The 144,179-nt window shown below is 42.9% G+C and overlaps 1 protein-coding gene across 4 annotated transcripts; it reads right to left on the bottom strand.

Annotated features, from left to right (window-relative positions):
• Positions 1-38,959: 38,959 nt before the first annotated feature.
• On the bottom strand, positions 38,960-134,109 carry MDM1 (Mdm1 nuclear protein). 4 transcript variants are annotated; one of them, XM_068276717.1, is made up of 15 exons: positions 134,015-134,109; positions 131,351-131,456; positions 123,788-124,188; positions 121,113-121,247; positions 119,347-119,526; positions 114,344-114,483; positions 108,827-108,926; positions 106,765-106,803; positions 101,886-102,058; positions 92,319-92,609; positions 67,377-67,522; positions 62,758-62,891; positions 52,606-52,834; positions 42,171-42,230; positions 38,960-39,140 (listed from the first exon to the last, which is right to left on the bottom strand). In XM_068276717.1, exons 2-15 carry the CDS (start codon positions 131,385-131,387, stop codon positions 39,031-39,033), a joined length of 2,175 nt encoding a protein of 724 aa, XP_068132818.1. In that variant the 5' UTR covers positions 131,388-131,456; positions 134,015-134,109; the 3' UTR covers positions 38,960-39,030. The 4 variants fall into 4 exon arrangements, with proteins under 4 accessions (XP_068132818.1, XP_068132816.1, XP_068132819.1 ...); XM_068276715.1 differs by lacking the exon at positions 134,015-134,109 and adding an exon at positions 133,916-134,007; XM_068276718.1 differs by lacking the exon at positions 134,015-134,109 and adding an exon at positions 133,827-133,902.
• Positions 134,110-144,179: the final 10,070 nt, after the last annotated feature.

Here is a 144,179-nt window from a genome sequence, read left to right as displayed (position 1 = left end):
TTTGATAAGAAGAGTGCTAATTTGTGCGGGGTTAGGTACCATCTTAATAACATTTTCTGGTGGGTTTCCCAGTGTGATGAGCAGGCCGATAGCTTGGATATGGAGTTGGAGGCGTAGGCAATTTGTGAAGAAGAAAAATTTGTGTTAAGGTCTCTAGACCATTTATTTATGTAATTATTTAGATTAGATACTTTGTTTGAGTAGAGATGATCATACAACAAAGATATGCCTTTCTTCATGGGAAATTAAGAATTGAGGAAGGCGTTGAGAGACTTAGGTAAATATGGGAATTTTGGTTTTACGCTTTTAATAACATGGGTTAATCTTAAGTAGGTAAAAATTTCCGATAGTGGAAGATTAAATTGGGATTTTAAAAAAGCAAAGGGTTTTATTGAATTATTGTTTAGTAGGTCGTTGATGTGTACTATTCCTTTTTGTACCCATGCGGTTAAGATGAGATCAGGAGTGAGATTTTTAAAGTTTGAATTGGGACTTTAAGAGGTGTTCCTTTCATTGTTGGTTTGTTATTTAAAGTGAACCTTAAGTCAGAAAAAAAATTGAGTTTTATTCACCTGGGGCTTCTACCAGCCCCCTGCAGTAGTCCTGTGCCCTCGCAGCCATTCACTAATCCTCTTGTCCCCCGCTGCCAACCAGTTTCATTTTTGCAGACAGGCCCGACAGGACTGGCTACGCGTAGCTTTTCCTGCATTCCCGACTGCAATTAGCGCTATTGCGGGCCGCAACGCATACAAAAATACGCGTTGCCACATTACGAACGCATAGATATGCGGCAAAAATGAAACTAGCTGGCAGCGGGAGACCAGAGGATTAGTGAGTGGCTGCGAGGGCACAGGACTGCTGCAGGGGCTGGTAGAAGCCCCAGGTGAGTAAAACTCATTTTTTTTCTGACTTAAGGTTCACTTTAAGGTAAGAAGTCTCCAGGATTTTAAAGTCACTAATACTGAGGGTAGTTTGGGGGTTGTAGAGGATTTTTGAAACAGACTAGTGGATAGTAGTATTTTAGGGTCCATACCTATAATTTCTCTTTCAATGTTTAACCAGAGTTTTCTATCCGTTGGGGTCCACCAAAACTTTGCCATGTCGAGAATGCAAGCATGGTAGTAGGTACTTAGGCAAGGAAAACCAAATCCTCCTTTAGATTTTGGAATTGAAATAGTTTTATGGGATATTCTGTGTTCTTTCCCGCCACAGAAGAATTTGGAGGTTAATTTATTTAATTCTATAAAGAATTTTTGAGGTACTGGGATTTGGATTGTTTGAAAGACATAAAGGATTTGGGGTAATATCTGCATTTTGAAAGCGGCAGACCTGCCTGCTGGAACTAGAAACATTTTTTGATGCGATTCCGATCACTATCAGATTTTAAAACGCTAGGTACTCACTCATCTGTTGGAAACCACGCAGGGAAGTTTCCATTAGTGTGCTGCGTTTGCAACACAATTTATCTAGATCATAATTGTCATGCCTGCTACATTTTTTGTGTTCTTGAGTTCTGATACAGACTAAAGGAGTGTAGGGAAATTGCATAGCAATTGTGCCGCTATGCAACTTTTCCATGATTCTGCCCATTTTTTCCTCCAGTCAGAAACCGCAAATGCACCTCAGTCACGCTGTACAGCCATGAAAGAATCATGGTATTGGAAATGGAAACACAATTCCATTGTAGCATGATCACAATTGCAATGGCATTTCTTAGTGGAAAGATGCCCTTTTGGTTGCTAACACTATAATCATATATTGATAATCATAACTACTAGCATTACTAGAAGTATTATTAGACACTAGTTACACTAGGCACATGCTTAGGTGGCAGTGCTGCAGAGGCAGCTGGATCCCACCATTTTAGGCACTGGTATTTTTGTGGCTATAATCATTTGAACCTAAATCAAGCCCTGCTGTTTAGGGTGTACGGTGGAATACTATAAAGTGATACTTGTAAAATGTTTAAAAGTGGCTTTGTAACACATCTAGAGGTGAACACATTGGTACTGTACCTCACTACCAGATGGGATGTCATCTTAGTGATATGCCTTAAAATGAGTTATGATAGTCTGGCCAGCTAGGACTAGAAATACTTAAAGGGACTCTGAGCACCTCTTTAAGACAGACAACTTCCAACAAAGTAGTTGTAAGGATTCCTCCTGTGGCGTGTTCTGTCCATTGTGGTGGAGCCGCAAACGGACAGTTCTGGCTTGTCAGCCTGCATTCGCTTGTGCATTCGCAATGAGTCACATTGTCATTTGCAATTGCTCTGCAGTTCTGGGCAACTGAGAATGCTGCCATCATTCCACCAATGGCTTACTACAGCTGAACTGCAGCCAGATGGCCCTGGATTTCATGCATGCATGTTATTGCATAATACTGCATGCATTGGTTATGATAGTCTTTCAGCTAGCAAATGGTAATCAGGCGAGCTCAGGATTGAATGATTACCATTCAGCTGTGTGGAGATTTGCATGCTTGCATCCATTGGCTGATGCCAGCATAAAAGTCTGCCCCCCCTTTTAGACCACGCCCTTCATAGTTTCAGCTCTGTCTAAGCTGTTACTGGGCCATTTGATACTGTTACATATATTTCCTTGTCTTGCTACTTTCTAGTTCAGTTATCTTGTGGAGCTACAATTATATATTTCCCTCGGGGACATATATACATACTCCTTCTAGTGCAGAGATTTTGTATTGTTTGTATTACCTAGCTTAGTTTGCTATATTGCTCCAGATCTAGTTAGTCTTCCTTGCTATATATTGGTTCATCGCCAATATATACATATTCTAGTCAGCTTTTGCTATTTTCCTTGTATTCGTGCTACGGTGGTATATCAGTGCCGCTGATATATACGTACTCGAACTGTTGATATCCTATGTTCAGCTAGTCAGTTTTAGCACGTTTCGGTAGGTTGCACTTATCGTGATCACCCGTGCTTAGCTAGCATAGTCCTGTTCGTGCGAGGTAGTCATTGCTGCGGTTGCTATTGGTTACCTCACTCTTGTCTTTGTGAATGCTTGCTGTCACTGAGGCAGTGACTAGATTAGCAAGTGTTCATTCTGTCAGCCTCTTTCCTCCTAGTCCTGTCCTTGCGAGGTGGCCATCGCTGCGGTTGCTATTGGTTACCTCACTCCAGTCTGTCTTGTATATGTCTCAATGTTTTCTATCGCAAGAGCAGCACAACATCGCACTGCGCTGCCATTGCGTCTTATTTGTAGCGATATCAGAAGCCCAGAGCTGCAGTTGCTCTGGGCAGCCTGTGTAGCCTCTTCCATTATCCAGCTCTAGCCTTGTTGTGCTGGGTGGTCAGAAAGAATGACCCCCCAGCATTACAGTAGTGCTATGACCCCTCTGGAGGAGCCTCTTGTAATGGCCATGCGTGTCATTTCCTCTTCCTCCTTCATTCAGTGATGCACTCCTCTAACAGAGAAGACAGGGGTGACCCAGAAGTTATAACATAGCCAAGATGGCAGCCGCAATTTTTAAATTCATTCAGGCATCAAATGAAAGCGGAGAGCACAAGCTACAGAATGGTATGCATCTTTAAGTACTTTGCAGTACTGGTCGGAGTCTTAAAGGCATGCCCATGAGAGGTGCTCGGAGTCCCTTTAAATTCTGCCTATACCCACTGCCATATTTCAAGAAAGGCACTTGAGAGCTAGAGCCATGAGAAGAAGTTCGGGGGGGGGGGGGGGGCATTGAAGTGGGGGCAGCATTGTTTTAGTTTAGTTTCTATCTTTTTTTCCCCTAATTGGTCTCTGAGCACAGAGAAGCTGGTGGGCGCCAAGAGGGGGTGGGGGGGGGGGGGGGGGTTGGACAGTTCCAGCTAAGCTTCTTGTTTTACTCCAGCAAAAACTCTGCGTCTCCAATACTGCTAGTTTTGGACTGACTGCCAGAAACAGGTAAATAGGGCATGTGATTGATCTCCGCCAATCAATGCAGCTTTTATGGAAACTGTCCTGCATTGGTTTGCCAGCAGCAAACTGGGCCGCAGGCACCAGAAGTACTCGATCCTTTTTTGCTGGCTGCCCTGTGGGGAGTTAGACAACCAGGGTCTGCATAGCTCAGGCTGTACGCTAGTATCAGTCTGGAATGGTGATGCCAGAGGCTGCACACTTCCAGAGAGAAGCTCCACCCCCTGGTCCCCCCACATGTCTCTACAATGCACTTGGGCTGATGGCAGAGCCGGGACAAGGTCCTCCAGCACCCAAGGCTGAGACACCAAAGTGCGCCCCTCCATCCCTGCCACCTCAGCCATCACACACTGATTGCTATTAGACTAAGAGGTGCCACAGGGCCCACAACCTCCCCAACACCTTAATATCTAGTTATCTGGCTTGCAGTCACTGCCATGTATCTCCTTTTTTTATTTCTTTCTGCTTCAAACACAATTAGGAATGACAGCTGAATGAATTTTGCGCCCCCTCCTACACTGCGCCCTGAGGCTGGAGCCTCTCCAGCCTATGCCTCGGCCCGGCTCTGGCTGATGGGGAGAAACCAAGCCAGACACAGTGAGACAAAGAGGCCATCCTTCCCAAGTTGCCACCGGTGACACAGTAAGGTGAGTCAGCAGCCAGCAGCAAGGAGTTGTTAGTGATGAGTTGTGTGAGGTAGGCACACATAACCATTATGAACTGTAACTTGCATATAATCTTATATTTCTTACTGATAGTGTTAAAACTGTTGAAAATATAAATTCTAAGGGTCTTCAACCCTGAAAACCAATATTCTATATTTGTAAGCTTACTGGTAAGTAACATTATGATCTGGGAGTTCCCACATTTGAAAAAACCATAGTGGCTGTTATTCTCAGCACTTAACAGCATTAAGTCCGGTTAATGATTGTAAGGTGATTTCCAGGTTGATACAGTGGGCCAGTTCTTCAGACCCCTTTGTGATACTCCTGTTGAAGGTGGAGGCTTTGATATCTGCAGTATCTATGGAAAGTAGAGCTCTAGATCCTGCCACAGTGTACATCTCCTCGCCTTCAAATTACTGACGTACAGAAAGAAGGCAATTTCAACAGTCTGATATTGACTGCTGTTTTCTCACATATGGTTGCTTTATGGTTGCTTTAAACCAGAACTGTTATGTAAAGATAAACTTACCATATTTTTCAGAATACATGATGCACTTTTTCTTCATCAAAACTGGGGGGGGGGGGGGGGGGGACACTTGGAAGTGGGTGCATCTTATATTCCAAAGATATTGTAAAAATAGGTGCAGATTGTTGCGCAGGGAAGCACTTACCCATCCAGTTGCCACCCTCCTCTCCCCCTCTCTCCAGCCACTTTTCACGTGATCCTCTTCTGCAGCTACTGATATATACACTGCAGCCACCAGCCACTGCCGCTATAACAGCTCTTAATCCTCCGTTCCTTGTGGCCTCCATACTTCTTAATGTGATTCCATGGCACGTGCGGCGCATGTAATGTGTGGCATTGGCAACACACGTGTGATGGGGTCACGCTTTGCGTGTGGCGCATGTGCCAGGGAACCACATCAGGAAGTACAGAGGCCACATGGCACGGCAGCAGGCAGCTTGCACTGTATATCGCCAGCTGCAGAAGAGGAGAAGAGGATTATGTATACAGCAGCTGGAGTGAAGGGGAGACAAGTGCTGCGACTGGATCAGGTGAGAAGTGGCAGTGCAGTTTTAGTGTAGCTTAGCTGATAGGCAGCAGAGATTAGCCAGTGGGTGCAGCAGAGGCTAGTGTAGTGTAGCTGGTCAGTGTAGCTTAAATAGAGTAACTTAGAGATATTTGGTGGAAAGGGGAAGGTCCATAAGACACCCCTGCACTACAGATGCACCAGATTTAGTAGTTTTTTTTCCCCAATTTTTTCCCTCTTAACCTGGGTATTAAGAGAGAGGAAAGAAATCCTGAAAAGAGAGGCTGAACCACCACTAACAATGTAACAAATCTTTATTGAACAATCTGTATGAACAATATAAAATCACTTAAAAAGTGCTGACATCAGCAACTCACCACAATACAGTATTATGTGGAATGAACAATCAACAATGCCTCACCTCCTAAATACCAAATAAGCCCTGCAGACTGCATAGATCATGACCTGGGTTCAGTATTGAACCCAGTGTGCAACAATCCTAGACCCGGGTCTAAAAGAGTGCTGTGCTATTATCAAAAATAAATTAGAAGATGTAAGAAACCAAAGTGCATGAATAAGAGTGCAAGTGCATAAAGGTTATGCTCAAAGAACACATCCTCTGATGGTCATGATAGACAGTACATAAAGGGATCAAAGTAATGCAAGTGCAAACGGGGGTATATACTGTACATACGTATACCAGTACTGAACCCAGGTCATGATCTATGCAGTCTGCAGGGCTTATTTGGTATTTAGGAGGTGAGGCATTGTTGATTGTTCATTCCACATAATACTGTATTGTGGTGAGTTGCTGATGTCAGCTCTTTTTAAGTGATTTTATATTGTTCATACAGATTGTTCAATAAAGATTTGTTACATTGTTAGTGGTGGTGCAGCCTCTCTTTTTCAGGATTTCTATCCTCTCTCTTCATACTATATGGTTTATTAATCCTGAGGTCTTGCACGCCAGAATTATACATTTCACTGGTCTTAACCTAGGTGGGTCTTATAGTCTGGAGTGTCTCATAGTCTGAAAAAATATCGTATTTAAATAAGTTCAACTGATTAATGTACAAACATAAATAGAGGTGGACAGGTGGTACTGTAGATTATCTAAAAGGCAGAGTTTGTGACAGTGACTTTTCGATATAAGCTTCCCCCTACAACACTTTCCTTACTTCTAGCTATATCCTTTACTTTTAACATTAAACCATTCCTAAAACTTACCTCAACCTTTATTCATATTAGGCCAGCTGACAGCAGGTGGCACTGGCTCACTTTAGGGTACAGCATTTAAGTAGTCCTCCAGTCGTCACCAGAGCAAGTATAATGGAGCCAGAACACTAAGGTCTTTGTGATTTTTTTGCTGCCAAAGACTACAAAGTCACTGCCCCCATGCTTGCCCTACTGTGGACTGAATGGAAGAAGTTACACGGTTAATGTGGTTGAAAAAAAGACATCTGTCTATCAAGTTCAACCAGGAAATGAGGTGCAGCACGGTCCTGCACCCTCACATAGTCCAGTTGATCCTGGAAAATGTGGGCTGTACACCAGTCCATTAATACTGTCTCACTTGAAAGAGGTCACAAAAGATAAGAGAAAGCAGTTTGGTAATAACCAAACTTAATTCCCTTAATACCTGAGGATGGATGCTATCTGGACCGGGGTCTACACAGTTTTGATATTATTAAGGGCCCGTTTCCACTAATGTGGAATCCGCAGCATTTTCACGCATGTGATTTAAGCTGGGAAATTCTGCAAATTCCATCAATAGGTTGCTGCCTGAATCCCATGTCAGTGCGTTTCAGACAGCATGCTGCAGTTTACCGCAGCATGCATCCGAATGGCTATATCCATTTGATTTGGCTTCGCAATGACATTGGGGCAACATCTAATTTGGGAAGAGAAGTGGCACCCCAGTGGAAATAAGCACTTACTCTTGCCTACACTTCTTCCTGCTTTAAGTAATTAATATTTAAATAGGAATTCTAGGAACTTTTCACATTTGTAATATGCAACAAAGATGTCTTCCTTGTGACGACAGAAGGAAAGTAAGCATTCAATACCTTGTAAAACATGTTTGGATTGGATTTATCCCTAGCAATTTGAGTTTTACTTTTGATCTTTGACAGGTTATTTATTTTTTTATGGTTTTTATTGCAATCCTTAAAGCTGTTTAATTCAGCCTCAGTCCCCTACTGTTTTAGACCTTAAAGAGGAACTCCAGTGAAAATAATGTAGTAAAAAAAGTGCTTCATTTTTTACCATAATTATGTATAAATGATTTAGTCAGTGTTTGCTCATTGTAAAATCTTTCCTTTCCCCGATTTACATTCTGACATTTATTACATGGTGACATTTTTACTGTGGGCAGGTTATGTAGCTGCTCCTAGCTGTTTTGGCTGTTAGAGACAGCTGTAAACAGCTAATTCCTGTCTGTGAACATTTTTACATTGTGGCAGTTTGCCCAGAGTACCGCGGTACTCAGAGCTTCTTGTGGGAGGGGTTTCAGCACAAAATCAGTCATACAGCGCCCCCTGATGGTCTGTTTGTGAAAATCATTATATTTCTCATGTAAAAGGGGTATCAGCTACTGATTGGGATAAAGTTCAATTCTAGGTTGGAGTCTCTCTTTAAAATCATTTGTTTTCAGCTTAGTTTTATTCCTAACCTTTCTATTCATCTATAGAGGCATGTTATACCTAGAAATGCTGTTTGTAAAAAGGATATATATAATACAATATTTATTGAGAATATTTTTTAAAAGTTTGCCATTTCCCTTTAGCGTCCTTCCCTTGTAGTATACTATCCCAGGCCAGAAACTCAGTGTATCCTTGAGATGATTAAACTTTGATTTTCTAAAAATTCATAGTTTTAGTTTCACTGCCACATAGCCTGTTACTCATCAGACCAAATGTTATCACACTGTGATCACTATTCCACTAAAATTCTTGAACCCTAACATTTGATACATAATATGGTCTATCTGAAATGACCAAATCTAGTAGCGTTCCATGTCCCCTAGTTGGTTCACTTACCACTTTACTAAAATGATTGGCAAAGTTGCTGGAAATCTGTGGCAGTTCTGCAGTATCATTGGCTTCTTGCATTGTTTATCATGCACTTTATATTTTACCACCAAGTCTTCCAGTCTTTGCTGTATTTAACAGGCACCTCCTTACTATTCATACTCTTGCACCATTCTCCATACCCTATAATGTTAGATTTCTATTGTCTATTTACCCTAGCTTTGAGTCTGTCCTCTTTGCTCCTCCAAGATTCTAGTTTAAAATCTTTTCCAAATCTACCCAGCTTCTTCCCCCATTCAGCTGCACACTCCCTATTTAGGGGTAGCCCACCCCTACTGTAAAGCCTGTATCTGATTGCAGAGTCTGTTTAGCTCTCCAAGAGCCCAAACCCCTCCTTCCTGCACCAATTTCTCAGGCACTTACAGTATTTAATTCCCTATGGAAGCTACCTTCTGCTGGGCATGTCCGCACCTTACTCGCTCATGCCCAGTGTGGATGCATTTTTCCACGATTAAGAGCACAGCTACAATATAATATTAAATACATAACATTTTAATGTTTTTGAAATTTTGTAATGTGACCTGTATTGTACACTTATCTGCGGCTGCCAAAATAAAAAATGAATAGTTTGTACAGTTGCTAATATTCAATGACATGAATGTAAAAACTAAATTTGAAAAAGCTTGAGATAACTTCCCAGCAATTATTCGTGCACTTTGTTTCCTGACACCACATCTGGTCATTAATTTTGTTTTTGTAAAAACCAAAGTCTCTGAAACATGAAAATGTACCTAACCAAAGCACAATTCAGTAGCTAGCATTCACATGCTGCATAAAAATGCTTGAAATAACATTATGGTTAGATAGCATGACAAGAAACCTATGTACCTATAGCTGAGATTAGTATTTTTTCTACTCAGGGACTGCCCAAAAAATATCTAAACACACACTTTTTATCATGCAAGTATACAAGTCAGACAATATCATATTTCCCATATAAATCCAGCCTGAATGGTGAATTCAGTGATGGTTATTAGGGATGATCAATGAGATGCAAATGATTTCACTCACATTCAAATTTTATGTTAATGTTATGCAGCTTGAACTTGGACCAATAACAACGTCAGGAAGTTATCCTGATTAGTCCAATTTGAAGCTGCATAAAATGTACATGCAATTTGAATGCAAAGTAAAATAGTTTGCATCTCATTGATCATAAACAATTCACAAAGTGACCGCCACTCAAGGACTATAAATATACAAAACTTTATTGGTCAAATATACAAACCCCATATCTGGTAATCCCCTTCTTGCATAATCCTCCCCCATACAAAACTGCACAAGGTAAAACCAGCAGGAGCGCTCCTTCTACACTCACCAATCACACCACACTGACATGCATACAATTTAGATCGGCCGATCTTAAGTAGATTGCAATGTGTGGAGAGGTGAAGTGATCACTGACAGTTCAAGCACCTCTTATCTTATCACCTTGCTTCTTCTTACAACAGGGACAGCTTAGGTATCAAGGAGGCAGCAATTGCTTCTTACGCCTGTATCCTCCAATTTAAATGACCAGAGTCTAGCCGGAACAACGTCCTTCGCTCATCAGAGCAATCCTTCACTGGCTAGTCACCCGACTATGATCACAGCAAGTCACTCTGCTCGGCGGTGGCATCAATAGTCACCTTCAGATGAAAACCAGGCACTCCTTCGATATCCGCTGTCAGCGGTAATAGTATTACCTTCTTCTTCGATGTCACTGCATATATGTTCAGATCCTGCCGCAGTAGCCGGGTACCTGATGATAGCGGCGGTGGTGATAGTGGGAAACACCAGGACGGCTGCAGGGAGCTGAGGTCCCAGGTAATTGAAACTTTTTTTTATCTTCGGTTTAGGTTTCCTTTAAGAATATTCAGCTGTGTAATCATCTGTGTGATTTTGTTATTGGTCTTTTTACTGTTTTGGCTCAGGCTAACCCAGTTGCATATTGGGTCTTACGCACTGCAATTTAGGGTGGCTGCTATAACCAGTAGAGATGATCAATGAGATGCACAGGGCGGCTGCAGGGGGCTGGTTGAAGCCCCAGGTAAATTAATCTCTCTCTCTTTTTTTTTTTAACTTTGGTTTAGGTTCACTTTAAGCTATATACAGTTCACACCTGGGAAAAACATTACACGATACAATCTTTTGTGATCACTTCAGTTTTTCACATATTGTATTTCTGCGCTGTTCACTTTTCTGATGCTTTCTTTTGTATATGCAATTTTAGATGTTTGTATTCTTTTTTGATGAAATAAAATTCAATTTTAATGTAAATTGGATGACCTGACTCAACAATCACTAATTCTTTCTACTACTTATTACCTAAATCCCTGATCAATATTCCCATTTAGCCCTTGAACAAGACTACCATTTTATACAGGATGTGGGGATATGTACTATAAATTCCTGTGGGAACTTTACACCAGCAGGTTCTAAAACAGAGCAACTAAGATTGCCTCTGACCCCTTTCACCCTGCCCACTTAATTTTTTAACTTCTGCTTTCAAGAGTAAGGCTACATACAAACTTCAGATAAAAGTCTTTGGAAAAGGCAAGATCACAGACCAATTTTACCCCCTTCCATGTAGTATGGGAGCCATACCTACAGTCTATTCTATTGAGCTGAACTCCCCATCAGATAAAAATCTTTGCAAGATGCAGGACACAAAGATGCTGTACACATTCAACAGATCAGTATCTGCAAAAGATCCGTTCCTGCAAAATGCATTCATAGTCTATGAGATCTGCAGATCATCATACAGCGTACGTACGAAAAGGGCGTCGGGAAAAAAGGGCGCGTGGTATAAACGATAAATGGAAAATATCGTTTATAGAAATATTGTGTAGAATTTCGTTTATAAATAGTGTTTTAAGAATTTATAAATCACTAAATAATGTTTATGAGATCGGCAATTCTTAAAACGTTAATCTTCCCTATTTGTGAAGTGAAACTTATATTTACGTTTATTAAAAACCCTCCCTGTACCTATCCCTAACCCCTAGACCCCCTGTTGGTGCCTAAACCTAAGACCCCCCTGTTGGTGCCTAAACCTAAGACCCCCCAGTTGGTGCCTAAACCTAAGACCCCCCAGTTGGTGCCTAAACCTAAGACCCCCCAGTTGGTGCCTAAACCTAAGACCCCCCTGTTGGTGCCTAAACCTAAGACCCCCCAGTTGGTGCCTAAACCTAAGACCCCCCAGTTGGTGCCTAAACCTAAGACCCCCCTGTTGGTGCCTAAACCTAAGACCCCCCTGTTGGTGCCTAAACCTAAGACCCCCCTGTTGGTGCCTAAACCTAAGACCCCCCAGTTGGTGCCTAAACCTAAGACCCCCCTGTTGGTGCCTAAACCTAAAACCCCCTATGGATAATAATGTTTTACACACATTAATAAATAAAAAATGTAAAGAAAAAAATGTAAATTATTTTTTTGGGTGGATAATAATGTTTTAGAAATAGTGATTTAGTATCTTCATAAACGTTATTCGTCACGGGCTCATTTTGTAAACTTAAATCATCACAAACATAGTTATAAATCCTTAAAAATCTCTGGGCGCCGTTATAAATCCTTAAAAATCTCCGGCGCCGTTTTTTCCCTGTTCAGCGCCCATTAAACGATATTTATAATGGAAGTGAATGGGGCGCCCTTTTTGTCCACTTGTCTCATGCGCCCAAATCTACTGCTTCCCATCATACACACCTTGTTTAACAGACATTCATCTGCATATCTGACAATCATCTGCAGATGAATGTCTGTTAAACAAGGTGTGTATCTGCAGATATCATAGACTATGAATGCATTTTGCAGGAACGGATCTTTTGCAGGAACTGATCTTTTGCAGATACTGATCTTTTGAATGTGTACAGCATCGTTGTGTCCAGCATCTTGCAAATATTTTTATCTGATGGGGAGTTCAGCTCAATAGAATAGACTGTGTAGAGTATGGCTCTCATACTACATGGAATGGGGTAAAATTGGTCTATGATCTTGCCTTTTCCAAAGACTTTTATCTCAAGTGTGTATGTAGCCTAAGATAGCTGTAAGTTGCAACAAAAACTTCTAGGCACACGAACAGCTTCTTCCTTCAGACATTAGCCTTGCTTAAAGTGTACCTGAGATGAACTAATGAAAAGGATTTGTATTTACTTGGGGCTTCCTCCAGCCCCTGTAGTCCTCCAGCTCACACACTGTCCTTCAGGTCCCCTTCGTTGTGTTGGTGTCAGCCCCGTAAAGTTTGTGACTTGGCTCAGTTGCGGACTACTGCACATGCGCAGTCACATGCGTGCGTTCCCTCTGCGCTCCTATAGCTGGAAACATTCTACACATATGGGGCTTGATTCACTAAACCGTGATAACTCAAATATCACACCATATCAAGGATCACACCTTATGTAAAGATATCACACCTTATCAAAGTTATCATGCCTTATCAGGGTAGCATAGCAAGTGCTACAAACTTATGCCTGCTAATTAGCAATGGCACTCGCCCTGCCCTGAGCCCCTGCGGGTTTGTAGCGCTCGCTATGCTACTCTGATAAGGTGTGTTAACTTTGATAAGGTGTGATATCTTTCCATAAGGTGTGATAACTTTGAGAAGGTGTGAGATCTTTTCATAAGGTGTGATAACTTTGAGAAGGTGTGATATCTTTTGTGTGATATTTGAGTTATCACGGTTTAGTGAATCAAGCCCATGCAATTTAGTAAGACTGTACCTGCACTTGCACAGAACGCAACTATCTATGGGAGCGCGATGAAGGAGGCGTGTGGCCAGGAGAAGCACATGTGCAGTGACCTAAAAATCCTTTTCATCAGTTCATCTCAGGTTTACTTTAATAGATAACTATGCTAATCAGTTCAGCACAAACAGCAATGCTGAAACTGCTAGGACTTGAAAGCATTGCAGCACAGAACCGGAACCCAGTTTTCTACCATTTTAACTCATATACTGTCCATGACTTTTAATATCTACACTGTCTATCCTTATATTATTTGTGACCGTTAAGCAACTGCCAAGTCATATTCCTCGTAAGTGGAAACTTATTTGGCCAAATAAAAATTATTCTGATTTGGATTTCTTTGTGAATATAGTCATAGTGTTTGTTCCAGTTTGCAGGTTACCTTTTGAAATGTCATCAGCTATGAAAATAATTAACATTTAATCACCATACAGTCATATTACAATTACCAAAATTACATCACTGTCTCTTATGCCTGTGAGATGGTATACTTGCTTACCAAAACCAGTCATTTATTAACAAAAAGCCTTCCTCAGTGAGCAAATAAACGGAGAGGGTACGCAAATTAAACATTTTACATGGCTTGTCTTCTAGATTAAACTTTTGCCATTGATTTCAGTTGATTCTAGTATGTACTAAAATTATGATCAACAGAGATGTAAGAGGAAAAGGGGGGCATTTGAAATGGTGCAGAGCAGACAGAGCTATGCTAAACAAACACCCACTCTCTGAAAATGCTTTTCATGCTATTAAATTAAGGCAGCTTCCTGCAATAAGTCTTAGCTGCTATCAGTCTGGGTCATATTAGCTTTTTGTAAATGATAGCCATCGCAGAAGAAAAGTTGATAAAAATGAAACAGTCTCACACTTACACCACCAGATGAGGACACTAAACACATAGGAAAATGACAACACAGGAGAGGTTGGATTGCCACACTGCAATGAATATGCAATGTGACAACCAAGATTGTCCCAGAAAAGGTGGAGATGTAAATTTGGAATATCCTATTGACAAAATCACAGTGAATCTGCAGGCTGACTGGGTGTGATCATGTGGGCAGTCACAGCTGAGTGTGCACTTTGTAACTCTATGATACAATGTTAACCACAAGTAAGAGCAAGAAATTGTAAACACCATTCCGTGATTTAATAATGCCAGCTTGCAATCAATCAGCTCTGGCATGCATCTTTAATCAAATAACTTATTTTATGTACTCTATAATTGAAAATAATGCCATGTAACTTAAAGAGGAACATTACTAAATATATAGCTTAATGAACAAAATTGCTTATTTTTTAACATGACTTTATGAATTATTTAGATAATGCCCTTTGTAATTGCTCATTGTAAAATCTTTCCTCTTCCCAATTTACATTCTCAGATTCATTGCAGGTGGCTACATCTTTAGTGCTAGCAGGTACATCACTGCAGAATGTTTAACTGTGTGTTCCAAAGTCAGTACAAACAACACCAATCTTCTGGGAGATTAATTTTGCATAGCTAAACATCACTGGGTGGGGTTACAAATCCACATACAGCTATATATAGCCAATAGGAAGCATTCCTGATTCTGAAATAAGGATAATTAGTGTAAAAATGTGTATCCTGGATCATTTATACCTTTTAAAATGGTTTATCGTTTAAAAGTTATGATTTACAAAATTTTAAACGCTCCTCAAACTCCATCTCAGGTTAGTATTGAGACTAATGCTTGGAATCCATTAAGCCTCATACACGCACTAGATGAAACCACCTCTGCCGAGAATCTAGCATGTGTATGGTGTCTGATACGGAGAGATCAGAAGTGGCGGATCAATTACAGGCACAGGCCAGGCACATTGTTCTCCTCCTTACCCTTCCTGCTCTTCTACGCGCCATGTGCAGTATTTTGAACCAAAACAAATTGCCATCCACCCAGATGAATAGGATAAATGGGTAATTTTATAACCCCTTTCCAGTTACCACAAAGAGTTACAATGTAAAAAGAAAACTCCCACCATGAAAAATACATCTTAGTTATAAAACCTCCCTACCTTTAAAACAATTGAAAAGCGGAACTGAAATAAAGAGAAAAAAATACAAGTTTCACTTACCTGGAGCTTCTCCCAGCCCCCTGTGCCCTCGCCGTCCTGGACCGATCCTCCGTTCCCACGCCGCGGTTCATTTTTTTTCTCGTACTGAAAGCAGACTTCTAAGTCGTCCTGCATTGAGCCCTGGCCACGCGTGTTCCTGTAGCCAGGAGTGCCCTGCGCAGACGCAGTACGAAAAGAATCTCTACTGTGCGCGGCTACGGGAGCGTGAACAATAATGTGCGCGGCCAGGGCCATGCAGGTGCAGTGCGCTCAAATGGTGCGAAGTGAAAGTGAGCCGTGGTGTGAGACCAGAGCATCAGTGAATAGCTGCAGTGGGCACAGGTTGGCTGCAGGGGGCTGGCAGAAGCCCCAGATAAGTGAAACTTTTTTTTTTCATTCTTTTAGTTCCACTTTAATTAAACTCAAGCATTCTTACCCGTTTAGCATAACGTTGTCATTTTTCAATTAATTTTTCCTCTCCAACTGTGTTCTCTTGCTTGTAATATATTTTATTTATATCAGAGCACTGAGCCACCATTTTTACTCATACTTACCTTACCTAGAGACCTGGGGCCCCGGATGTCATGCGGACCAGTGTTTGTGATTTTAAATTTCTTTTTTGCAGCTTCCAGGATGCGGTTGAAAGGTGAGTGGTTAGGGAGGGGGGTACCGTGTGGGAGATGTGCCTACATGGGGCGTCCCTGTAAACGATGCAATTCACGATTGCGTCCAACCGAAGCCTCCCACCTGAATGCTAATTTATGTAATTCCTGCTAGATTTGGTACAGCAGGCAAAGGGTGTATGACAGTACACCTGATTGGCTGACTGGCGTCAGCTGGCCAGATAGAGGCAGGACCAGTGATGCTCATCCAAGCTCGGATATCCGAGATACTCAGATATCCAAGCTCTTTTTTCACTATTCGAGCTCGAATACCGAGCTCGAATAGTATTAGCTATCTGGGCTGTGCTATCCGAGCGCATTCGGATAGGAATCAGCTATCCGGAGATATCCGAGCTATCCAAGCTCGAATACGGAGCTCGGATAGCGTCATCAGCGGGTGACGTCACCTCGAGTCCTCACAAGCGAATCAGAGGGCTCCCAGGCCTCTGACTGCAGCCAATCACAGAGGGGGGAGCCTGGCCAAGCCCCCCTCTATAAATAGTGGGCGCCATGTTGCCTCACTCGTCCTGCTTGTGACTTACTGACTGACTGTACTGAGAGACTGCTCCAGTACTTTTTGTCTGTGCAAGTAGTGCATATATTGTTCAATACACCAAGCGTTTTTACACTCCAACACTTGATATTCACCTGTATTGCTTTGTATTGTAGATAGATTGTATTTTAGGCAGTTTAGTTTGTGTGATTAGGGACTAGGGAGTGAGACTGTCACTGGTGCTGCTGCAGCTGCAGCAGCTAGGCCCTGCTCTGTGCTCTAGTCTCTAGTTACCTGTGCTCTCACCTGTCCTACTCTACTGTACTACTTCTGTGTTAGATAGATTATTGTACTATTTTGTAGTTAGCAAGGCCCAGCTTTACTGCTATACCTGTCCTGTATCTGCTCTCTGTAATCTAGTCACACCTGTTCTATTGTTTTGTTAGATTCTTCTATTGTTTAGTTAGTACTGTAGTGTACTCTAGTCTGTGTATAGGAACCGTCCGTCACCGCGTTACCTAGGGTCTTTGTGTGCGCAGTGCACGTCTGCGCTGTCCGCACCCTCTCGTTAGTGCTACACCCGTCCTATTGTTTATATTACTTGTATTGTGTATTCGCTGAATTGTACTGTACTCTAGTCTGTATATAGGGACACCGTCAGTCAGCGTCAGCTAGGGTCTTTGTGTGCGCACTGCGCACTCTCTCGTTAGCGCTACACCGATCTCTGCTGTAGAGTACACCTGTCCGTCACCTCACACACCCACCACCACCAGTCCCACCCCATTAAAGTACCCCACTTGTCCCACCCGCCTTTACATACATAACTTTTTTTTTTTTTTCATTTGTATAATCTTAAAAATATACGATGTCTGGCACTGGCAGCCGCGGTTTGGGTAGGGGCAGCAAGGGCATCGGCAAGAGAGGAGGTCGCGGCAGCCGCGCCACCACCACCATGCGCAGTTCTGCGTCTGCACCAGTGGCTATTCCGCCATTAGCCACTGGCCGTGGACGCCTTGGCCGCCCAAAAGCTGGGAGTCACGCTGCAGAGACGCAGCAGCGTGTGGCGCAGATGTTCCTCCCACCGCCAGGTCGTAGCCGTCCTATTGAGGAGAATGACGCAGACTCTGTGGTGGAACTGATGGTGGATGAGCAGGCCACCATTAGCTGTGGAACCGAGTCCTCCACCCCCGCCACCACTCCTGTTTGCAAGAGCAGGAGCAGCCGCCCAGCACTGCCTGGGGAGGAGGAGGAGTGCAGTTCTCCAGCCCCAGCGGGCAACACCAGCACCCTGTCACTCAGCACCTTCTTTACCCCAAACACAGCGACGGTATTGAGTGCTGTTGCGGCAGAATTTGAGGAGGAAGAAATGCGGATGGGCACTTTAGGGGATGATGCTTTGGACAGTCAGACAGTGGTGAGTGTCCATCAGCCCATGCATGCAGAAGGGGAGTTTGTGGGGTCATCCCAGCAGGACATGTTTGCGGAGTGGGAGGATGATGATGACAGGGTGAAGGACAGAGACTGGGTGGCAGATCCTGGGGATGTCATCAGCTCTGAGGAGGAGGAGGATGCGGCTGCGGGCCTTGCTAGAAGGATCACCATCGCAGACATGGGCAGGATCACAAGTGGGCGTGGTATGCAGGCCACACAGCGTGCCGATCCGGAGAATTCTGCCAGTGCCACCAGCCGCACCAAGAACCCCCCCCCCCCCCAACCACCACAGGGAGACCAGTGGCAGCAGCACCTTCGAGCCGTAGGGGAAACTTCACCTCCCCAATTTGGAATTTTTTCACCCTGCCATATGTGGATTGCAAGTATGCCACCTGCAACCAGTGCCGCCAGCAGCTCAGCAGAGGGAAGGACTCCTCTGCGTACGGCACCACCTCTCTGGTGACCCATCTGGCAGAGAAACACTTTCATGAGCATGAGGAGTTCATGAAGTTGAAGGAAGCTGGCAGTGGCAGACCTGCCACCACTGCGAAGCCGTCGGCAGCAGCCACCTGCCCTCCTCCACCTCCTCCAGCAGCACCAGCAGGAGTGCGTCAGAAACGCACTGCTCCTCCTCCCTCTGCAACTCCTGCCACCGACACTGAGGCCTGTACTGGCAGCCAGTCCTCAGTGGCCTCCTCTGCTCCCTCCAGTGATTCCCGTGCCAGAAAAAGGCGTCGCCAGACCCTGCTAAGCGACACCTTCCAGGGGGTGGTCAGGGTTCTGCATCCCAGCAGCCGTCGCATGCGTCAGCTGAACGGCTTGCTGGCACGGGCCATGTGCTCCAAACTCCTGCCTTATTCCCTTGTGCAGGAGGGGAGCGACATGCGTGCGCTCCTGATGTGTGCAGCCCCCGATTGGCCAATCCCCAGCCGACCATCCCTGCACTTCACCGCTCTGTGATGGCCAATGTCGGGAGAGGGCTGGATCACGCGGTGGGTCAACGGGTCCACGTCACCATGGACTCGTGGAGCAGCCGGTTTGGGACAGGCCGCTATCTGTCCTTCACTGCGCATTGGGTCAGCTTGGTGGAAGGGGGTGAGGAGGGGGGAGCAGCATCAGGCACTGTCAGAGCAGCAGCAGCAACAACGCAGTGGGTGGTGCGACCATGCAGGGTCAGCGGAATTGCAGCAGGTTCCTCTGATCCGCTTCCATCCTCCGGCACATCAGCCCAAACCCCCCGCCTCAGCAGCAGCGTGAAGCCCCGCCACTGCCAAGCGCTGCTGGAATTGGTCAGCCTGGGGAAGACCAAACTGACGGCGAACCATGTCCTGACCAAACTCCGAGAGCAGGAGAGGAATTGGCTGACCCCCAGAGGCCTCAGAGTCGGAGAGGTGGTGTCCGACAATGGGGCAAACCTGGTTGCTGCAATCAGCAGGGGAGACCTGACCCACATCCCCTGCCTGGCGCACGTCCTGAACCTGGTAGTCCAAAAGTTCCTTCGGACCTACCAGGGGATGGACTGACTCCTTGAGGCGGCAAGGAAGGTTGTGCGTCATTTCCGGCACTCGGCTGCAGCTGTAGCAAGCCTGGAAGAGGTGCAGAAGAAGCTGCACATGTCACAGCACCGGCTCATGATCGATGTTCCAACTCGCTGGAACTCCACCCTGGCGATGTTGGAGCGTCTGGTTGAACAGAGGCAGGCTGTCAGCCAGTACGTTGCACGAGCAACAGTTGCCGCCATCACTGCAACTGGGCGTGCCGCCACCAACCTCCCGTCCATCATCTCCACGGAGGACTGGGGGCACATGCAGCAGTTGTGCTCAGTGCTGGCACCCTTCCTGCAGGCCACCAACATGGTAAGCAGGGACCATGCAATGGTGTGCGAGTGGGTCCCCATGGTGTGTGTGCTGGACAGGGCCCTGTATGCACTGCTGGAAGAGGGAGCGGCAGCCTTGGACCAGCAGGAGCTGCAGGCAGCTTCACAGGCCACCTCTGAGGAGGAGGGCATGGAGTTGGTGGAGGTCCCTGACCTTGCTGCTGATGAGGGGGAGCAGCAGAGCGCAGCTGGAGTGGTGCGGGGGTGGAGAGAGGATGAGGTGAAGGAGGCAGAGGATGAGGAGGACAGCACTGTCGGCTCTGGGGCTGCCGATGATGTGCCAGCAGACGTAGCCAGACTTCCCAATGGCAGCACACATGCTGAGGTGCCTGCGCAAGGACCCAAGGGTCATCCAGATGAAGCAGAGGGAGGACATCTGGATCTGCATGATGCTGGACCCACATCTGAAGGGGAAGCTCAGCCAGTTCCTGCCTGTAGGAGACCGTGCGCAACAAATGAGGGATTTGCAGCTGTCCCTTGTTGAGCGCTTGAAGGAAGCCTTCCCTCAGCCATCCACCACCACTGTCCAGCCAGCACAGAGGCAGTAGCAGGTGTCTGCATCCACCAGCAGCAAGCGCACGCGCACCACAGACCTGCTGCCTCTGACCAACGAGCTCTACATGAGTGTAGAGCTGCCAGGGACTAGAGAGGAGGTGCCTGCAGCAGCATCCTTCTACAGTCACAGACAGCGCTTGACTAACATGGTGGCTGACTACATGGGGTCCTTCAGCGGGCTTGACAGCGTTGCCCCTGTTGATCCCATGGAGTATTGGGTCAAGCACCTGCCGATCTGGAGCGAGCTTGCGCAGTACATCCTGGATGTGCTCTCCTGACCCCCTTCCAGCGTACTGTCAGAGCGTTTCTTCAGTGCAGCCGGTGGAGTCGTCACTGAGAAGCGATCTCGTTTGTCTCACAAGTCTGTGGACAGACTGACGTTTCTCAAAATGAACCAGGCTTATGTGGAAGGCGCTAGGAACCAGGGCCTATTATGTCTCGCTGCCTGCCCTCCTGCCAGTCTGCTACACACTCATCCTCCTCATGCTGCCTGCTGCTGTATTTCCTCCTGCTGTCTGTATGTTTCCACTGCCAGGGAACACATTACAAGGTGCTGCTGCCCATGCGCCACCAGCTATGTCTCGCTGCCCGCCTGCCTGCTGCCACACACTCATCCTCCTCACGGCGCCTGCTGTTGTATTTCCTCCTGCTGTCTGTGTCTCCACTGCCAGGGAACACATTACAAGGTGCTGCTGCCCATGCGCCACCAGCTATTTACGCTCAAAAATAGCTGCATTATTTTGAAAAAAAAAATATTTTAGAGGTGTCTGGGTTGAAAACTGTGCTGTCCCAATTGTGTATTGGACACAATGTGGGCTTCACGACCGCTGTCTGGAACCTCATGGTGTTTATTTACGGCCCTGGTACCACCGCTAGGAACCAGGGCCTATTATGTCAGTCACATCACACTGCCTGACACACACTACTCCTCCTCCGGTAGCTGCATTGAGCTTCTGCTGTCTGTGTGCTACTACCACTGCCAGGGAGAACAGAAGAAGAACTATTTTCTGCTGCCACCCACTCTCCTACCAGCTATTACCACACTACAATAGCTGCGACTACTTCCTCCTCCTGCTGATGTCTGTGTTTTACCACCGCCAGGGTACACAGAAAAAGGCGCTGTGGCTTGCAATGTGCCACTACCTATTATGCCATCAACACAAATATAACTATGGTGTTATTAAAATAAAATATTTCCACAAATGAAGTAAAAAAAAAAATATTACAAAAGAAAGGTAAACCAACACACATAATATAATGATAAAGGAGAAGAAGAGGAAGCAGAAAGAAGAAGAAGATGAAGAAGCTATAGAAGAAGATATAGAAGAAGAAAAAGTGATATAGAAGAAGAAGAAGAAGATATAGAAGAAGAAGATATAGAAGAAGAAGAAGATATAGAAGAAGAAGATATAGAAGAAGAAGATATAGAAGAAGATATAGAAGAAGAAAAAGAAGAAGAAGATATAGAAGAAGAAATAGAAGAAGAAGATATAGAAGAAGAAGATATAGAAGAAGATATAGAAGAAGAAGATATAGAAGAAGATATAGAAGAAGTAGAAGAAGATATAGAAGACGAAGAAGAAGAAGATATAGAAGAAGAAGAAGATATAGAAGAAGAAAATGAAGACTTCCAACTTACAACCATTTTGGACACACCTTCTCATGCAAACACTTTTCATGAAGTTAATTTACTATTTTTGATACCTTTTTTATAACTACTACATCACCACATAATCACTTGATGTTTTTCTTCATAAAAAAGGTGGTTTCATGCATCATTGACCTCCAATACAAGTTTTAAAAGCTATTTAAGGCCAGCTTGAATATTTTACTCGAATACAGACTCGGATAGTGACGTCGGATATCCGAGTTCGAATCGGGTATTCGATTAACTCGAATATCGAACTTCCAGTGAATTCGGATAGTTTACAATCCGAATTCGACCAAACTCGAATAGGATAATGAGGTATCCGATCAACACTGGGCAGGACATTGCTCTAGCTGGAAGTTAGCAATTGTGCACTTACCTAGTGTTAGGCAGAATCTGTCAACAAATACCTATCTCTGGCATTGCCATATCCACAACTAAAAAGAGTAATGGAAAGTTAAACACAACCTTTTTGCAACTACAAGTACTTTGAATCACCATAGACTTTGGTATATCAGTGCTCCGCTCATCCTTTCTCAGAACTCAGCACTGTGATAAGCTTTTAAAGAGGAACTTTAGATGTTTATAGATTCAAATTATCCTTGAACGTTGTACTGTTCGACATTGCAAGAGGATTTAGTTCATACTTTTCTTATGCTGGTTGAGAAAACATTTCTATTTCAAGTTTGGTTATGCATCTGATGTGTTGCATCGTGAAAGCATAATGTACATCATGGCTTGTCTGCATTATGTACACTGCATAATAAAAGGAGTTAATCTGTAATTGTGGTTGAGCTCAGGTCATATCGGCTTTCACTGTTCTTGACCGGGGTGGTGGTTCACCCTAAGGGACCATGGTGCTCCCACACCACCCACCCTTAATTGGTATAGCCTGCAGGGTCGTTGCAATTTGATATGTTTTATGTCATTGGTCTATTCTGACAATTGCATGGCACTGCTGTATTATGCTGATAGGGTTTTTTTCAAACCCACTTTCATCAAGTATTTGTTTTCCCATGCAATAAGGTTTTTTTGTTTTTTTTTTGGTAAACTATTGAGGAACTGTGGTCATTAAAATAATGACCCCCCCCCTGCCCACCCCCCAGACCACTGTTTGCACCCAGTCACCCCCCTAATCACCCATCAATCACTCCCTGTCACTATCTGTCAACGCTATTTTTTTTTATCCCCCCCCCCTGCCCACTGCCCCCTCCTGATCACCCCCCCACCCCTCAGATTCTCCCCAGACCCCCCCCCCCCCCAGACCCCTCCCCCCGTGTACTGTATGCATCTATCCCCCCTGATCACCTGTCAATCACCCGTCAATCACCAGTCAATCACCCCCTGTCTCTGCTACCCATCAATCACCCCCTGCCACTGCCACCCATCAATCAGCCCCTAACCTGCCCCTTGCGGGCAATCTGATCACCCACCCACACCAATAGATCGCCCGCAGATCCGACATCAGATCACCTCCCTGTTATTCCCTGTAATAACCCACTGATCACCTGTCAATCACCTATCAATCACCCCCTGTCACTGCCACCCATCAATCACCCCCTGTCACTGCCACCCATCAATCAGCCCCTAACCTGCCCCTTGCGGGCAATCTGATCACCCACCCACACCAATAGATCGCCCGCAGATCCGACATCAGATCACCTCCCAAATCCATTGTTTACATCTATTCTCTCCTCTAAACACCCACTAATTACCCATCAATCACCTATCAATCACCCCCTATCACCACCTGTCACTGTTACCCATCAGATTAGACCCTAATCTACCCCTTGCGGGCACCCAATCACCCGCCCACACGCTCAGATTGCCCTCAGACCCCCCTTTATCAATTCGCCAGTGCAATATTTACATCTGTTATTCCCTGTAATAACCCACTGATCACCTGTCAATCACCTATCAATCACCCCCTGTCACTGCCACCCATCAATCACCCCCTGTCACTGCCACCCATCAATCAGCCCCTAACCTGCCCCTTGCGGGCAATCTGATCACCCACCCACACCAATAGATCGCCCGCAGATCCGACATCAGATCACCTCCCAAATCCATTGTTTACATCTATTCTCTCCTCTAAACACCCACTAATTACCCATCAATCACCTATCAATCACCCCCTATCACCACCTGTCACTGTTACCCATCAGATTAGACCCTAATCTACCCCTTGCGGGCACCCAATCACCCGCCCACACGCTCAGATTGCCCTCAGACCCCCCTTTATCAATTCGCCAGTGCAATATTTACATCTGTTATTCCCTGTAATAACCCACTGATCACCTGTCAATCACCTATCAATCCCCCCCTGTCACTGCCACCCATCAATCACCCCCTGTCACTGCCACCCATCAATCAGCCCCTAACCTGCCCCTTGCGGGCAATCTGATCACCCACCCACACCAATAGATCGCCCGCAGATCCGACATCAGATCACCTCCCAAGTGCAGTGTTTACATCTCTTCTCTCCTCTAAACACCCACTAATTACCCATCAATCACCCCCTATCACCACCTGTCACGGTTACCCATCAGATTAGACCCTAATCTGCCCCTTGCGGGCACCCAATCACCCGCCCAAACCTCAGAACGTCCTCAGACCCCAGCCCTGATCACCTCGCTAGTGCATTGCTTGCATCTATTTCCCCCCTCTAATCACACCTTGAGACACCCATCAATCACCTCCTGTCACCCCCTAGCACACCTACCCATCAGATCAGGCCCTAATTTGCCCCGTGTGGGCTCCTGATCACTCGGCCAAACCCTCAGGTCCCCCTCAGACCCCCTTCCGATCACCTCCCCAGTGCATTGATTGCATCTATTTTCCCCTCTAACCGCCCCCTGAGACACCCATCAATCACCTCCTGTCACCCCCTAGCACTCCTATCCATCAGATCAGGCCCAAAACATCCTGTCATCTAAGAGGCCACCCTGCTTATGACCGGTTCCACAAAATTTGCCCCCTCATAGACCACCTGTCATCAAAATTTGCAGATGCTTATACCCCTGATCAGTCATTTTGAGAAATTTGGTTTCCAGACTACTCACAGTTTTGGGCCCGTAAAATGCCAGGGCAGTATAGGAACCCCACAAGTGACCCCATTTTAGAAAGAAGACACCCCAAGGTATTCTGTTAGGTGTATGATGAGTTCATAGAAGATTTTATTTTTTGTCACAAGTTAGCGGAAATTGATATGTATTGTTTTTTTTTTCACAAAGTGTCATTTTCCGCTAACTTGTGACAAAAAAAAAATCTTCTATGAACTCACCATACTCCTAACAGAATACCTTGGGGTGTCTTCTTTCTAAAATGGGGTCACTTGTGGGGTTCCTATACTGCCCTGGCATTTAAGGGGCCCTAAACCGTGAGCAGTAGTCTAGAATCCAAAGGCCTCAAAATGACCTGTGAATAGGACGTTAGGCCCCTTAGCGCACCTAGGTTGCAAAAAAGTGTCACACATGTGGTATCGCCGTACTCAGAAGAAGTAGTATATTGTGTTTTGGGGTGTATTTTTACACATACCCATGCTGGGTGGGAGAAATCTCTCTGTAAAAGGACAATTGTGTGTAAAAAAAAATCAAACAATTGTCATTTACAGAGATATTTCTCCCACCCAGCATGGGTATGTGTAAAAATACACCCCAAAACACATTATACTACTTCTCCTGAGTACGGCGGTACCACATGTGTGGCACTTTTTTGCACCCTAAGTGCGCTAAGAGGCCCAAAGTCCAATGAGTACCTTTAGGATTTCACAGGTCATTTTGCGACATTTGGTTTCAAGACTACTCCTCACGGTTTAGGGCCCCTAAAATGCCAGGGCAGTATAGGAACCCCACAAATGACCCCATTTTAGAAAGAAGACACCCCAAGGTATTCCGTTAGGAGTATGGTGAGTTCATAGAAGATTTTATTTTTTGTCACAAGTTAGCGGAAAATGACACTTTGTGAAAAAAAACAATTAAAATCAATTTCCGCTAACTTGTGACAAAAAAAAAAATCTTCTATGAACTCACCATCCTCCTAACGGAATACCTTGGGGTGTCTTCTTTCTAAAATGGGGTAATTTGTGGGGTTCCTATACTGTCCTGGCATTTTAGGGGCCCTAAACCGTGAGGAGTAGTCTTGAAACGAAATTTCTCAAAATGACCTGTGAAATCCTAAAGGTACTAATTGAACTTTGGGCCCCTTAGCGCAGTTAGGGTGCAAAAAAGTGCCACACATGTGGTATCGCCGTACTCAGGAGAAGTAGTATAATGTGTTTTGGGGTGTATTTTTCCACATACCCATGCTGAGTGGCAGAAATATCTCTATAAATAGACAATTGTGTGTAAAAAAAATAAAACAATTGTCATTTATGGAGATATTTCTCCCACCCAGCATGGGTATGTGTAAAAATACACCCCAAAACACATTATACTACTTCTCCTGAGTACGGCAATACCACATGTGTGGCACTTTTTTGCAGCCTAACTGCGCTAAGGGGCCAAAAGTCCAATGAGCATCTTTAGGCTTTACAGGGGTGCTTACAATTAGGCACCCCCCAAAATGCCAGGACAGTGAACACACCCCACAAATGACCCCATTTTGGAAAGTAGACACTTCAAGGTATTCAGAGAGGAGCATAGTGAGTCCGTGGCAGATTTCATTTTTTTTTGTTGCAAGTTAGAAGAAATGGAAACTTTTTTTTTTCTTTTTTTTGTCAGAAAGTGTCATTTTCCGCTAACTTGTGACAAAAAATAAAATCTTCTATGAACTCACCATGCCTCTCACTGAATACTTTGGGATGTCTTCTTTCCAAAATGGGGTCATTTGGGGGGTATTTGTACTATCCTGGAATTTTAGCCCCTCATGAAACCTGACAGGTGCGCAGAAAAGTCAGAGATGCTTGAAAATGGGAAAATTCACTTTTGGCACCATAGTTTGTAAACGCTATAACTTTTACCCAAACCAATAAATATACACTGAATGGGGTTTTTTTTTATCAAAAACATGTTTGTCCACATTTTTCGCGCTGCATGTATACAGAAATTTTACTTTATTTGAAAAATGTCAGCACAGAAAGTTAAAAAAATCATTTTTTTGCCAAAATTCATGTCTTTTTTGATGAATATAATAAAAAGTAAAAATCGCAGGAGCAATCAAATAGCATCAAAAGAAAGCTTTATTAGTGACAAGAAAAGGAGGTAAAATTCATTTAGGTGGTAGGTTGTATGACCGAGCAATAAACCGTGAAAGCTGCAGTGGTCTGAATGGAAAAAAAGTGCCTGGTCCTTAAGGGGTAGAAAGACTGTGGTCCTGAAGTGGTTAACACAACAAACTCTATAAAATGCTAGTCAGGGTTACACAGAAATCTTTATTAATCAAAGATTTTAATTAACTCTAATCACAGAAATGGACCAGTAAAATATCCAGTGTGATCGGTTTGACAGCAGAATGCCCGTTATCAAATGCACTTCAATAGATTTCTGAGTACATTGTTTACCAAACACTGCTGTAGTCAACATTTGTGTTATTGCTGTCTAACCTCATCTACTCTTTCCATAGCTATTGAATAAGCAGGTCAGAGGACCAACTGCTAACATTCTATCTGGTTTTGTACAGTTTTCTGTGCATAACCCCTTGTGTACAGACACGTGAGATTACACTCACCATGCCTGAACCATCCAGCAACATCCATCTACATGTGGTAGAGTGACACAACGGGGGAAAATTATACGACCACAGAGGAAGAGTCTAGGGAGTTCAAGAAGACAATAGAGACCATATTCCGTAGTTTCCTGTGTTTTAATACAAGGAGGCTCCACTGAAGCGGTTACCCAGATAATGTATAACTGACGGCTGGTATTGTACATAAACAAACAAAAACTCAAATTATTGTTTTCTTAGCTTTAATTGAAAATTATATTGCCATTCTTGTCATTGTGAAAAATACAAGCAGTCATAAAAAGACATATTTACATAAGTGACATCAGCACTTCAATGCAAACATATATATGATAGATTTAAACTAATGTACTATAAAATACCTTTTTAAACTTCTAAACACACTAAACAACACCATCAAGTTGATTTACAAAGCTGCCTTGGGAGATGAATACTTTGAAAAACACACAAAAATAAAAAATCACCACAGCCACATTTTTATTTTTTTACTGTCACCAGTGACCACAGTTCTGTGGTCCAACTGAAAATCTGTGGCTCCTGTTTTCTAGGTAAAGGAAGAGATCTGCAGGTAAGACATCCAGTAAATAAAGGGTAAAAGTGTAACTGCCACAGGCTAGGGAGATGTTTTGTTCTTCTAAGACCGTGGTCAGGGACTGAATAAAGGTTTGTCAAATAAAATACATTATTTTATCACTGCTACATGTGCCTACTCTTCATCACTACTGATTGGTACCTCTCCAATCCCTACTGACCTCTGCAGCTAGATCAGATGTTGCCTCTCTGAGCCAGTTTCTCCTTAGCTGCCAATTACCCAGAGGACATACTGTAAATTCAAGAGAGACATAGTATGACCACACAGTACAGAGTCGGATTGCCCTGCGATTGGGGGTGAACTGTGTAAACTTTGCAAGTGACCTGGTTACCTTATTTCAATGACAGAGATTTCTATTGCGGGATTTACTCTGCTTGAGTGTTGCATTGGACTTGCATAAAAATATAGCAGCATACCCAGAGGCATTTCAAGTGTTTTTTTGGACTGAATCTTTTTTTGATAGCGGGGAGACTGCAGCCCCACAGAGTAGGCAAATGCCAGGGGGATTTTTAGGATTAAGGTTATTTATTCATTGAGATTTTGTATGAATAATAATGTTATATTAAAGATTGATATATTTCCACATGCACCCAAGAGCCAACTCTCTTTTTTGTCCACTTACATACTGTAAATTCAAATCCCTAACTCTCTCTTACAAATCTCTCTCTAAGTTGTCCACTCCGCAACCTTCACTTTTCCCATCTGGTCACCTTTTTTCCTTCTTGCATCTTTTCCTGAGTTCCATGCTTTGTCTATCATGCTCCAAGCTTTCAAATGCACCCTTAAAAAGCTTCTCACTAGCAATATATCAAAGTCACCTTCAGAGACATTCACATCTACAACCAATTTCAAGATTTACTGCCTTCGCTCTTTGCCCCTTTGTCATCCTGCCTAGTTTTGCAATTCCACTCCCCTCAAGATTGTAGGCTCACGAAGGCAAGGTCCCCCCACTAGTGTTTCTCATCTGTGGTGCTTATTTATCGAATAAACATGTGCCTGTATTGCTGATCATTGCTATTATCATTCCATGCATGGAAAATGTTTCCTATAGGAATTCCTATATATTCTGCTTTTATTGCTGAATATTTTAATTTGTTTTTTTGTATTCTTTACAGCACCATGGGAGATAAGGGAGTGGATGCCATAAAGCCAATTATCCACCTGCTTTCTATACACAAGGTGATACTTTCCTGTAAATCATGTTTGTTCCTTCTCAGAAGCATATTTATTATTTTGGGTATTTTATATAATATAGAGAAACTGCAAGGAGCATGATCAAAGTATCTGGACTATATAGATGTTTAAAGTCAGTCACTACTTATAATTCAGCCAAAGAAATTTCACTGCAGAAGTACCTGAGAAGTCAGCCTGTTATTAAACTCAACAGCCTATTTGAATATTAATGTTACATAGGACTGACCTTAAAGGAAAATAAAACTTTTTGGAATACATTTGTTTTATGTATTATTCTTAATAAGGAATACCTTTTCTACAAACATATGATATTTTGGAATTTTAAAAACGCTTCAACTTGTAATATTTCATATTTTCTTAGTTATAAACAAATAAAAAAAAATTGATTTTAGAAATACATTTAGTTTATTAAAAAAAAATCACCTTACATTCTTTCCTTTAAAGGTTTGAAAAGCCCTTCGTGAAAAAGTATAATGCTGTCCACAAATAAATTAAATGCAAAATTCTGAAGACTTTTCACATTTAAACACAAAAAGCAATAAACATTACACATTGGGAATAACTGAAGTATTGCACACAAAAAGAGAAATATGCTCCACAAACTAACGTTCAGAGTGTCAAACAAATATAAAATCAGCTCACAAATCATTATTTTATAATGACAAAATCATTGTATCATTCAGGACACAGATAAATGTCCAAACATAAAAAAAATTCCTGCTGCAGCTAAACCAAAAATGCCCCTCAGTGCATACAAATGAAGTATGGTATATACATGGTATATCTAGTGGTATATATGATGATATATATAGTGTTAAGGTTCTTTAATTGATCACAGTAGTTAAAGATAACTTACATCCTTGAACCACATGAATCAATGGACTCTTAAAAAGTAACCAGTGATCTTATTCACATATACAGTAGCTTCCTCCTCTCCATGATCAGTTTCACTCACTCTTGCTTCATGAGGTGCAACAACCCTGATGAAGCACAGTGAAACTGGTTCAGTGAACTATATGTGAAAAAGAGCGCTGGCATGTATGTTTTCATCTCTACCTATTGTGTGTAATATAAGGGCTATTAAACTATACAAGATCTGCACTTAAAGAGTTTTCTATCTTCTATAAATACAGGCTGTATTCTTACCACTGAATGATGCAGATACTGAGAAAGAGTTTGATCGGTTATTTGAGTGAAAATGCTTTTTAGACCTTATGACTTCAGTAGGGACAGAGCTGTAAAAGGTGGGAATCGCACACTGAGATTAGAACTGATTACTGAACTGATTAGTCAGTTTCACACTACCATTAGGATCCAGAGACGTGAACTATAACCCTTTATTGGTGCAAAGTGGTAAATCAGGTAAAATACTGTATTAGATAGATATCTATCACTTACCTGATCTACTACTAGACTACTAGTGTATGTCTGGAATAAGCTAGAAGCAGAAATCAACACTGAGTGCTTTCTCCATCTCCCATAGCGGTTATCACTTTACAAATATTTACTTGAAGTAGTTTATTTAGCTTTATGTGTGGACTTGTAAAGGGGAAAAAAAGGTTTACTATTTTGCCACTATAAATGAAAGATTGGGATCTTGAAGCACAGACCCTAGTGCTTTCAGGTCACCTTTGGCAACCTGGCATCTTGCAAACACTACTACAGTTTCAAAATGATATGGAATGGGGAATTTCCAAGTCATTAGCGAAAACAATACAATCAGTGAGTCTTGAAAACACTGGGAATCCCCCAATCTGCATTTATGAAGCGCTAACGATGATAAAAGGAGGTCAAGAAGCGATTTATGTCTGCACATGTTGCACTTGCATCCTTCCCATTTTTGTGTGCGTGTGTGTGGTGGTGGTGGGGGGGGAGGGGGGGGGAGCAGGTAAATGGTTAGGTGCCCTTTATCTACCGCATTACATAAAAAGCTGAACAAAAGTTTACAGAGAAATGTTTTTGAAGTGATAAAGTGTAAAGGAGAAAGAGATAGAGATGGAACTGGTATCCACTAGCCAGCAATACAAACCACCCCCCTATCAGTAGGCTGGCATACTGGTACCTAAGAACAGTTGATTTGAGGCAATTGTATACGGTTTTATATCTACCAGTTCTAATGAGAATTAGTCACTGCAAAGTGATCAGCATTGAATATTTAATGTTTAAAAGGTGAACTGTATTATAGTCTAATAGAGAAGTTTAATAGCACGTTCAAGTGTACATCTCACCTTACTTGATTTAATCATACCAACTTTTGAAACAAACTACATTCATAACATTATGGCGCAATTATTAGCTTGTTTTAGCTTTTGTTCTTAACAAGGTGTCATACATTTTTGTTTCTGAAAGTGATATTAACCAAATTGCACTATTTGCATAATTATTTTTGCAGTTACATACTGTGTTATGAAAGCAGGATGTGGAGGACAACAGGCAGCCATCAGGTTTGCTTTAACAAGGCTGTGGCCTAAGGAACAGATTAATTAAAAGCAGTGCAAGGAACGATGGAGCAAAAGTAAAGAAGTGACCAATCAAAATTCTTGTTCTATGCATCGGCTCTACATTTGCTCCAGTTTAAACTCAGAATAACGAGACTGCCCACTGATATCTTGAATGCAAAAGCTTGTATTGACAGAGCACACTACATGTTACAGTCTAATGACCTTCATCAGGAGTACCTGACGTAGTGTGCTCCGTCAACACAAGCTTTTGCATTCAATCCATCAGTGTACAGCCTCGTTATTCTGAGTTCAGGTTAGAGCACTGAGTCATCCAGGTACGGTGACCTGGAAGTGTGTGTGTGTGTGTGTGTGTGTGTGTGTGTGTGTGTGTGTGTGTGTGTGTGTGTGTGTGTGTGTGTGCGCACTGTCTAATCCTAACTATTTGGCAGCAGGAGGGGTCTGCAACTGTGACATCTTTTGTGCTTTGAGTTTCCTCCACTTTACCCTGCACTTGTGACAGTTCATTTCCTCTTCCTTGAGCTCATGCAGTTACCAGCTATGACCTCCATTTAAGGCCAGCCATTATATTACTGTGATTGGCAGTCCATAGTTTGTATACATCTTGTGACCTTGTTCTGCCAATCAAATAAATTAATAGCAGTACTATAACTAGAAGTTAACTTTGGTCATATCAGGCAACTAGATTGGAATAAGTAACAGACTGATGTTCTGGACCACATTGCCAGTATAAATGTCATCCTTTGAAACAACAGGTTGTATATCCTGTTTTATTTACAATGTATTCTGTTGTTTGTGCAAGGAACTTCCCAAACATTTAAATGAACTTTCCTCATTAATAAGATTTTGCAAGGGGATTGTTGATACACCCTTATTTGTAACATTATTGTGATGTGCAGTAGGGATCATTTGTATTGTTTCACATTTGCAATACAGTTTTTTGCTATCATAAATGTATCTTTTAGTTATTTGTCTATGTGTTTTAATATGGTCACATAAAAAAAATCATTATTCAAAAATCTGACTTATCCTTAGATTAGTTTTAATAATGATAAGTCCGCATGACTGAGATCACAAACACAAAAAGTGGTCATAAATGGAATGTTTCCAATAATACAAAAATGTGCAACTCTGTTCAAATTTCACAATAAAAATACAAATTTCATTAGAAAACCAAAACCATACATTGCACAACTGTAAAGTCATGGTCAAAAGTTTTGGTAGTGACACAAATGTTGTGTATGGGAATATTCACGGCTTCAGTTTTTGTGTTGGCAATTCACATTGTCTTCAGTTTACTGTGCTGAGCGATCAGATGCCTAATAGTTCATTGCAAAGAGCTTTATTGCCATTTTTTTAAAAAAAACCTGTTTTTACTGTATTTTGGCCCTGCCACAAAATGATCAGCTAAATCATTTCAGTATATTATCAGCACAGGTAAAGGGGTGAAATGGTAAAGCTGTAATTATGCCATCATTGTGATTGAATTATTAAGGAAGACTAATTGCCATAAAAGGGCAAATGTGCTTCAAATCACTTTCTTCTTCTGTTAGTAATGGTTACCTCCAAAGAAACACGCACAGTGATTATCATTCTGCAGCAAAATGGTCTCACATGTAAGAAAATTGATGCTAAGAATATTGCACCTGAAGAACCATCTGCCGGATCATCAAGAATGTGAGAGATTCAGTTATGGCAAAGAAGACTGCAGGATAGCCAAGAGGGTCCAGCAAATGCCAGGACTGTCTCGTTCTGAGGAGTCAGCTACAGAAGTGTGTTACCACCAGTGCAGAGTTTGCCCAATATTGGCAATGGGTGAATGTGAGTGCACCTGCATGTACAGCGAAGCAATTATTTATGGACAATGAACTTGTGTATAGAAGAGTAGCAAACAAGCCACTTATTTCCAAGAAAAAACATTAAAGGAGCAGTATTGCGAATGAAGCGTTTTTCAGTTACGGTCATAAATGATTTTTACAAGGTTTAACATAGTTAAATTGGCTGGTCAAAACTAATCTGTACACTGATATGACTGAGGTGAGAATCTCATCACCAGCTGAGTTACCGACGTCCAGCTAACTTACTGTGGTGTTTACAACTGAGGCAGGCTCATCTGGCTGTTATGTCACTCCCTCCCCTCTCTGTGTGTGAGACTGAGATAGCAATCTCCTACCTCCCCTGCTGCTGGCTGTATCACTGTGATTAATGCTGATCTCTGGGGTCCCCTGCAATTTTGCAGGCACAGCTCTCCATGCCTAATATTGCTCTGACTAGATGGCTCTGCTCCTTGATCTTTGTGTGTTTGAACAGAGATCAGCATTACTCACAGAGCTACAGACAGAAGCAAGGGAGGTAGGGGATTGCTGTCTCAGTCTCACACGGAGTGACATCACAGCCAGATGAGCCTCCTTCAGTTGTAATGACGTCAGTACGTTAGCTGGAAATTGGTAATTCAGCTGGTAAGGAGATTCTCCCCTCAGTCATATAAGCGTACAGATTAGTTTTGACCAGCCAATTTAATTATGTTAAACCTTGCTTATCTTGCAAAAATCATCTATGACAGTAACTGAAAAATGCTTAATTTGCAATAGTGCCCCTTTAAAGACAGGCTAAAATTCTGCAAGAAGTACATAGATTGGACAGCAGAAGACTGATACCAAGTTATTTACTATGATGAATCCCCATTCCAACCATTTAGGACACCTGGAGTATCAATAGTCTGGAGCAGAAAATTAGAACACTACCATAAGTCCTGTGCCATGCCAACAGTGAAGCATTCTGAGACATTATATGTGTGGGATTGCTTCGCATGCATGGGTGTGACCTCACTCACAATTCTACCCAAGAACAATGCCATGAATAGAGTAAGGTATTAAACAATCCAGGTGTAATTTTGTGATGATGATTATTTTCTAGCATGATGAAGAGTAGAGTTGGGCCGAACGGTTCGCCGGCGAACGGTTCCTGGCGAACTTCGGTGGTTCGCGTTCGCCTCCCGCAGGCGAACGTTTGCGGAAGTTCGCTTCGCCCAGTTCGCATCAAAAAACAAAATTTTTACCCTCCATTTCACTGTCAGCAGACATGTTATGGTCAAACACACTGCTTGAGGACCCGCCCACCCTCCCTTCAAGCTAGGTCCTTTATACCATTTGACTCAGTTGTCTGCCTACACTAATTAGTTATGGGACAGCTGCTACACTCTCTGCTAGTGAGATTTTAATTGGCCTCCCTCCTCCCTCCTCCCCACCTCCCTCCTCCCTCCTCCCACCTCCCACCTCCCTCCTCCCACCTCCCTCCTCCCACCTCCCTCCTCCCACCTCCCTCCTCCCTCCTCCCACCTCCCTCCTCCCTCCTCCCACCTCCCACCTCCCTCCTCCCACCTCCCACCTCCCTCCTCCCACCTCCCTCCTCCCTCCTCCCACCTCCCACCTCCCTCCTCCCTCCTCCCTCCTCCCTCCAACCCTTCAACCCTTCAACCTATTCCCTCCTCCCTCCGGGAGGAGGGTGTCTTCTGGCAGGGAATTATACTTTTTTAAAAGCCAGTATATATCATACCAATGATACCATAGCTGGGAATTGAACCCAGATCACACTGCGTGGTGGACACATCAGTGCATCACCCTAAGCACTGTACCACTACAGTAGTAAGTGAAGCTACCGTAAAATGTACCATTAATGCTCAATGCAATAGAACCATTAGGTTGCTTAAAGGAGAACTGTAGTGAGAGGTATATGGAGGCTGCCATATTGATTTCCTTTTAAGCTATACCAGTTGCCTGGCAGCCCTGCTGATCTATTTGGCTGCAGTAATAATAATAATTATAATCCAAACATTTGTATAGCGCTTTTCTCCTGTCAGACTCAAAGCGCTCAAGAGCTGCAGCCACAGGGACGCACTCAAGAGGCCACCCTGCAGTGTTAGGGAGTCTTGCTTTGAACTCCTTACTGAATAGGTACTTGACCTAGCCAGGATTCGAACCCTGGTCTCCCATGTCAAAGGCAGAACCCTTAACCAGTACACTATCCAGCCACTGTCGTGTGAATCCCACCAGAAACAAGCATGCAGCTAATCTTGTCAGATCTTACAAAAATGTCAAACACCAGATCTGCTGCATGCTTGTTCAGGGTCTAGGGCTAAAAGTATTGGAGGCAGAGGATCTGCAGGATAGCCAGGTAACTGGTATTGCTTAAAAGGAAATCAATATGGTAGCCTCCATATACCTTTCACTACAGTTCTCCTTTAAAGGGAACCTTAACTGAGAGTGATATGGCTGTTTCCTGTAAACAATACCAGTTGCCTGGCAGTCCAGCTGATCTTTGTGACTGCAATAGTGGCTGAATCACACCCTGAAACAAGCATGCAGCTAATCCAGTCTGACTTCAGTCAGAGCACCTGATCTGCATGCTTGTTCAGGGGCTGTGGCTAAAAGTATTAGAGACACAGGATCAGCAGGCGATTCAGGCAACTGGTATTATTTTAAAAGGAAAAATCCATATCCTTCTCCGTTTAGGTTCCCTTTAAGGATTTGTAGCATAAAAGCCAACTCACATTGGCTGGGATTCGAACCTGGGTCTCACTGTATGGTGGACAAGCACACTATCCACTATACCAACTGAAGCTGGCCTGAAATTGCTGGCCTGAAATTGCTGGCCTGAAAACAAGCTGCATCACACCCTGAAACAAGCATGCAGCTTGTTTTCAGGCCAGCAATTTCAGGCCAGCATTTTCAGGCCAGCATTTTCAGGCCAGCATTTTCAGGCCAGCATTTTCAGGCCAGCATTTTCAGGCCAGCATTTTCAGGCCAGCATTTTCAGGCCAGCTTCAGTTGGTATAGTGGATAGTGTGCTTGTCCACCATACAGAGAGACCCAGGTTCGAATCCCAGCCAATGTGAGTTGGCTTTTATGCTACAAATCCTTAAAGGGAACCTAAACGGAGAAGGATATGGATTTTTCCTTTTAAAATAATACCAGTTGCCTGAATTGCCTGCTGATCCTGTGTCTCTAATACTTTTAGCCACAGCCCCTGAACAAGCATGCAGATCAGGTGCTCTGACTGAAGTCAGACTGGATTAGCTGCATGCTTGTTTCAGGGTGTGATTCAGCCACTATTGCAGTCACAAAGATCAGCTGGACTGCCAGGCAACTGGTATTGTTTACAGGAAACAGCCATATCACTCTCAGTTAAGGTTCCCTTTAAAGGAGAACTGTAGTGAAAGGTATATGGAGGCTACCATATTGATTTCCTTTTAAGCAATACCAGTTACCTGGCTATCCTGCAGATCCTCTGCCTCCAATACTTTTAGCCCTAGACCCTGAACAAGCATGCAGCAGATCTGGTGTTTGACATTTTTGTAAGATCTGACAAGATTAGCTGCATGCTTGTTTCTGGTGGGATTCACACGACAGTGGCTGGATAGTGTACTGGTTAAGGGTTCTGCCTTTGACATGGGAGACCAGGGTTCGAATCCTGGCTAGGTCAAGTACCTATTCAGTAAGGAGTTCAAAGCAAGACTCCCTAACACTGCAGGGTGGCCTCTTGAGTGCGTCCCTGTGGCTGCAGCTCTTGAGCGCTTTGAGTCTGACAGGAGAAAAGCGCTATATAAATGTTTGGATTATAATTATTATTATTACTGCAGCCAAATAGATCAGCAGGGCTGCCAGGCAACTGGTATAGCTTAAAAGGAAATCAATATGGCAGCCTCCATATACCTCTCACTACAGTTCTCCTTTAAGCAACCTAATGGTTCTATTGCATTGAGCATTAATGGTACATTTTACGGTAGCTTCACTTACTACTGTAGTGGTACAGTGCTTAGGGTGATGCACTGACGTGTCCACCATGCAGTGTGATCTGGGTTCGATTCCCAGCTATGGTATGATATATACTGGCTTTTAAAAAAGTATAATTCCCTGCCAGAAGACACCCTCCTCCCGGAGGGAGGAGGGAATAGGTTGAAGGGTTGAAGGGTTGAAGGGTTGAAGGGTTGAAGGGAGGAGGGAGGAGGGAGGAGGGAGGAGGGAGGAGGGAGGAGGGAGGAGGGAGGAGGGAGGAGGGAGGAGGGAGGAGGGAGGAGGGAGGAGGGAGGAGGGAGGAGGGAGGAGGGAGGAGGGAGGAGGGAGGAGGGAGGAGGGAGAGTAAAAACTCCCTAGCAGAGTGTGTAGCAGCTGTTCCATAACTAATTAGTGTAGGTAGGCAAATGGTATAAAGGACCTTGCTTGGAGGAGGGAGGGAGGGAGGGAGGGTGGGTCCTCGAGCAGTGAAGTGTATTTCACTCAATTAGGTGTGACTCCAGGCATTAGAGCTTTTGAAACATGTTTTCTATCATTTTTGCAGTGTATAGAATTTTTTAAAACTTTGAAAGTTCGCCTCCCCATTGAAGTCTATTGCGGTTCGCGAACTTTTTCGCGAACCGAACCTTTCGCGGAGGTTCGCGAACAGGGTTCGCGAACCGAAAATCGGAGGTTCGGCCCAACTCTAATGAAGAGCCATGTCAAAAGGAAAAAATTATTACAATATGGCTCAAAAATCAAAACATTGAAATTCTGGATCTGTAGCCAGGAAATAACCACGGTGTTAATTCCACTGAGAACCCATTGTCAGTTCTCAAAAAAAAAAAAAAAAAAAACAGGTGGCCAAAAAGAAGCCCCCAAATTGTGATGTACTCCAAGCACTAACAAGGCAGGAATGGATCACCATCATGGAGGATTTGACACAGAAGCCAATGTCCAGCAAGCTACAGTGCACTGTAAATGCTGACTCTTTGCATAAATTTGATGTATTTGCCAATAAAAACCTTTGAAACTTATGAAACATAGAAATGTAAAATAAAAAACTGAACCATTTTGTCACTAAAAAACTTTTGCCCAATAATGTATACATAAGAATTTATAAAATATATATATATATATATTAGCAGTAAAAATGGAATGACCAGTTGATCACTTGTTGCCCCAGAAGTTCTCTTTTCTTTTCTGTGCACGTTCCAGAACTTGGGAAGCTAGAGAGCTTGAGGCTGCTGACCTAGCAGATATCTGGGAAAGCCGGTCATCTGAAAACAAACACAGATATATTTACAGGCTTTGGGCAATGGAATAAATTCTTAAGATATTATCAGGTATAGAAGGTTGTCTGTGGTTTGTGTTTCTTTTAAAATACGGTCTGTCAGTCACATTAGATCAGCTGGCAGCACAGATGACAGCAGAAGAGTTTTTTCCTAACTGTAAAGATCTTCAAATGGCATTATGTTTAGAAAAAAACGGTTGCATCCTCTTTTCCATAACCAACATGTAAGTGTACAAAGGGGATGTTTAAAACCAAAACAAACTATGACATTTTTATATGTAATGTACTTTAACAGGTTAAGTTATTCTACCTATCATACAGTGATCAGCCAAACATTCACCTGCCTAACATTGCCCCTTGTGCCACCAAAACGATGTTAGCAGCAGATTCTTTAAACCCTCTGCCATCATGGAATACCATGCCACAAAGCGGTTACTTGGTCTGCAGCAATTTTAAGGTTGGTGGTATGTGTCAAATTAACATTCAGGGGACCTAAAAAAACATGGGTCATCAGACCAGAATGTCTTCTTTCATGGCTTCATGATCCAGTTCTGGTGGACTGGGATTAGCATGTAAACAATCTATAGTTGCTTGGAATAATCCTGTTAATGTCATCCTTTTCTCTTGCTTTCACCCTCCTCCCTGTCTTACACTACTTATGTAAGACAGAGTCCTCCTTTTCCATGCTGGGGGCTACCGTGACTGTTTAGTGGTGCACAGAAGAAGGTGGATATGAAGCAACCTGGGTAACTTGCTTCCTGGGACAGCGCTGAAGACACAGAGTAGCCGTTTTCTCTTTTCCCACATGCACAAGCAGACAGCATTAATCATCAGAAAGAAGTTCTTGAAGAGGGAGTTTGCTGGGACACTGGGCCGAGTTTCATATTTGAGTATGCAACTGTCAAAAATGAACTACAGTTTTTAGCTGGTTGGAGTAGAATAACACGATTTTTACATGGCAAAAACCAGCAACTTTGATTTTAGTAAACATTTCTCTTTAAATAAAAATGGCTGTGAACATATATTGTTCGGAGATCCACTGCAGGGTCACTTTAAAGAGGACCTCTTTGTATGTCATTGTCTCTTTAAAACAAAATGTGTCCCTTTATCAAGTGTGGGTACCTGATGTACTCTGAAGTCACCCAGTCTCTGCCTGTGCCCACCTCCCCCTGAAGCCATGTGCCCATGAGTGAAAACTGCTGCCCGCAGTTTTTGATAGTCTGCAGAGCTGCACCTAGCATCCACAACTTATGATCTTGTGTGCTGCCTGTGCAATTATTCTGCTGCTATACAAGCAATCCAATCTGGACTTGACCCAATTGCAATGAAACTTTTCAGGGTTTTATTTTCATTATTCAAAGTGGTGATACAGCACAAAAGTGAGTACCTTTGTGCTGTATCACCTCTTTGAATAATGGAAATAAAATCCTGAAAAGTATCATTGCAATTGGGTTGAGTCCAAATTGGATTGCTTGTGCATGGACTGATTGCTATTTGGAGGCTTGATGGACCTTCTACCTCATTCTGTGACTCCCCGACATACAGTGGTTATTATCTGAGGCTTGTGGTACCTTTTGTGCTTGCTCTTAAAGGGAACCCCAGGTGAGAGGGATATGGAGGCTGCCATATTTATTTCCTTTTACACAATAACAGTTGCCTGGCAGTCCTGCTAATCCTGTGTCTCTAATAATTGTAGCCATAGACCCTGAACAAGCATGCAGCAAATCAGTTACTCTGACTCAGCTGACTCATATTTTACTGGATAAGCCATATACTTCTTCCAGGGTTTTGACTCGGACACTTATAGGGCTGGCAGAAAGCTGGCATTGTTTAAAGGACATAAATATAGCAGCCTCCATATTCCTCTCACCTCAGGTTCTATTTAACTGGTTATTTGTTTTTGCAAATGTATGTAATTTGTAATAAACTCAATTTTTTTATTGAAACGAATGACCTAGTTCATGAATTGTCACTACTATTGTGCATGTACAATACATGTGAAAAGCATTGCCAACTCTTAAAAAGTACATTTATATTTTCTATAACTGTTACACTGCAACTGAAGAAGGGAACGTGAAGCATGTCACCCTTGACAATACCATTCAATACAGTATTTCTCGTAAACAAGTTTAAAGAGAACCCGAGGTGGCATTGTATTACGTTAGTGGGGCACAGAGGCTGGTTGGGCACACTAACACCAGCCTCTGTTGCCCCATCGTGTGTCTCAAAGACCCCCCTGCTTGCCGCTATACTCCCCGCAGTGCTGGCGACACGCAGCGCGTCACCAGCACAATGTTTACTCTAGCGCTGTCTGTCAGCGCCGCTCCCCCGCCTCCTCGGCATCGCCGCTACCCGCCCTCGTCCCTTCCCTCCAATCAGCGGGAGGGAAGGGACGAGGGCGGGTAGCGGCGATGCGGAGGAGGCGGCGGAGCGGCGCTGACAGACAGCGCTAGGGTAAACATTGTGCTGGCGACACTGCCGCTATACCCCCGCAGTGCTGGCGACACACTGCGTGTCGCCAGCACTGCGGGGGTATAGCGGCGAGCAGGGGGGTCTTTGAGACACACGATGGGGCAACAGAGGCTGGTGTTAGTGTGACCAACCAGCCTCTGTGCCCCACTAACGTAATACAATGCCACCTCGGGTTCTCTTTAAAGTGTACCCGAGGCGGTGCGGGGTGCAGATGGGACACTGAGGCATGCGCCCTGCTGCAGGACATGCCTCTGTGTCCCCTCCACCGTCACACTATCACCCCCTAAAATTGGCTACAAGCAATTGTTGCCAATCTCGAGGGGAAGGGAGGAGAGTTATTGCAGGCCTTCCCCAGCTGCCATTGGGCAGCTCTGTCGCTACTTGATCCGCCCAGCCCCCTGGATTGGGCAGCATTGTTTTTTTTTTCACTAATAACCCCCACCTTGGGTTTACTTTAATATTTTTTAAGCAGAAAATTTAACATTTTCTCTTTAATGATATTGTTTGAATATGAATTTATAAAAAAAGATTCCAGGTTAAATACCTTCAATGCTGTCCTCACAATCATAGGGTGAATTGTAGTAGTTGATACTGTTAAAGTTCCCTGTGCAAATAAATGAAAAATATAATGTAATGATCACTGTATTTTACTGCACTCTAAGCAATTATATCATTGCTCTGTTTCATGATAAAAGTGCTAAAAATGTTTTGAAGGAAAATCTAGACTTTTTTGTGACCTTTACACATTTTTTAAGACATGTACAAGCAGCCAGCAAAATTCGTTACAAGAACTTTTTCCATCATGTTTACTTGTCTTGCATGCAAACTAAACATTAGGGGGCAGATCTTTTAAAGGTAGTGCACAGAGAATTTTAAAGGGAAGGTTCAAGGAGGGGAGTGAAAAAATAAAAATCAATTTCCACTTACCTGGGGCTTCCTCCAGCCCGTGGCAGGCAGGAGGTGCCCTCGCCGCCGCTCCGCAGGCTCCCGGTGGTCTCCGGTGGCCGACCCGACCTGGCCAGGCCGGCTGCCAGGTCGGGCTCTTCTGCGCTCCAAGGCCCGGCACTTCTGCGTCCCACGCAGCCCGCTGACGTCATCGGACGTCCGCCGGGCTGTACTGCGCAGGCGCAGTAGTTCTGCGCCTGCGCAGTAGAGCCCGGCGGACGTCCGATGACGTCAGCGCGGCTGCGTGGGACGCAGAAGTGCCGGGCCTTGGAGCGCAGAAGAGCCCGACCTGGCAGCCGGCCTGGCCAGGTCGGGTCGGCCACCGGGAGCCTGCGGAGCGGCGGCGAGGGCACCTCCTGCCTGCCACGGGCTGGAGGAAGCCCCAGGTAAGTGGAAATAGATTTTTATTTTTTCACTCCCCTCCCTGAACCTTCCCTTTAAGTAAATCTGATGTAGAAGTGGAACAGTTGTGCAGAATGGTCAATAAGAATCCTTGATGTGGACATCTGTTCCATTTTTACATAAGTTTTGCTCCCGTTTTCCACGCATTCGTTTTTGGTAAACTTTGGCCACATTTGTTAAAATTCTATCTTGCATGAGCAAACACATTGAAACCCATGCAAAAGCAAGAATAAAACTTTAAACCCAAAACCAACACCAAAAGCAAATTCTAATATCGATCTGGGAGATGGTTAAATATGTCGCAAGTGAAAAACAAATCACCTTTTCCAGAGTCAAATGTGCAAAGGTTGCAAACCCACCAGACAGCAGACATATTTAAGAAAAAGAATCCTTCCCAGGTTTACTGGATCAGTTACAGTGGGTATAGAAAATAATCAACTCAATTTAAATGCAATATTCACATTTTGCATTTTGTATCCAGCAATGAAAATAATTTATCCAGCTGTATTTGCTGAATGCACTTTGTGTAAGCCAAGTAAAAGTTATGATAGCAACAATTTAGAAGAAATAATACAAATATATAATTAATAAAGAGAATAGAATCGGTATAATTTGAGTCAGTACTTTGTGGAACCACTCTTCAAGTCATTCCACAAATGTTCAATAGTGCGTTCTTAGGGATACATCAAGCCTTTGAATGTTTTTGCATCCATCACCTGACAGCTTTTAGCCTCACTACCAAGCAACATAAAGCTCCAGAAATATCGGTTTGAATGCTGTACTTATCAAAATGATTGCAGTTGATTATAGGTGGACACCAATTAGCTTAGCATCCAGTGAAGTAGATTATTAGTTGCATCTGATTGCATTTACAAGTATTTTTTAAGAAGGGGTAATCCTTAAAATCAATTGTGCATTGATACAAAAAGAGGATTGATTCTTGGGTGCATGTGAGAAAATAGAAAAATCTTTAATAAATCAAATATTATTAATTCTGCATTTACTGGCTATATTAATGGCTGCACTTGGGTGTCACAGGGTACTATGGCTGGATTTTGGGACTTAAGCTCATAATGGCACACGTTCAAGAATTGTGCGTGTGAACGCAACAATAACAAATTAATATTTCACATGCACCATGTCAACAATAAATAATGAATTGATACAAAAAGAGGATTGACTCTTGGGTGCATGTGAGAAAATAGAAAAATCTTTATTAAATCTAATATTATTAATACAAAACTCTAAAAATCGGTGGATCTCTTGTTTATTTTGTGCAGGTTTTAGGTGCAGTTTCCTTGGACATACAGTTAGCGAGATTTTTTTGTCCTAATTACAAGGTTTTTTTCAAAAAATTCCTATGGACCGTTTACAACATAAATTTCATTACCTACAGGCCAAGGAGGATCCAACTATTTAGACATGGGGGATTTCAGCCCCTTTTGTCTCTCTCTCTGGAGTCAGTTGTTCTTTGCGCTAAATTAGTATTTATGAGAGTATTATGCATTTTCTTTTTTTTTTTTTTTTTTAATATTCTTTATTTTATATTCTGCTTTTTCCAAATACACAAAAAGATACATTTTCAAATATCGAGCATCTCTCTCTATACAAAGCTGTAAACATATAAACATCACCAATATACTATATATAACAGTGGGGGACTAGCCCCGTAACAGCTATTACTATTGCATGGCAGGCCATTGCAAATACGGCTAAGAACCGTTTTTACTTGTATCTATATAATTAGTAGACATATCCTGCACTATATATACCTTATTTATACAGAAAGAGAAGGTCAAAGAACAGAAATTATAGCCATTAGACAAGTTTAACTAATAACTATACCAGTGTTTTTGTGGGAGTAGTCCACTCCCTTTCATTGGGTGTGATCCGGCATCTCTCCTCAAGGTTCTTCTGTAGTTTAAGTATAGTAAAGAAAGGTATCAACTCTACAGGAGTTGAGCGCCCCTGCTGTGCATCATTAAATCAAATTCTTCTGAGAATCGGAAGGCCGACCAATAGGCCCATGTTTTACGTAGCTTTTCAGGTCTGTTCAACGCTATGTGTGCCAGTTCTTCCATTGTATGTATATGATCCAGTTCCCTAATTAGTTCCCCGAAGGTCGGAGCTGCTTCCCTTCTCCAATGGCGTGTCAATAGACATTTTGCTGCATTCAACACATGTCTAATGATAGATTTTTTATATTTCCTCATGGGCCATTCATTTATATGTAGTAAATAGACTTCCGGGGAGAAAGGGACTTCCCCCTCCACCAGGTGTTGTATCAGTGTTTTGACGCATTCCCACAAGTCCCTGACTCCGGGGCAGTGCCACAACAAGTGTAGTAGAGTGCCTGGATTTTCTTTACATCGCCAGCAGTTAGGATCTCTACCGGGAAAGACCCGTTGGAGTTTGACAGGTGTCCAGTACCAATCTGTTAAAATTTTATAGTTGATCTCCTGGATCCTCGCCGATAGAGATGTCTTGTGGGCGAAAATACACATTTTAGATATCTGTCCCGGAGTGAGGGAGCGGTTAAGCTCCTTTTCCCACTTATCAACGAATATCAATTGTGGGGGATTCTGATTCAACAGCAGAAGATATAGTATTGATAGAGTTTTTTTCATAGGTTCTGTCCCTACGCATAGGGATTCGAACTCTGTATATTGTCTCCATTGTGTTGGTTCTATTTTTCTGCTTCGGAGATAGAATCTTATCTGAAAGAGTGACCACCAATTCAATTGGAGGAGTGGGAATTTGTGTTGCATGTGTTGTAGTGAATACCACCCCTGTTGGTCTCCTATTGCCTTTATGGTCAGGTCCTTTGTGCTACTTAGATCTGTTCCTTGTCTCCTACGTAAATCTAAGGGGATGTCCGGGTTATTCGCTATTGGGAAGAGGGGCGAGATTCCAGGAGAGATATCTGGGTTTTGCCTAAGTCTGTCTACAATTGATAATGTAGTCAGTACTAATGGAGGTAATCTCCACGTCGTTCTATCTACGCCTCCTATCCATAACAAGGCTGTGATATCGTATGGTGTCAGTTGTTTCTCTATATCTGTCCATTGTTTGCACTTATTATGTCTGGTCCAGTCCACTGCCCTTGTTAACACTGAAGCGTAATAATAGTAGGTTACGTTAGGGACTGCAAGGCCACCTTTCTGTTTAGGCTGGTATAGAATTTGTCTCTTTAGCCTTGGTGGTTTCCCTTTCCAGATGTACCTGTTAAAGATGGTTTGCGCCTGTTTAAGAAATGTGTTAGGTAACGATATTGGCAATGTTTGAAAGAAGTACAACAGTCTGGGCATAATGTTCATTTTTACTATGGCAATACGACCTAGCCAGGAGAATTGTGGGCGGTCCCATCTGGCCAGATCTGCCGAGAGAGTCTTCAAAATGGGGGGGAAATTATAATCAAATATGTTTGTCAGAGAGCTCGAGAGACTTGTGCCGAGGTACTTAATTGATTTGTCGTTCCACTTAAAGGGGAAGTTTAATTCCAGGTTTTGTTTTATTTCTTCAGGGAGACCCACATTGTAGGCCTCACATTTGTCAAAATTTATCTTGAAATTAGATAGTCGGCCAAATCTTTCGAATTCCCCTATCAAATTTGGTAAAGTGATTAACGGGCCAGTCAGGAAAAACATGAGGTCATCCGCGTACGCTGCAATTTTATGGTCAGTTGGTCCTATGGTCACTCCTTTAATGTTTTGATTTTTCCTCACATGACATAGGAAAGGCTCCAGGGCTAGGGCAAATATGATGGGGGATAGTGGGCACCCCTGTCTTGTCCCATTTTTAATGTGGAGGGGCTCCGAGAGGACCCCATTCACCTTAATGCGAGCTGTCGGCGAAGTGTAGAGCGCTTCGATGCAGGCCAGCATTTTCTCGCCCATTTGGGTCTGCGTCAAGACCTCTTTGATCCATACCCAGTCCACCCGGTCGAATGCTTTTTCAGCATCTGTAGAAAGCAGCATACATGGGATATCTCTTGACCGGGCGAACTGGGTAACGTCTATCACCCTAATGGTGTTGTCTCTCGCCTCCCTATGTGGAATGAAACCCACCTGATCCCAATGAATTAACTCCCCTAGGTGTACTGCTATCCTATTGGCCAGTAGCTTAGAAAAGATTTTTAAATCCAGATTAAGGAGGGAAATCGGTCTATAGCTTCCACACATGGATGGATCTTTATTTGGTTTCGCAATAACTGTGATGTGGGATTCTTGTGTTTGTGTTGGGAGGCTAACATCCGGGTTACCTTCTGCTAGGGAATTATATACTCTACACAGATATGGGGCTAAGATGTTTTTATATTTCTTATAATATTCTATGGGATACCCATCCGGCCCTGGAGCCTTTCCTGATTTTATGTTTTTAATAACTTCTTTAATTTCCTGTTCGGAGAAAGGTTCCTCCATTTCCTCTATGGCGTCCTGGTCTAATTGAGGTAATCTGGCATCTATCAGATATGACTGGATGGCTGTTTTAAAGTTACTGCTCTCTTTCTGCTCTGAGTTCTGTTGGAGATTATATAATTTAGTGTAAAATTGCCTAAAGCAATCCACTATGGATTCACTTCTATTGTGTTTAAGTCCCTTAGTGTTTTGTATCTGCGAGACAAATGTCCTTTGCTGTTGTTGTTTTAGCGCTTTAGCCAAGAGCTTGCCCGATTTATTTCCATATGTATAGAAAGCATTTTGACATCTGCGAGCTGCATATTTGGCACTGTCCTGTAGCATTTTTTTAAGCCTATCTCTGGCTGCTATTAGGTCCCATTTATCCTCATTGGTCAGGGATGTTTTGTGATTACACTCCAATCTGTGTATTTCCTGCATCAGGTCCCGTATTACCTTTTCTTTTTCCCTTTTCCTTTTAGAGCCAATTTGTATCAGTGTTCCTCTCAGAGCACATTTATGCGCTTCCCATAAAACTGGTGGCGTCACGTCTTCAGTGTCATTCAAATTAAAGAATTCTTCAATCTGTTTTTCTATTGCTGGTGCTATCTCCTCGTCCTGTAAAAGAGAGACATTTAACCTCCATGTAAAAGGTGTCTCCCTCTTGTCTTTGCAATTAAGTGTGACACTCACAGGAGCGTGATCAGTATAGGAGATTATCCCAATGTTTGCTTCCATGTGCTCTGAGAGGAGGTTATGAGAAACCAAAATGTAATCTATTCTGCTATAGACATTGTGTACATGCGAGAAAAATGAGTAATCTTTAGTATCTGGATGGGTAAGTCTCCATATATCAATAAGCTGGCGCTCACTCAACATCCTCCTAAGTTTGTTTAGTTTAGCATAAGATACTGCTGATCGCCCCGCTGAAGTGTCCAATGCTGGATTTAAAGGTAAGTTAAGATCCCCTCCCAGAATGACATTTCCTTCTGCAAAGGTGTCCATGATTTCTAAAAATTTCCCCATAAAAGCTATCTGGTCCACGTTGGGCGCGTAGATCGAGCCCAGCGTGTATTTCAATCCTTTAATAAGGCCTTTAACCAGGACAAAGCGGCCTGCGTCGTCTGTATGTATGTCTAGCAGCGTAAAGGGAATAGCTCTGCTCAGTAGTACCGCTGTGCCCTTCGTCTTAGACCCAGGAGAGACACTTAAATAGGCTAGTGGGTAGTTTCTATCCCCCAGTTTTGGGTGTTGATCTTTTTTGAAATGTGTCTCCTGGACAAACACGACATGAGCCCCCTGTTTCCACATGTCCCTGAGCACTATTCTTCTTTTTTCTGGAATGTTTAGTCCCTGAGAGTTGATCGAGATACACTTTAATGCTACCATGAGTGAGGTGAGTAGTCGCATCTGATGACACGGATCACACCCTGGAATCTAAGAACACTGGTCAACAAATGTTTTAACGTAAACAGTTTGAGTGTCTTCAACGTGAAGAACATAACTATTGTAGCTATTACCCACAGCGGGGTTAGTACCGAGTAGGTGTCCCTATGTGGGCACCGAGTAACCATTATCTTGCGTGAGGAACTGAGCTCCCCCTCCCCCCTCCCACGGGTCCCCCCAAAGTTTGGACTGTAGAATCATCTTTTAGTTATCCCCGTGATAAAGAACCTTATTCTCCCTCCGTAATGTATGCTGTTGATTACGGGGTCTCTATAGAGCCTCTCTCATCCCTCCCCCTCTGACATGTCCCTCCCTCCCCGTCATCTCCCGCCAGTGGGGCTCCTATGTATTATTAGGATGGGTAAAAAAGAAATAAAGCGAGCCGGGGCGGGATGCCATGTTCTATTAAGTATCATAATATAACTCCCTTAGGCCATATCTAGGTTCACCTTTTATTAAAGGGGTCTGGGCCCTATTTTCTCCGAGATTCACCCTTGATCATTCCCCCCCCCCCCCCCCCAACATCCCTTAGGTCTTCTCCCAGACATGCATGCGTTCCTTAATGTACACTAAGGCAATCTGCTAAAGGTCTTGACAGTTAAAGTTATCTCATACATATCTTTACAGCATTCAAGCATATATTAGCAAGAGTTTAGCGGTCTCACGTATCTTCTATTTGTATATTGCACTCTCAGAAGTGCGCTGTCTTCATAATGTCAATCTGTTCAGGTCGTGCACAGGTATTAGTGTTAACCATGAATATATTAAAGATATAAAGCACTTTCAGAAGTGCGCCGTCTTCTAAGCCAACTGGGTCATAGCGTGTTATCCATAGATTTGCATCCTATGATCTGCTGTGGTGGCTCTCGTTTGGGCGCATGCATCTGTTGTTGTACGCTATCTTCTACTATATCGTGGCTTTATAGTACTGGTGACCTGGTTATATATAGTTATACAGTTTTATATACGGTTTTACGCTCCTCTATGAGCAAGACTATTTATTTGAATGCGTATTTTATTAGACACTCATATTCTTGGGATATTGGGTAGGGCATTGCCCCGATTATGGTGTAAAGTATGGGTCTAGCCTCAGTGCTAAAGTTCCTTCTCTTTGAAATGCATTTGTGCATCGTCTGTTGGAACAGACTCTGTTGGGACGGTCACATAGCATAATTGGGCGAAGCTGGGCTGAGGAGAGGCTAGGGGCGACCGGGTGAATCAAATGAGATGTATTGTACTTATCTGAATAGTGAGGCCAGCTACTCCGGACTTCCTCCATTTTGTTTCCGTAGGCGGCGGACTCTCAGCGGTAGGCCCGTGATTATTTTGTCAGGCTGCCATTCCGGGACCTCTACGTGTGGAAGATGAAGAGTCTTTAAAAGATCAGGCAATTCTTTCGGTGTTCGTAGGATGTGCGGGATCCCCTCTTTGATGATGATTACGTGGAAGGGGAAACCCCATTTATACGCCAGGCCGTGTTCCTTGAGTGTCTTCAACAGCGGCTGCAGAGCTCTTCTTTGTGCGAGGGTGCTAGGCGCCAAATCCTGGAACAGCTGTATCTTGTGGCCTTCGTGCTCAAACTCCTCCATATTCCTTGCTGCCTGCATTATTGAATCTTTCACTGCGTAGTGGTGGAGCCTGCAAATAACGTCGCGCGGAGGTTCGTCAGCCTGTGGTTTCGGCCTCAGCGCTCTGTGTGCCCTGTCCAGCTTGATGATATGTTCTGCTGGTTTCTTAAGGATATTATTAAAGATGGCATTCAGCGTTTCATCTAGCTGTTGTACCTCTATATCTTCAGGCAGGCCTCTCACCCTTATATTGCATCTTCTGCTGCGGTTTTGCAGGTCTTCCAGCCCGGATCGGAGCATTGTATTAACGTTGGATTGTGTATCGTGAGCTTCCTTTAGCCTTTTAATGTCTGCCCTCATCGTTTCAGCATCCATCTCTAGTGCACGTAAGCGGCCGCCATGTTGCTCCACTTCATCTCTCACCTCCTGCAATTCCGCCCTGGAAGCCGCTGTTATGCGTTCCGCCAGATCATCCTTTGTCGGTAGGTGATGTAGGAAGTCCCTAATTTCGTTAAGGGATTTGTTCGTAGCCTCGATTGCGTCCATCTCTTTAGTATTCTGTGCCGTGCCCTGTTTCGCCTCCGCCATCTTAGCTGGTGTCTGCGTGGCCTCGTTGCGACTCAGGTACTTTGTGACTTGCTGCTGGCCCTTCGGGGTGTTTTGACACGGCGAATTTTTCCTGGTACCTTTCTTGAGTCTCCCTGACATAGTCTGGAGGAAGATTAACGGGGAACAAGGGGCTTTAGGAGGGTCCCGAGGTTGGGTAGCGGGAGAGCTCTATCAATGTGCGTCCTCACGCCTTCATGGCCAGCTCCGCCCCCGTATTATGCATTTTCTAATGACTTTTAGAGTTTTGTATTAAAAATATTAGATTTATTAAAGATTTTTCTATTTTAGATTAAATATTGATTGAGAAAGCACTAGATAGATTTTTTTTTTTTTGGTAGAATAAATGTCTTTATTGAATCTAAAAGTACAATAAAACTTATTTTGAGTATGTTCTCGCTTGCTAGTGGTTTAAAATAAGATGCAAGCTACTTATCACCTTGCCATTGCGCGAGGATTACCGGCAAATCCCATTGCCGGTTTCCTTCACACAATGGCTGATTGTTAGGGAGCATTACTCAGGCGAAGGCCTGAGCAACACTGCTCTTTACTGGGCGATGGGAAGTGAGGTTTTACACTGTGGAGCTGTCCTTCAGCACCACGGCCTTGCTCCCCAGAGATGTGTGCGCACCCTCCTAACATCCACCGCCATCTTCCACCGCTGCATCTGGGGGTCTCCTTTGATAAGGAAACCCCCGGAGCGCCCTGCCGGGCCACTGAAAATCGAAGTTCCTCACAGCTGCGCCACAACAACGCTGTAATTACAGTGTACTCTCACTGTAATTACTGTTATTGGAGCCCTGGCAAAGCATCTTTGAAGCTCCCACTGGGGCTCCCCATTGGTCCACTGTCTGAGCCAATGAAAATGGTCTAGACAGTGGACCAATGGGCAGCCCTGGCGAGAACTTTAAAGTTGCTTTGCCAGGGTTCCATAACAGCAATTACAGTGACAGATGCACTGTAATTTCAGCATCGGGAAAATTGCGGCGAGAGGTGGGGGTGTTTAGCGTCTGCATGTAAATTACTCAGGGGTGACCGTGCAGCTGTGGGGGCTTTGGCAATCGGAGAGATGCTGCGGTGACGACGTGTGTTCGCTGCCTTAGACCTGCTCTTTGCAAGTCTAAGCTAAGGCTCATATCTGACATGAAGCATCGCATCCCAGCAGCATGAAATAAATAATAGGATAGGGCATAAAGAACTCGGTGGTCGTCAGTATCGCCCAAGTGAGTTTTTTTTCCGCCTGGAAGCCCTGGCAAGTTCTGTAATAGGATATGGCTGAAGGTGTGAAAATTTCAACAAGGAGAAAACCCAGGAGAAAAAGTAAATTGCATATAGGCCTACGTTTCATGCTTTAGGCAGTGTCATATATTGACAAATGAACTAATGCTGATCAGAAGTCATGCAGCCTTTCTGGCAACAAATATGGCTGCATAATAGCAACACCGTTATATTGAGTTATACTTGAACTGATTTGCAAATTGCATTGCTTTTGCACAATAATGTAAGAGTACTTGTTTTCTAATTAAGTTTTATGTACCCAATTGAGTTAATGGCATCTGACTTGTGTTCAATATTCTTTCTCTTTTGGAAACCCGCAATGAAATGTTCATCTTACCGTTATGTTGGAATTCTGGATCGCGCAGTGATCCCCGTATTTTGCATGATGGAGCCCACTGATGGAATGCTGGCACATAATATTTCTCTGTAGGTCTACAAGCAGGATAGGATATGCTTGCAGGGGAGAGCTTACTATCAATCTGGTTTGGCCAAGGATCCTCTCTAAGTGGCAAGGGATCTGTAGTCTTTAGACCAGCAACAGGGGGAGATGGTGCAGAGTGATCATCCTGACACAAAGAAACATATAAATATCATTTATGTATGCAAAAGGCTTGTACATTGTGGTTTCACCCAAAAACATCATAAGCAACAATATTAAATGTTTTAAAGTATGTAATATATTACTACATACTTTTAAACGCCTCTGTTTCATATGAACTATATAATGGCAGTTTCTACAATTAAGTGTATTAATTAGTTCCTTACGCTTTCATAAGTAGTGTGAAATTCTCTGTTAGTTTTGGTGCATAGTATTGGCAGTATTTATTGAAATAATTAAGGAAAATGTCCTTGATTGCAAAAAATGATGAAAGATAAAACGTCCAATAATAATCTAAGCAGCATGGTGTGCATATATAGTTCCAACAAAGATGATATATACAAGTAGTATGATGGCACCAGTCCATTTTGGGCTTTTAATAGTCCTTTTTCAAGCATAATTTATGTGAATACAAAGTGGAACAATCTAAACCAATCACTGTTCCTAGATGGAAAGACCATCCAGAGTATATATGATAAGGTCGAAGCAATACTGGTTTCATATATACTCATATTGGTATATACTTATTGCCTTGGTGCAATCCCCTACAGCTGTCTGCTGTACTGCAGCATACAGAGTACAGTTCCCAATGCATGTCAGGAGCAGGCATTGTATGGAAGATGAAGCATCACAGCAGATGGCTGTAAGGAGAGGACGGCGCCACCTGGTGATGTTCTGTTCTCACTGCCTCTAGTTCTGTTGTGCGCTGCTCTGCATAAATGAAATTAGAGTGAGAGGCCAGGCTCGCAGAATGGCTCAGTACAGTCCATGGGCCAGGGGTTAGGGACCCCTGCATTAAATCATCCACTAGTGGTAGTCTTTTTAAATTGGCCTCTAAAGAGGGGATAAGTTACCATCTGTATAATAGTTTATAATTGACTGAGACCCTAGGAATTTGCCTCCACATATCGTCCAAGTATTCTTGTTCCAATGTTGTGCCCAATTCTCTTTCTCACTTGGTGATGTAGGAAATACACTAGTTATTTACCGGCAACGTCTTTAGGAGTCGGAAGGACAGCAACCCAGATGAGAGATTACCCTTCCACCTACTATTGGACAGGAAGAGGTTAATACATGACCACAGGCAGGGCATATATACCTGCCTCCCCACACACATACCTCAGAAATAACAAAGATAACCACATGTAATGCTTCAACAATCTACATATATGCGTAATATGTTGGTGCTTTATAAATACAATAAATAAATGCTCATATAAAACCACCCGGGCGGCTAGTAAGGGTGCTGTCCTTCCGACTCCCAGAAAAGACGTTACCGGTAAGTAACTAGTTTCTTTCCCAGGGTCATCTCCAGGACAGCAACGCAGATGAGAATCAAAGATTATACATATTAGGGTGGGATAACAGCATAAAGTACCCTTCTACCAAAAGACAATTCCGCTTTTGAGTCCAGATCTAACCTGTAATGTTTTACAAACGTATTCTTGCTAGACCAAGTTGCAGCCCTGCCAATTTGTTCAATCGAGACTCCAGCGCCTTTTCCACCCAAGAAGCGGAAACAGATTGAGTCGATTGAGCCTTAACTAGACTTGGAACCTCCATACCCTGTGTCTGGTAGGCGAAAATAATCGCCAGTCTAATCCATCTGGCGATGGTAGCCTTAGAGGCCTGTTTGCCTCGGTTCACTCCTGCAAACAAAACGAATAGTGCCTGAGACTTCCTCCAAGGCCTAGTAATTTCTAGATTTTTATTCACACAACGTCAGACGTCAAGGCGGAGCAACCGTCTTTCTTTATCATTAGAAGGATCATTACAGAATGATGGCAAGTATATCTCCTGAGATCTGTGAAAACGAGAGCATACTTTAGGCAAGAAAGCTGCATCTAATTTAAGAGTGATTCTGTCCTCTGAAATGATGCAATAAGGTTCAGCAATAGATAAGGCCTGGATCTCCACCACACGCCTTGCAGAGGAAATGGCAAGCAAGAAGGCAGTCTTTAGAGTCAATAATTTTTCAGAAACATCCTCCAAGGGTTCAAAGGGTGCATCCATAAATGCTTGTAGAACCAGATTCAATTCCCAGGGAGGCACCTGGGTCCTCACCAAAGGCTTGTTTCTGTGAACAGCTCTGAAGAAATGAATAAAGAACTTGTTTTCTGCTAGCTTTTTCTGTAGGAACACACTGAGGGCAGATGTTTGCACTTTTAATGTACTAGCACTAAGTCCTTTTTTCAAACCAGACTGCAGAAACTCCAAAGCAGAATAAGAGTAATCCTTGTTCCTGCCATTCTCCACACACCAGTTATTATAAACACGCCAAACTTTAAGATACATTTTTCTTGTTACCATCTTTCTGCTCTGCAAAAGGGTGTTTGTTAGTTCTTTAGAAAACCCTTTACCTCTTAGGAGCTCCCCCACAGCATCCAGGCTGATAGATAACATTTTTACCTGAGGATGACAGACTGGACCCTGCAACAACAGGTCCTGACGAGTTGGCAACAGACTTGGTTCCGCTACAGCTAGCTTCTTCAGCAGTGACAACCATGACCTCTTTGGCCAGAATGGAACGATCACTAAAGCCACAGAACCGTCCTGATTGATCTTGTTGAGGACCATGGAAATCAGATTGAAGGGGGAAAAACATACAGAAGAGGGAAACTCAATCTGAGGGAGAAAGCGTCCAGAGCCCAAGGTTTGTCGTTTGGGCACAGGGAGCAGTACATTTGACACTTGGCATTCTGTTTATTTGCAAAAAGATCTATAGTCGGCATCCCCCAACTGGACACTATATCTAGAAATACCTCCTGATTCAGGGACCAATTGTCCTGATTCAGTTCTGACCTGCTGACAAAGTCTGCTACTTGGTTCAAAGTGCCCTTCAGGTGAACGGCCTTCACTGAAGCCATGTTCTTCTCTGCCCATAGAAGAATCCTCTCTGCACGCACCAAAACCAATCTGCTCCTTGTCCCCCCTTGATGATTCAAGTATGCCACCACTGTGCGGTTGTCTGATCTGATAGTCACGTGCTGATTAAGTATCTGATCCTGAAAATGCAACAGCGCCCTTCTCACTGCCTCTAGTTCTCTGATATTGAAATGTGCTAGAGTCAAAGTCCTGCTCCAGGACCCCTGAACAGTCTTTATGTAATACGGAATGAACACCCTTTTGTCCAGATTCCCGGCTCTCCTGTCGAAAACCCAAAGTATCCAGTGCTGAAGCAGTCTTGAATGCAACTGGACCCACTGGACAGCCGGGAATGAGGATGTTATAAGCCCGAGTAAGAACATAGCGCCCCTTATGGAGATGGTAAAGGCTTCCTGAAAGGAAAAAACATTTGTTAGTAACAGATCCCTCTTAAAAGCAGGAAAATAAACTTTCTGTTCAATGGTGTTAATAAGAAACTCTAAAAACAACATAGATGGCGATGGATCAGAGAAGATTTTTTCCAGTTAATAATCCATCCCAAGGATTCCAGCACCTTCACTGAGGTCTGAACCTTGGCAGTTACTGACATAGTAGAATCTCCCCAGAAGAACAGATCATCAAGATAGGCAATGACCTGAATGTTACTCAGTCTCAGGAAGGCTAATACCTTATAGTCTTAGTGAACAGCCAGGGAGCTGATGATAGGCCAAAAAGTAATGCCGTAAACTGGTAGTGCCTTACCTCTCCTTGATGCAGAACTGCAAACCTCAGATATGCCTGAGAAAACAGATGAATTTGTAGATGGAGGTACGCATCTTGAAGATCCAGTGAGGCAATGAAAGATTCTTTTTGGGGAAAAGCCAGGACTGATCGAACATTGTCCATTTTGAATTTTCTGTATTTTATAGACTTGTTGAGAATTTTTAAGTTGAGAATGAGCCTGTAATTGCCTTGTTGCTTTTGCGCTAGAAAAATCAGGGAATAAAAGCCTTTTCCCTTTTGACATTGAGGAACCTGTCTTATTACTCTTTTTTCCAGTAGATCTGATACCGCATCGTGTAGAGCTGAGGACATGATTGGCGAAGTTGGAGGTGGAGTCAGGAAATATACTGACGGTGGAATTTCCGTGAATTTTAGTCTGTAGCCTTCCAATACAATATTTAGTAACCACTCATTCTGGAACAGGGATTGCCAATTTTCGAAGAAATGGGCCAGTCTTGCTCCCACCGGAATCCTAGCGTCATTGTTTCTTAGGTTGATTTGTAGGGGTAAGGAGGAATGATGATTTTCCCTTCTGATCTTTCTGGGACCTCCAATGCCTTCACCCTGATTAAAAGTTGGAGTCTTGACCACCTGATGAGCGAAAGGACAGCTTGAACCTAAACCCTTTCTTTTTCTCTGGAAAATTCTTCTTGTTATCTGCCGACCTCTCCAAGGTCTCATCCAGCTTGGAGCCAAACATCCCCATTCTAAATTCTAACCCATATGCCTCTTACTGCGGAGTTAGCCAAGGCAGCTGTCCTTGCAGTTAGGCGGACCGAATCATCTGCTGCATCACAAAGATTCACCGCATGAAAGATGTTAGGAAAATATTTAAGGATAACTTCTCTGGACGAACCACTCACAATATGCATCTCCAAATGCTGCAACCAGATTTTGAGGGATCTTGAAAAAGCTGTAGCAGCTATGCCTGGTTTAAAGTTCAGAGTAGCCGCCTCCCATGTCCTTGTAAGAAGATTATCAACCTTCTTATCTAAGGGACCCTTCAGTACCCCAAAATACTCAAACTGAAGGGCCATCCTGCGTGAAACTTTTGACAAGGAATGGTCTAATTTAGGAATGGGTCCCCAGTGCATCTGATCCTCCGGTTTAAAAGGATATCGCCTTCCCATAGATCTGGGCCAAAAAGCCTTCTTTTCAGAATTCTCCCATTCCTTAGCAATCATATCTTTTAGTGAACTGGTATAAAACTCATTTTACATTCAGCCAGACTAAGATACATCTTATCCAAAGTAGATAAATTATTTTCCTCCTCAATGTCCATGGTCACATACATAGCACTTAATAGACAATCCATATATTCTGTGGAAAAAGCAAACGTTTGCATCTTAACACAGTCTATTGGCTTATCTGTCTCCTCTTCAGAATCTGACATCTCTTCTAGAGAAGAAATCTCTCCTTCTGATAACTCGGCTTCAGAGTCTCCTGTATGGTGCTTCTTCCTAGCAGGCTGCAAAGAGAGACCGCCACAGATACTCTTGGAGGAGAAGACATAACAACTGAAGTACTACAGACGCAGTAGAAGTAGTAGCAGAAGTGTCTTTAAAGGACTGTAAAAGTTGACATCATTTCTGACTTCATCCAGCCCATTAGATTTTTAAACACAGAAGGGGATTCCTCCTTCACCACCTGCTGAATGCAGGACTGACATGTGGGTTTGACAGCAGGCACGGCTAACTTTGCAGCACAAAGCACACATTTCTTAGAATCACTCTTCTGCTCAATCATAGGTATAGGGACAGACTTTGAGGAACCCGCAGTAGACGTACTAGAGGATCGACTGAGTCTGAGTGCTCTTTTTGGTATCCTTCCCTTTGCCAGATTTGTCTTATCCAGTTTAGGCTGAAAGAAGGGAGAAATACCAAAATGACAGATTGCGCAGAAAAAGCTAACAATGTAGCAACCAAATTACCTCCGTAGAGGAACATACCACTGCCCCTGCATCCTGAGGAATGTCACTAGTCTCCATGCTGGATCACCAACCCACGCCAGCAGTACAAATGAGACTTAAATTTTATCTTCAGCATGTGCAACCGCAAACACTTACCCCGCTCACATGCTTGAGAAGAAAGCTCCATTACCAGAGTGCTGGTTAACAGACCACCAGCACTTAAAGGGTTAATTTGCCTCCTCGTGGCCTTCCACGCCATCCCCGCTTCCGGCCCCAGACCTAAGGGCGTGCCAATCTTTCACGTCAGTCACATGACTGACATCGCCGCACTTCCGAGCTGCATGTTCCACATACAAACAGCCGTCTGGCTGAACGCGAACACGCCGCACGCCATGAGGGACGCTCCGAGACCTTGCCACGTCATCAGACCAGGCCAGTCAATCAGGCTGCACCAAAAAAAATCCGCCCCTTCCGTGCGCGCACCCATGCGCCAAATAAACAGTAGCCGACACAAGCCTTCTGAAACATCAAGAGGCAGGAGCCTCTCCCCGCTGATCCCATCTGGACCAAACGATTCCTGGGGAGGCTCCAGCCCTGGACCCCGCCATCTGGCGTCAGCCCATACTCCTAAAGAACCTCTCCGTCTGTGGACAGGAATAAAACTGAGGTATGTGTGTGGGGGGCAGGTATATATACCCTGCCTGTGGTCATGTATTAACCTCTTCCTGTCCAATAGTAGGTGGAAGGGCAATCTCTCATCTGTGTTGCTGTCCTGGAAACAACCCTGGGAAAATTGGGTTTTGGCATGGCCTGAAGTTAATTGGGTTTTGGCATGGCCTGAAGTTAATTTGGAATATACTAGGGATATGAGGCATGGAGGGAAAAGGTCTACTGAACATCAATTTTTGTAAGAGGTTTTAGTGAGAGAGAGGAGTCAGTGGTTGCCAAGACTTTCCAGGCATAAGGAACTATCTGAGAGTAGCGAAATACCTCCCCTATTGGTAAAGCTTTCTCATCTTGCAACTGTGCCCACATTTTGACCCCAGTATCCATGCTAAGATTATAGACTGAAGCAAGATCAGCTTGTCTCCGCCAACTAAAGGCTTTGTCATTGTCAAGACCAGCTGAGAATTCAGAGTTTCCCAAGGTGGAAATCAGTGGTCTGTGGGAAGACAGCAAACCCCCCCCCCCCCACCAAAAAACTTTTTGCAGGCATCCCCACACCCACATCGATCCAGTTGTGCCTGCTGATCATAAGGTAAGCTGGGCTATCTGGGCTGCTTCATGATAATTCAAAAGATTAGGGAAAGCCAACCCCCCCCCCCCCAATCCTGAGTCTGTGAAGAGTAAACGTAGCTAATTTTTTGGTTTTGTGCCCCCCCCCCCCCCCCTACAATTCCAAACCCTGTTTTTAGATCACACTTTGGGCACAAAATATTGGTTTAGCTAAAATTACAAACATGTCAAAAGAGAAATCAGTTTAACCTCCGTGGCAGTAACCCCAACCTGAGCTCGGGGTAGGAAAAATGTTGAAAGGGAAACCTGAAGAGTCACAGGGCAAAAAGAAAGAGAAGGAAGGCGAGAAATGCACTCTGTACGTGTTTGTGCATTATATATATATATATATATATATAGTTATAGTGTGTGTGTGCGTGCGTGCGTGCGGTCTAGCGTGTCTTATTCCTCATTTGTTTCTAATCAAGAGTTGTAATTTGATCTCTCCCCTGTGTTACCTGACTGCCATGGCACAGATGGCAGATAAGCTCATTTGAAAGCACAGGATGACAATATAGCCATTTGGTTCCCAACTGTTTCTGAGCTAAGTGCTTCTGCCTTAGTGTTATCGATTTTTGCCTGGATTTTGACTACTCTGCCTGCCGCTTGCACCGACCTCTTCCTGGATTTTGAGGAGTTTAACTCCTGTACGTGAATGAGCTGGGACAAATTGCGCAGGAGCATGACAGCCTGTGCAAGCCGTCCTGCGCTTTTTGGCAGTGCTCCGTTGACAAACCCATATTGAGGAGGTTTGGAGGGTCGATGTGGCAAGCCTCTGGATTATCTAAAAGCTTCCCTCTAAAGAGGTAAGTATCTATTTAGGCAGTCTTTTTCCTATAGGGATACTTTAATGAGCCTCAATAACAGCTGTGATTTCGATCCACTGCCATGCAAAAAAGACAGCAGATGAGACGGAGGCTCGCAGAACAGCTAATCAGGAGCAAGAAGGGTGAGGAACTGAAACAGTTGTCACCTTATAGTGTTGGCTTTGCACAGAGGTTATCTGATCTGGTTTTTCATCTAGTTATTGTCTCACTACAAAGGCAGTGAGATTATTGATCACAAAGAGCAGAGTTACTGAGAAAAGAAACCACAAACCTTGTGCAAAAGTGTTTGCTGAAATAAAGGGGCAGCTAGATACAACTGAAAAAAAAGTAATACTGCAATAGCTCGCTGCTCAGAAACCAACCCAGAACAAAGCAAGCAAAAACCTAATCACATTACTAATAGCTGGATGGCATGCAAATTTAATGCAAATTATATGCAGATAGATTAATAAATCTGTAGGTAGACTTCCTTACTAAATGCAATTTGCATTAAATCTGTATACAAGCTGTAATTCTTTGCAATCAGTGAACATCTGTAATCAGTACTTTAGTGAAAATGCAGTACTACCTATACTCCACTTTTGAAGCCCTGATCATGAATGGAGCTGCTGACTTTAGGAAAAAGTCGCCCTGTGTATTACAATGGCTTCAATTCATCAAGCATTACCGCATTAGGTAATGCTGAAAACAGATGAGTTTACGGAGCACTTAGTAAAATGTTAATTCATCAAAGCAGTTACCGCATGAGAAGCAGACATTCCTGTGCAGAGAGATAAATTACCGACTTGTTAAGTGATTACCTCAACACATGTCAGTAAAATGTCAGCAAATGTTAATTCATCAAGCTCACAGCATTCAATAACATGTGCGGTGTTTATCTCCAGCTCTCCCCTGTCGATAAGGAGCTTGGAATGCCTTCTCCGTGTGTGACAGGACCATAGAAACCTCCCCTGTCCCCTGCAAGTGCTGCTGATAGGTTGGCCAGGCTTCTTGGGTGGAACAGACCCCACCAGGCCGCCAGGGGAGAGAAAAGAATTAAAGTTATTTTCCAGGCACCCTTCTTTTCTAGGCACCCTTCGGTAGTGTAACCCCTTGAGTGCCTGTTTAAATATGCAGGGATGCAAGTGGGAGCTCGTGGCAAAATGACCTAAGCAGGGAATGTGTAATGTTTCTCAGCAGTTCATCTAAGCTGTGGCAAGTAAATAGAAACTTAAGACTAATGAGACAGATTCAGCAAGAGCAGAGGCAGCACAACAAATATAAAAGGCACATGTATAGGGATGTCGGTGCTGCCTCTTTCCTATTGTAATGCCCTCACTGCACGGACCTCTTCGGTAACTTACCGAACATCTACCACATGTGTGAAAATATTGATGAATTAGCACAGTGAAGTGTAAAATACCGAATGCTGTATTTTAAGGACTGGGATTTTGTTATCGAACACCCTTTGATGAATTGAAGCCAATGTAACTATGGAAAGATGGATATCATTTTAAAGCTTTCTTTCTCCTCTTTCTGACGACCCCTAAAATCGTCACCCTATGCCTTTTAGTTTTCTCTATTTTCTTGATCGAAATCGCAGCCGCTGCAATTTCAATCGTGAAAATAGCGAAAACTAAAAGGCGTAGGGTGACGGTTTATATATCATTGGAAAGAGGAGAAAGAGAGCTTCAAAATGATATGCATCTTTCCATAGTTTTTGCACTGCTCTGAGTCCCTTTAAGGAGAGAAAAATCATGAGTTAAGTTAGATAAGGAGAGATATAGCCTGTGTTAAGTCATTTAAGGAGAGATAAATTCTGAGTTGATAAGTAAGGTGAGATAATTTAACAGAAAAGCTTTGTGAATAAGCCCCTTTGTAATGTAATCCAGCAGGAGTGATTTCCATTTTTTTTTTAAAACAGAGCTGAAACCAGTAATGCAAGTGCACTGCAATATTGATCAATGAAATTGGCTCCTGGCCGGCGTACAGAGCGGGAACAGGCTGCAGGGCCATCAAAGCAGCATGAACAGAGAGAGTGAAGAGTCTGCTCGGCGAGAGTGGCTGAAATCTACACCCTGGCGGAAATAACCGCTCCCAAACAGGGCATAGATTTCAACTACTACTGTTTGCAAGAGGTTAAAAAGCCTGCTTAATTTCATCAGCAAAGTCTACGTCCGCTTACGTGTAGTATTATTACTATATAGAAAAACTGATATAACAACATTTCCAGAAAAAAAATATTCTTCTTACCCTTTTCGCATTTCTTTCAGGTAAGCCTTTGAAAACCGTCTTGTTTGGGGAAATATGTTTTTTTTCAGATATCTTATGTTTAGGTTCTGAGCTATTTGGGTGACTTCTAGGTGGTGAAACCAACAGGGCGCCCCCTTTGAACAAAACACATTATTACATTCTCTTTTCAAAAGTAGAATGAAGGCAAAATAAAGAACATGGATCAAGATAAATCAAGTAGGATGAGCCAAGTTACTTTACAAAAAGCACAAAGCTATCTTATACACATATAATAAATCAAGTACTGTTACAAACACAAGGAAATTATGCTGGGCATGCATGGGTATACTTTATTGTAACTTTTAAAGGGATACTGTAGGGGAGGGGGGGGGGGTCGGGGGAAAATGAGCTGAACTTACCCGGGGCTTCTAATGGTCCCCCGCAGACATCCTGCGCCCGCGCAGCCACTCACTGATGGTCTGGCCCAGCCTCCAGTTCACTTCTGGAATTTCAGACTTTAAAGTCTGAAAACCACTGTGCCTGTGTTGCCGTGTCCTCACTCCCGCTGATGTCACCAGGAGTGTACTGCGCAGGCACAAACTATACTGGGCCTGCGCAGTACGCTCCTGGCGACATCAGCGGGAGCGAGGACACGGCAACACAGGCGCAGTGGTTTTCAGACTTTAAAGTCTGAAATTCCAGAAGTGAACCGGAGGCGGGACTGGAGCATCGGTGAGTGGCTGCGCAGCGTAGGATGTCTGCGAGGGACCATTAGAAGCCCCGGGTAAGTTCAACTCATTTTCCCCAGACCCCCCCTACAGTATCCCTTTAAGAGTGGTCACAAATAATGTCAAAGAAGCAAAAATAATCAAATGTGTAAATTTAATGCCCATGCTCAGGGCTATTTTTAAATAATGCATTATATAGGAAATTGTTTTTTTCCCCTAAAAAGTTGCCTTTTTAATAAAAGTACTCAACTTAACTATTGTTAAGAAAAAAAAAAATATGGAAAATCTGCAGCATTGATTCAGAGGTGCAAAACTCCTCATAAGTGATGTGGTTCATGTAACGGGGTAGGAAACGGCTTTGTGTTCAGTAGCCATGCCTCCAAACTGACGACCTATCATGGCCCAGAGAAAGAGCATTAATGGAGAGCACCTACTTCTATTGGCTGCTGGACTGGCAGTTCTGTTGTAATCAATTCGTAAGTTTGGGCACTTACCAATAAATGCACAATTTCATGGTAGTTTCATTTTAACGGGGAGAGACAGAATATAAACCAAAAATCCAGAAAAGGCAAATTACTTAAAATTTATAAATGGATTTGCAGGTCATTAAGTGAAAACTTTTGAGCCCTTTCAACCCAGGCAGAATTGTGGCTCCCACAGACTGGTTATGTGCCCATGGGGCAGATAGATATCAATTAATCAATCAATTACAGATACTCCTGATATTAGCTCATTACGTGTATAGAGCACACCTGTCCACAGAATTTTTTTTTGTTTACATCAAAAGACAGTCATGGCACAGTGTTCCTTAAGCTGGCCACTAACGGTCCAATTTCTAGCGAAAAATCGTTCGAGCGATCAGAAATTCTGATCGGATTGGTTGTAAATAATCTCAGTTGATGGGCACAATCGATGATGAACGATTATAAAAACAATCGTCCGATTTAATTTTCGTCGAACCAAAATTTGGATTTTCTTGTTGGTCGTGATAGATAGGAAGCAATGATTGGTTAGTTGATGGTGTAGGGAACGATTTTTTGTCCGATCAGAATTTATCGCTCAAACGATTTTTCGCTAGAAATTGGACCGTTAGTGGCCACCTTAACATAAAAAAATGACAGTTGAAGGTGTAAAAGGCTGCTGCCAGTTACTGGGTTACTCAAATAGTGGAAAATGAGTAACAAGGGCCCCTACTCTATGCTTGTATTTACTCATGTAAGAATACGTGAATATTTCTCCTTGAGAGAAATACAGTTTTGGAGAATTAATGCTTATCCTATACACATATACAATCTTCATCAACTGTGCTCCAGTATAGATCTTTCCAGCCAGCATACACTTACAAAAATGGACTCCTAAAATCTCATCCATGCTACAAATTTGAGAGCAAAATAAATGGTAAAAATAAATAAATTAAAATCAGGCTGAATAACAGTTCTTTCAAACTTGACCTGGGTTTGTTAAAATGTTTCTGCCACTAGGTAACAAGGATTGGCAACCCTCACCTGGGGCATACCAGTCTACAGCAAGGGCTGACCAAAGATTACTACATTGGCAGTAGTGCCATTGCTGATACATGCACAACTCCACAATAAGAACCGTTTTGGAACATATCCACTACAACCTGCATTTAATTGCAAATTTCTACCACTGTACGTAACTGTGCAAATGTGCAACTGCTTATAACTTTCCATCTGCTCTCATGGTCTGATATGATCCAGTTGAGGGTCACAGACCTTTTCATTTAATATAGTAGGATATGTTTGAAGGATCACTATAAATTCTCCAGTGTTCTTCAGCCTTAAAGAGATTCCGTAACAAAAATTTCATCCGGTTTTCTACCATCATACAAGTTCCAAAACCTATTCTAATGTGCTCTGGCTTACTGCAGCACTTTCTACTATAACCATCTCTGTAATAAATCAGCTTATCTTTCCCCTGTCGGACTTGTCACCCTGTGTCTGGAAGGCTGCTAAGTTCTTTGTTTGTTGTGGTTCTGCTATGCACTCCCCCCTCCAGGCCCCCTCTATTCACACTGACTGTGTTATTTAGATTGAGGCAGCTTCTCTCTGCTCTCTTATCTTTTACAAGCTGGATAAATCGTCATTTGAGCTGGCTGGGCTTTCACATACTGAGGAATTACAAACACAGGCAGAGCTGTTTGCTGGAAGCCTGACACTTCAGGGCATGAGAGCTGCAGGGGGAAAGAAACATACAAATGATCTCTTGAGATTCAAAAGGAAGGCTGTATACAGCCTGCTTGTGTATGGATGTATTTTCTATGTGTGTATTTTCTGTGTGTGTACATCAACCTACTTCCTGTTTTGGTGGCCATTTTGTTTGTTTATAAACAAACTTTTTAAAACTGTTTTTAACCACTTTTAATGGGGCGGGGAGCAGCGAAATTGTGACAGAGGGGAATAGGAGATGTCCCCTAACGCACTGGTAAGTTTATTTTTGTGCGATTTTAACAATACAGATTCTCTTTAACCACTTAACGACCGCCTAACGTCGTTAGTGGTATAGCATGGAAACGGGATCGAGCGGCCTTTCCATGCCAGTTCACGGAGTGTGTCTCCGTGAACAGCCGGAGAGCCGCCGATCACGGCTCGCCGGCGAAATGTAAACAGGCGGGGAAGAAATCCCCGCTGTTTACATCATACGGCGCTGCTGCACAGCAGCGCCGTGACGTAGATCGGCGATCCCCGGCCTCTGATTGGCCGGGGATCGCCGGCATATGATAGGCTGAAGCCTATCCTATCAGGCGCAGGACGGATATCCATCCTGTGCCGCTCAGATTCTAAGGGAGAGGTAGGGAAAGCCGGGGAGGGCGGAAAGCGCTGCGGAGGGGGGCTTTGAAGAGCCCCCCCGGAAAGCGTGGGTAGCCGGCGGTGATCAGACCCCCCCAGCAGGCCATCCCCGTAGTGGGGAAAAAGGGGGGAGGGGAAGTCTGATCGCCAAGGCTCACTACTGATCGGTGCTGCGGGCTGGAGAGCCCACGCAGCACCGATCACTGAAAAAAGCCCTGGTCCTTAAGTGGTTAAAGGAACTCAGAGCTCAGGAAACTAAAAAGATGTATACATACTTGGGGCTTCCTCCAGCCCCATACGCTCCGATCACTCCCACGCCGCCGTCCCTGCACTGTACCAGGTCCCTGCACTTCCGTCAGTCGCAGCCAGACTTCGTAGGAGAAGTGCACTCTTTGCGTATCTCTCCAGCAGCTGCTGGAGAGATCCGTACAGGGCGCACTTCTCTTACGCCAGACTGGCTCCAACTGACGGAAGTGCGGGGACCTGGTACCGGTGCTGTAAAAGACTGAAGGCGGCGGGGTGGGAGCAATCGGAGCATATGGGGCTGGAGGAAGCCCCAGGTATGTATAAATCTTTTTATAGTTTCCTGAGCTCTGGTACACTTTAAAGAGGAACTTTAATCAAGGTTTGAACTTCATCCAAATCAGTAGCCGATACCCCTTTTCCCATGAATACCTTTTCTCGAATAGATCATCAAAGACATCTGTATGGCTGATATTGTGGTGAAACCCTTTCCACAGTGTGATGCATCACACTGTGGGCGCCTTGGAAAAATAATTTCTGTGTCCAACTGCCTAGCAACCAGTATTTCCCTCTGTGCATATGTATTTTTATTAAAAAAAAAAAAACCTTTAGCCTATCGTACTGTTAGCGAGTGTGGTTATAGATGATGGCAGTTAGCGGTGTTTGTTTTTTCCGTGCCTGCCTGTAGTAAAGATAATATGCAGGCTGATTGTGGATCAAACAATATGAACAAATTACATGGCGAATATCTCTTCTATTTTTGAACTTCTCACTTTGCAATGGATGGATTTATTGTTTTCTCCTTTTCACTTAAGTTCCTCTTAGCCATAGTAAATCAGGAGCAGTATAAAACTATTACCTGTGGCTGGTGTAGTTCTATCATGATGAGTCCTTTGTGCCAATCCCAGAGTTTTCAATTTTGGAGTCGGTAGTCTTCCTTCTACTACTGCTACTGAGGTACAATCAGATTCATCTTCTGGGGACTTCAGTTTGGCTTCTTCAGGTCTTCAATAAAAAGGTAAGAGAATAATTGAGGTTAGTAAAATTGAATAAAATCTCTTGTACATATCTCCCCAACACAAATATACTATACCAATTGCCCTATAACCAATAATGCAATAATGCAATTGCAATAATGCAACGCGGATCGGGGAGGGAGGCCCTAGAGCTGCGCAGCCGCACTCGCGTCGGTGCGGACTGCGCAGCTGCGGCCTCCTCCAGCGGCCATATTTGAGGAGGCAGCAGAGCCCGAACCGGGCTGGGGGGGTCGGGGTCCGGCCGGGGGGAGGACAGGCAGCGGGGACCCGGCGGAGCTGCACGGAGGGCGCGGATGGCGTCCTCTGTGCCTTCAAACGGCATACAGGTACAGACCTTTTTTTTTTTTAGGATTTGGGCTCGTAAGTCCTTTAATGCTGAAAAAGTACATGATGCCCACAGGTAAGCCGATCAAGGCTCTACACACATAGGCCAATCCCCCTCCCCCCACCACCACCCTTTATACCATTTTTGGTGCACAAATATTAGCTAATCCGCAGCTGCATCTGCCTCTACCTTGGTAAACAACAAAATAGGTTGTTTGGATGCCCCTCCCCACCTCCACCCCTTTCCCCAATGGGCCTCAGGCCTTATTCCCAATCTTACACTTTTATTAACGCACATCCACAGGAGTCATCTATTATTACTATTACTATTTACAGCTGCAGGTTGAAGATAAAAAAGAGAAATGGTGAAATGTACCAAGTTCTCCGCCTTTCCTTATTACAATACAGGTAGTCCCCGACTTACTAACGCCTGACTTACGAATGACCCACCGATAGGAACGGCATGGCTTCTCTGTTTCCATGGGAACAAACCCAAAAAATGTATCAAATTGGACTTCTAGTTTTTGAGAAAATCGATTTAAAAAAAAAAATCAAAGAAAAAATGGCTTTTAACCTTCCTGGCGGTAACCCGAACATAGTTCGGGGTAAGCCACGCAGGAGGTTTTCTCAGGCCCTGCTGGGCCGATTTGCTTAATTTTTTTTTTTGCTGAACGCAGCTAGCACTTTGCTAGCTGCGTCAGCACACCGATCGCCGGCGGCCCCCGCTCGATCTCCGCTATCTGCTCCACCGCCCCCCCCCCCCCCCCAGACTCCGTGCGCTGCCTGGCCAATCAGTGCCAGGCAGCGCTGAGGGGTGGATCGGGACTCCCAAATACGTCACGACGGTGACGTCATCCCACCCCGTCGCCATGGCGACAGGGGGAAGCCTTCCAGGAAATTCCATTCTTTGAACGGGATTTCCTGATCGGAGATCGATCGAAGAGGCGGCTATCGGCCTTAGGCTCGCTACATGTTTTTAAAAAAAAAAAAAAAAAAAAAAAACTGCTGCGCTGCCTCCTGGCGGAAAACATTAGACCACCAGGAGGGTTAAACTTGTATAAAAAAGGTACAAAGGGCAGAGGTGACACAGAGGGGGACACTGGAGGTACAAGGGGGAACAGACGAGGTACAGGGGACAGAGATGACACAATGTTCCACCTTAAGAACAGATTCAGGTTAAGTACAAACCTACAGTCCCCATCTCGTTCGTTAACCGAGGACTACCTGTACTATTATTTGTTTTACCAAAATAAAGCGTGTATTTTTTATTCAAAGTAACAGCTCACAAATTTAAAATACAGTATACTACAATATTTTAGAACATATAATTTCCTACTCTGGGCATGTGTTGTTTTTGTAGCTCAGCATCTTTTTCACTGGTTATTTATGTCTAATCAGCAGTCCTATAGTGGTATCTTCAGTTTCACAGTTTGTCAAAGCTGCTCTCACACACAGCAAATTGCCAAATCACCACTGAACACTTTCTCTTTTCCGCTTAAACTCACTCGTCACGTCAAGTTTAGTTTAGTTTCATACCAGGGTAGGGAATGGTAGGTACAATAATTCTGTACAAATAAGTACTTAACAAAGTTGTTTTCGAATGAAACATCTTACAAAAAGCACATATTCAATATTTTCTTAGTACAACCAGTACTATTACATTGCATTACATAGCAACCAGTAAATTTATTATAAAGCATTTATATTAGTTAGCTACAGCCATTATTTATTAATAGAGAATTAAGATGGGCTCATTTCAGCATTTTTCACACATCAATAATAATAATAATTTAAAGGACAACTGCAACGAGAGGGATATGGAGGCTGCCATATTTATTTCCTTTTAAACAATACAAGTTGCCTGGCTATCCTGCTGATCCTCTGCCTCTAATACTTTTCACTATAGACCCTGAACAAGCATGCAGCATATCAGGAGTTTCTGACATTATTGTGTGACAAGATTTTCTGCATACTTGTTTCTGGTGTTATTTAGACACTACTGCAGACAAATAGACCAGCAAGGCTGCCAAGGCAACTGGTATCAGCGCTGCGTAATATGTTGGCGCTTTATAAATACAATAAATAAATATTGTTTAAAAGGAAATAATTTTGACTGCCTACATATCCCTCTCATTACAGTTGTCCTTTAACATCATGCACAAACATATAACCTTCCCTCCCCCATGGGGGAAAATCCAATAAATGGAAACATTTGGACATCAGGCAGTAACTGATACTGGTCAATGATAAACCATGCAGCCACACCTTACATCAGACACAAAGGTAATATGCCGGCTAGTGTAAAAACACTTTTTTGTAAACCGTAAGTCCAGTGAGTATTTTGGAGGGCCTTTTTATATATGGTGCATGTGTCTCCCAAAATTAGATCAATCATCTGTCATCTAGTCTGTATTAACTTATGCAGTAGAGATAAAAAAAAAAAAGGTATGTAAACCCTTTGGAATTATATGGATTTCTGCACAAATTGGTCATAAAATGTGATCTGATCTTCATCTAAGTCACAACAATAGACAATCACAGTCTGCTTAAACTAATACCACACAGATCAGTAATGTTTCCATGTTTTTATTGAACACACCATGTAAACATGCACAATGCAGCTGGAAACGGTATGTGAACCCCTAGACTAATGACATCTCCAAGAGCTAATTGGAGTGAGGTGTGAGGCAGCTGGGGTCCAATCAATGAGGTGATATTGGAGGTGTTGATTACAGCTGACCTATCCTATAAACAAAAACACACACCAGTTTTAGTTTTGCTTTTCCCAAGAAGTATTGCCTGATGTGAATGATGCCTCACACAAAAGAGCTTTCAAAAAACCTATGACTAACAATTGTTGACTTGCATAAAGCTGGAATGGGTTATAAAAGTATCTCCAAAAGCCTTGTTGTTCATCACTCCACGGTAAGACAAATTGTCTATTATGGAGAAAGTTCAGCACTGCTGCTACTCTCCCTAGGTGTGGCCGTACTGTAAAGATGACTGCAAGAGCACAGCACAGTATGTTTAATGAGGTGAAGAATAATCCTAGATTGTCAGCTAAAGACTTACAAAAGTCTTTGGCATATCCTAACATCACTGTTAGTGAATCTATGATACATAAAACACTAAACAAGAATGGAGCTCGTGGGAGGATACCACAGAGGAAGCCACTGCTGTCCAAAAAAAACATTGCTGCATGTTTAAAGTTTGTAAAAGAGCACCTGGATGTTCCACAGCAGTACTGGCAAAATATTCTGTGGACAGATGAAACCAAAGTTGAGTTGTTTGGAAGAAACACACAACACTAATGGCTTGATTCACTAAGCTGCACTACTACAGCAATGCAGCTTTATGAGTGCAGAGAGTGTTCTAATCCCCTGCGCATTCTATGCTGCCATAGCGTACGCAGTGAAAATACACTGTGCTTAGATTTTGTAAAGGGCGCTTCGTTACTCTTAACAAGCGCTACACTGAACGCGCCCGGAGCCCGGTGGGTCCAGTAGCTTCAAAGTACGAGATTCCTGCACTTTGATTGGCCCTGTAGGCTGCCTGTCACTTTGGAATTACATGGATTTCTGCACACATTGGTCATACACTGTGATCTGATCTTCTACTTTACCTTATACCACACAAATAATTAAAGGTTTCCATGTTTTTATTGAACACACTATGTAAACATTCACAGTGCAGGTGGAAAAAGTATGTGAACCTTTGGATTAAATAACTGGTTGAACTTCCTTTGGCAGCAATAACTTCACCCAAACATTTCCTGTAGTTACAGATCAGATGTGCACAAAGGTCAGGAGTAAATTTTGACCATTCCTCTTTACAGAGCTATTCCAGTTCAGCAATATTTTTGGAATGTCTGGTGTAAATCGCTTTCTTGAGGTCATGCTACAGCACCTCAATTGGGCTGAGGTTAGGACTCTGACTGGGCCACTCCAGAAGGCGTATTTTCTTCTGTTTAACCACTTCCCAACCGCCCACTGCACAGGAGCGGCCGGAAAGTGGATCCCGCAAGGACCGCCGCATGCACAGAGGCGGCGATCCTTGTACAGGCATGGGCGTGACGCGATCCTCCGCCGGGGATCGATGGCCGGGGATTTAGCCTCCAGCTCGCCGGCCACTTAGCAGCGCCGGCGGGCCGAGGAATAGAAATCTCTGCCGATCTGTGAGTATAATAGGCTTTGCAATGTATACAAAGCCAACTATACAGGCTGCCTCCTGCCCTGGTGGTCCCCCCCCCCGCCCCCTGATCGCCCACAGCACCCCTCAGACCCCCCCCCTGCCCACCCCCCAGACCCCTGTTTGCACCCAATCACCCCCCCCCCCCAATCACCCATCAATCACTCCCTGTCACTATCTGTCGACACTATTTTTTTAAATTCCTAAACTGCCCCCTGCTCCCTCCTGATCACCCCCCACCCCTCAGATTCTCCCCAGACCCCCCCCCCCCCCTGTGTACTGTATGCCTCTATCCCCCCTGTAATAACCCACTGATAACCTGTCAATCACCCCCTGTCACTGCCACCCATCAATCAGCCCCTAACCTGCCCCTTGCGGGCAATCTGATCATCCACCCACCACACCAATTGACCGCCCGCAGATCTGACGTCAGATCACCTCCCAAGTGCATTGTTTACATCTGTTCTCTACCCTAAACACCCACTAATTACCCATCAATCACCCCCTATCACCACCTGTCACTGTTACCCATCAGATCAGACCCTAATCTGCCCCTTGCGGGCACCCAATCACCCCCCTACATGCTCAGAATGCCCTCAGACCCCCCCCCCCCCTTATCAATTCGCCAGTGCATTATTTACATCTGTCCTTCCCTGTAATAACCCACTGAATCACCTGTCAATCACCCATCAATCACCCCCTGTCACTGCCACCCATCACCCCCTGTCACTGCCACCCATCAATCAACCCCTAACCTGCCCCTTGCGGGCAATCTGATCACCCACCCACACCAATAGATCGCCCGCAGATCCGACTTCAGATCACCTCCCAAGTGCATTGTTTACATCTGTTCTCTACCCTAAACACCCACTAATTACCCATCAATCACCCCCTGTCACTGCTACCCATCAGATTAGACCCCTATATGCCCCTAGGGCACTCAATCACCCGCCCACACCCTCAGAACGCACTCAGACCCCAGCCCTGATCACCTCGCCAGTGCATTGCTTGCATCTATTCCCCCCTCTACTCACACCTTGAGACACCCATCAATCACCTCCTGTCACCCCCTAGCACACCTACCCATCAGATCAGGCCCTAATTTGCCACGTGTGGGCTCCTGATCACTCGGCCAAACCCTCAGATCCCCCTCAGACACCCTTCCGATCACCTCCCCAGTGCATTGATTGCATCTATTTTCCCCTCTAACCACCCCCTGAGACACCCATCAATCACCTCCTGTCACCCCCCTAGCACTCCTATCCATCAGATCAGGCCCAATACAACCTGTCATCTAAAAGGCCACCCTGCTTATGACCGGTTCCACAAAATTTGCCCCCTCATGGACCACCTGTCATCAAAATTTGCAGATGCTTATACCCCTGAACAGTCAGTTTGAGACATTTGGTTTCCAGACTACTCACGGTTTTGGGCCCGTAAAATGCCAGGGCGGTATAGGAACCCCACAAGTGACCCCATTTTAGAAAAAAGACACCCCAAGGTATTATGTTAGGTGTATGACGAGTTCATAGAAGATTTTATTTTTTTTGTCAAAAGTTAGCGGAAATTGATTTTTATTGTTTTTTTTTCACAAAGTGTCATTTATCACTAACTTGTGACAAAAAATAAAATCTTCTATGAACTCGCCATACACCTAACGGAATACCTTGGGGTGTCTTCTTTCTAAAATGGGGTCACTTGTGGGGTTCCTATACTGCCCTGGCATTTTAGGGGCCTTAAACCGTGAGGAGTAGTCTAGAAAACAAATGCCTCAAAATGACCTGTGATTAGGACGTTGGGCCCCTTAGCGCACCTAGGCTGCAAAAAAGTGTCACACATGTGGTATCGCTGTACTCAGGAAAAGTAGTATAATGAGTTTTGGGGTTTATTTTTACACATACCCATGCTGGGTGGGAGAAATCTCTCTGTAAATGGACAATTGTGTGTAAAAAAAAATCAAACAATTGTCATTTACAGAGATATTTCTCCCACCCAGCATAGGTATGTGTAAAAATACACCACAAAACACATTATACTACTTCTCCTGAGTATGGCAATACCACATGTGTGGCACTTTTTTACACCCTAGGTGCACTAAGGGGCCCAAAGTCCAATGAGTACCTTTAGGATTTCACAGGTCATTTTGCGACATTTGGTTTCAAGACTACTCCTCACGGTTTAGGGCCCCTAAAATGCCAGGGCAGTATAGGAACCCCACAAATGACCCCATTCTAGAAAGAAGACACCCAAAGGTATTCCGTTAGGAGTATGGTGAGTTCATAGAAGATTTTATTTTTTGTCACAAGTTAGCGGAAAATGACACTTTGTGAAAAAAAAAACCAATTAAAATCAATTTCCGCTAACTTGTGACAAAAAATAAAATCTTCTATGAACTCACCACACTCCTAACGGAATACCTTGGGGTGTCTTCTTTCTAAAATTGGGTCATTAGTGGGGTTCCTATACTGCCCTTGCATTTTAGGGGCCCTAAACCGTGAGGAGTAGTCTTGAAACAAAAATGACCTGTGAAATCCTAAAGGTACGGATTGGACTTTGGGCCCCTTAGCGCAGTTAGGGTGCAAAAAAGTGCCACACATGTGGTATCGCCGTACTCAGGAGAAGTAGTATAATGTGTTTTGGGGTGTATTTTTACACATACCCATGCTGAGTGGGAGAAATATCTCTGTAAATGGACAATTGTGTGTAAAAAAAAAAATCAAACAATTGTCATTTACAAAGATATTTCTCCCACCCAGCATGGGTATGTGTAAAAATACACCCCAAAACACATTATACTACTTCTCCTGAGTACGGCAATACCACATGTGTGGCACTTTTTTGCAGCCTAACTGCGCTAAGGGGCCCAAAGTCCAATGAGCACCTTTAGGCTTTACAGGGGTGCTTACAATTAGGCACCCCCCAAAATTCCAGGACAGTAAACACACCCCACAAATGACCCCATTTTGGAAAGTAGACACTTCAAGGTATTCAGAGAGGAGCATAGTGAGTCCGTGGCAGATTCCATTTTTTTTGTCGCAAGTTAGCAGAAATGGAAACTTTTTTTTTTTTGTCACAAAGTGTCATTTTCCGCTAACGTGACAAAAAATAAAATCTTCTATGAACTCACCATGCCTCTCAGTGATTACTTTGGGATGTCTTCTTTCCAAAATGGGGTCATTTGGGGGGTATTTATACTATCCTGGAATTCTAGCCCCTCATGAAACATGACAGGTGGTCAGAAAAGTCATAGATTCTTCAAAATGGGAAAATTCACTTTTTGCACCATAGTTTGTAAACGCTATAACTTTTACCCAAACCAATCAATATAGGCTGAATGTTTTTTTTTTTAATTAAAAACATGTTTGTCCACATTTTTCGTGCTGCATGTATACAGAAATTTTACTTTATTTGAAAATTGTCAGCACAGAAAGTTAAAAAAAATCATTTTTTTGACAAAATTCATGTCTTTTTTGATGAATATAATAAAAAGTAAAAATCGCAGCAGCAATCAAATAGCACCAAAAGAAAGCTTTATTAGTGACAAGAAAAGGAGCCAAAATTCATTTAGGTGGTAGGTTGTATGAGCGAGCAATAAACCGTGAAAGCTGCAGTGGTCTGAATGGAAAAAAAGGGTCTGGTCCTTAACCTATTTTGGTTCCTGGACGTAGAAACTACGTCCAGGAACCATGCGTGCTACCGCGCGCTCCCGCGGCCGATCACGCACACTCCCGGCCGCTGATTCGGTAGCCACGGATTCAATGTATCGGGCTATGGTGCCCGATCACTGATTCCTCTCCCCCGCTGAAAAAGCGACAGCTTCTCTCGGAAGCTGTGCTTTTTCTGGCCGTTGCCTCCCCCCTGCGTCACTCTAAAAGCGTGTGTTACGCTTAGAGTGACGTCATGTAAACAAACTCATGGCCGCCATCTTGTGGCCAAAAAGTAAAACTACAACTAAAAGTAAAAAAAATTAAAAACACACAATTACATTATAAAACTATAGTTTACATCCCACCCTCCCAAAAATACCCAAATAAATTGTTTAATATAAAAAAAAAAACATTACAATAAAAAAAAAAACATGTAAATATTTACCTAAGGGTCTAAACTTTTTAAATATCAATGTAAAGATGAAATATTTCTATTTTTTTTTTTTATTTTAAACTTGTAAATAGTGATAGATGCAAAACGGAAAAAATGCACCTTTATTTCCAAATAAAATATTGTCGCCATACATTGTGATAGGGACATAATTTTAACGGTGTAATAACCGGGACATATGGGCAAATACAATACGCGAGTTTTAATTATGGAGGCATGTATTATTTTAAAACTATAATGGCTGAAAACTGAGAAATAATGATTTTTTCCGTTTTTTTCTTATTCTTCCTGTTAAAATGCATTTACAGTAAAGTGGCTTTTAGCAAAATGTACCCCCCAAAGAAAGCCTAATTGGTGGCGGAAAAAACAAGATATAGATCAGTTCATTGTGATAAGTAGTGATAAAGTTATAGGCTAATGAATGGGAGGTGAACATTTCTCAAGTGAAAACGATGGAACGCGAATGGGTTAAGGGGGGTAAAGCCCACGGTCCTAAAGTGGTTAAGCTATTCTGTTGTTGATTTATTTCTGTGCTTTGGGCTGTTGTCCTGTTGCAACACCCATCTTCTGCTGAGCTTCAGCTGGTGGACAGATGGCCTTAAGTTCTCCTGCAAAATGTCTTGATAAACTTGGGAATTCATTTTTCCTTTAATGATAGCAAACTGTCCAGGCCCTGACGCAGCAAAGCAGCCCCAAACCATGATGCCCCACCACCATGTGGGGATGAGATTTTGATGTTGGTGTGCTGTGCCTCTTTTTCTTCACACGCATGCCGCGCTGTATGTAGACTACAGTTCCCATGGTGCTAGGCGGCGAATGTCTCCCATAGTGCATGAGCATTGTTTCCAATGGGGAGCTGATCACCTGATTTCTATTCAGCCAATGCGCTCCATTTTTCCCCTTTCATAGCGGCAAGTTGAGCCGGTTAATTAGATTATAACCTGACGTCATTCCTTTGAGGTCAGCTGATGTGGCTGTTTGGATCAGCTGACCTCTCACCACCTATCACAGCTGAGAATAGGCCGATCCAATAGCTGGAAGTTTTCAGCGGTAAGGTGGTACTGCCAGGCCAATTACAGGAACCCAATGACTCCCTATGGCAGTCTTCACTCCATGTACTTACTATCAACAGGTACACTTATGATTTATGGTATATATTAGCCCATTCAGCCTGTCCTTATATCCCTGATGATGGCGTTTGCCAAAACCTTGGTCAGGAAGGAGAACGGGCCACTCCTACTTACCTAAAGTGAGGTGATATCTATAAGGTGTATGTGACCGCCGAGTCCATACAAATACCTTAGAAGTGATTGTATGCAAAAAGGGTCCAGTGTGCATGGACCTTCAATCTGAATTTTATGTTTTATTTTGTGATTGAGACCTTTTAATAAATTACTCCCAGTGTTTTGGAAATAATAGTCAAGTAGAAATACCCAGCCGTACTTCCCTAGTCGTAGTTGAGGTCCAGCCACCAGAGCACCAGGTGGCACTCAACTATTTGTATAGCAGAAAGATCAGCACACACAGATGTATAATGCAAAACTTCAAGCTCTTCATGCAAAAGGTATCCATATAATACAATTCGTGTTTAACAAGGACCAGCAACTCGCAGTAGATAAGCGCCAAAGACACCCACAGTCCATCAAATGCCTGCTGGCTACCATGTATAAAAAGTCTGTGAGGGAATAGAGTCCAAAGTCCACACTCCCAAAAGTGTTAAAGAAAAAATTAAGAACCCTGTTTTTCATAGTATTGCAGCAGTGGCCTTCCAGAAGGAGCTCAACAGCATAGCATTTACAACTTGCCTTTAAAGGGAACCAGAGACGGAAAATGAAAAGAGATTTTATACATACCTGAGGCTTCCTCTAGCCCCATCAGCATGGATCGCTCCCACGCCGCCATCCTCCGCTGCCTCTATCGCCGGTACCGTGTCCCGTCACTTCCGCTGGACGCGGCCAGATGTACGCATCCACAGGGACTCCCTCCGTCTCACCGGCGCCTGCTTTACGCAAGCGCCTGCACAATACGGAGGGAGCGCACTGCGCTTACATCGACTGGCCCAAGTGACGGGACCCGGTACCGGCGATAGAAGCAGCGGAGGAGAGCGGCGTGGGAGCGATCCATGGGGATGGGGCTGGAGGAAACCCCATGTATGTATAGATCTATTTGGTCGTTCGTCTCTGGTTCTCTTTAACCATATGTACCCATAGCCATAAAAAAAAAGAAAAAAAAAAAAAAGTGCCACATCTCCCACAGGCAGGAAACCTTTAGTTTGAGTAGTGACAGTGTCAGCATACTGGAATCATTGCTAGTGGTTTGACTTTTGATGCATGTTCTGTTGCCTGAGTAATTACATGAATGCTTGTCTTAACAAAAGTTTCAGTTTGCTTACATGGTCAGAAATTAAACACATCGGTTAAAAGGAGATCAAACTACTTTTTGTTACTCTGTTCATATAAAAAGTCACAAGCCTACAGCAGACATGTTAAGTAGTTGGTACAGGTTCCGCAGCTGTCCACATTTGTTAAATTTCAGATTACAGGAGCTCCTGATAAGGTTAATTTGTTGGAAAATATGGCAGTTTATTAAATATTGCTTGCGTATTTATGAAATAAAATAAGAAAACAGCAAAAGAGGAACGCTATTTGGCCAGACAGATTTGAGCAGATACACTGGAAGTAGAACTGCAGACTTTTTGAATGATTTTCAAGCCTTTACCGCTTTTTTTTTTTTACAACAGATTGTATTAAGTTTTCTTGTTATATTGACAAATGTATGCAGTCAATCCTGTATAATAAAACCCCTGTGTCCCTGCGTCACACTGTCCCTGTGTAGCTGGGTCCGTGCTTTTTGCTACTCTGCATGTGCGCAGCACTGACCCAGCCTCACAGAGACAGGAGGACAGGGCCTGGGAGCTGAGCGGGTGGCGTGTAAGTGGGCGGCCGGGTGTCCGCCGTGTGAGAGGGTGGTCGGGTGTGCGGTGGGTGAGGGGGCGGCCAGGCGTGCGGCGAGAAACACAGACCTTGAGCCCGTTTTTAAACGGGTTTAGGTTTGCTAGTACAGCAATATAAATTGTGTCACAACAAGAAGTGGAACAGAGGTACACAATCCAAAAAATGTGAATATTGCTAATTTTTAAACGTCAAAACTTTTGGCATTTTGGCATATGACTAAAATGTATCACTTAAACTAACTGGACATTCTTATAGGTTAGCAAAGGGCATCTGTCGTCAGATAAACTGACTAAAAACAAAGGTGACAACAGGCTAGACTAAATGAATTTTCCTCATCAGCTGAAATAAGGGGATTGTGTGTATTGGAGGGGAACCTTTTACCTTTCTGCACTCTTTTTCTGCACTCTCTCTAAAAAGGAGTCTAGGAAGTTCAGTCACCCATAGCGCAGCACACTCCATATGCAGAAAATGTTACTTGCGCTGCCACACTAAGCTGCACTGCTTGATCAGTGTAGCTTAGTTAATCAACCCCTATTGATTTGTATGTGAGCCAGATGTAGCCATCAAAAGAGCCAAATCCGGCTCCCAAGCCATAGGTTCCCTACCCCTGCTATAATAGGTCACTATGAAATGTGAACCTCATAAAAGTGGAGAACATTAAAAGGACACTTTTTGTTGGAGCAAAATAATGTTGGCATTACAAGTACCAATAGAGGAGGACAATAATTGAAGTTTTAGAAAGAGGAAAGTAAAATGGAAGACAAATATTAACAGTTTACATTTGAGCAGGTATTTTTTTCTTTGGCACATTTTTATGGGCACAAGGCAAGTTTGTATGGTAAAACACGTTTGCATTTTTCCCATTAGCAAAATTTAAAAATAGACAGAATGTGTGTGATATACGAAGTTGTGGAATGGGGGCGTCAATGAAAATAAAATGCACATAATATGAATTGCTGTCAACTCCCCATTGCCCTCAACTCCCCATTGATTAACATTGGGATTGCAGCATTTCATAATATGGATAAATGCCAACATTAGCATGTATAAACCCCACCTAGGCTTGCAAATGTTTATCAGTTTTGCAGTACTTATTCACATGAACAAGTACCCGTTTTGCTGGATATTATACCATTCATGAACTTTGTACGTATTGCGGCCCCCAATATTGCCTGCATTGTACTATGTGCCTATTGCTTCACAACGCTTTTGAGGGGAAAAAAAAATAGCCCCATGTAAATGAACTCTCCAAGACCCCGTTTCTTCTTGTCTCTCCCTCTCTCCTTCCCTTCACTATAAGGAAAATTAATTACATCACATAATCATCAGGTAAGTGGGAATGCAACATATTCACCACTACTATTCACATTCAGTGATTTATGGATACAAAGATAAAGTGAGCTAAAGATACCTTGACTTCAATGTTGTCTAGGAAGGTGAACCAGCAAGATGGATCTGATATGAAGTACCTGGCCTTGATCCTAAACTATTGCATACAGTATTTAGTGCCAATTAATCCGATTCAACTTAGTGTAAAATGGTATTAATCATAAAAATAAAAGGAAAGATCCAAGTGGACTGTGTATTATCCAAACCACATATGTTTTTGGTGTTGATGATAAGTTTAAGTGAACCTCCGGACTAAAAATCTACTCAGCAGAACTGAAAAGGCTTGGTGTTTCTTTAAAGAGGAGCTGTTAGGTATAGGGTCTCAGAGAAAATAAACACATATATCAGTAGCTAAAGATTGGCTGTACTTACATTACATATGCATTTCACTGTCCACGTTTGGATTTCACAGAATTTGTATATAGTATATGCAGAGAATGATGCTCCTGACAGCTCATGGCAGGTTCCATGTTTGTGAAGCCAAATGTGTCGTCATGTCCTGCCTGCTTCTGATCACAGAACAGCTCATACTGAATAACACTAGTTTGCAGTGAATATTAATGAGCCATGTGGCTAGGAACAATAGCGGACTCCTGCAGTGTACGCTGCCCCGAGATTTATCTGTGCTGTGGCTGGACTGAGTTTTAGAAGCTGCTGAAACTTGATCCCGTCTTCTCCTTAGCAGCCGAGGGGAGGGCCCCAGAATGCTTTGCAGTATGTTATGCGGCTTGCGTCCAGCTTAGCTCTAAGCTTTGCTGATAAGCATACATCAAAGGTAAGATAGATATTTATCTTCAGTAATGTCTTTTTGGCTTCCTTCTAAACTGTTTAACACAGGAGACTAGAGGTTTAAATTAGCTTCTGCAGCCTGACAGTTACTCTTTAACAGTTTCACAGCATCAGAACTTTGTTTTTCTTACCAAAGCATCATTTTTAGCTGCATTTTTAGCTAAGCTCCAACCATCAAAGAAAACTGCCCGGGCTTTTTTTCCCCTGATGCTGTGCAAACCATGATGGGATTTCCTCTGTTGTTATTCACGTTGCCTAGCAACTGGGAGGGGTGATCAGCACACAGGACAGTTGGAACTGTGTCTCATGCTCCCTGTCACCTCCTTTCAACCAAAAAGATGGCTGCCCTCATAAAATCAAACATTTGCCTGTTCTTTTAAAACAGGGTGAGTAAGAGATTATATTACCTATCTATTTTAATTAACATAACTAATGTAACTTAATGACAGTATGTTTGTTTAGACTGAAGTCCCTCTTTAAGGAGTGGACATCTTCATGCAAAGAACACACCTTGAAAATAAAATGTCAGCAGTGACGCAAAACAGGTGGGTGGGGGAGCCACCATCCCCCACGCTACCATGCCAACACGGAGGGCACCACGGGGGAAATTGGTGACATGCACTAGGTACCTAGCCTCACAACTCATGTTGGGTTCATGGACAATTGTTTTGGCATCTGAGCAGACTGCTCCAAAGTGACAAAACAGACCAGGATCCACTGGAGCCGCAAGTATACTATTATTAAAGACTTGTCACTTAGTGGAACCTTCAGTTTGGCTCATAAAATTGGTGCACCAGGCATTAATACTGTCCAGCCAAAGGATGTACTGTTTATGTGCATTGGTTTGCTGTGCACATTCCCTGCTGTAGAGGACTTGTGAAATTATACAATTTTACAGTTTTTCACGATAGTGGTCCTTTAATTAAGTAGTCAACACAAAACAATGATGTACCAAATCTGGCTGGCCAGAGCCCATGCACCAATCTGTTGCAGCACATGCAAAAACAAGACATACAATAGCTGCTTCCCTTCACAAGGGAGGGTCAACAGTTTTTGTATCCAAACAGTATGTATCCGTATAGGGCCTTATCATAGAACCACTGACTTAGCTACGGTGCTGCACAAAGGGTTTTAATAGAGGGTTTTTACTGTAGCACTATGAAGGTTTTATGTAAATTTGAGCTAATGCATTAAGCTAAGGCTCTTTCTTTTGTGTCTACTACGTGTGCATAAAGTTGTTTTTGAATTGTACAATTTGAGGATCTTTATACCATTATTCTCCATCTAATTTTCTACTCTGTTTTCTAATTATGTATGCATTGTAAAAACCTGACTTTTACTTCTTCGCTGCACTTGCAAAAAAGTAGAACTAAGTGATAAAACATAGGAGTTACATAAGTAAGTGGTTATGCTGTAAGTGTGACAAACCTTTACAGGGATTTCCAATTTAAGCTATTACCTAAAAGTCTGATTTTCTACGGAGAGGAGTCTGAGCCATTTGCAGAGTCTATGCTTCTGCATGCCGACTTCCCTGTACAGCAGCTGGTTTCATTCAAACCTTGTCAGGGAAAATATCTGCGTAATATTCCATCAACATGTTTTCTTTCAACAGACATTCCTTGATTTACATTTACCAGAGCCCTCTGCATTCCATTTTCTATTTGAAATGCAAGAGAGAGAGTGTGTGTGTGTGTGTGTGTGTGTGTGTGTGTGTGTGTGTGTGTGTGTGTGTGTGTGTGTGTGTGTGTGTGTGTGTGTGTGTGTGTGTGTGTGTGTGTGTGTGTGTGTGTGTGTGTGTGTGTGTGTGTGTACAAAGTCGCACCTAAGTAACATTAATGAGCATGCTTGAAGGAGGGAATTCCAAGGACCATAAAAAAAAAGGGCAACTGCCAGGAGCCAATAGTGCAACAGTCAAAGTACCAACTTTATTTTACTAAAACCAACCACCGACCAGAGGTTTAAACAATAATAACTAAAGGATAGAGGCTCCCAAAATAAAATAATTGAAAAATGTTTAAAAAGAAGATGCAGTGGTTGGCTTTCCTGCAGAATATAGCATCCAGTACTACTCAGTGGAAGTTTATTGCAGGGAAATAGGGCCAGACAATGCATTTTGCTGGCATTCCCTGCTTCCTCAGGTCAATAGTACCCAAAAAAAGGTGCTGTGTGGCTTCAGTTATCTCGAGAGCCTCTGATTACTTAAAGAGATACTGAAGTGAAAAAAAAAATATGATATAATGAATTGGTTGTGTACTATGAATAATTACTAGAAGATTAGCAGCAAAGAAAATATTCTCATATTTTTATTTTCAGGTATATAGTGTGTTTTCTAACACTGCATCATTCTCTAATATGTGCAGATTAAAAAACACTCAGCATTCAAAATGATTCTTTCAGAGCAGTCTGTGAACTAATGACCTCTCCTCTGGTAGATAAAAAGAAAACTGCTCACTTACAGTTGAGATAATAAAAGTCAGAAGTCAGCCCTCTCCACGACTTTGAAAGTCGTAGAGATTAATGGCTTTTTTGCATAGAGATAACAACTGGAGTTTCTTAACTCTTCCTGTACTGGAAACAATTACACTGATGTATCTGATCTTAATGTTTTATTTCTTAGCTGTGCTACACATACAAATCATATCATACTTTTTTTTCGCTTCAGTGTCTCTTTAAGTCGCATAGCACCCTTTTTTGGGTACTATTGACCCGAGGAACCAGGGAACCACCACAAAACTGACTACATTTCTGTGGAACTCTGGAACCTCCACTGAATAGCTGCTTTATTCTGTAGAAGAGATAAGTCATGACTAAAAGTAAAATGGACAGGTTGAATCTTGAGATGACATCTCAAGAAAATTACATCCAGGCTAGCTTACCACCCATACTCACCTGATCAATAGAAAACATTAATGTGGAAATTCAAGGTTTTATATTAAGCATTGGCTGTTCCACCCACCTCCAGACATTACATGAATAATACGGTTTTGCTATATATAGGGCAAATGCCTTAATTTTTTAGACTATGGTCAGGCTAGATTGTTCTGATCTGTAGACTGCATGGCTTCCTCCTCCATTGGTTCTGGGCAACAGAATGGGTAGTGTTTATGTAGCTCTAGATCAAACAACAAATTTATCGTGGAAAAGAGCTTAATGTGCTTAGTTACGTGATAAGTCTCGAAGGAAAGGGCAGCCTTTTGACATTTTTTTTTTTTTTTTTTTTTTTTTACACATCATAAGTCATGTCATCATGCATGATAAAGTACAGTAAATCTGTCACCTTAAAAGAGACCTAGAGATGAACTCAAGTACAGCTTTGATAATTACCCGGGGCTTCCTCCCGCCCCATATAGATGTCTAAGCCCCACGCCGTCCTCCCGCAGTCTGCCGTTCAACCGCAGTGAGCTCTGTTACCAGCCTCAGAGACGTCAGTCCACGTCTACTGTACTGTGCATGTCTGCGCATGCATAGTAGATCCTGACTGGCATCGACTGAGGATAGTAACGGAGCTCAACCGCAGCGGAATAGCAGACTGCGGGAGGAGGACGTGGGACTTAGACATGTTTATAGGGTGAAAGGAAGCCCCGGGTAAGTATCAAAGCTGTACTTGCATTCGTCTTTGGGTCTCTTTAAGAGCATGACAGAACCTGTTGTTCAATATTAGAACTGCAACTACAATTTTCTGTTGGCTGCCATCTGACTTCAGGCTAATCAAAAGAAACCTGTCGGTTTAACACCATTTATATTACCTTGAACTTCCTGGTGCTGGAGGGTACCAACACCCCTATCTGCCCAACTGAATTAAAACCAGCCTCCTGGAATCAAAGGGCAGGACACACTTACAGGAAGAAAGGCTGCAATTGAAGGCTATCAAAAACGCTAAACCTTCCACACAATATCCAAAATAAAAAAAAGAATATTTGGATAAAATTATGCTTTAACCTAGTATTAAGATTGGCCCTTAACTTAACCCTAATGTTCAATCCTGGAAGTTACACTAATTACGATTAGCCTAATGTCCACAAAAACTATAAAGCTTTGTAGACATTTTTCACAAAGTTACTCAAAATAATCTTTTGTGATAGTTTCAGGTGACAATTTTTCAAGTGTAGATATTTGACCAGTTCTCAGTATGCGCTATATTTAGTGAGTGATCGAGGGGGAGACAAAGAAGAGGAGCCCCACTGCAGTAGTTGAGGAGAAACATAATAGCTACTGGTCAAAGTAATTAAACATGGGAGATTGTTGAGGTGACAGAAGATTGAGGGAGGTGGTGCCTCTTGCATGTAAGTAGCATTATCAATTTAACTGCTAATCATCAGACTATTAGTGGTAAAAAAAAAACAACAACAATCTAAGCCAATACTTTGTGTGCCAAAACCACACAGATCTGATATCTCACTGTAATCAGCTATTCTGCATGGAGAGGATCTAGTGTTCAGTTAGAGCTAAGTGGTGGATCAGTAGGTCACAGTTCTGCCAGCCTCCCTGGACACTAATCTTTATTCCCACACCAGGAATCCAAGCATATAGGGAACATTGCAAACCTCATGCCAAGTTCACATTTCATGTACAGCAGAGTAACACTACACTGCAAAGTGCACATACAAGTAGATCCCAGACAATAGCGCAAACTTTTGTAAGGAATGTAAAATAATTAAAAACGAAGGGATGAGCCTCCAACTTCGTGTTTTGAGTTCCGTATGAAATGCAGGATTGACACCGGGCTGTGTGTGTGTGTGTGTAGTGTTAACTCGCACTGATTAACAACCATGATACAAGTAGTAACTACTGTTGCATCCATACAGCATACTGCTTCTACCTATGGGGCTGCCACTTTTTCTGCTGAAGCTGTTAGATGACTGCCCATAGAACTTGATATGGTTTTGTAGTCAACTATCTCAATACCATTGTTTAAGCAATGGCGTAACAAGAAGTAGAGCTGCAGGAGCATGCCAGGCATGTTTACAGCCTGGAATTGTCAAAACTAAAGATTCACTAATGCCCTACAATGAAACAAGTATACCATTCCAAGCTATACATATCTTCATCCATGCGATATTCAGTGGAGTTCTGCTTTAAAAAGTAAATTATGCCTTCCACAGTACTTTAATGGAACTTTTTATTGTGTTTTTTTTGTTCCTTTAAGTCTCTCTCACCGTAACCTAAATGGTAATACAATCTTATTTCTTTAGCTAGAGATTACTGCATAGCCTAAGGAAACCAATTGTAATGATTAAATGATGATTCAATTCCATGCTAAGGAACGTTTCATATGTAAGGCTCAGCATTAGAATTTCCATAAGACAGAGCTAGCACCACAAGAAACTTGGAACCAAAAGTAAGAAAAGAAACTACAAAATCCTAATGACATTCTAGCAGAATGTTGTGGTTTAGAGAGTTGTTCCGCTACGTGTTACGATGATGCTAAGCTCACCTCTTCCTGCTGAGTCACATCACTGCTACTTCTCCAAGAAGACAGTGCTGAGAGATGAACACACTAACATCGATACTGGCCAAAAAAACGTTACTGTTAAGCTACCTGGTGGAAACTGTGAGAACGATGCGGAATGCCCTCTAGTTTCTTTTATTGCAGTCTCAAAAGAGGAAAAGTGAATTAATTACTCTTTTTATGGTAAATACTGTGTGTGGCCAAGTGGTATGGTCAAATCACAACTGAAAATGTGTGAAGCTGTGGTATTAAGATATGCCAGTAAAGTGATGCCTGGGTACAATGCTTTGTCACAAGGTACTGTGAATTTAAATGAATAATCAAACGTGCAAAGGACATGTCAGCTTATCTACACAACTGTTTAAGTAACCAACTATTTTTTAAGGCCCTATTTACGCTGCAATGCATTTCATTAAGTTGCGTATATGGCAAATGGACTGCAACGCGATGCAATGTGATGCAAGTCAACGCAATGCAATAAAGGGAATCTTGAGTCAATTAAAAAAAGATTTTAACTTACCTTGTCTAACCTTACGCAGAAATCGATAAATGCGCAGAACGCTCCCAGCCACAGGAGCGCAATCAGAGTGCGCCAGGTAAGTTAAAATCTTTTTTTATTTGACTTAAGCTTCCCTTTAAGTTTAAATAGGGTCTTAGGCAAAAGGCCAGTTGCACTAAACTTATTTAAATTCATTTAATGTTTATTTTATCTCATCTTTTTGGATTATGCTGACTTAACTTTACATCGTCAATTACTAACAATTAACAGCCATGAAAAGAGATGTGTTTATTTAGCACCTAATTACATACACATATCAAATATATGATGCATAAATTATACAGATTGATGTTACTGTATGATTCATGACAGCTTTTCAGCTGTCTGAAATGCCTGGATGGCAGCAAGTCTTCAAGACAGACATTGAGAATACCTGTGGAACAGGATTTCAGAAACAAAGTCATGCTTCATCAAAGAACATGCAAATACCTTTTATTTAGAAAAGACCTGCAAAATTAAGGTACCCTTCAAATCAAACTGTGATAGCAGCATCCCTCATTAAACACACACACACACACACACACACACACACACACACACACACACACACACACACACACACACACACACACACACACAGTACTGCAAGTGGAATCTGAAGTCTGTCTAATATAGAAAGCATTGTGTCTTCCTCTGGCATTCTGAACCACAAAAAAGCTAATTTGTGGCACCGATATAACCAACATAAGGAAGATTGTCGATCTGATTAGGTAGAATGACTCGTAAGTCTTTTATGATAAGGTGATCCGGTCTTACCACAAGCAGTCAATTGAGGGGAAAAAAAAGATTACAATTACATTACGAAGAACCAGAAGCATCACAATTTTTGTGAATGGACAAAAGAAATTGTAGCTGCGCCCTACTAAAAGTGCTATTCCAAGTACAATTTTGCCTTTTCAAGATAGGAGGTCACTGAAAGCATGCAGGTTCAAATCAGCCAAAATTAACCCCATAATGCATTAACTGAAAACTTTCATCGGTGTCCTTGAAAGGTCAAGCATGCATTCAAAAATGACTTGTTTATAGCATATCCGCAGCATACTCCTCCTACAGATACAGTAGTAGTTTCAGGATGTTTTGGTCATGATCAGTGCAAGGCATGAATTAAAGTGGTCTGAAACAGGCAGATGTAGCATCTTCATTTGAAGCACTGTGCAACGTAATATATAGCGGTAAAACTCCTTATAAAGAGGGCTCGGCCTTAATTACAGTAACTCTTCTATTAAAATATATATCAAAAATCATCCAAACTGTTCCCAAGGGCAGCTGACTATACATCACCTAGTGTTCCTCTGTGGTCAAATCCCTGTTTGCCAGAACTTTTAAAGATGGAGGATGTTGGGTTTTAGATAGATCATGGGATTAAGTATGTGAACCATATTTTTGTTAATGGTAATTTCAAGAGTTTTGCTCAACTTCGTGAGGAATGTGGATTGCCTAGACACTCCTTATTCAGATACTTCCAGCTGAGAGACGCAGTTAGGGTTCAGTGGGGCCTCGTAGGGGTCCACATTGAACCATCCGAATTGGAGTTGTTGATTCTGAATAAAGACAAAACTAAGGAGGTCTCTAGATTTTATGCTGTATTGTTAAAACAAGTTGGTTTTAGTAGATATGATGAGAGCAAATTAAGGTGGCAGAGATGCACCTCAGACATAGAATCTTCAGATTGGGTAGATTTTGAATCCTCATTTATGCCTACGGTTATTAGTGCCAATGACAAATTGATTCAAATAAAATGGTTCCATCAAGTATACTATACTCCTATTAGGCTGGCCAAAATGGGCAGAGGGGTAGGCCCTGAATGCTTCAAATGCAGGTATATTGGGGCTGATTTTTGTCACTGTGCTCGGGAATGTCCTTCTATGCAGGCATATTGGATATCTATCACTGCTTTTTTGGCCAAAATCATGAAACAACATATACTGTAGATTTGGGATTTAAGGCCTCTATGCTGGGTATGGTTGAGTCTATGCCCTACAGTAAAAAAAAAAAATATTTTTACAGATTGCCTTCTTCTATGCTAGGAAATGTCTTCTGCTTAAATGGAAATTGAAAAAGGTCCCTATGCTAGATGATTTCATTACACTAGTAAATCATAACTTACCGCTATATTGTTTGACCTATCAGGCTAGAGGCCATGCCAAGAAGTGCAACAAAATATGGGATCCATGAGTTGAGGTTGTAGAGTCGGTTATTCCTAACCTTGATATTACCATTAGTGTTTCTGACGTATATCTATAATGCAATTTGATAAGTCATCATTGTATTGTGACCTGTCTATCAATGTTTCCTGTCATGGATAATTCAATTCAAAATAAGCCATTGTAATAATCACATTCTGGTTATATGCTGCTTGCGGTTATGTGATGTAATTCCATGTGATAGGCCTGGGGAATGTGTGTGAGGGTGGTGGGAGGAGGGGTTTGGGAATGTTGGTATGCTCTGTACTGTTAAAAACTTTTCAATAAAAATTCTCTTTAAAAAAAAAAAAAAAAAAAAAAAAAAAAAAAAAGTGGTCTGAAACTTTTGACATAACATTCAATAAAAATGTGTTTTCCTACTTTTTATTACTCATAGTTATCATATTTGCTTTTGTGCATAAATAACATTGTCTGTTTACAAACGACAAGTTTCCAAAGTGTAGTTTATCTTGCCCTGAAACCTGCCATTGGCTTTTTATTATATATTAACATCTTCTAATTTGCTGTTGTGAGCGGTTTGTGTGCTTGAAGCACAGAGAGCTTCACAGAGAACTGCTTTTCACTTGTTACACGGTGTTTACACACATGTATCAACATTGGAATGCAAACAAAGATACTATACCATCTCCAGTTTGGATGCGGATTTGAGGCTCCCTGCACACTGCATGCGTTTCTGATTTTTAATCGGTTTTTACATCCGATTCCAATTTTTAATCGTTACTGCATGCTGCGTTTTTTGATCCATTTTTCTGTTGATTACATTCAGGTAAAATCGGAATTGCAATTCGGAATCGGAAACGGAATCGCAAAACGGATTTGCAGTGTGCAGGGAGCCTAAAGCTGAACAGCAGGACAAAGTGCTTTGTTTAACTGTAGCTATGATTAAGGAGCCATTCCTCGCTCCAATACGCGTGAGATTTTATCTGTAACGTTGATGTTGGATTAAAGAATAAAGATTTTTCTACTTCACCTAATCATCTTGTGCAGCGAGATTTCATTCTGGTTACGGCTTTGTTTAACCATTTCAGTCACCTGCGTAACAATAGGGGAAGCCGCCCCTGCCCCCACGGGGGTGCCTGGGGCCCCCCTGGGGCCAGTTCATGGCCGTTTTGGGGGGGCAGGAGGGGTCGCAGTATGAGAGGAGAGCTTTGCCTATCAGCGGGGAGGGGGGAAGGTCCCCCTCCCTCACCTCGGGCTCTCCCCTCTGCGCTCCCCTCCTGCATCTAAATAAGTGTCAGCAGCAGCGGCGGCAGCAGCTATAATCACCTCCATTTACCACGGACGTCCGATTTGCAAGGGCTTCACATTACATCCTGTTTTAACAGGAAGTAATGTGAAGCCCTTGCAGATCGCCGACCTCCGGTGGTGAATGGAGGTAATTATAGCTGCTGGCGCCGCCGCTGCCCCTTATATAGCTGCAGGAGTGGAGCGCAGAGCGCTGATAGGCAAAGCTCTCCTCTCATGCTGCGACCCCTCCTGCCCCTCCAAAACGGCCATGAGCGGGCCCCAGGGGGGGAGGGGGGCCTGCTCAGGTTTTTGCAGGGGGGCCCAGGGACTTCTAGTTACGCCCCTGATTTCAGTGATGTTCTGCTAAAAAAAAATTCTGGGATAGTAGCTTTCAAGCTGTTAGTAATCTTTTAGAGCAAAGTAGAAACACTGACTTTCAGACCACTTTAATAACAGCTTTGGACTTGGGAGACTGAGGCGTTACAGAGTATTCAGTTATGTCAGAGAGAACCAGGATCACTACGAATTTTGTAAAGGGCAAAACAGTAATTAACCACTTTGAAACCCTTGCTACGCTTATCTACTCCCCACAGAACTTTACCTGGGGCTCAGGGGAGTAGATAGGCGTACTTGTGGTAAACAGTGTGCTGTATGCCCAATAAGCTATCTGATTATGTATATAGGGTATCATTTTAACCGTGACAAGTGAGAGAATAGATTTTGTGGTGTTTGACAACTGAAGGATAAGTCATGTGATTTTTTTTTACCGGAAAACTGAATGAAATGCAATAAAACTGTTATTTTCATGTACTCTATACCCCCAAATAAATACTTGTAAAAACAACAAAAGTGACAGCATTGAAAAGAGAATACATAGTTACCCTAGGGACTTAGCTTTTAAAATATGTATGCCATGAGAGTGTATTACTGTTAATCATGAAGAAAAGGGCTTTTAATTACTGATAGAGTACAATGAGAAAACAAAAAACACAAACCAGAAACTAATATATTTTCGCCATACATTGTACTAGGAACATTATTTAAATGTTGAGATAACCAGGACAAATTAGCAAATAGAATGTGTGTGTTTTACCTATGGTAACATTGTTTATTTGAAAACTATAGTGGATGGAAATGGAGAAATAGTGTATTTTTTCTTTTTTTTTCTAATTTTTCCCTTTAAAATGCACAGATAATAACATAATTACTAAAAGCAAATATCACCCTCACAAAGCATAATTTGTGGCAAAAAAAACAAGATATAGATCATTTACATCTGATGAGTAGCAATAAAGTTATTGGTGAATGAATGGGAGGAGCGCTGAAATGTGAAAATTGCTCTGGTTTTTAAGCAAAAAACCCTGTGGTGCTGAAGTGGTTAAAGTACATGGTGCAGCCTGGAAGGAGCAGCATGAGGTAAACAAAAAAAAAACAAATGTTGGCTCTTGTAATGGCTGCACGCAGATGTCTGTGGGTATGGTGATGGTGGTAGGTTAGTAGGAGCCATTCAGTAGTTTTTAGTGTCATTTTAAATAAAAAGTGCAGTTATCATCTGATGAATAGTAACTTTATTTAAACAATACCTTAATGGTCCATTATCTTTGACAGGTTCTAGGAATTCTTCTTCAGTATTTTCCTCAGCCTGGTCTCCATCTTCATTGTCCTCAGCTTCTTCTTCTACAGGTGTATCCCCCTCTAAAATCAACGGTGATACCTTTTCTGTTTCCTCTGTATCTTCACATTCATCCCACGCTAGTTTTCTTCTAACCGGGAGTGTAGGAACATCAGAAACCCCAAGATTGCCAGTATTGGATGGAGATTTTACTTTTGTGGCTGACTGCCGTTTTTCTCCATTCCTTGAAGGAGCCTGCAAACTTAAAGATGAACTCCAGTAAAAATAATGTAATAAAAAAGTGCTTCATTTTTACAATAATTATGTACTGTATAAATGATTTAGTCAGTGTTTGCCCATTGTAAAATCTTTTAAATCCCTGATTTACATTCTGACATTTATTACATGGTGACATTTTACTGTTGGCAGGTGGTGTAGCTGCTGCATGCTTTTTTGGCAGTTGGAAACAGCTGTAAACAGCTATTTCCCACAATGCAGCAAAGTTCACAGACGGGAAACTGCCAGGAGTAGGTACTCAGTTACTCGTGGGAGGGGTTTCACCACAATATCAGTCATACAGCGCCCCCTGATGGTCTGTTTGTGTAAAGGAATAGATTTCTCATGTAAAAAGGGTGTATCCGCTACTGATTGGGATAAAGTTCAATTGTTGGTCGGAGTTTCTCTTTAAGTGTAATTGCAGCAATTAAGGCGTGTTACTCACTATAATTCACTAAATTATACATATGCAAGTCTATACATCTTTATAATAAGCCTAATATGTATCAATGATTTAAAAAAAAAAATTAGACAAATGCATAGATTTCCTAAACAGGCTAATAACAGACTAACCAACTATAAGCCTTTAGGGCTATTTCATGCTTCAAATCACAATTGCAAATGCAATGCGATTGCCATTTCATCTGTACTCACTGCACACATTGTGACTTGATTATCACACGTTCAGAGGGGTGAAAATATAAATGTTTTAACTGCTGGATTGCAAGAATATTGCATAGCACCCTGATTGCTATGCAATTTTCCCGCGCTGCTATTTTTTTCCACACAAGAGTAAATGCTGAAAAAAGGCAGCAGCACTGATGTTTGCAATCAAACAATATTGGATTGATTTTCACTGCACTAATGGAAACGTAGAATCAAAAGTAAAATAACCCGCACACCACGTATGGAATTGATCAAAATTTATATTTCAAAAGAGTAGAGCACAAGGCAAAAGTGACAAGCATATATAGCTGCAGTAGCCAATTAGCATCAAGGGCCACAAACACTGGGATTATACAAAAAACATTGTGAATACCCATAGGGTTTTTGGACTCTTGAGCTTGGTTCATTTGTATGCCACTTATTCATTATGTATGCTATCTACTCATCATATATGCTTTGTATGCACATATTGCGGTAGACTCATGTACTTAGTATACTTGTGATTCATTATACCTTTGTGAACCTGTTATATTCACAATGTTTTGTGAAATCCCAGTGTTTGTGGCCCTTGATGCTGATTGGCTACTGCAGCTATATATGCTTGTCACTTTTGCCTTGTGCTCTACTCTTTTGAAATATAAATTTTGATCAATTCCATACGTGGTGTGCGGGTTATTTTACTTTTGATTCTATAGTTCAGGACTGTTGTCCAATTTTGATCCAGCACCCATGCTAGTCTACTTATGCCTAAATGCTATATATGCAAATTTGTGCATCAGGTGTGCAGGCCTTCCTTGATTAAACACTAATGGAAACATAGCCATGCAATTTACATCATAGCCCCAGTGTCCTTGCATTTTGAGATTTTCATACCATCAGAAATGGATCGCAGCAAATAGTTTTCAATGTGAAACAGCCCTTAATCTTGCGTTCTATTACAGTATAATCTTGTTACAATAAACTCTGGTATCATACACATTTGGGTATAGTAAACTACCTCTTCAGGTCCAGGCCAATCTCCATTATAAGTCTATGGGAGCAACGCTTGGTATAGTAAACTCTGATATAATAAAACTATTACAGTAAATCTATTTTTTTTTTTGGCCTCTACGTGACGCTGACTCTGGATATAGTAAACAGTGGGCAGTGCATACGTCATATGTCAGTGTGAAACCCATGGTAAGCTGCTCTCTTCAGGCAAGTGAGTTGATGCCTAATAACATTTGTAAGATAAGAAGAATGGCACCAGCGCTGGATATACTGTAAAAACAAGCAGCTTGGGGGAAATGAGGAATAATGTGAACATAAACAGAAGATGCAGAGTGACCACTTCCACTTTGCAATCACTGATAAAAAATATTGTCACAGTCCTCCCATGGGATTGTACACACTCCCGGTCATCTCCGATGATGCTCCTGGTAGCGTGTGGAGCGCAATACAGGCTACTTTCACTAGGAAAATTTCTGATATAGTAAAGTTCTGATAAAGTAAACCACTTTTCCCCGTTCCCTTGGAGTTTACCATAACAAGATTATACTGTATTTAAGACGCAGAAAAGAGTTCACTACATTGTGCAAATCGGCACGGTTTAATGTTCATAATGATATACAAATTACTGACTACAATAAACCAAAAAGAAATAAACAGCTGCATACATTTTAAATTGGGTTTGTCAATGAATATGAATAACAAAAGAAAATTGATACCTTTAAAAAAAAGATTCAGGAATCAGTCTGACGAAGGCTTTATTGCCATAAGCTAACTGCTTTTCTTCTAAGTTAGCCAATAAATGGCATTTTATTATTATTATTTAGTATTTATATAGCGCCGACATATTACGCAGCGCTGTACAGTGTATATATATATATATATATATATATATATATATATATATATATATATATATATATATATATATATATATATATATATATATATATATATCTTATATATATCACTAACTGTCCCTCAAAGGAGCTCACAATCTAATCCCTACCATTGCCATATGTCTATATTATGTAGTGTAAGTACTGTAGTCTAGGGCCAATTTTAAGGAGAGCCAATTAACTTATCCGTGTTTTTGGAATGTGGGAGGAAACGGGAGTGCCCAGAGGAAACCCACGCAATCACGGAGAGAACATACAAACTCTTTGCAGATAGTGCCCTGGCTGGGATTCGAACCAGGGACACAGCGCTGCAAGGCGAGAGAGAGGCATCATTCTAATTCAAAACTTCTTGCTTTAAAAAAAAGAATGTCTAGGCTCTGACAGGGTAAAGCGGCTTATAATTTTTAAAACTGCAAGCAATCTAAAAATTGTTTCTGAAAGTCATTTTCTGCTAGGAACACACCATACAATTTTGTGTTAGATGGTTCGATAGATAATTTCCGTCATGTCCGATATTATTTTCAAAAGTTTTTCTGGTCGATTTTTCATAAAAGTGAATGGAAATTGATAAGAAAAGATAAGAGAATAGAGCGAGAAATCGAGCAGAAAAAAGAATCGAAAATCGATTGAACGGAAAATTGACCGAAAAAACGCACTGTGTGTACCTAGAATTTAGCTCACTTAAATATACGATGGGGTGTGTGCACTAATCTGCTCATCCGATCTATTCTTTGTGCTGTAAGACTTAAGACTTAACCGCTTGCCGACCGCGTCACGCGGCGGCGGCAGCCCCAGGACCAGCTAACGCCGATTGGCGTTAAGTCCTGGGGCAGCAGTTTGCAGGAGATCACGCGCAGGGTGCGCGCGCATCTCCTGCTTGGTGGGCGAGCGCCGCTCGGAAGACTGTTACACGGCGAAACCGCCGTGTATTTACATGTACAGCGCTGCGATCAGCAGCAGCGCTGTACTGGGGACAGCCGTGTGACACTCTGTTGGTGGGGAGAAAGGATCACTTGTGTGCAGAGTTGTACGGCCCTGCAGCTTGTCCTTAAAGCTGCAGTGGCCAATTAAACTTAAATTAGCCTGGTCACTAGGGGGGTTTAACACCATGGTCCTCAAGAGGTTAAAGAGAGCCAGAGACGAAGCACCCTCATGTATTTTATTACATTTATCAGCGGGAACATGACAGTAAACACCTACCGTTTTTAGTTTAATTCTTCTCTGCTAAATCTGCCTGTTATCAGCTCTGATAAGAAGCCCCGACTGAGCATTCAGTCGATTTGACCCGGAATCATTACAGCTGAGTCAGTCTTCTGTGAAGTGTTTTTAAGCCCGCCCCCTTCTGGCTCAGCTTTCCTGGTTTGCATACTCAAGCAGTCATCATGGGTGTGTTTGTCATCAGCTACCCTCCCTCACAGGGGCGTAATCTATGTGAAATCTCACACAAGCTGAGATCACCTCCCCTGTGACATCATCAGTAGCAGCCCGTGTTTTGTCTTTGCTTTTTATCTCCTCCACCAGTCTGCCGGATTCTGTCCCGGCAATATGAAAGGAAGGGAGGGGTTCCTCCAATAAATGTAAAATATTTTATGTTTGTCATCATGCAGCTAAAAAAAGACTGCTATTTATTATTATAAGTTAGAAATTAGATTTTACTTCTGAAATATTGTATTTTTAATTTGGGTCCACTTGACTTTTGCATGTAATTCTACTTAAAACATTGGGGTGTATGCACTAAACTGTGTTAACAGTCTCTTAAAGAAAAAGATGAAAGGTAAAAATGCATCGAAAGATAAAGGGCTTGTTCACATCATGGCCCATATGCAATTCACTTTTGCACCTGAGTTTTCTCCTAGGAGATAATTTTTCATCTTCTATTTAAAATAACTTTCCAGCACTTTTCAACTAAAAAAAGTACCAAAAAGTGAAAATGTACTATCAAAATTATTTTGAGTATTTTATTGCTTTCCGGTAGATTAAAAGGCATTTTATTGACAAGTTTAAAAATATCACCTAGGAGAAAACTCAAGAGAAAAAGTCAATTGCATATGGGCCCATATGTAGTGCAGAGAGGTGAACACCTCTAAGCATGGCTTCATCATCACCACTGCTCAGGGATCTCCATCACTAACAGCACTGTTCACAATGTTGTCAATGCAGCTCAGGGATCTCCATCACTAACACAGCACTGTTCACAATGTTGGCAATGCAGCTCAGGGATCTCCATCACTAACACAGCACTGTTCACAATATTGGCAATGCAGCTCAGGGATCTCCATCACTAACACAGCACTGTTCACAATATTGGCAATGGCGCTCAGGGATCTCCATCACTAACAGCACTGTTCACAATGTTGGCAATGCAGCTCAGGGATCTCCATCACTAACACAGCACTGTTCACAATATTGGCAATGCAGCTCAGGGATCTCCATCACTAACACAGAACTGTTCACAATATTGGCAATGCAGCTCAGGGATCTCCATCACTAACACAGCACTGTTCACAATGCTGGCAATGCAGCTCAGGGATCTCCATCACTAACACAGCACTGTTCACAATATTGGCAATGCAGCTCAGGGATCTCCATCACTAACACAGCACTGTTCACAATATTGGCAATGCAGCTCAGGGATCTCCATCACTAACACAGCACTGTTCACAATATTGGCAATGCAGCTCAGGAATCTCCATCACTAACAGCACTGTTCACAATGTTGGCAATGCAGCTCAGGGATCTCCACCACTAACACAGCACTGTTCACAGTGCTGGCAATGCAGCTCAGGGATCTCCACCACTAACACAGCACTGTTCACAATATTGGCAATGCAGCTCAGGGATCTCCATCACTAACACAGCACTGTTCACAATATTGGCAATGCAGCTCAGGGATCTCCATCACTAACAGCACTGTTCACAATGTTGGCAATGCAGCTCAGGGATCTGTACCACTAACACAGCACTGGTCACAATGTTGGCAATGCAGCTCCGGGATCTCCATCACTAACACAGCACTGTTCACAATGCTGGCAATGCAGCTCAGGGATCTCCACCACTAACACAGCACTGTTTACAATGCTGGCAATGCAGCTCAGGGATCTCCACCACTAACACAGCACTGTTCACAATGTTGGCAATGCAGCTCCCAGATCTCCATCACTAACACAGCACTGTTCACAATGTCGGCAATGCAGCTCAGGGATCTCCATCACTAACACAGCACTGTTCACAATGTCGGCAATGCAGCTCAGGGATCTCCACTACTAACACAGCACTGTTCACAATGTTGACAATGCAGTGTGGTGTTAATTAAACCATGCTTCTGTATCCATTTTGACTTGCAATAATCGCATAGCCAAATTATTAGAATTTGCACTTTAAGCCATCTTTAGACATATATTTAAAATCTACCGTCTGGTGACTTAAAGCTCAAGTGCAGGCAAAGCAAAACAATGATTTTTATTATAAAGTTCTAAATACCAATTTCATCAAGGATTCCCCAATGTTTTAACTGTTGTCTGACCCATACCTCCAACTTTACTTATTAAAGGCTGCTGAATTTACTCCGGCGGGGTCAGCTTGGTGCGTTAACATTGCAAAGCATGTTGAAAGAGGAGTATCTGGCAAACAAGGGGTGATCTCCTATAGGCAAGAGATCAGAAATTCCACTGAGAAATGAGTGACTTGCAAACACTATGCAGCATTTTCAGACTGAAGACACACTGGAACTTCCCGATGGCAGCATACAGTCTCATATCCTGAACCGCATTATTTCAACTATGAACAGACGTACTATGATCATGTGACCAAATAGATATTCAGTCATCATAGGGATGTCGTGCTTTATTACATCTTAAATAATGCTGAAACAGGTTAAGAATTCTTAGGGTGCATTCAAAAAATTACAGCATCTGTGTTTTTTCAAGGCCCATTTCTGACAGATACTTTGCACTCTGGCATGTGCTGTGAATCTGCAATACAACATATTTCAATGTGAACCGTGAGTTTCCATAAATGATCAGTTAAGGGGCACTGCTTTGGCATTTGATGACATAGGAAAAGGGGGTTGGCAGTGTGTGAGCAATGTAGGAATTTCTGGGATGCAGTGAGGGGAGTTGTGGGGGGCGAAGTGGCCAGAAGCCAAAAAAGGTTCCAAGCAGCATGACTTTCTGATTAGATGATGAGGTTAAGTGACCCTGAATCTGAAGCTGCCATCAATGTAAGAATAAAAATGGGTATGAAAGGTAGGCCAGTGATCAGTTTTAATACAAAATTTGGTTTAAGCCATTGGCGTGCAATATGTGTTTTTGTTGAAGTTGCACATTTTCAGGTTTAATACCTAAAAGAAGTACTTTTGGATCCATGTTGATCTTAAAAGCAAGACGTTTTGAATCAGGATGATACCATTTATTGGCTAACTTAAAAGAATAAGAGTAAACTGTCATCTGTGCAGCCTTTGTCAGATTTCAAAACTGTCTGAAAAAGGCCGCACAGCCAAAAGCTTACTCTTATTTTTTTAAGTTAGCCAGTAAATGGTATTATCCTAATTCAAAACGTATTGCTTTTACTGAAGGCTAACACGGTACAATACTCTACAGCTACTATGTTGATCTTAAAGGATACGTGAGGTGACATGTGACATGATGAGATAGACATGGGTATGTACAGTGCCTAGCACACAAATAACTATGCTGTGTTGCTTTTTTTCTCTCTCTCTGCCTGAAAGAGTTAAATATCAGGTATGAAAGTGGCTGACTCAATCCTCAGTCCTGTAATTGGAAAAATTGGGAGACCCAAAAACCATATCCTCAATGGTGTGCCAGAACACCAATAATATAACCATATAAGTACAAGGATATATAGTAAAAAAATATTTTTGAAGAGACAAAAAAGTTTCAACAGAAAACAAAGCAAGCGCTCACCAATATGGGCCGCATCTGAATGACTCATCACCTCATATGCACCGCTTAAATAGCTCAAATACACACTCAGCAATCAGACAGATGCAAAACATATGCAAACTAAATACTTACCATGCAAAACAGGATAGCACAATGGGTGCTGCTAGCCTGGTAGTTACAGGACTGTGGAAACAAAATATAGGTAAAAGGCCTTTTACCTATATTTTGTTAAAAAAGTTTCAAGATGATCTTAAATTTTAATGTATCAAAAAGTTATTTTGTAAAAACAGAGTTCACAAATCTTCAAGCGAATTCATCTTTGCAAACAACATCCCATTATCAAGCACCAAAAACAGATGTTGAAATATGCAATTGTTTAAAAAGGTGACAACGTCGACTTGTTTCAGAGTAACCTTCTTCAGGCCTTCAAACAATTGGAATCTGTAATATACAGGACAAAAACTGGGACGGGTATCAGGAAGTGACTACAGTGTGACCCTCACTAATAAAAAATTCCAACTATAAAACACCATCCTAGCAGGAAATGGCTTCTGAGAGCAGGAAAGATATAAAAAGGGACAATAGTTCAGCTTTTAACTCTGGCATACTTCAATGAATGTGTCATTGAGCAAAAACAATAAAAAAGTTAAAAAAACTTAAAAAGTAGATTTAAAGAGACACTGAAGCGAAAAAAATATATGATATAATTAATTGGTTGTGTACTATGAATAAATACATTCAAAATGATTATTTCAGAGCAGTCTGTGAACTAATGACCTCTCCTCTGGCAGAGGAAAAGTAAATAACTAACTAACAGTTGAGATAATAAAAGTCAGAAGACAGCCCTCTCCAAGACTTTGAAAGTCGTAGAGATTAATGGCTTTTTTGCATAGAGATAACAACTGGAGTTTCTTAACTCTTCCTGTACTGGAAACAATTAGACTGATGTATCTGATCTTAATGTTTTATTTCTTAGCTGTACTACACATACAAATCATAATATAATGATTTTTTTTCGCTTCAGTGTCTCTTTAAACATAAAATAAAACTGTGGAATATCTTACAAAGTAATTTTTAGGAGAAGGAAGATATATACAATTGTTTATTTCATTTGTTTATTTTCGCTTCGGGTGTCCTTAAATGCATAGTACTTTTTCTATTAGTCTGAAGACTTTATGCCATAAATGAGAAATTAGAAACTCTTCGGCAGGTCCACCGGGTATGGAAAAAGGATCCCCTAATATTACAACCCCTAAAGCATAAGGGAGATCTGGTATTATCCATAAGGTGCAATTTCATAGGTTTAAGAAACACTCTCCGGACAACACACAGAGAAACCTTCAAATTTGTTGATGGTACACTACTCTTTTCCAGAGGTTCCAAACATTGGTCCCATTGCTCATGGGACACTCTCTGACATCTTTCTCCTATGTCATCTTCAATGCAGTTTGGGTAGAGACATATATACACCCTTTTGCACAGTATTTGTTTCCCAAATACTTTTTCGAAGAGAGTGTGTCCAGTGCTCCCATTATTATTCTGCAGTGAGTTGATAACATGCTGCTTTTGTTGTTGCATGCATTTTAAAGGCAGCGCAGAGCTGTCCTTTTCAGCATGGCTGAATAGTGAACCTGCAACAGAACGCAATTGAAGTACCCGGCATTTGTGTATAACACAAAAGCGTAGCGTGTTTAGGTCATTAGGGAATGTCACACAGGTGAGTATAGTTACTGATACGTATGTCAAATGTACCCAATAAAAACACACACAAAATATAGATGATAAACAATAAGGTACAAAAAGGCCTACCCTGCCAAATCCAGAGCTTGAATATTGTTGCTCACATCTTCACTGCTAGAAGTAGAAGAAACATCCCAAAATCTATTGTTTCTAGACAGTATCTGATTAAGGTGATCCCGGGAGAAATGAGTTCCTTGAGCTCGGCGTCTGTAATAGTCGGCCTTTTCTCTCAGTTCTTTTACCTGGTTGTAGCAGAGACATAATTTGTTAATTGTAGTTAAGAACATTCACTATTGTTGGTACAAAAAAACACAAGACGGATTTAATGACAATGCACAAGGATGGTTTACTAAGCCATAAGAACAGTGGAGAGTATAAGTGAAATGAACTGGAATATTTAAAAAGTATCTGCTATTAGGTGGCAATTTTCACATGGGCCATGTGGAAAATCAATGGTTTACTAACCACACAACTGCAATCCTTTCAAGAAAGCAAATATGTGTCGAGCTGCTACATGTACAGGCTGCATGTGTATTTGCTACTAGCAAAATACAAGCAAATGCTAAAAAAAGAGTGGTTTATTCAAACCTTGCAAACAAGAACACAACATTTTACGACGACTATGCATTCCTTTTTCAAGGAAAATGTAAAATAATCTGGAGTCGTGTCACAGTAGAAAGCTCCCCTATAGGCAATGTGCACGCTTCCAATGGGGCTGTCAAATTGAAAAAAAGGGTCACATAAACAGTCTAAAAAGTTGGATTATTGTTTGCAAGGTTTTACCAACATTTTGCTAGTATTTTCCTGCATTGATTTTGGTGGGGTTGTACACTAGGGACCTGTCTGAACACTCCAGAAGTACTAATGGCAAAACCATATGGTGTGCACACCTCTACAGACATTTCTGATTACTAAAGCTCAGCTTCAGACATATCTAGTGTAATCAACCTGCCTATACTGCAATTTATTCAGTGCAGCAGGGGATGAGCCACAGTGATGGGAGGTGAGTGAAGGTGTGCAAGTACTGTCATTCACTCTGCCTGCTCACATGACTTGGAGACTGCCTCGGTTCCAATGCAGAGTCTGAAGTATGGTCAGGTTGTTGGATGAGGTATAGGGAGTAGAGGCTGAGGTTGTTATTTGTCATATTCCAGTAACAAAAAGTAGACATACAGAAAGACCAGTCGCAACTTTGGGACAGAATAGTAAAGCTGGATAGAACAGAGCTTCCCAGCCTTGTTCTCAAGTACCAGCAACAGTACTTGTTTTGAAGAAAACCACAAACATTCACAGGTGAGGTAATTAGTGTCCAAGCAAAGCTGATTAACTAGCTCTGTGGATTTCCACAATGCATGCACAGTTAGTGGTACTTGAGGAAAGGGAAGCCCTGGCATAGAATACAGCTTTACCCTGGATAACTGTAACACATCTGACGGAAGGCCATTGTAATGGCTGACTGAGGGCTACTGTAATGCAAGACTTGATAGTGAAAGGTGATTTTCAAACAAATATGGTGGCTGTTAATTATTGAGAGATGTAAACACAAAATAAGTCATGGTTGTTAAACTAACAAGTCTTCTTCAAAGTATTGTATACAGCAACTATTCGAGTGACCATTTTCCTGCTACTGGTGTATAAAATAACCTAAGTAACTCTATGTTTACTTTAATAAGCGAGTGCCATAGAGTGCTTGAATGACATCCTCTTTATTACAGTAACATTATCTGCCTGCAAGCTGAAGGGGGAAATAAATAGCTTAAAGGTGTGGCTTCCATTATAAATTAGAGCAATTGGGTCACATAAGCTTTCTTATTTACAGCTAAGGATTGAAATGGTTCCGAATAGAAATAGAAATAGTTATAACAGCTTCCCTGACCTGTCTGTCCACAGACCCGATACCTTAACCACTTGCCGACCGCACACTCATAACGTGCGTCGGCAAAGTGGCAGCTGCAGGACCAGCGACGCAGTACTGCGTCGCCAGCTGCAGCCTAATTAATCAGGAAGCAGCCGCTCGTACGAGCGGCTGCTTCCTGTCAAATCACGGCGGGGGGCTCCGTGAATAGCCTGCGGGCCGCCGATGGCGGCTCGCAGGCTAGATGTAAACACAAGCGGAAATAATCCGCTTTGTTTACATTTGTACGGCGCTGCTGCGCAGCAGCGCCGTAAGGCAGATCGGCGATCCCCGGCCAATCAGCGGCCGGGGATCGCCGCCATGTGACAGGGGACGTCCTGTCACTGGCTGCACAGGATGGATAGCGTCCTGTGCAGCCCGGATCTCAGGGGGGGGGGGAGCAGGTAGGAGAGGGAGGGGGGAATTTCGCCGCGGAGGGGGGCTTTGAGGTGCCCCCCCCGCCACCCACAGCAGGCAGGAGAGATCAGACCCCCCCAGCACATCATCCCCATAGGGGGGGAAAAAGGGGGGCAATCTGATCTCCCTGCCTGCACCCTGATCTGTGCTGGGGGCTGCAGAGCCCACCCAGCACAGATCAATCAAACCAGCGCTGGTCCTTAAGGGGGGGTAAAGGGTGGGTCCTCAAGTGGTTAATCTGCAGTTGGTAGGACACTCAGCCTTCACGGTGCGCTACCACCTGCATACTAACCCCACAGGCATTTTAGTGCAATGTCTGCTGGAACAGTACAATAAAATGCAGAGAAATATAACCTTCTGACCCTGTTCCAGCCACCAAACATTGCTTGAAGATGTTGAAATTAGCGCGTGAATGGAATATCTCCATGCAATATCAAGAAATGTTGCCATGGCTACTTAACATTAGTTCAGTGTTCGACCCAAAGCACTGGGTTCTCAGTCAAAAAAACATCCATTAATCAAACAAAAGATCATTCAAGAAGCAGAGGGTCAGCTGATCAAAAAAAACAATGCTTGCTATTTCAGCAAACCAAAGTGTCATGCCTGTGAAAACCTAACTCCGACCAAGAATTTAAATGTATCCCAATCAGTAGCTGATACCCCCTTTTACATGAGAAATCTATTCCTTTTCACAAACAGACCATCAGGGGGCGCTGTATGACTTATATTGTGGTGAAATCCCTCCCACAAGAAACTCTTGAGTACTACTCCTGGCAGGTTCCTGTCTGTGAATCTTGCTGTATTGAGGGAAATAGCTGTTAACAGCTGTTTCCAACTGCCAAAGAAGCATGCAGCAGCTACATCACCTGCCAACAGTAAAAATGTCACCATGTAATAAATGTCAGAATGTAAATCAGGGATTTAAAAGATTTTACAATGGGCAAACACTGACAGTCATTTATACATAATTATTGTAAAAATGAAGCACTTTTTTTATTACATTATTTTCACTGGAGTTCCTCTTTAACTGATTCTTACCCTGCAATGTGTCAGCATTGTCTATGTGAGGTTGCCTACTCAAGGATCAATGCCCAATCTCATCAAATCTGAGAGGTCATTTCATGCCAATGGTCACATATGGTTCCTAAAATTCTACTTTTCAGGTAATAATGGGGTGTATGCACTAAACTGAGGTAAGAAGGATTTTATTACATTATGCCATAAAAGCCATCTTCTCTCCCCTCTCTATTGGAATGGATAAAATTGGTTAATGTAGCACTACCACTATATAAAGTAACTTATCAGGCATGTAACCAATTCCAGAAGTTTAATAAAGTCTGGCATAAATGGGTGGATACATCTGAAACCACAATTCCTCATCTTGATATAAATGTAGCAATACAGGACCTATACCAGGTGTAGTTATTGGAGGTAATTATGTCTTTCTCACTTCCTCGTGCTCTGTTAAAGTTTTTTACTGCTTAAAATGGATAAGTCGGCAAATATGATTCCACTGATATAATAGATTTTTGTGATTATATTAGCAAGAATGTTTATATCAGCAACAGATGTACCCGGATTGTGTATTGTTATTGTCTTTATTGTTTGATTTTTGTTATTGTCATGTATGTTATGACAATTTTTTTCAATAAAAAAAAAATCTTGTTTAAAAAAAAAAAAAAAAAAAACTGAGGTAAGAAGAACATTGTGAAATAAGTCTTATTGTACGATAAGTAGAGCAGAATGCAATACATTACATGCAATGCATTACGCTCTACTCATTGTGTGTAAGACCTTATGCATGTGAGGCCCCGTTCACACTGCACGCGTTTGTGTCCGTTTTTAAGGTACGCGTTTTGTGTGCGTTTTGCGAGGGCCAGAAAAATCAATGCAAAGGTATGGCCCTCGTTCACATATACGCGTGGCAAACGTATGCGTGGCAGAAACGCATAGTTGGATGCATTTCTGTGCGTCGCGCACAGAAACGCATTATAATGAAAGTCAATGGGCGCGCACTAAAAACGCATGGCATGCGTTTTTGTATGCGTATTCGGAGGTGCGTTTCTCGTCGGAAGTGTAGCTGACATCAGAAGTTCTTCAAGAAAAAAAAAAAAAAAAACATTTGGTATACACCTCTTCCAGGTATGATCAAAAACGCATAAGGAAAAAACGCATACAAACGCATTACAAAAACGCGTACAAACGCATGCGTTTTTCCAGTGCGTTTACTACATGCATTCTGCACGTTTTCCACACGCACATAATATGAACAGGGCCTACTTCTTCTCAGCGCAGTTTAGTGCATACACCCAAAGATATCTTATTTCTTATGATGCCATCAGTAAACTGTAGTCATCTGTTGCTTTATCCAGACTGAGAAATCTTGCTTTCGATGCAAAAGTATGACAGAGACATAAATGTCAATAATAAACAGTCATATGCTTTCATTTAAAATTGGTAGAACAGCACCATGAATATAATTATTTTCAGTTGTACTCGAGATCCGAGAAGACACAGAAACATCAGGAGACATCATAAGTAAAATTCTGTACTAGCAGAATCCTGTATATTGAAAGCATTAAGTCACTGTATCTGTGGAAACATACGGCAGTTTCATAGAGAACATAAGAGACCAACCTCAGCGACCCACATGGAGCCTACACTGAGAGGAGAGTCCTAAGAAAGAAATACAGAACAAATATTTACACCAAAGTATCACATGGATAATATAGAGCAGCTCACTGCTGCCATCTAGCCAAGCATTGTAGGAGGCAAGTATGCTAGAAAATCATAGTATGGTAAACTACAGACAGTCCCCTACTTACAAACGACTCCAGTTAAAACATTTCAGAGATGCAAACACAGTTGTCTTCATATACAAAATATACAATACTGTTTTCTATTACATATTTTTGTTACATGTTACAGTATTGTATAAACTGTAGGAGTAGTTTAAAACACTTTAAAAGCACATTGAAAACAACCAAAAACATAGATGTCCAAATCCAGAGTTGTCCAAAAGTAAAGCATTTATCTACATTTTACTATGTATACCATAGGACTCAACTTACAAACAAATTCAGATTACAAACAATCTCCCAGAAAACAACATGATTGTGAGTAGGGGACCATCTGTACACAAAAGCCAGGACTAGAACAATACATTTGCTGCAGCAAGCGTTCAACAGCTGAAAATACAATACAAACAGCGTAATGCTTCAGCCTTTCAATTGCCAGCACAGAACATGACATAAAAAGCAAAATTAACTTGAAGCCATAAATTAAGGAGTCCATTTATAAACTTCAGTATTTCACTTCACTTTATAAAATTAAAATCTCACATGGCCTGTCTTTCTAATGAGAGAGTGGGAGACCCTTTAATTTAAAACCATATTATTGGTGGCCAGGGATTTATGTGCAAAGGGGGCTTGTCACTGCAGTCAAGTCCAAGCTCCTGTGGAGCACCATAGACTTTAACACATAGAAGATAGGAAATCTAGTTTACAGCAGAAAAAATATGCTGTAACACTAACAAAGTGCCCATATCATCTCTGCAAATGGACAGTTATCTTGCCTCAAAGACACTTTTCATGCTTGTTTATAAATAGACTCCTAAGATGTAAAGGGAGGAGTGCAGGATTCATGCAGCAATAAAAACAATAACAAAAAAAAAAACATACCCCCTCTGAAAATATTTGAGTTCTGGTATCCCTTACACATTAATTGCAGCACCAACCTCTACCCGCTACATATTTCCAGTGACTTTCTAAGAAGACCCACCAAGCTGCTCAAACCCCCCCGCCGTCAAATGTATAACATACTGTACATTCTAGTGGAATTTCACAAACACCTCAATTTACATCCACTGGTAATCTTTCTACCCAACCCTTCAGTCACCTTCATTATAAAAGAAATCACCTTTATCTCCTTGCTAGACATACACACTAATTTCAGTTCAGTTTTAGGGTCAGGCACTGAAACTGTAGGAGTAATAGCTACATACAAATGTATACTTACCTTGTTGTAAAAGAAAAAAAAAAGTATACTTACCTGTAATAAATATGTTTTACTTCTAGACATTCCCATATCTTCTGAGGTCCACTGCCTTTGAAGTGGATGATCACTGCTTGACTGACTGCTCTCCACACGTGATCACATCCCCATCTACCCCCCCCCCCCCCACCCAGCAGCTAAACACATTGGTATTCTCTATGGAGGAGAGAGCTAGACCAAGTGTCCAACAGCCTGGTAGACCTGAAATGGTCTGATATGTGACAGCACATGAAGAAAAGTTAGGTTATTTTTGTCAGTTTGTCAGAGTGACAAAGTTTAAAAAGCGTCTAATGTGTGACTTTATAAAATACAAACTGACAGTACTTGATGAAAAATTAGTTGCAAACATTCATAAACCTGCTTCAAGTTTCTATGGCTACATCCACCATTAAATAATTCATAAGATATCACCGTTAACTCAACAATTCTTAAGGCAGTAATTAAACCGATAAATTTGTTCTGTCACACAAGCAGAAATAAAAAAAAAAAACAAAAAAAAAAAAAAAACAGGTGACAGTGAAGAATTTAATATGTTATAAAGTCATGTTATAAAGTATGTTAACAGTCAATAACAATTCAATATATTAGCTGAGTACCCTATAAATCCAAATGTATAAAGCAAGTTAAACAAATGCGTATCACTCACTTGAGCTTGCTTTTGATGCTTTTCTCTCACCCAGGCTCCATCTTTGTATTTATAATCCGAAGGAGATAAATAATTTGCAGAATACTCAGTTTTTGTTTTCCTGCAAGATAACAATATTGCTTAGTATCTGTTCTAAATTGTTTTGTGTAAGTTACTGACCACAGCAGATGATTATGACCACTGATCTATCTGTCAGGAATGTTCCCATGAACAAGCTTTGGATAGGTGGGCGGAGCTAAGACGGCACAGCTTGTGTGACCCCCAAAGCCCTTGCTGATCCCCACCAGGTGGCAGTATTGAGTGGGTAGATCGCGGGCAATGCAGCAGTTCCGAGATGCCAACTGAGCATGTGTTACATGGCCTTGAATACACCAAGCAAGTGATCAAGCTCTAGGGGTTGAAAAAGTATCCGGAAATCCCCCCATGCATCAGCTGGGATATCTGTGACATTGCTTACATTATTATCCACACCGAATTGCTTTTTATTCATGCTGCCTCCAAACTCATACAGAGTAATGCTGAAAAGAGCTGACTTTACCGACCACTTAGCAAAATGTTAATTCATAAAAGCTGTTACCGCATGGAAAGCTCAAATTACCGAGCAGTGAGGTAAATCACCGCCTTGTGCAGTGATTATCTCAACACATGTCACTAAATGTCAATTCATAATTAGAGCAGGCGGTATTGGGACAGAGAATACTGCTTGTTTTAAAGATGTCCGGATAACAGCAAAGTTAATGGAGTAAGATCTCCCAGGCAGCAGCAGTGAGAAGAGAACAAAAAAGGATTTCCAGAATACCCCAGGCTGTGTTTTTTAACCTCTTGGTACCTGTTTTCATATGTTTTTTACATTACATCAGAAAGTCTGCATGTGTAACACTTTTTGAAGTTCTTCTAAGCTGTGGCAAATAGATTGTTTAGAAAGACTAATAGACAGATTCAGGGGGCAAACAGAGGCAGTAAAAAAAAAAAAAAAAAAAAAAAAAAAAAAAAAAAAAAAGCACATCTAAAGGGAAGTTAGGGATGCCTCTTTTATTGTAACGCTGTCTCTGCAGGAGAAAATGTATCAACTCAGGCAGCTTCTCATGTTACCGCCAGCCTTAGTTCGGGAAAATACCGAACTTCTATCGCAACTGTAAACATTTTTATGAATTAGCACACAGAAGTTGAAAATAACGAATGCGGTATTTTCCCACCCAGATTTTTTTACCGAACATACTTTTGTGGTGAATGGGAGAGGCTTAGCTGCTCTGTGCGTTGTGGAATCATTAAGCCCGCAGTGGAACTTTGCAACTAATTGCGCTTGTATCAGCTACAAGAGGGAAAAGTTCTGCCTCTAGTAGAGAAGTGCAGGGAGTTTTCTTCAAAGTGCATAGTTTGCTACAGTCCCTTTCCAATGTCCCACTCCCCCCCCCCCCCCCCCTCAAACATCTCCCTTCCTTGATGGATTATGTTTATAAGATAGGGACAATTACTTCAGAATGATATACATTTGAACAGAAATATATAAGCTATATGGAGACTGTGTTATCATGCATAGATACGGCGATGTGTATGGTATGTATTGGATAAAAGCATGCTGTTTACAACTATTCGAACCCCGGTACATCTAGCAACTAGTTTTTAATGGTTTTTATGAGTGTAGTAATCTATTGTGCATAATTAAAATACAGGCTTTCTGCAATTTTTCTTCAAATAGTACAGATTGCGGCCAGCTCCAGATGTAGATACTGTTTAAACTCCTGGGCTAGGAATGCACTTTTCTGATTACAAAATACAACTAAAAGTTGTGATGACAGGATATGCTGTTATCACAATGACAAGTGTTACTCTACACCAGCCTTTCTCAACTTTTTTACCCTGGAGGAATCCTGCAAATAACTTTTGGATCTCAAGGAACCCCTGCAAACAATGTTTTGATCTCGAGGAAACCTGCATTTATTTTGCAGGAAGCATAATCTTTAAAAGTAGGTGAGGCTGTATATTTCGCTACCTCCTATTACACTGCTTCTCATTATACTGTTTCCTTATCCTAGTGCTTTTTATTAATGTGCTCATTATTATTCTAACGCACAATTTAGTGCTTCTTTTTAAAGTGCCCCCTATAATAAAATGCCAAGGAACCCCTGCAGGCTTCCAGGGAACCCTGGTTGAGAAAGCCTGCTCTACACTATAAATAAACTCAACTTCTGTAACAAACCGTGAATCTCATTGTGTATTCACTACCATGAAACAGGGGTCACATCCCTCATAATTGCTGTGGCTTCCCATACTGGGCCTGATGCACGAATGACCATTACACTGCTAGTGCCATGCTCCTTACTGGGGTAACAGGCTAATAGTGTAATGAAGGGTGGTCCTCTAGACAGGGCCACCATCAGAAATTTTGGGGCCCCTCACACAACATCAAGCCTGGTACTCTATACTCTGTACAACGCTGCGGAAGATATCGGCGCTATACAAATATTAAAGAGACACTGAAGCGAAAAAAAAATATGATATAGTGAATTGGTTGTGTACTATGAATAATTACTAGAAGATTAGCAGCAAAGAAAATATTCTCATACTTTTATTTTCAGGTATATAGTGTTTTTTCTAACATTGCATCATTCTATAATATGTGCAGATTGCACAACACTCCGCATTCAAAACGAGTCTTTCAGAGCAGTCTATGAAGTAATGACCTCTCCTCTAGCAGAGGAAAAGTAAATAGTCCAGGAACAGTTGAGATAATAAAAGTCAGATAACAGCCCTCTCCAAGACTTAAGGTCCGTACACACGCCGGACTGGAGGCAACGACGGGTCCGTCGTTGCCTCCCGCTGGGTGGGCGTGCCAACGACAGTCCGGCGTGTGTACGCACTGTCGGCGGACTGATACGGCTGTTTCTGAGCGATCCGCCCGGCGGTTTGCTCAGAAACAGCCGTATCAGTCCGCCGACAGTGCGTACACACGCCGGACTGTCGTTGGCACGCCCACCCAGCAGGAGGCAACGACGGACCAGTCGTTGCCTCCAGTCCGGCGTGTGTACGGACCTTAACTTAGTCAGAGAGCTTAATGGCTTGTTTGCATAGAGATAACAACTAGAGTTTCTCAACTCTTCCTGTACTGGAATCAATTACACTGATGTATCTGATCTTAATGTTTTATTTCTTAGCTGTGCTACACATACAAATCCTAATATCATCATTTTTGTTTCGCTTCAGTGTCTCTTTAAATAATAATAGATGAGGCTCAGGTGACCACGCTCCCCACCCCCACACAGTTATTTTGCTACCCAGCAACCAGGCTTGCTCATCACATGTAACCACGGTGGTTCAAATGAGTTGTAATTGCCTCAGCTGAGTGGCTGTATGCGGCAGGGTTAATTACCCATAATGCCGCCGTCCGCCCTGTGTTTCAACAAGCTTGCAAGCAACCCATTGGTCGCATTGCAAGCCTCGCTATGGCGCACTTCCTCCTTCAAGCCGGAAGGAGGAAGTGCGCCATAGCGAGGCTTGCAATGCGATGAATAGGTCGCTTGCCGCTGGGACGGGTCCCTGGACGGGAAGCTGCTCAGGCAATGCCAGCACCTGCATTGGGGTGGGAGTGAGTCAACTGCTGGCTAGCAATTAGCAAATACTCTAGGGGGGGGGGGGGGGGCAGGATGCAGTGGCGTAGCTAGCATAGTTGCCCCAGTATAGGGAGTTTAGTTGCCCCAGTATGGCTAGTATAGTGCCCCAGTATAGTGCCCCAGCATAGCCAGTACAGTGCCCCAGTATAGCCAGTACAGTGCCCCAGTATAGCCAGTATAGTGCCCCAGTATAGCCAGTATAGTGCCCCAGTATAGCCAGTATAGTGCCCCAGTATAGCCAGTATAGTGCCCCAGTATAGCCAGTATAGTGCCCCAGTATAGCCAGTACAGTGCCCCAGTATAGCCAGTACAGTGCCCCAGTATAGCCAGTACAGTGCCCCAGTATAGCCAGTACAGTGCCCCAGTATAGCCAGTACAGTGCCCCAGTATAGCCAGTACAGTGCCCCAGTATAGCCAGTACAGTGCCCCAGTATAGCCAGTACAGTGCCCAGTATAGCCAGTATAGTGCCCCACTATGGGTAGGTGCCCCCCGCCACTGTTGTTACCTTAACAGCGGCCGCTCTCCCCTCTCTGGCGCCTGTACTTATTCAAGCAGCATCTCCCGGCTGCTGTGTGTGATGCGGCAGGAAGCAGGGCAGCGGCTTCCTGTAGTGTATCGCCGTTACTATGGGAACCGAACGCTGCTTCCTGCCGCATCACACACAGCAGCCGGGAGATGCTGCTGGAATAAGTACACACGCCGGAGAGGGGAGATCGGCCGCTGCTAAGGTATTAACAGTGGCGGCCCCTGGGGGAGGGGGGGGGGGCGGGAAGAGGACCTGCCCCGGGCCCGTGACGGAAGTCACAGTTGTACCCCCCTGATGGCGGGCCTGCCTCTAGAGTTAGTACAGGTAAAATTGTCGAGAGTTGCGAGCAGCAAAATTACTGGACATTCATGCATTGTGGACTAAAGGCAGGCATACACTATCATATGTGAAAAACGGTCCATATCTGCCTTGTATAGGATTGCTTATCACCTTGCTCCACTCAATAGTGCATCAGAAACCAGCATAGATCTTATCTAATATTCTTCTCACCACCACAGTTCTAGCATTGTGCCAACAAACACCTTGGACTTTGCGCACCTGATTAGAGCTCTAAACAGGCGCTCCAAGTCCAAGGTGTTTGTTTAAACAGACACTATTCTATTGACCTGAGGAAGCAGATACGACCCGTGAAATGCGTTGAGGATAGTAAAATTATTTCCTACAAGTCACTCCTTATCAAAGGTAAGATATACGCTGGAATGCCTCATCCAACCCATTTTATCAATCATCCCCCAAATAGGAGGTCTACCCTGTGATAATGTCCAGTGTTTGATTTGATTTTTTGGAGAGAGACCGATTACACCCAGTAGAACATAGACCATATCTATGTGTAGAAAGAACTCTTCACATGCCATTTATTATGGTTAGCAACCCACTTTTGTAAGTAGCATTCTACTTGCCATTTGTCCAATTGCTTTAATTAAAAGTACTACACTATATTGGCGCTCCTGTTTTTTTTCTGTTTGTTTCTGTCCTGGAGCTCATCAATTGAAGGCCCCTCACCGGTTAAACCCACCTCTTTGGCTTGGATTTATTAAATTGGAATTCCATTAGTTTAAAAAAGTGCTGCCTCTTCTCTTTACCTCCTGATCAACTCTAGCGATGTGCAACAAATCTCACCAACATTCTGGCTTGACAGGAATCACAACCAGCAAGTGCTGAAGTTAAACTTTGCAAGAGATAATCACACGAGAGAGCTGACCAATTATCAGTCTTCCTCAAAGATCAACTGGGATATGTGCCTATTCAGGATGTTTTTTGTTTTGTTTTTTCTTCTACTTAAAACTTGATAAGACGGATATCTTTTTTGCGCCAAACCAACTATATTACTATGTAATATAGCATGAATATTTGCATACCTATAAAATTTGGTGGGCGTATAAAGTTGTTTAAAGAATTTCTCTTTGATGATCTTGTTGTGGTCCACTTCTTTCTGTTCTGGACTGGATTTATCTATTTGAACAGCACCAGAGTTCACTTCAACCTTTTTCTTCTTATCCTAAAAACAAACATTTGCTGTAACAGAGTATCTCAGAGAGGAAGCATGTGGGCACACATATTAAAGGGACTCTGTAACAAAAATGTCATTGTGTTTTCTACAATCCTACAGGTTCCTAAGCCTATTATAATGTGCTCTGGCTTACTGCAGCACTTTATACTATCACCATCTCTGTAATAAATCAGCTTATCTTTCCCCTGTCGGACTTGTCATCCAGTGTCTGGAAGGCTGCCAACTCTTCAGTGTGATCTGCTATGCATGCCCCCTCTATGCACATACCTGTGTGTGTGTGTGTGTGTGTGTGTGTGTGTGTGTGTGTGTGTGTGTGTGTGTGTGTGTGTGTGTGTGTGTGTGTGTGTGTGTGTGTGTGTGTGTGTGTGTGTGTGTGTGTGTGTGTGTGTGTGTGTGTGTGTGTGTGTGTGTGTGTGTGTGTGTGTGTGTGTGTGTGTGTGTGTGTGTTATTTACATTAGCCAGCTTTTCTCTGCTCTCTTATCTTTTACAAGCTGGATAAATCCTCTGTTCACATACTGATGAGTCACATACTGCAGAATTACAGACAGCCAGGCAGAGCTGTCTGCAAGAGTAAACAAACAATCAGCTTGTAACTCTTCAGTGTGATGGAGGGGGAAAGAAACAGACAAATGATATCTTGAGATTCAAAAGGAAGGCTGTATACAGCCTGATTGTGTATGGATGTATTTTCTATGTGTGGACATATTGTACATCAACCTACTTCCTGTTTTGGTGGCCATTTTGTTTGTTCACAAACTTTTTAAAATGGTTTTTGACTACTTTTAATGCGGCGGGGAGCGGCGAAATTGTGACAGAGGGTAATAGGAGATGTCCCCTAACACACTGGTATGTTTACTTTTGTGCGATTTTACCAATACAGATTCTCTTTAAGAACAATATCGTTATTGTATGTGTGAGCAGGGTACGTTTCTGCTTGATGTTGAGCAGCATTTTGGAAAAGTACAATTCAGTCCTGACTGCAACCTGCATTGCCTCCCACCACCCCTTCTCCGCCGCTACCCACCTTTTCCCCTGCTCTCTGTGCTTTACGATGCTGCAGCACCATGACCCTGGGGTCATGGACATTTTTTTCTTAACAAAATTGATGAAAGACAGGATACAGGAGCAGCAGGGAGCAGTGGCAAACAGCTCTTCCTGATCCAGTTAGCCCCCGGATCAGGTTGTAGCTTTTTTTTAAAGAGACTCTGTAAAAAATGTTCAGCCTTATTTCTTCTATCCTATAAGTTCCTATGCCTGTTCTAATGTGGTCTGGATTACTGCAACCTTTTCTAGTTGCACGGTATCTGTAATATATCTAATATTCTTTTCTTTGTCAAGCTTTGTTGACTTAGGGAGGAATGGGCTGCCTCTGTTGTAAAAGGGACAAGTTATGCACGCCCCCTGCATGCTCTGTGTGCTTGGTTTATTACTCACAGACAGCTTCCCTGCTCTCAGTTTCAGTTTGTCTGTGATGCAGTTTGTGAGGCTGAGGGATGAGGGAGCTGCCTGTCACATGCTGAGAAACTGTGAAAATCCCAGACTGGAGTGCAGTACGTAATAAAAAACATGTAGTATAATGTAGTATAATGTATGTATGTATGTATGTATGTATGTATGTACACACACACACACATACACACATACATACATACATACATACATACATAGTACAGACCAAAAGTTTGGACACACCTTCTCATTCAAAGAGTTTTCTTTATTTTCATTTCATGACTACGAACATTGTAGATTCACACTGAAGACATCCAAACTATGAATTACGTGCAAGTATAGTACATAACCAAAAAGTGTGAAACAACTGAAAATATGTAATATCCTAGGTTCTTCAAAGTAGCCACCTTTTGCTTTGATTACAGCTTTGCACACTCTTGGCATTCTCTTAATGAGCTTCAAGAGGTAGTCACCTGAAATGGTTTTCACTTCACAGGTGTGCCCTGTCAGGTTTAATAAGCGGGATTTCTTGCCTTGTAAATGGGGTTGGGACCATCAGTTGCATTGTGGAGAAGTCGGGTGGACACACAGCTGATAGTCCTACTGAATAGACTGTTAGAATTTGTATTATGGCAAGAAAAAAGCAGCTAAGTAAAGAAAAACAAGTGGCCATCATTACTTTAAGAAATGAAGGTCAGTCAGTCCGAAAAATTTGGAGAACTTTGAAAGTGTCCCCAAGTGCAGTCTCAAAAACCATCAAACGCTACAAAGAAACTGGCTCACAAGTGGACCTCCCCAGGAAAGGAAGACCAAGAGTCACCTCTGCTGCGGAAGATAAGTTCATCAGAGTCACCAGCCTCAGAAATCGCAGGTTAACAGCAGCCCAGATTAGAGACCAGGTCAATGCCACACAAAGTTCTAGCAGCAGACACATCTCTAGAACAACTGTTAAGGGAAGACTGTGTGAATCAGGCCTTCATGGTAGAATATCTGCTAGGAAACCACTGCTAAGGACAAGCAACAAGCAGAAGAGACTTGTTTGGGCTAAAGAACACAAGGAATGGACATTCGACCAGTGGAAATCTGTGCTTTGGTCTGATGAGTCTAAATTTGAGATATTTGGTTCCAACCGCTGTGTCTTTGTGCGATGCAGAAAAGGTGAACGGATGGCCTCTACATGCCTGGTTCCCACCGTGAAGCATGGAGTAGGAGGGGTGATGGTGTGGGGGTGCTTTGCTGGTGACACTGTTGGGGATTTATTCAAAATTGAAGGCATACTGAACCAGCATGGCTACCACAGCATCTTGCAGCGGCATGCTATTCCATCCGGTTTGCGTTTAGTTGGACCATCATTTAATTTTTCAACAGGAAAATGACCCCAAACACACCTCCAGGCTGTGTAAGGGCTATTTGACCAGGAAGGAGAGTGATGGGGTGCTGCGCCAGATGACCTGGCCTCCACAGCCACCAGACTTGAACCTAATCGAGATGGTTTGGGGTGAGCTGGACCGCAGAGTGAAGGCAAAAGGGCCAACAAGTGCTAAGCATCTCTGGGAACTCCTTCAAGACTGTTGGAAGACCATTTCAGGTGACTACCCCTTGAAGCTCATCAAGAGAATGCCAAGAGTGTGCAAAGCAGCAATCAAAGCAAAAGGTGGCTACTTTGAAGAACCTAGAATATGACATATTTTCAGTTGTTTCACACTTTTTGGTTATGTACTATACTTCCACATGTGTTAATTCATAGTTTGGATGCCTTCAGTGTGAATCTACAATGTTCATAGTCATGAAAATAACCAAAACTCTTTGAATGAGAAGGTGTGTCCAAACTTGACACACACACACACACACACACACACACACACACGCACGCACGCACACAACTTCCCAGTTAGCGGCCATGTTTTTGTTTGTAAACACTGCCTAAAACTGGCGATTAAAGGGGAACTGAAGTAAGAGGTTTACGGAGGCTGCCATATTTATTTCCTTTTAAGCAATACCAGTTGCCTGGCAGCCCTGCTGATCTATTTCTCTGCAGTAGTATCTGGATAACACCAGAAACAAGCATGCAGCTAGTCTTGTCAAAACTGACTTTAAAGTCTGAAACACCTGATCTGCTGCATGCTTGTTCAGGGGCTATGGCTAATAGTATTAGAGGCAGAGGATCAACAGGGCTGCCAGGCAACTGGTATTGCTTAAAAGGAAATAAACATGACGGCCTCCATATTCCTCTTACTTCAGTTCCCCTTTAAAAGCCAGGATTGCGGCGGGGAGCAGCAGAAATAGCAAAGAGGGATCCAGGAGATCACAGTGACTTGATTGGTATGTTTTTTATTGTCCAAATCGGACAGTACAGGTTCTCTTTAATACAGTAATGCTGGCTCGGGTCCCCTTTAAGTCCTAATGGTAGAGCAAGGAGAGGTAGCTGGTCACAGCATTTGGCCTACTTTGAAATCCAAAAGCGAGGGTAATCTTATCCTCAAATATAGATTGGACATACATGCATAGACATACAAGACTATTCATGAGCATCTCTCCTCCACTGGAATTCTTTCAGCCTGGCCAATGAGTGCCAGGCAGCGCTGAGGGGTGGATCGGGATTCCCTATGACGTCCCGATGTCCATGACGTCGGTGACGTCATCCCGCCCGGTCGCCATGGCGATCGGGGAAGCCCAGCAGGAAATCCCGTTCTGAACGGGATTTCCTGCTTACTCTGATCGCCGAAGGCGATCAGAGTGGATAGGGGGATTCCGCTTGTCAGCGGCTATCATGTAGCGAGCCCTGGGCTTGCTACATGATTTAAAAAAAAAAAATGTTTTTAAAAAGTGCTGCGCTGCCCCCTTGCCGCCAGAATTGTAATGGCAAGGGGGTTAAAGAGAAAAAACTCTTGTCCAGGCAAACATATAACTTATTTAATCAGTTTTGGACTGTCCAAAAAACCCCATTGATTTTATACTATTTAAATTATTGTAAAAGTGCTTATCAGTCCCCTTTTTTGCTGTTTGGTTGGAAATTTCTATTTTTTTTTATGGCCATCTGTACCCTGATTGCAAAGATTTCATTCTGATAAGGGTAAAGGGAGCAATAAAAAACGTACAGATATTAAAAGTCTCCCTTCACTCCACCTTACCTTACAAATAACTCAAATTCGATTTTCAATAAAAACGTAAAAAGTAATTTGTGTCATGAAATAAAAAAAAAAGAACATTAAATTATAGATGTTTGAAAATAACTAAAGGGTTCTTACTGTACAATGTAGAGGAAACTGTAGATTGAACAAAATAGCAAGAGATTGTACTAAAGGAATAATTGAATCAAATATTAATGTCTAGTACTTTTCCCACAAAGGCTTATCCTGTATTGTATTTGCTATTGTATTGCTGAATAAAGGGAAGCATACCTTTCTTTTTGGAGCATGATTTTCTTGGTCATATTCTGTAATGTGTCTGTCTTCCCAGTCCTTTCTTAACTTTGGTCCCTTTGAAGGTGGAGAGCCTTTATACTGACTTGTGTACTCAGTCTGTACGTTGATATTATTTAACTTAAATGGTGGAACTGACTGATTCTTGTTATGTATAATCTGAAACAATAAAATAAATGACAACATTTAAAGTACCATAGATTAAAAAATCTACATTTATGCTATAACTCCAAATCTATCAAATGTTCTCTTTTGGTTAAGGTACTTTTCTGAATAAAAACTGGTAAATCAGTGCCTATGCAACCCAAAGCAATCACAATCTTCATTTTAGTAATTGTTATTATTGAGATATATAATGCCAGCATCCTCCTTGACTTTGTATAGTTCAAATAATATATATAACACAACAAACACTTTTTTTTAATGGACAAGGTATGAAAGCATCTTATGTGAAAAAAAAAACCTCAGGAGAAAAGCTAACTGAATCAAGGCCCTTATTTGGTCTCTGAAAATCCACATCTGACTTTAACACTGTAAATTTCTGGAAGTATGTCATGATTTAAAAATAAATAAATTTAAAAGGAGATTTCTGAGGACTTCCCAAAAAAACATTGTTTAAATGGTTACCACATTGGAAAATGCTACTAAACTGTAATACACAAACTTTCCTTGTTCAATGTGAGGTAGATCACATACAAATGAAGACAATTCAAAACCATTGTTACCCTCTCCAGTACAACATCACGAAACAGATCAACAACTCTAGAGCTGTAAATAAAAGTGTTCTGTAGAACTGTATGCTCCCCAAACGCACCTGACCCCAATGGCAAGCACGTGAACTACAATAAATCCAATGCCTGCTTTATTCGTGGGCTCCTTACATGCAACCGACCCATAGAAGGCTTGCCCCGCTTCCTGAACTACACCCCTTTTTAAGTCTCCCAGTGTATAGAGTGCTTTGGAAGCCTGCCAGTCCTCACTCCGATCAGTGAATTCTGTAAAAACTATGTACTGGAAGCATGTCAGTCTTGCCCTACCAGACCCCCTTCAATGTAGCGTGTGTACTGCAAGCTAGACACCCCTCGTCTCTAGTGCAGAGCATACACTTCAAATAAGGCAGTTTATGCTCTCCACCTACAGAATTCTTTAGTGGAGTGTGGGGACTCAATATATACAGTAGCTACATGACCCAAGCAATGTCATTTTCATTTCTTTACCATGGTTCTGCTCTTTATATCTGACATGCGACACGATCATGTGATTAATGCTAGTAGCGTGCAGACACAGGGCAAACAAAACAAAGCCACAGCACAGTGGAACACAAGAACACTGATACAATACTGCAGGAAGGGACAGGGAGGGGTCCCCATCTGCCATCAGCTATAAACACTTATGTAACACTGATGTTAGTGCTTTCAAACCAAGCTGAACAAATTGGATTTGTGAAATCAAAGCCTCAGTCCTACATTTATAATCCATCCCCTAGATTCAAAAATTGGAATGTGCTCTAGATTATTACATATTTGGTACAATATTATATCTGTAAAAGGTCTGTTCTGCAAACATACAGCTTTTAGCAAAACCATAGCTGAGAATGCTCTGTAGCCACAACAGTAAGGCAACCATTTCCTGTGACCTAAAATGCCTCCTCTGTTGTAAACAAATCGATAAAATGAGAAATGCAAATACAGTAAACACATTCAAGCTGTGTTAAATAATGGTGCGTATGGTGTACCAACACATACCTGCTCTGCAGCAATCAAAGGAGAACTTTCAATGGGAACTTTCTTTTCAAACTGCTTCCTGTATTCTGACATTTTGGATGGATGATGTGATGGAGCTATGTTCATGCCTGCTTTCCTCTGCAATACTCTGTGAACCTTCCCAAAGAGAACACATTAGCATACAAGCTTTTATTATATTTTCTAAAATGTACCAGAACTAAAGTACCGGTACTATTGGATAAATGCATGCAACACACGCAAATTGTAATACGTGGCCCACACAGTGGCACAGCAGACAGCTTTGCTGGGTCCCCGGTTTGAATCCCAGCCAGGGCACTATCTGCACAGAGTTTGTATGCTCTCCCCGTGTCTGCATGGGTTTCCTCCCATATCCCAAAAACATACAGATAATTTAATTGGCTCCACCCTAAAATTGGCCCTAGACTACGATGTACATACAGTATGTCTATGATTATTGTAGGTATTAGATTGTGAGCTCCTCTGAGGGACAGTTAATAAAAAGACTACTGGTATATATACCAGTACTTTACCAGTACTTTGTAAAGTGCTGCAGAAGATGTCAGCGTAACCACAAATGTCTTTTCTGTGCTCACATCATTATCAGTTTTATTCAACCCCCAAGTGACATTCATTCTTAGTACTTAGTACAACATCCTTTTCCAGTTATAACAGCTTTTAACCGTAAAGCATAGCTTGTGTCTTGCAGCGATCTACGGATATCTTAGCCCATTCTTCATGGGCAAAAGCCTCCAGTTCAGTCACATTCTTAGGCTTGCGCGCTGCAACTGCTTTCTTTAAGTCCCACCAGAGGTTCTCAATCGGATTTAAGTCTGGTGACTGTGATGGGCACTCCAAAATATTCCAGCCATTAATCTGCAACCATGCTTGGGATCAGTGTCCTGTTGAAAGGTCCAACGTCTCCCAAGCCTCAGGTTTGTGACGGACTGCATCACATTTTCTTCCAATATCTCCTGGTACTGAAGATAATTCATGGTACCTTGCACACGCTGAAGCTTCCCTGTACCTGCAGAAGCAAAACAGCCCCAAAGCATGATTGACCCCTGCCATGCTTCACAGTAGGCAAGGTGTTCTTTTCGCCATAGGCCTTGTTCTTCCTCAGACAGTTCTAATTTTGTTTAATCAGTCCATAGAACACTACTACAAAAGTTTTGGGATAGTGTGCTGAGGAACTTAAGCTACACAACATCTTAGCCCAGGTGTATACTGTTAAAGCTAGTGACTTTTGTGTAATAAATCATACTGAATCTTACAATGGGTAGCCAAGAGCTTTGAAAAAGGAGCCCATACTCGTATTCCAAATTAAAGCCCAAATGTAAAAAGTGTAAACATATAAAAACTTAAGCGTGCTTAAACTAACTTTGAAAAATGTAAAATAATGAGAATACGGTGAGACAAACTTAAGACACAGCAGTGTTCTCCCCAGAACTTTTTTCCAGCCGGGTGGCATGAAAAAGTAGCTGGGTTGGGCACGATGGGGGATGCAGAGCTGCCGTAACTCTGCTTACAGCATAGGAGGAGGATGAGGAGGCGAGCTGATGACAGCGGAGTGCTCCCCCCCAAAAAATGCCTGCAGAGAACACTGCACAGTGGTATATTCAAATAAGCTCCAGTGGTGCTTACCGTATTTTCGGTATATAAGACACACTTTTTCTCCCCTGTGTGTCTCCCACTCCCCCAAAAGGTATGCTCCTCTGCCCTGTGTCTCCAGCTCCCCCCTTGTATGTTCCTCTGCACCCTGTGTATAATTAGCAGAAGCGGCAGTACCGGCTCAACTCATCTACAGCTCTCACATCCTCAGCAGAAGCCTACACTAGGTGAGCCGGTGCTGCCGCTTCTGCTAATTATACACGAGGGGGGGGGGGGGGGGGAAAGAGAAGAATATACACAGGAGGAGCGGAAGACATGGTCGTCAGCAGAAAATACATGGGGGAGTGGGTGACATGGAGCAGAGGAGCATACGGGGGGTATTATTTTCCGTAGCATCTTATACAGTGAAAAATACGGTATTCATCCCTATGGATTCACACCAACAGAAAGCCTCAGCAGGAAATTGAAACATGAGAATGTAGGGGCTACTGGCCAACGTTCTGTACACACCGATGGGAATAGATGATGGTGTCAGCATTCCGCAATTAGGAAAGAAGAATACAAAACAAAAAAACTAACAAAAAAAAGCACATATTACGGTGCTGGATTTTATTAAACTACTTTTACAAACTATGTGTTTTTCAAACTCAACTGCTCACACAATCCTATGGGCCTGTTTGCAGTACTGCGTTATAAATTATTGCGTTATTCTAACCCGCTGTATGCAGGCTTTGTATTAAAGTCTATGTCCAGTCTCCATTGCAGTTCACACTCATTATAATGCATTATTATGCGTGCCTTATGCAACTGACAATTGTGAACCAAGCCCACAACTTTGTCATACTGGTTTTTGTTTCAATATGACCCAGGCAAGCAATGCTAATTTTTACCATAGAAAAGCAGACACTATCTGAACTCCAGTCAAAGGTTGCTGGACCACTTATAATATCCATACTGAAAATGGCTGCAGAGCTCTGGGGATGTGTTAATAAATCTGCTATGTTTTGTGATAGTGAAGTAACAATAAGGCAAGTCCTATAAAAATTAAAAAAAAATAAAAATCTTACCCCATTGGACTCTTTCTGAGGACTTAACCTCTTAGGCGGTTCGTTTATTTTGTCATCACTTTCATTATTCTTCATCTTTGGCACAGGTGAGCTGCCATTGGCAAGCTGAAGTCTTGGCACCTCGGAGCGGCCATCAGCAGAATGCATTCTAGGAGCTACTGATAATCTACTTTTATTCTCCAGCCTAGGCACTGCTGACCTGGACCTAGCTTTAATCTTCAACCTTGGTGCATCTGGCGTAATGATTTTATCTTCAACAGACCCCTTTACAGCATTGTGGCCTATTTCAACCGGTTCTTCTGGATAAACATAGTCTTCCTTCCACTGGAACGATTTTGAAATCTGAGGGTGGTAATATGGAACTCTTCGTTTTGAAGGAAAACTCGGTTCTTTAGTAATGCCTTTTAAAATCAGAGAACAAAAGGTTGTAAACACAGGTACCAAAACCCAATTCCTGGATAAGCACAGACTGGCTGTCAGGTTTTTATTGTTGGTGAGTATTTGCTCACTTTATGTTCCTGAAAAATTTGGCACCATGACAGAAACTGATGCGGAATAAAAAAAATCATTATGTTTATCACTCAATCAGGAGTTAGGAAATATGCCTTAGCCCACTTTTAGGCACCAGAACAGTTACTTATCTGTCCTTCAAAGTGCATTAACACACTAAATCTCTTGCAACCCTTTGAACCACACTGGCACTTTTAAATGATATTGTCTACATCTCCTGCCTACCTAAAAAAACTAGGTAGGCAGAAGAAAGCAGACCTTCGAATAGCAGAAGTCAGAGCAATGGCAGTTTATGACTAACATTGGAGCCCCTTCCCAACTACCAGTAGACCTTCCTCCTGTCTAACTCGCAATCATTTTTGTTTACCATTGTCAGCATTAACTGGAGGGGCACCTGGCTGCAGTAACCAAATCTCTATATCCAAAGAGCCAATGATACAAGGTTTATTTCACTATTTTGTTGCAATTTGTAGGGCAAACAGATAACTGTACTGCATAAATGCAGTTACCCTATAAGGGCTTGATTCACAAAGCGGTGCTAACTGTTAGCACGCCTGTGAAAACTCCCTTAGCGCGTCTAAACCAGCTTTTCGCGCGCAAAACTTTATGCGCATAAAGTTTTACGCACGTAAAACTTTACGCGCGCACTGCACAGAGCGCAGGGCGCTCCGCGCGAAGTGCCCATTAAAGCCTATGGGACTTAGCGCGCGCATAGGACTTTGCGCGCGATGTGATTGAGAAATCTGGTGCTAACCTACTTAGCACCCTGGTTAGCACATCTAAAGACTTTAGACGTGCTAAATAGTGTTGGGCCGAACAGTTCGCCTGGCGAACCTCTCTGGGCCTCTTACTACTTCCGGGTCGCAATGACCCGGAGTAGTACGCCTGCGCTGCCCGGCGGAGCGCGTCCTAGATCGCGCTCCTGTTGCCGGGCACTCTCTGCGCATGAGCGTAACGTCACTCATGACGTCACGCACATGCGCAGAGAGTGCCCGGCAACGGGAGCGCGATCTAGGACGCGCTCCGCCGGGCAGCGCAGGCGTACTACTCCGGGTCATTGCGACCCGGAAGTAGTAAGAGGCCCATGGATTTAGAGATGTTCGCCGGCGAACGGTTCGGGAACCGTTCGCCACATCTCTAGTGCTAAATAGGTTAGCACTGCTTTGTGAATCAAGCCCAAGTCTGCAATATGATCACTTACTGGTGACAGATGTTAATGGTGGGACTTCCCTGTGGTAAGATTTCATTTTATCTACCAGTTGTATCTAGGGGTATCTAACCCAAAAAAAGATCCTGACAGCAGTAAAATCCCAAGAGATTGTAAGACTTACCTAATCAAGCTAAAAACACAAAACTTTTAAATGGTGCTCCAGTTTCAAGAAACAAAACTGGTTATCAACAAGATCCAATTAAAAGGTCTTTCAGGCTCATGTCATATAACCATGCACTAACTGTATGCTGGAAAATATAGGAGCCGCCATTGCTCACTTTTTTTTTAATTTGATAGTATAAAAGTCAAAAGAGGGACAAAGTTCAGCTGAAACATTTAAAAACTAGATATCGGATATGATTTATCTTTAAAGGGAAAATAAAGTGAGAGAGATATGGTGGCTACCATATTAAAAAAAAAAAAAAAAAATAAGTCAGCTGCCTGCCAATCCTGCTGATCGCTTTGGCTGCAGCAGTGTCTGCATCACACACCTGAAACAAGCATGCCTCTGATCTAGGCAGATTTCAGTCAGGCAACCTGATTTGCATGCTTGTTAAAGTAAACCAGAGATCTCGCCATTTAAAATATTTGATACTTACGTGGAGTTCTCTCCCACCCCATAAACATGGGAAGCTCGCGCATGCACAAAAGACCCAGACTGGACCCAACTGAGCTTATTACCCGGGCTGATCGCGGATAATCTGGAGACCGTGGGAGGGCGGCGAGGGCCTCACACGTGTTTATGGGGCAGGAGGAAGCCCCAGGTAAGTATCAAATCTTTAGATAGCAAGATTTTTTGTACACTTTAAAAAGGGATCTTAAAGGGACACTGTAAGGGGGGGGGGGGGGGGGGGGGGGAAGGGGGAAAATGAGTTGAACTTACCCGGGGCTTCTAATGGTCCCCCGCAGACATCCTGTGCCCGCGCAGCCACTCACCGATGCTCCGGCCCCGCCTCTGGTTCACTTCTGGAATTTCAGACTTTAAAGTCTGAAAGCCACTGTGCCTGCGTTGCCGTGCCCTCGATCCCACTGATGTCACCTGGAGCGTACTGCGCAGGCCCAGTATGGTCTGTGTCTGCGCAGTACGCTCCTGGTGACATCAGTGGGATCGAGGATATGGCAACGCAGGCGCAGTGGTTTTCAGACTTTAAAGTCTGAAATTCTAGAAGTGAACCGGAGGCAGGGCCGGAGAATCGGTGAGTTGCTGCGCGGGCACAGGATGTCTGCAGGGGACCGTTAGAAACCCCGGGTAAGTTCAACTCATTTTCCCCCGACCCCCCCTACAGTATCCCTTTAAGTCGCATACACACCTTTGACTGATGTCACCTGTCAGGGACCTGGATCCCATCCCCTTGGGCAACTTTGCTGGGCCAGCCTGTACAGAGGAAAATTGCATCGTGTGTACCTAGCATTCGAGGCAGAAGATTAGCAAGACAGCCAGGATATCTGCATTGTTTAAAAATAAATTAACATGCCCCTCTGTATTCCTCTCACTGCAGGTGTACTTTAAATGAATGGGCAGTACTCCAGGCTTTTCAACCAATGAAGCAGCACGAAAACACAGTGGCCAGGTCTCTGTATCTACTCATCCCAGAAAGGAGGTCTCCTCAAAAAACCCTCCCTGGACCCAGATGCAATGACCAGCTACAGACCTGTCTCTAACCTTCCCTTTCTGGGCAAGCTAATTGAAAAAGCTGTTTACCTCCAGCTAGAAGCCAAAATCCTACAAAACAACAGTTATGACCCATTCCAGTCTGGCTTCAGGAAACACCACAGCACTGAAACGGCCCTCATCCAAATATGCAACCACCTGCTCATGGCAAGAGACAGAGGAGAGTGCTCCATCCTCATACTGCTAGACCTTTCTGCAGCCTTTGATACAGTTGACCATGACATCTTGATAAACAGGCTACAGGAATACTGCGGCATTGATGGCATAGTTCTTCAGTGGTTCCAATCCTTCTTGAGTGGCAGAACCCACAAAGTGTCTATGGGGCCCTTCCTGTCCACCCCTGTATCACTTAGGTATGGGGTGCCCCAGGGCTCAATCCTCTCTCCCCTGCTTTTTACGATTTACATGTTACCGCTGGGAAAACTAATCCAAAAACATGGCCTGACATACCACTGCTATGCAGACGACACTCAACTATATCTTTCCTTCAAGCCTGGTGTGACAGACCCAACTCTAACTATAAACGCCTGCTTACGTGAACTACAGCAATGGATGAATGACAACGTGCTGAAACTAAATGCAGACAAAACTGAAGTCCTTCTGATAGGAGGGCAGAGCATGATAACAAAACAACTTAACTTGCAGTCTTCACCACTGGGAATAGGAGGCACGGATCTGCGCAGCTCTGATCATGTGCGTAGCCTGGGAGTTCTAATTGATTGGGATTTAAACTTTAGAACTCAAATCTCTGCTGTGGTGAAATCATCCTATTTTCACCTGAAGAACATTGCAAAAATCAAGCACCTCATACCCCCAGAAGATCTGCCAACCTTAGTCCACGCCTTCATCACATCTCGACTGGACTACTGCAATGCTCTCTACACTGGCCTTCCAAAAAAGGTCTTGTACCGACTACAGCTGATACAGAATACTGCTGCCAGACTGCTAACCAACCAACCCCGTCACTGCCACATAACGCCAGTCCTGCACTCCCTTCACTGGCTACCTATAGAATGGAGGGTCCTATTCAAGATCGGCCTACTGACATTTAAATCCCTGAATAATTTAGGCCCTGGATACATGAAAGATATGTTGCAGCTGCGTAGCAATCCCCGCATTCTCAGATCAACAGGTTCTAATAATCTAGTCATACCCAGAGTCCACTTGGAAACTTTTGGTCCCAGAGCCTTCTGTCATGCTGCCCCTACGTTTTGGAACTCCTTACCTCAACAGATCAGGACAGCTCCATCCCTGGACGTGTTTAAATCCAGACTGAAAACCCACCTGTTCAGTTTGGCATTTGCAGAAATATAACTTTTGTTGTGTGAATACTTCATCCTACTAATTACTGAATCTGAGAGAGCCTAAGCGCTTTGAGTCCTATGGGAGAAAAGCGCTATAGAAATGTTATTGTATTGTATTGTATTTTAATTTTGGCTTCTAAGTTTAGGGTTCAGATCCAATATCAGATCTCACGGTCGGCGTGAGAGTCCTGAGCATGCACGGTTTTCTAAGACTGAACAGGGCATGTGCAGGACTCTCACGCTGGCCGGAGGGATGACACATAGTGTGTGTGGCATGGGCCCATAAGGGCTAAAGTCACCAATTAACATTAACAGAGCTGCCAGCGGGACAGTGTGATGAGCCAGGAGGACGCTGGGAGACCTCGTGGGCTATTGGGGCTTGCAGCATTGCAACTTTAGGCTGAACTCAGTGTCTCTTTAACCACCTTAGCGGTATGGACGAGCTCAGCTCGTCCATTACCGCCAGAGGGTGCCGCTCAGGCCCTGCTGGGCCGATTTTGATCAAATAAAGAGCAGCACACGCAGCCGGCACTTTGCCAGCCGCGTGTGCTGCCCGATCGCCGCCGCTCTGCGGCGATCCGCCGCGAGCAGCGGCGAAAGAGGGTCCCCCCAGCCGCCTGAGCCCTGCGCAGCCGGAACAAATAGTTCCGGCCAGCGCTAAGGGCTGGATCGGAGGCGGCTGACGTCAGGACGTCGGCTGACGTCCATGACGTCACTCCGCTCGTCGCCATGGCGACAGGAGAAGCCAAACACGGAAGGCTGCTCATTGCGGCCTTCCGTGTTACTTTTGGCCGCCGGAGGCGATCAGAAGAACGCCTCCGGAGCGCCATCGAGTGGGCTTTCATGCAGCCAACTTTCAGTTGGCTGCATGAAATAGTTTTTTTTTTATTTAAAAAAAACCCTCATGCAGCCGCCCTGGCGATCTTAATAGAACGCCAGGGTGGTTAAATGTCTGAAGTAGTTTCCTGATTGTCACCCGCATCCTAAGTGAGCAAGTGCCCTAGAATATATGTGCAAGTTAATATTTCAAGACTTCACAGGCTGCATGTTTTTTCCTGCACAGTGACTCCCTAAAAAGCAAATCCACTGGATAAGAATGCAGCTGAGGAATAACAACTCCATTTAATTGCAACAAAATATAAGATTATTCAGATTGGAGTGAGCACGAGATGTCTCCCATGATGCTTGGAAGTTTGGGGGCCACCAAAAGTGCCCATACAAATATCGTTTATAACAAAAAATATGGGCCACCTGCTAATTATCGGGCACCTTCAGCACCCAAATGTCCTGCTACAAACAATGTTTGTAAAGGTGTCTATGGCTCTGCCCAATATTTAGCATTTTCAATATACATACATACATACATACATACATACATACATAGCTAGATAGATAGATAGAGAGTCGATATATAGATTTATATTAACCACTTCACCACTGAGGGGTTTTACCCCTTGAACACCAGAGCAATTTTCACCTTTCAGCGCTCCTTCCATTCATTCGTCTATAACTTTATTATTACTCATCGCAATGAAATGCACTATATCTTGTTTTTTTTTTCGCCACCAATTAGGCTTTCTTTAGGTGGGACATTATGCCAAGAATTATTTTATTCTAAATGTGTTTAATTGGGAAAATAGGAAAAAATGTGGGAAAAAATTATTATTTTTCAGTTTTCGGCCATTATAGTTTTTAAATAATGCATGCTACTGTAATTAAAACCCATGAAATGTATTTGCCCATTTGTCCCGGTTATAAAACCGTTTAAATTATGTCCCTATCACAATGTTTGGCGCCAATATTTTATTTGGAAATAAAGGTGCATTTTTTTCAGTTTTGCATCCATCCCCAATTATAAGCCCGTAGTTTATAAAGTAACAGTGTTATACCCTCTTGACATAAATATTTAAAAAGTTCAGTCCCTAAAATAACTATTTATGTTTTGTTTTTTAATTGTATTTTTTTTTTTTAATTACAGAAAAAAAAATTGGGGATTGTGGGAGGTAATGAGTTAATTCATTGTGTAAAACTAATGTATTTGTATATGTAAAATGCTTTAGGGTGTAGTTTTACTATTTGGCCACAGTGAGTTTGTGTTCATGCGACCTGTAAGCGTCCGGAAAGACGCTTACAGGAAGCACTATGAGGTTGGGAACATCACAATGATCGTGCTGTTTCTCATAGAAGCAGCAGATCATTGCGGGGGCTTAGGCCCTGTTCAGACTGCAGAACGCAGACCGCAACGCATGCGGACCGCAACGCGTACGAACGCACGCCATCCGCGTTCGTATGCGTTGCGTGGCTGATCCCATCACTGAAAAGTGAATGGGACAGCCATGCGTTTTTACAAAAAATGCGTGCAGCATGCGTTCCCGGACCGCACAGGTCCGGAACGCATGCAGTGTGAACATCAGACATTGCACTCTATGCAATGTCTGAAGTCGTGCGTGTCGGCCACCTGCACGCGTTTCCAAAACGCGGCTGGAAACGCATGCAGTGTGAACGGGGCCTTAGATCAACGAACGGGAATGGATTTTCCTGTTCATTGATCTCCGGGCGACCGGGCGGCGGCGTGCACAAGCGGCGGGAGCGCGGAGAGCGGCGTCAGCTACGGATTTCTCCACCCCTTGGTTTTATAAGGGTGGAAAAAGGGACGGAGAAATCCGTACCGCAGGGGTAAAGTGGTTAAGTAAGGGAGCACTTGGCCACAATGACAACATCTCTGTATCTGGACACCAGATACAGAGATTTAGTCACTAAAGAGGCCCAATAGGATTTTAACATTTCAGGGAAGGAAAAAAAAAAAAAAAAAAAAAAAAGAAGAGTGTACAGTGCCCCCTTTGTTATGTTATACTACTATTATTCACCAAGCTCATCGGATCGAAGACCAGCCCATCTGGACATTGGAGAAGGTTCTTTATTTGTATCTAAAGATGTCCTCCACTTAAAGTTTCTGTCATATTCTGATGAGGCCTGTAATGAAACAGAAAAAAAAGTTATAAATGGACATTCTAGATGCAGATTGTATCCCTATAAGCATGCCAGAAATGGGAATTTAGTTTACATGCACTGATGATTACTTTTCAATCATGAGACAAGTACAATAGAATAGCTATAAATCATTTCACTCAATCACGTGACAAAGAAGTTATTCAAATACACAATGTATTTAGGTAGACACACATCAGACGGCAGCCATTCAACCATCCGATTCAATTATTATAATTGGATCAATATCGGTGCTGCCAAGAGCTTGCCTGATCTATGATGCAAACAATTTTGGGCTGAAATTGGTTGCATGTATCGATTGGACATGCTGCAAGATGTAGGGCCAATATGCTCGATCAGGTGCGTAGTGGTAACGATGTGTGCTATCGGCCCTCCATCCACAGACACCCTCCACGTGGTTGCTGGCGTATACATGGCCGAGGGTGTGAAGTCATACACGCGCCCACGTATAAGTTGGCAACCACTTGGGGCGTGTATATGTGGGTGGAGCAAGCTGCGGACACCCATATGTAAAGTGTACTGCACAGGGCACATTTTACATTGGGGGACAGCAGATGCGGCATCACAAGGCCAATTCCCAAGAGATTTTATACTGAAATCAATTGGGAATTGGCCTGTGGTGTATAGGCAGGCAACAAATCTTTCTCCAAACAAATTCAATCAGAGAGAGATCTGACTCTTGGTCAATTTGCCCATACATCGTCTGATGTATGGGTACCTGTACTCTTGCCAGATGATATTGAATACATTATCAATACATACAAACCATCCTACATTTATAGTAGTTTAAATTAATTGATTACCTATGTAAAGGTAGACACAGACGATACAATCAAACCATTCAATTTTCCTGATGTTCGATAAGGACGATCAATTGTATAGAACACATGTGTACATACATTTGTCAGATTTTTCAACAGTTATCAATTTGAAACATCAATCATTATTCACTAATTGAGAAAAAAAAACTATCAATCATTTTATTGTGTGCTCACTTAACCACCTGAGCGGTCTGGACGAGCTCAGCTCGTCCAACACCGCCGGAGGTCGCCGCTCAGGCCCTGCTGGGCCGATTTTCATCAAATAAAAAGCAGCACACGCAGCCGGCACTTTGCCAGCCGCGTGTGCTGCCTGATCGCCGCCGCTCTGCGGCGATCCGCCGCGAGCAGCGGCGAAAGAGGGTCCCCCCAGCCGCCTGAGCCCAGCGTAGCCGGAACAAAAAGTTCCGGCCAGCGCTAAGGGCTGGATCGGAGGCGGCTGACGTCAGGACGTCGGCTGACGTCGATGACGTCACTCCGCTCGTCGCTATGGCGACGATATAAGCAAAACAAGGAAGGCCGCTCATTGCGGCCTTCCTTGTTTATTCTGGGCGCCGGAGGCGATCGGAAGATCGCCTCCGGAGCGCCCTCTAGTGGGCTTTCATGCAGCCAACTTTCAGTTGGCTGCATGAAATAGTTTTTTTTTTAATTTAAAAAAAACCCTCCCGCAGCCACCCTGGCGATTTAATCAGAACGCCAGGGTGGTTAAAGGGCTAGTTCACAGTGCTCAGTTGCATTGCAGAATAATTCTGCATGTCAGCTCACTGCGCATACAATTCTATGGGGCTGTTCACAGTACTGTGTTGTTACGGATTGTGTTATTCTAACTCGCTGCATGCAGGCTTTGTGTTAGTCTATATCCAGTCTCCATTGCAGTTCACACTCATTATAGCATGTACGTTATGCAACCGTCCACTGTAAATCGAGCCTAGGGGCCTTTTACACTATATCAGTTTATATCAGTTGTAATTGAAAGACAACTGATGTGTGCAAGGTAATGTCCATGTTTCCCTATGGCCTCTTTCACAGTTATATGCTGAAAAATTGAAGCTTTTTCACAATGCACTGCTATGGAATATTAAAATGGAACAAAAGGGCCCTAAGGCTACACAAACTGAAAATTCACTACAGCTACATGTTAAACCTTTTTTTTTTCCCCCTTCTTCTCTTTACAAACACGGAACAGAGAACAGGATATTTGCTACAGAGAGATAATTGCTTTCACTTTCTTCTCTGTGTAAAGGCATTCACCTGTGCCCTTTAAACAGGTTACATTTTTCCCCTTTACAGTAGCATGCAAACATTACAGCAAATTCCAGCTAACACCAACTATAGACAAAGCAATATCAGATAACGCTGCTGTAAAAGAATAGGTAACTTCAATGCAAATGAAAAAGTATGCCTCCCACGAAAAATGGACGGCAAGTATGTCATTCTAGCTAGGAAAAGCCCTCCCAAGCAATCATGTCTTCCATTTTATGCCTATTTTCCTCTCTACGTGGGAAGGAATACATGCATCATTGTATGAAGGTTAGACATGGCATCCTCATATAGGAAGCACTGGTACGGCACGAGCTGTCAGTTGCAGTCTGCACACGGCGGCACCTTGAATCGGACCGGCATGTTGCGTAGTGTCCTCTCCCCGGGGTGCTGCTCTAGCGGTGCGATCCCTGCTGTCACGGCGATGTAAACAGAGCCCGTTACCTTGGTAAAGCCCCGTCTGCGTCCAACGTACACTGCGCATGTGTGTACTCTAACGCTTCTGCCAGTTCTTCCTCCAATCAGATGACTCCAACAGGCGTTCCTTCAATGCAGTGTTGTTTACCGCCAGTTCTCAAGGGAATGGATTATCGGTTTCTTGCTTGTTGTGCTGCCACCTCATGGAAGTTTGGAGAATATTTAACCCATGTAATTAACTGTTCATATCTGTAATGCATGTAAGTGTGCATAGTACATGTTTAAAAATATTTCACTGTGAATAAAGTCCTTAGGGTCAGGGTGGACACTTGCAGAACCCCAAAAAGGAGGACATTCACCCTGAAAAGGAGGACATTTTGCCAGGACAGTGGCTCACAATAGTTCACTTGGTGGAGGGCTGGCAAACCAAATACAATCTCATTGGCAGCAGATTTCCCCACAAATGCAATCTCATTGGCAGAAGATTTCCCCACAAATGCAATCTCATTGGCAGAAGATTTCCCCACAAATGCAATCTCATTGGCAGAAGATTTCCTCACAGTTGCAATCTCATTGGCAGAAGATTTCCCCACAAATGCAATCTTATTGGCAGAAGATTTCCCCACAAATGCAATCTTATTAGCAGAAGATTTCCCCACAAATGCAATCTCATTAGCAGAAGATTTCCCCACAAATGCAATCTTATTAGCAGAAGATTTCCCCACAAATGCAATGTTATTAGCAGAAGATTTCCCCACAAATGCAATGTTATTAGCAGAAGATTTCCCCACAAATGCAATGTTATTAGCAGAAAATTTCCCCACAAATGCAATCTCATTGGCAGAAGATTTCCCCACAAATGCAATCTCATTGGCAGAAGATTTTCCCACAAATGCAATCTCATTGGCAGGATTTCCCCACAAATGCAATCTTATTAGCAGAAGATTTCCCCACAAATGCAATCTCATTGGCAGAAGATTTCCCCAGCGGCACTCACACACTGCTGGCTGCCTCTGGCTGTCTGTGACCACGGCGGGCGGCGGCACTCACTGTGCTGGCTGCGCGGCTGCATCTCTCAGAGAGGCTCTGGCTGTGTCTGTGTGACGGTGACCATGGGCGGGCGGCGCGGAGGCACTCACACTGCTGGCTCTGGCTTGCTTAGGCCTAGGCTGGCTGAGTATGGCTGCAGCTGCCTGGCTCGCGTCGTCTGCTCCTCCCCCCGTCGGCCGGGCCAACTTGCGTCAGTTGGGGCAGCCTTTTCCCGCGGTGCGGCGAGCACCGACGTCTACGTGTGACGTGACCAACGTCAGTCATGTCACTCTCTGTTGCGGAGATTGGAGATCAGGCCGGGCAGTCCAAAAAGGAGGACATTTGTCCGGAGGACAAGCAGTCCAAAAACCGGACTGTCCGGCCTAAATCCAGACGGATGGCCACCCTAGTTAAGGCATTGTCCAGAGACTCATATCAGTGACCGTTATTTACTTATTTGAAAGAGGAAAATGTATGAAAAATCCCACACAATTTGGCAAAATAAGCAACCAAAACAGTAAGGGCCCTTTTACACTTAAAGGAAACCTAAATTGAACTGGAAAAAAACAAGTTTAACTTACGTGGAGCTTCTACCAGCCCCTTGCAACTGTCCAGTGCCTGCACCATCACTGAACAGACCTCAATTCCTCTGCAGCACCGTTCTTTCGGCCAGGTGACTCTGTAAGTCGATGGCCATTGCACGTGCGTGGCTCTAGCCATGTGATGTGCATGCGCAGTAGAGATTTCCCTGTACTGCACATGCGCAGAGCAATCCCGTTCACGGGAGGGCGATCAGGAGGCACACAGACTGGGGCCGCGCATCTAAACGAAAGAAGGGCGTTGCGGGGGTCCGGAGCATCATTTAGTAATGGCTGCAGGGGGCTGGTAGAATTAGCAGGAAGTTAAACTCATTTTTCCAGTTCGATTTAGGTTCCCTTTAATGTGTTGATTTGTTGCATTTTTTTTCTTCATAGCAGTGTATTGTAAACAATCTTCAGTTTTTCAGCATATACTGTAAAAGAGGCCATAGGGAAACATGGACACTGTATTGCACGTCAGTTGTCCTTGCAGTTACAACTGACAGCAACTAATATAATGTAAAAGGACCCCCCCTTCCTCCTGGACCTCTCACTTCAACACCTCTCCCGGACCCCCCACCCAAAAGACCGACAAAGAAGCTAAAATTCAATCAGACTGGATGGAAAATTTTGGTCGATTAAGTGGAGTTAGCACTCTGAAGGTAGCTCTACATTTATCAGTTTTATCCAATCGAACCCCGGTAGATTTGATAACTTTCATCAAATCTGCTGGATATCCATAGCTCCCAACTAGCCTCTTTTAGAGGGACAGTCCCTCTTTGATAACCCAATTCAGGGGAGAATTGGCTTATCAAAGAGGGACTGTCCCTCCAGGGACCCCCCTTTCCCTCTTTCCTCCTCATTTGTCCCTCTTTCAGGACTGATGTATAGATCTATGTAAATATATGTTTGTTTTTGAAAATGGGATCAATTCATAAAAGGCTGTGCGAAAGAAAGATCTGGCCAGGAAAATACCGTATTTGGTATTTTAGACTTTTGTGTGCTAATTCATAAACATTTTTACAGGTGCAGTGAATTACCGAAGCCCATTAACAAAAACCTTTGCGGTAATGGCTCATTACAAGCTGTTCCATGCAGTGAAGGCATTGCGAGGCATCCTGACATCCCTGACATATCTCACAACTTTCTGAGATGAGAAAGAGGGACACTTAAGCCACGCCCCTGATCACGCCCCACCACACCCCTAGTCACACATACCATAAAGATCTCATAGGAAAAATATGTTGTTTTATAATTCAAACCACACTGGTACTTTCTATCCTGGTTCGTTTTGCTTCATATTAACATTTTAAAATTAGTAATATATCAATTTAAAGGATGGTAATAAAGTTTAGAGTTAATCGAATACAATTTTTAGTAGAGCAATATATATATATTTACATAGAAAGAGGGACAAAGTCCTGAAAGAGGGACAAATGAGGAGGACAGAGGGACAAGGCTCCCAAAGAGGGACTGTTTCACCAAAAGAAGGACAGTAGGGAGCTATGCTTTAGATGTACATGTTTTGTTATACTGCCTCTGCTTGCTTTGAATCTGCTCTGAATCTGTCTATTAGTCTTTCTTAACATTCTATTTCATTGCCACAGCTTAGATTAACTTCTAAGAAACTTTACACATGCCTTGCTTGGGTGATTTTTCCCACTAGCTTCTAACAGGTACACAAGAGGTTAAACAGCCACACAGCCTAAGGTATTCAGGGGATGCCTGTTTTGTTCCGTTATCGCTCTGCTGCTGCCAGGAGGGTTTAAAAGCTTGTCCCGCTGGTGAAGGCTGCGGTCCAATCAGATTCCATCAGCCAGACTTGCAGGAAAATAGGGGCTGTTTCTATTGGCTCCCTGCTCCTGTCAGTCACAACTGCCTCTACTTCTGCTAATGAGTCACGCTCCCAGCACAGTCTCCTCGCATGAACTCTGCATTCTCATCACCACTTTAAAACAGGTGGTATTGCTTCGTGCCATTACTGCTTGTTGTCTGCTTTAAGAATTGACATTTACTGACATGTGTTGAGGTAATTACCTCATAAGTCGGTAATTTACCTCACTGCTCGTTAATGTCAGCTTTTCACGCAGTAACAGGGTTTATGAATTAACATTTCCCTAAGTGCTCGGTAAAGTCAGCTGTTTTCTGCATTAGCGAATGCGGTAATGCTTTATGAATCAACCCGAGTATGTTTAATTGACTCTAAACTTTATTCCTATCCTTTAAACCCATACATATTCTTATTTTCAAGTGTTAATATGAAGGAAAATAAACTATAATATAGAGGATTAGGGGTGTGGCAGGGGCATGGCTTAAGTGTCCCTCTTTCTTATCTCAAAAAGTTGGTAGGTATGTGGAAATCTATTGCCCCCACGTGTCCGATCAATTGAATTTCAATCACAAAATTGGATCAGAAGGAAAATCTTTGTTGATTGGGGGTGGGCCTGGAGATAAAGTCTATCAAGCGGCCATAGCATTGCACTGCATCAAACACTGCAAACCTGGGGGTCAATTGATTCTCTATAGGTTGCACTGGGTAGTATGTGGCAGTAATCAATCTGTCTGATCAGATTCTGTTCTGAGAGGGATTGATCTCTCCGCTGCATCAGTGACTATCTATAAATGTATGACTTCCTTGACAGTAGAAATGTTAAAATAGCTCTCCCCCTACAGGAGACTTTAAAATGGGAGTGTCAGTGAGTGGGGGCAATCACTTTACAGAAGAGAAATGCATATATTTATAGAGATCTGTACATCAGTCGTGAAAGAGGGGCAGAGGGACTCTCTTTTTCCTGCTCAAGTCCTCCGCACCATCACCTATCCTGGTCTCCCTCCAGCCTCCTCAGCTCACCACTGCAGAGCCGTCAACATCTAAGGGCAGCAGAAGAAGTCAGCCATACTCACTGCTGCCACCCGCTGTCCATACAGTGTAGAGCCATTCAATCTTTGATTGGCTGTTTGAAAACTACACTGTCCAGAGCCTCTGGGAGTCAGGGACACAGACAGCAGTGACAGCGGCTGCAGACTCGGCTCTGCCACTATCCTGCAGCTTGCAGAAGGGTGAGTAGGTCTGTGTCTACTAAGTGCAGAGAGCAGCTGTAGCATAAGTTTTAAAAAATGGGACTTAGAAGGAGGGGGCGGGATCTGGGACTGTCCTGCCCAAATCGGGACAGTTGGGCCCTCTGTTTTAGCCCCATGTTGTATTACATTATGGGATGGAAAGTTTTTTCCTACGAGCTTGTCACAGAGAATATACCCAAGGGTTGAGGATGGTAGAAAATGTGAAAGTATACGTCCAGGCAAGTATAAAAACAAAAATCCACTTACGTGGGGCTTACTCCAGGCCCTGGCAGCCGTCCTGTGCACTCGCCGCACCTCCGCTGGCTCTCGGTCTCCTCCGCTGGTGAAGCCGACCTCGCCAGGTCGGGTTCTGGGTCGGCTTCTTCCGTGCTCCACTGTGCGGGTCACGTGGTCTCACTGATGTCATCAGGACGGTACTGTGCAGGCGCAGTACCGTCCTGATGACGTCAGCGCGACCATGTCCTGCACAGTACAGTCCTGATGACGTCAGCGTGACCACGTGAGCCGCACGTTGGAGCGCAGAAGAAGCCAACCTGGCAAGGTCGGCTTCTGCAGCGGAGGAGACCGGGAGCTACCAGAGCTGCGGCGAGGGCACAGGATGGATGCCAGGGGCTGGAGGAAACCCCAGGTAAGTGGATTTTTATTTGCCTGGACGTATCCTTTAAAATTCAGTGGTGTGGCAACAAGGGATGCAGAGGTTATATTTGAGAATATATCAAATATATTCTCCTACTGATCATCTAATTTTTTATTTTGGCCACATAATTCGCGGTCTAGCTTTTGCCCAAATCAGGTACTGCCCGGGGGCGGAAAAGACCTGACTCGCTATATCAGTTGTTATCTATAGAGTGCTTGAGGGGGCCTTGTGTAAAACTTGTGCAGAAGCCGACAGCTCCTTAGCTACTCAACTGTTAAGATAGTAGTGGAAATATTTTGTGTGGACTTCCAATAATTTTGAGCAACCATCATTCAATTTGTGTTAAATGTGGTTTAAATGTGTCCTTCCTGAATGGGTCCATTCCCACATCTGTGTTTTTGTAAAGTCTCTATTGCTTTCTACTCTGAAATGATCCTCTGTCTAAATCGCATTACCCCATTTGCTACCCTTATTAGCTACACTGAATTTGGTGGTGTGTTGTGATCTGGTGTGGTTCAGACAGGGGTGTAGCAATAGCCATAGCAGCTGCTATGGGGCCCTCGAGCATAGGGGGCCAGTGGGTTCTTAATATATTTACCATTAACTTTCTTGTGTTTCTCTACCCTCCCCTCTGACTTTGTCCCAAGAACTATGTGCAGCAATGATTGCATGATAAAGTAAATTACCCAGTTAACTCATATCCATAGGGTAGGAGCAGGTGGCATTGTTTAAGAGTGCCTTTGTCATAGGCATATTATTGACTAGGTATTGAATAACATACTTTACCTCATAGGCTATTGATTAAATCCCGGATTGATTGATTAGCCCCCCACCCCCCCCAACAGTCACTGCTCATATCTCTCAATATATATATATATAGTTTAACACTGCTTATTCTCTTGTGTAATGTGCTGCAATTCATTTAGTTTATGTCACTGGAAATACCCAGCTCTGGGACAGAAGACAAAACATAATCAGCATTGAAGGTCAAACACAGGACTTTGTGTAATGCCCAGAAAGTTGGCAAAAAGTGTCCTGTTTCAAGGGCTGTGTCCCAATAAACACACTTGTTAATTATCAATCTAATATATATGGTCTCCGTGTCTCTTTGATTCAAGGTTTCTAAATGCATGCATAGAAACATATATTAACATTAATTTGGAGCACCTGGATAAATCCATCAAGGTGGTGTTCCCCGCTGTATCACCTTCATCTGAAAGCACCATGAACGTTTTGCTATGGGGGCCCATGATCTCTAGCTACACCACCGGGTTCAGAGTAGCTGAGGCAAGCAATATCCATGTTACTGTATAACACGGAGAGAGGAAAATCTTACCAAACATTTTTTTGAAACAGGAATTTTAACTGCAGTAAAACTGAACATGCATTGTTTATTATTATATAATGTATTATATTATTATTATTTTATGTATATTATATAAATTGATCTTATTTATTTGTTCTTAAACAGTGCACTGACAATGGAAATAATGGACAGAAGGCTCTGCCAATGGAAATTACCATATGCACTTGTGGATAAACTAGCCTGAGGAGGCTAAAAGGACTAGTGATAGTACCCAGAGGATGTAAGAATTTGCAGTGGAACCCAGAATACGTAAATATGAGCCCTGGCTCATTGTCCAACTGACCGTGTGCATCTGATGTGCATTACCATTTATGAATTGTATGTGGAATATGCGGGAGGGGAGCTGAAAGACATGTTACAGAGGGCAGCCAATCAGCGGATTACAGAATTTATGCCAGTTTACACAGATATGCAGGTGTTAGCTGCACATGTCTATTTCTGGTGCATTAGAAACATATACTTAACACTTTTCTTCCTTGCTGTAACGATTGGTGTCAGCACGCAGAGAGAATCTGATTATTGGTGATCTGCAGTATCACCAAAAATGCAGATATATACCTGATTATTGATGATCTGCAGCATCATCGATAATACAGATATATTGCTAACCTCTGGACACCTATAGGTATGTGAGTGTTTGGTGTAACAGTAATACTTTGAGCAATGCACTAGCAGTGCTGGAATACTGCTCGGGAAGGCACGGGAACCTTACAGCAGCCTGAGGCTCTCCAAGGGGAGGAGTCAGGCTGGAGGTAGAAAGAACCAGGGAGTGAGTGACACCCGAAGGTGGATGTCACTATCTGGTCTGGAGACTATCTCTTAAGGGGAGAGATAGCTCTCGAGGTCGGGCATGCCTGGTCGGTAACACACTGACAGATAAAGTACAAAGACAGAAGGCTGATTCGGTATCCAAGGCAAGCAGGGTCTGGCAACGGTATATCAGATATGCGTGGTACCGAATCAGAAGACAGAGGAGTAGTCAGAAAAGCAATAAGTCATAACAGACATCAAACAATGCCTAGTCTGAGTGCGAGGTCCTTGGTCTCAGCACCCTGGAACTAGTCTGAATAAATACACAGATAACAGTACTAGTAAACTGGCCAAGTGTGAATTCCCAGGTCCACCTGGTTCTAACACACTGTAGGATCTGACTAAAGGTCTGAGTGCTTCCACGTAGTGATCGCAACGGCAGACAACCAGCAACTGACAAGCAAGTTGTATATATAGTTGCAGGACTCTGCCGCCCCGCCCGAACCACTCAGCCAATCAGGAGTCCAGCAGGAATCAGCTGATCATCCAGATCAGCTGACACATCTCCTGCTGGCATAAAGGTCCTGACTTCTGGCACGCGCGCGCGTAGCTCTAAACCTGTGTGAACTATCAGGCTCAGCCACACCAGCATGCTGCTGCGTGCAAACCGCTGCGCTGGACGCGGAATCAGCCGCCTGACTGTTGTTGCATGCGGCGGCTTTTCCGCGTCCCGCTCTGCCACCAGACACACGCTTCCGCGTGCAAACCGCCGCACTGGACGCGGAATCAGCCGCCTGCTCAGTAGCACTCGCGGCGGCTTTTCCGCGATCTCTCACACTTGCCCTGTTATCTTCATGCTGCTGCTTGATTCCATCTATCTCTCACCTGCCCAACACAGGAACACAATCCTTGCCTCCCCCTCCCCCAATGTGACTGCTTGCCCACCCTCTGTGTGGGTAGTTAGGGCAGAAACTCTCAACATTCTGGCAGCTCCAGGTCATTAACCGGTGGGCTTCATGCAATGACATCATCACATGCATGCATTATGCACGGCTGCACTTTACTTCATTTCCCTTATAGGAATCCTCATAGACTCAGGACTGTTGTCCATTTAGAGCACTTGCTGTCAGTTGTGTGTGTTTTTCACCTATTGTCCCATATATGTCAATTGTGGCATTATGATTTTTAGGAGCCATTCAGAGCTCGGATACGCGTGAGCTTGCACCTGTGTGTCCTGTGATGTATTGAATAAAGATTTGGACGTTTTTACTGCCATCTGGTGTAGCAGAATATCTCTGTTTGGAATCTGGTTGCACAAGACATATATGGATCCCTGGCTCCCACCTGGCAGAGCGTGGGTAATTGCAGCGGCCCCATCTTTCTCCAAGTTTTAACAGCATTGGAGTTACGGTTGTCCCCATTCACACTGAGATGTCACAAACAACTAGAGAAGTGTCCTTCCTACAGCACTGTCAAAACCTGGATATCTCATTTCAAGACTGGGCATTTCCCCATTAAAGATGACCCCCGAAGTGGGTGCCCCCACCTCAACTGACCCTGCAAACTACGATGAGCTGATTATTGAGGAGAGGTGTATAGCCCCAAAACAGAAAGCCCAGATACTGGACATCTCACAGGAGTGTGTAATCACCACTATCCAAAACATGCACAAGCTGTCAGCGAAGTGGGTACCAAAATGTTTTATCAGTGATCAGAAGCAGGAACGAGTTGAAGCATCCAAAAAGCCTTTTTGGCCCATTTTGGAGCTGCACAGGACTTTATATATATGTTAGTGACTGAGAATGAAACCTGGCTCCACTTATAGGATCCTGAAACCAAGAAACAGTCAAAAGAATGGTGCACAGTGAGTCCTACACCCAAAGAAGTTCTGCATCCAGAACACATCCCAAAAAGTCATAGTGCCCGTTTTCTGGGACAAAGACAGTATTCTGTTGGTGGACTACCAACCTTAGGGCTATAGTATCACTGGCAGTATTATGCTAGCCTCCTAGACACCACCGAAAGTTGACAAAAGGGATCTTTTTTTTTTTTTTGTGCAGGACAATGCACATGCACACATAGGCAACATTGTGTTTGCCAAGTTAAACACCCTGAGTTTCCAACTGGTCCACCATTCCCCCTACTAACTTGACCTGGCCCCTTCATACTATTATCTGTTCCTGAACTTCAAGAAACACCTGAAGGGGCAACATTTTGAGGACATTTCTGATGTCAGACATGCTACTGTGAGCTGGTTTGAGGCCCAACTATTATTAGAACGGTCTATAAAAGCTGCAACTATGCTGTGCCAAGTGCATCAGTCTGAGGGGAGAATAGGTTGAATAAATGTGTTATCTCTTAAATCTGTATCTCTTCTCTCTGTCCAAATCCAAGAACTTATCAGCAACCCCTCCTGTATTACAGATATAAGAGGTAACCTGGTGCAATGTGAAAATCAAAAGAAGCCGCATGATATGACAGAGTTTCATTACATTGAAAAACATCTATATTTTTACTTACTGAAATTCTTCAAGATGTTGCTTTAAAAGAAACAATGCTTGGATATAAAACTTTTGCAGAAAAAAAAATTGAGGATCTTTGCCTTCACTTCAGTCTGTTACCTTCAGCCGGTAACTAATAGCTATCAGCATTTGTATGTATTCTCCATTATGCCACTAGGTGTCTCACCAGACTAGTAAATACACATTTTATATACTTAAACTGTGGTGTTGAGCAAAACATTCACTATTA

The sequence above is a fragment of the Hyperolius riggenbachi genome, chromosome 3, assembly GCF_040937935.1.
Source record: "Hyperolius riggenbachi isolate aHypRig1 chromosome 3, aHypRig1.pri, whole genome shotgun sequence".
NCBI classification, from domain to species: Eukaryota; Metazoa; Chordata; class Amphibia; order Anura; family Hyperoliidae; genus Hyperolius; species Hyperolius riggenbachi.
The sequence above is the reverse complement of the archived record's forward strand: the minus strand, read 5'-3'. Positions and strand labels throughout refer to the sequence as shown.

Coding starts and splice junctions, on each gene's coding strand:
- MDM1 (XM_068276715.1), bottom strand. Junction 119,527..121,112: donor CTTTGATTGCTGCAGAGCAG/GTATGTGTTGGT, acceptor TTATTGTTTCAG/ATTATACATAACAAGAATCA. Junction 114,484..119,346: donor ATCATGCTCCAAAAAGAAAG/GTATGCTTCCCT, acceptor GTTTGTTTTTAG/GATAAGAAGAAAAAGGTTGA.